At 36.7% G+C, this 144,179-nt stretch overlaps 1 protein-coding gene across 1 annotated transcript; it reads left to right on the forward strand.

Moving 5' to 3' along the window:
• Nucleotides 1–33,628: 33,628 nt before the first annotated feature.
• On the forward strand, nucleotides 33,629–107,775 carry CLVS2 (clavesin 2). The gene is made up of 6 exons (XM_033234446.1): nucleotides 33,629–34,408; nucleotides 34,884–35,841; nucleotides 50,075–50,249; nucleotides 87,844–87,954; nucleotides 94,541–94,761; nucleotides 102,996–107,775. The coding sequence occupies exons 2-6, from the start codon at nucleotides 35,453–35,455 to the stop codon at nucleotides 103,081–103,083; spliced, it is 984 nt and encodes a 327-aa protein (XP_033090337.1). The 5' UTR covers nucleotides 33,629–34,408; nucleotides 34,884–35,452; the 3' UTR covers nucleotides 103,084–107,775.
• The last annotated feature ends 36,404 nt before the right edge of the window (nucleotides 107,776–144,179 follow it).

The following is a 144,179-nucleotide window of genomic DNA, read 5'->3' on the forward strand; positions in this document are numbered from 1 at the left end:
GATTAAAACTGGACTCCTTTCTTACACAATATACAAAAATCAATTCAAGATGGATGAAACACTTAACTGTAAAACCTAAAACTATATGAAGCACTTAAATGTAAAACCTAAAACTATAGAAATTCTGGAAGATGACCTAGGAAATGCCATTTCCTGACAAAAGATTTTATGACAAAGACACCAAAGCAATTGCAACCAAAGAAGAATTAACAAATGGGACCTAATAAAACTAAAGAGCTTCTGCATAGCAAAAGAAAACATCAACAGAGTAAACAGACAACCTACAGAATGGGAGAAAATATTTGCTGACTATGCATCGAACAGAGGTCTAGTATCCCACATCTATAAGGAACTGAAACAAAGTACTAAGCAAAACAGAAACAACCCCATTAAAAAGTGGAAAAAGGACATGAACACTGCTAACAAAAAAGGCATACACATGGTCAGTAAGCATAAGAAAAAATGTTCAACATCACTAATCATTAGAGAAATGCAAATCAGTACCACAATGAGATACCATCTCACAGCAGTGTGATTGGCTATTATGAAAATTTGAAAAATGACAGATGCTGAACAGGCTGTAGAGAAAAGGGAATGCTTATACATTACTGGTGGGTGTGTAAATTAGTTCCACTATTGTGGAAAGCAGTTTGGTGATTTCTGAAAGCACTTAAAATGGAATTACCATTCAACCCAGAAATCCCATTATAGAGTATGTAGCCAAAGGAATATAAATTATTCTACCATAAAGACACATGTGTGCATATGTTCACTGCAGCACTATCCACAATAGCAGAGACATGGAATCAGCCTAAATGCCCATCAATGGTAGATTGGATAAAGAAAATATGGTACATATACACCATGGAATACTATGTAGCCATAAAAAAGGACAAGATTATGTCCTTTGCAGAAAGATGGGTGGAGCTAGAGGCTATTATTCTAAGGAACAGAAAATCAAATATAATACTAGATGTTCTCACTTATAAGTGGAAGCTAAACATTGAGAACACATGTATGCAAAGAAGGGAACAATGGACATTGGGGCCTACTTGAGGGTGAAGGATGGGAGGAGGCAGGCAGTAGAAAAACTACCCATCAGGTACTATGCTTATTACTTGAGTGATGAAATAATCTGTACACTAAACCCCTGTGACACGCAATTCACCTCTATGAAAAACATGACATATACCCCTGAACGTAAAATAAAAGTTAAAAAAAAAAAAAAGAAAATATAAAAGAACCATAGGCTAGAAGAACGATGGCCAGGAATTAGGGAGTGGGGACAATGGGATAATGTTTGTTAAAGGGAACAACCTTTCAGTTATGTTATGAATAAGTTCTAGAGACCTCATGTACAGCATGGTGACTATGGTTAATAATAATGTATCTTTGAAATTTGCTAAGAAAGTAGATCTTAAGTATTCTCACCTCTCTCACACACACAAGGGTAGGTGAAGTTATAGATATGTTAATTAGCTTGATTGTGGAAATTATTTCACTATATGTATATCAAACATCATGTTGTATATGTTGAATGTATACAATTTTTATTTGTCAATTATACCTCAATAAAGCTGAAAAAAACTGTAATCTAAAAAAAAACAAAATGAAAAGAAAGTTGAATAATAAAGAAAATTGTATAATTCTGGAATGGAAGGAAGAGTTGAATGGAGAGTTGCTGTTCAATGGGTATAGAGTTTCAGTCATGCAAAATGAAAAGGTTTTGGAAGTTTGCTCTACAATAATATGCATACAGTTAATAATACTATACTATACACTTTTTGTTTTTCAAGACCGAGTCTCTCTCTGTTGCCAAGGCTGGAGTGCAATGGCGTGATCTCAGCTCACTGCAACCTCTACCTCCCAGGCTCAAGTGATTCCCCTGCCTCAGCTTCCCAAGTAGCTGGGACATTTTTGTATTTTTAGTAGAGACAAGGTTTCAACATGTTGGCCAGACTGGTCTGGAACTCCTGGCCTCAAGTGATCCACCTGCCTTGGCCTCCCTAAGTGCAGGGATTATATGCAGGAACCACCTCTCTGGCCCTACACTTAAAATTTTAAGTGGGTAGATTGCATGTTATATTTTTTTCTACAAAAAAAAATTGTTAATGAGTGTTTCTTAGGAAGGAAGAAGGGAGTTTGCATAGATTCTTGGTAAGTAAAAACAATGTTAATGATTCTCTATTAAAACAGAATCTTTGATTCATCAGGAATCAGGACTGTACTTCAGTATCCAAGACTGAGATTTGTTGGCCTATGGTCTATCCATTTTAATTAAAAATAGAAAGAAACATAGAAAGAAAAATTAGAAAGACTTATATGTTGTAATGTGCATAATATTATTATCTACCAGTTGTGGAGTTCCTACTACGTGTCAAAATACGAAGCTAAGCCCTTTACATGTGGTACCTAATTTAACCCTTGCAATAAGTCAAAATATGAAGCTAAGCCCTTTACATGTGGTACCTAATTTAACCCTTGCAATACGTCTATTACAGCAGGTACAATGATTTCCATTTCATAGATATAAAAATTAAGCCTCAGAGTTTCAGCAGCTTGCTCCAGATAAGTAACTTACGGAAGAGAGATTCAAACCCAAGCAGTAAAATGGCAAAGCCCACCCCATTAGAACATTCCAGAGAAAAGTCAGAGGGCTCAATTATAAGAAAACTTGCCTTCGAGTTAATCTGCCTTAAGTGATTGACAAAACCACTATAGAATCATAAAAGCAGAAAAATATTAACATTGATTCACAACATTTTGTGTAATCACTTGAAAGTAAAAGAAAGAGCAAGAATAATATAATGATCATATATTGTCTCTCCTAATATGGCTCCAACCTGTATTTTCCCCTTCACTGGTCTAGTATGGGATGACCTTGACTTTCTAACACAAAAATATGAATTCTGTTGTCCTAAGTTAATGCAGAAACAGAGACTCTTAATGTTTCCACTCTTCTCTTTTAACTTCTGCCTAATTATAGAAGCCCCAAATATAATCAAATGCTCAGAGAGGTTGCCATAATACTTTGAGGTAGTTAGCTACTCTCTGCAGAAAGTTCAGTTCTGTGTTTCTTTAGAAAAGTTGGACAAATTGCTCTCATGGACCAGTAAGCAGATTGTCTTACTGGACACTTGCTTTCTTATTCTAAGTGCTGTTTTTTGTCACTATGGGTAAGGGAAAGCCTGAGATTTCACGTCTTCATTTTTACTGGGTTAGGAAAAATATGTATTTCCCTTCACAGGTGACATACTAAGAGCCATCACACCTACTATGTGGTGCATTTATAATAAATCTGAGATCATGTTCCTGTATCACTTTTCCCCTGTAAGGCCATAAGGGAGTCCAGGTTAAAGCAGTCACACTTTTCATTTTTCTTTTTCATGCTATACTAAATTTGTTCTCATCCTTGGTTTTATTCTTGCATTATTTTAGAGAGTATTCTCTAAGTTCCATAAAAAATCTGAAATTTAAAATGTGTCAAGCCATATGCATATTATAAAGAATTTGAGAATAATGTATTCAACTGGTGTTTTCTTATCATTTCCTTTTCCCAATAGCTATTCTCATCCATTATTCTGAAAGGAATTTTAATTTTTGCTTTATGCATAATTTTTCCATTAACGTTGTTTTCTTTGGCTATCTCATGGAAGAATTTGAATACTCAGTATTTTTTTTTGCAGAGTAAACATTTTGTTTATTGAAAGGAGATGAGTTGAAGTAGAATCTACAGGTCTAAAGCTCTAAGAGTTATAATCTTGGACTTCCTCCAGAATCATTCTGTTGTCAAGATCAGAAGGAACCATTTACTTGAATAATTTACCATCTATGCTCCCAAGTAAGTGTTTAAAATTGTCTCTATTTTCTTTAACTTTTTATTATGGGCATTTTCATACACACACAAAATTAGAGCGAATAGCATGGCAAGTCCTCTATATCCATAACTGTGCTTCAACACTTAGCAACATTTTCTCAATTATTTTGAAACTTTCCACTACCCTCACTTTTTCCCCCTGGAGTGTTTTAAAGAGAATCCCAGACATAACATCATTTCACCTGTATGTAATTTTATTTGCATGGAGCCCTTGTTAAAGGTTAAGGATTGTATAAAAAAAAGAATCAAATGAATGTGACAAACCCAAGTATCTCCCCTGGATATGCTCATGTGATACAGTATTGAGGAGCCCTGGGAAGTTTCTAGTTTCCTTGAGTTAGAAGTCCTGACTCAGATATATGCCACCAGTGGGATTTTGGTCATGTACCTTGTGTTCTATGTCCTCAGTTCTCATCTCTAAAGTAGGAATTAAAAACTGTCCTTTAGCTCAGAGGCAAATACTGGCTTGTTATAAGGATGAAATCTATAAAGAATACAGGTTCACTTTAGAAACTTCAAATACAAAGTATTAAGACACATTTTATAGACACTTGAGCATTGTAAACACCAAATAAATGTGTTAAATGGAAGAACGTGCATGTAAAAAATGAATTAAACTTATTATCTGTACAAAGTTGTCTGGAAAGCATAAAGTTGGATCACTTAAACAAATATTTTGCTAAATTGACATAGAATAGGCAGATATTTGGAAATAGCAATTGTGTATATAGCCTATAAAATGTATGCCTTTAAACCATTTGTTATTTTAATCTTTTGTCATTAAAATGACCACATAATTGACAGATTTTTTTACTTTGGTGCTTTATTATATTATTCAGTAAGAACAAGAAAAATGTGATGTTTTGCACACTACTGCTTATGTTAAATGTCAGATCTTTGCATCTAGTTTCTATCCTGTGTCTTTAGGGAACATTGCTGCCTAATGTGATCACAAAATGGATCTTCTTGCATGGACTCTTGTTGATCATAGATTGTCCATAGTGATCACAGAGGTTGACTGTTGTCAATATGTATTTTTTCTCTCTAAATCTCTTACCAGCAAGATTTTTTGACCTGGTTAGTTAAAGTTAGTTCAATCAGACACAAGGTCTCTGGAAGCTACATTTTTTTGTGTGGCTGTCAGGTATGCAAACATGAAAAAGCCATGTGCACCACTCTCTTAAGAGCTTGCACACCCTTCCATAGAGAAAAACACACAGCAGAGATCTACTGCTGGACAGAATAAAACAAATACTTTTATAGAGGTCCAAATAAATGAAGACAGAGAAAGGAGCAATTAAATCCAGAGGAAAAGAACAGTGAGAAAGAAACAAAATGCTTAACTAGAGGGTTGCAATTTATCTCCAGAGCCTGAAATAAATCAAATATAAGGTAATCCATTTTCTTGCCCTGAGAGACCACTTAAAACAAAACAAAACAACTGTGTGAAACAAGTTTGAATTCTAAAGAAAACAGCATAGGTTTTTCTTTCTTTCTTTTTTTTTAATCCACAATCTCAAAGGAAGGTTGATAATATGTGTGGTATTTGTAGTCAATAACAAAAAAAAATTAATAAGATAAAAGAGAGTATAATGAGGAGTTTTTCTAAATGTACCATAGAACACTATAGGTTTAAATAGTTTCCGTGAAAAAAATAGCATCAAATTATAGCATTTTAGTCAAAGCAGCTGCTCTCATGATTTGTATATGGTTTACTGAATTCACACAACTCAAAGAGCTTTTGCAGGCACCCTGTGGTTGTTCTTGTTTCATTGCACTGCAATGCTCAATTGTCTGTACAAGCCACAAAAGGTCCACAACATCTAATAAATGGAGCTGATGAGATGTTTAAGGCCTTCACTCTCACCATCCCAGTGCTATGTAGCAAAGTGTGTAAAATGTAAGAATTTGTTTTTTCTCTTTTAATAAATGTTGTTGGGGAACCTTTGAGTGTATGACAGCAGCACCGGGAGGATGCAGTATGAAACTCAGTTGCTAGGAAGTAGAAGGTAAGGCTACATTGACACCCACCAATTTAAAGCCAGCTACCTTATCCTTCCAATTTTTCTTTTAGGTTCGGGGGTACATGTGCAGGTTTGTTGCATGGGTAAATTATGTGTCCCGGGGTTTTGTATACAAATTATTTCTTCACCCAGGTAACGAGCAGTGTACCCAATAGGTAGCTTTTCAGTCCTCATCCTTCTCCCAACCTCCCGCCTCAAGTAGACCGTGGTGTCTATTAGTCCCTTCTTTGTGTTCATGTGTACTCAATGTTTAGCTCCCACTTATAAGTGAAGATATGTGATATTTGGCTTTCTGTTCCTATGTTAATTCACTTAGGATAATGGTTAAACATAGAGTCACCATATGACAGCATTTCTCCCCAAGAAAATGAATATCTCCCCAAGAAAAATGAAAACACGTGTCAACACAAAACAAGTACATGAATGTTTAAAGCAGCTATTCATAATAGCCAAAATGTAGAAACAACCAAAATGGCCATCAACGGATGGATAGATGCACAGAATATCCTAACAGCGGGATACTATTCAGTCATATCTAGGAATGTATTGATACATGCTACAACGTGGATAGACTTTGAAAACATGCTAAGTGAAAGAAGACAGTCACAAAAGACCACGTATAACTTCATTGATATAAAATGTCCAGATTAGGCCAATAAAATAGAGACAGAAAGGAGATTAGTGGTTGACTGGGGTGAGGTGTGGGAGAAGGAGAAATAAGAATGACTGCTAATGGCATGAGTGATGAAAAAGGCCTGGAAGTAGATAGTGGTGATAGTTGCACAACCTTGTGAATATACTAAAACCCACTGAAGTGTACAGTATAAAATGGTGAACTACTTGGTATGTGAATTATATCTCAATAAATCTGATACAAAAAAAGAATAAATGGGAGATGAGAAGGAAAGAAAGAAAAGTAAAGGCAGATGCTTTTCACTTTTGCCCTGAGGAATGTACACTGGCTGGCTCCAGTGGGAGAAGGGGCCTCTTCTGTCTCTCATCCAGACATTCACCTTAGTTCAATCTCCTTTGTCTTTGGAGAAGCCCTGGGTCTGGCTGAGGCCAGCAGTTCACAGGATTCCCTCTACAGTTCCCTCTACAGGCTGGCTGGCCACTAAGTAAATGGAGGGGCATGTGTGTACAGGCCTGTGTCTGGTGTTTCCTTGGCCACACATCCTTTGGGACTCACCCTCATCTTTCCTGAACTCCAATACAGCACTCACGTGACATATCGTGCCCATCTCTTTCCCCAGCTGTCTGCATGGCTCCTTCTCCAAGAGCGAAGAGGGGGAACATGCTTATTATACAAATAGAGTCGATTGATTTCCATTCAGTGTGAGTCATGTTCGCTTTAATTGGTACATAATCAATGTCCATTCTACTAAGACAGTCCATATGCTCTTTTGATGAATTGCTTTTAATTTTGCTCTGGCAGTTTGTGAATAGATTCTCAAAGGTGATATTACCTTGTTCATCTAAAACTGGAAATTCTAGATTTATAGCCACATGGCAATGTTCTGACATTAAATTAAACTCATTTGAAGAAATATAATACTAATGTTTGAAATTCTTTATGCCAGTTTCTGTATTTCTCTAATTAAAGAAGGTAATACGTAGAAAAATACCAATAAAACACAGAGTCAGAGGAAATGACCATTCAATTGATAAGTGAGTTTCTATCTAAGGTTGAATTATAGTGGTTAGAATTGAATTACTAAGAGAAGATTTAAGAGTGGGTTTCCAGGCACCATTTATAGTTGAGACAAATTGCTTTCCACTACAATTTTACTTAAGAATTAAATTTTTCTTTCAGTAACATAATCACAAAAACAAACCAATTTATCAGGATAGTGTAAAAAATATTAGTCAAACATTGATGGCTTACAAAGATTTTTTTCCCCCACTTTTTTTTTTAAATAACTGAATAGAAATAAGTAAACTACATTGTTAATTTTGTTGTCTGGGAAACATTTGTAACTTACATAGATTCTATCTACAATCAATTTTATTATCCAATGAGAGAATTTTAAATTTGAAAGAAATATTAAAATTAACTTAATAGCACAGCAAGTAAGAAAGATGTAACTAATATTGAATCTCTTGAATCTTCCAATTTCTAGCATGTAATTTATAAAACTATTTATTGTATGTTTTAGATTAATGCTATTATAATATTTTACTTGATACATTAATTGATACATAATTTGCATTTCTTTAGAAACCTGCTATATTCTCTAAACAAGAAAGCCAAATACTGTTATACATTAATTCAACATATGTTTATCACATTACTACAAGACAAACCCCTAGCTTTACAGAATTTATGCATACTAGGGAGCAAGACTAAAAAGAAAAGAAAAGAAAACAATGCATTATATGCCCGTATCAAAGTATCTTATGAAAAAGAAAAGAAAAGAGAAAAGCAGGCACTTACAGTGGAGCATGATAGATAATAAAATATAAAGATCATCATATAGTATTTTGATTGCAAAGAAAGGGCACAGATAAAACTTTGGATGTGGTTGGTGGATGCCATATAATGAGGTTAATTTTAAGTTGAGTTCTAAATGATTAGTTGTTACCGTAGTGAAGAAAGATGGAAATATGTTCCAGAATTACCGAAAGAAATGTGGAACAGAGTATGCAAAGGCTCAGAAGCAAGCTGTGCAGTACTTTTGTTTCCACAGGGTGCTAGAAGACTGATTTTGCTGAAGCTGAGTTTGTTAAAGCTGGGTGAATAATAAGATATATGAATAGAGAAGTAAGCAGGGATCAGATAATATTTGGACTTAAAACTGAAGGAAATAGAGATCTGTCTAACGGTATTAAGTAGAATGTACAGAATTCACTCTGATTTGGAGGGCAGGGACAGACACCCCTGTGGCCAGGATGATCATTTTACTATGTGATGTTCTTGCTTCAAATCATACAATGGCTTTCATTCTCCCTAGGACAGAATGTAATATCCTTATAAATTTTACAGGAATCTGCCTTGGTTTCTTCCATTCTGATGACAGATAATAGCTACACTGGAACAGACTGTTTCATACTAAGAAGACTGGCCTCTAGAACATCAAAAATGCAGTTTCTGACCTGGGATGCTTCTTTTCCTCTTTGTCTGACCAACACCTCCACATACTTTAGATTTCAGCACAGATGTTGCTTCCTCCAGGAAGCCTTCCTTGAAATAACCTACCCTAAGCTGGTTTTCATCTACCCTGTGTCTTTGAGATTCTCTGTACCATCACTATTATACCATTGTCATCCTATAGTATGATTGCATTAAAATGTTTGTGTTCTTAAAAAAATTGAACATGAATAAGATACGTGTATGTGTGTATACTATAGGAAATAAGAACCACATCAGCACTGATGAAAGCAGAAGTTACGATTGCAAATTTATTTGTTTCTCTCCCCAGTGGTTATAAACTATGCTCAGTAAATGTTTGTTGAATAAATGAATTGGGATGATGTAAAACTGAGGCAGTGATTTCAATAGGAAGCAGTTACAGATATGTTGTAGGAATTGACCAAGGGAATGGCAGTGGAGTTGAATAGAAGTGGATGGGCTCTCGAGCTACGAAGGAGATAAAGGGGAAGAATCGACTGCACACAGGTATCTGTTGTAAGGGATGATGGCAGAATATTGGTTGACCTTCAGGTTTCTGGCTTGCACAATGGATTGATGATGGTATTAGGCACTGAAATGGGGACCTCAGAGGCCAAGTACTTATGGAGGGTCAAGATGAAGACTTTGGCTCTATGCGCATTGCATTTTGTGGCCTGTAGGATATACAAGTAGAACTGTGCTCAAGACTATGGCAGGTGGGTCTGGAGCTTCACAGGATAATTTGGCTAGAAATGTGTAAGTTATTGGCACAGGAATGTCAGGGGAAGTATATAGAGTGACAGAAAAGAGCTGAGGTGGCAACTCTACTGAACAAAGCATTAGGATTGGGAGAAGAAGAATAATGAAACTGCAAAGGTGCAATGAGGTAATACTAACAGTTAACATTAGTTGTGGGTTTATGATGTCCGACAGACAGTTAAACCCACAATAAATTCAGGCAAGTCCTGTATCATCTAATCAACCTGACAATACAATGAAGTCTATTATATTCCTATTTCTCACTTTCTCTTTCATATTTTATAGCTTTCAAAGTAATATATGCTCATACAAAATTCAAAATGATACAAATATAGAATTTAGAAGGTAAATATCCTATGTAATCCACTCTATAAAACAACTTTTGGTAAAGCATAGTGCATATTTCTTTAATTTTTCCTTCTCTGAACATTTATATTGCTATCAACAATTCTTTTTTTTTTTTTTAAATGTGTTATTTTGTGCCACTTACTTATTCCAAGTGGTCATAACTGATTTACCTTATACTTTAAAATTGTTCCCTGGAATTCCCCTCTATGGACACAATAAGCAATCTAGGTCACATTGCAATGAACAGTATTCACAGTGAAGAAAGTTAGGCTTATGGGTAAAATTAGGTTTAGAGTAAAATTGTAAAGAGAAAATGGCTAAGTGGTGAAAACTGGACTCAGAAGAGAAAAACCAAGTAAATACATTATGGAAACCTAAAGATGACAAGATAATGTGACAAGAAAGATGAGAAGATTAACAGTGCAAAGACTACAGAGATTAAGTAAGATGTAGCAAGAATTTGTTGGTGACAACTACTAATGCATGATTTCATTGTTAATGGTGAGTCACAGGACACAACTGAGGAGAATGGAGGGCGGCTAAGAGGAGATAGTTACTTTAAACAGCTTTTACAAAATGTTGAAGAGGAGATGAGAAAAGAGGGTGGTAGTTAGAGAGATTTATGGGGTTGAAGAAGCCTACAATCCATACGATGTTTTACAGATGATAGATATTGAAAATTGAAAGCCATCTCAATAGCTCATCAAAATATCTTCCTTTGATTTGTAATTAAATAACTATAAAAGCATCAGAGAAGAGGGGTGATCACATTCCTAAAGATAAAAAATTTATACTAAATAAATGTGTAGCACGTAATTTGACCTATATATAAGGTCATCGTAATATATGCATGAATGAAATAGTTATGATTTTTCATCTTTCTTAAAAGCTTACTATGAAACATTTAAGATAGAAACAGATACAAAGAGTATGACAAGAAAATCTTTATGCTCACCATACACCCTAAAATATAAAATAGTGCTGATCATTTAAACCCTCATGGGATACCTCTTTTATCTTATCCCTCTGCCTTTACCTGAATAGTTACAAATATTATGAATTTAGTGAATCCTCTGCGAGAGGTCAGTTTTTTTCTAAGAATATATTCTCATTTTGTCATTTTCATGGAGGTAAGATGACAGTTAATAAGAATTAGTATAATGTTGTTCTACTATTTGACAGTATAAAAATCTCAATTTTGAAACAGTTCAAAAGTATTTTTTTATACAAGTAGTAAAATGGACTTTAGAGGGTGACTTAAGCCATACCAGCCAATGAATTTTCACATCAACCAGACAGTCTGGACATTAATGTGAAAGATAAAGCTTATGATATAAGCTAAAACATTTGCTTTGTCTGATGCTCCTGATTTCATATCATTTCCTTATTCTCATGGTATCTAATATAACATTTTATGCTCAAAGTGACATTTTTCAGGGTAAGCCTCTTAGGCTGAAGCACTTCCTTCTGAACTGCGTTATTCATCTATTGGAAAGGACATGATGAGTCTCATAGCAGTCTAGGTTCGGGCAGTGGACCAGGGATGTGAGATGGAGGGAGGCTAAGACAGGACAGTATTCCAGACACATCAGTGTCAATTAGGCTCATTGCTCTTCCACAAGGTACTCCTCATCCACCCAGTGATTTAAATCCTGATCACACTGAGATCACTCTGCCACCAGAGTATAGCTAACCATTTCCTGTAAGGGTGGAGTGTTTGGTTGTGCATAGAAATATCAGTAGTTTATAGTGTTCAAAGATAAATAGTACAGTTTCATACAAAGAAAGAGGAACTTTTTTTTTTACCAGATTACTTTTATTTCCCTTTGCTTTTTAAAGAATTCTCAATTATATCTTGATTTATTGATCATTTTAAAAATAAAATACAGCTCTTGATACTATAAGAGACCAATTTATTTTCTTTGGAGAAACACTATTTTTAGTCTCATAACTATAACAAATCAAATCGATAGACACTTAGAGTCATGTCTTTTGAAGCAAGTTTGTATCCGTTACTGGGGAGTCAATGATGAACAAGGTTCTATCCTTTTCTTGAATAAGATGAAGGATCCTGTGGATGCAAGAAAGACATAGTTGTGCCTGCTGTTTTTACTTCATTTAAGCCACAGGGTATTTCAAAGGTTGGAATTATGCTCAAAGACACATTTAATTCAAATGTCTACAAAATATTTCTGAACATCCAACTCTTCACCTCCTTGGTTCCTTTTCACGAGACTTTTGGAAGTAGAGTCTCTGCCCTACTTCCAAAAGTAGTTAGGGTAATCACATAAGATAGGTCAGGTAAGTCAAGTGACTGCTTCCCAGTCTGCAGGCATCCTTATTGAGCTCCTATGCAAAGTCCCTCTGGAGTCCACTCCTTATATTCCACCCACTGCCATTATCCCATAGTCTAGCAGGCTACTCTCCTGCAGACATTTGATCATCTGACCTGGCAGGTGCAGTGCCATCACCATGAGGTTGATGTTGCTAACCAGCTCCTTCCTGCTTCCGTTTCTCGTATTGATAAAAGAGGCCTTGTCTTTCACTGTTAAATATTACTCTTCTTTCTTCCCCTCTGTAGCCAACTGACTTTCCAACCAGGGTTGCTGGAGAAAAGATAGGCTGTCTAATTAGATTTAAATTTAACTCAAAAATTTTAAATTATGTCTCTAATATTGCCTAGTACATACTTATTCTGAAAATTTGTATTTGTTGTTTATCTAAAATTCAAATTTATCTGAACATCTTTTTTTTTTTCCTCCATAAGTCATCCAACATGGCATTCAATAGCCCAGAGCCCAAGTGACCACTAAGCTTTTGATCACTGGATGTTAATCAAGCTCTATCAAATTTACAACTCCCTCTGCTGGGAAGCCACACCAAATCTTCAACTATAACTCTGTGAGCATGGAGGAATGGATGGCACTGGGAGAATGGATATGTTGATTACAAGGGATAGTGAGTGGATCACTTTGCATGAAGTAGGGAGTATTTTGAAGATTTGGGTTGAAATTTTCTTCCATAAGTTGTTTTATAGTTAAGAAATTATTACAGCTGTATTAAGTCAATTATTCTTTGACTAATTTTGAAATCATGATGCCAGTATTTTATTTCTTCTATTTGACAATAAATATATAACAAACTCTTTTGCTATTCCTTTGTACTGCCTTTCAGCAAACTTGGAGCTATCTTTAGTGTCCTGTTTTGTAGCTTTTAGAGGATTACAAGATCAGAAGGAAGAAGTAAGATATGATTTTCAGGGATTATTGTTTTAGCAACAGACAATTTGAAAGCACTAGATGGAGAAAATTGCTACTAACAGTTTAATGATGTAATATTCTTGTTATGTTTTGTCTCATTGTGAGAGTTGCTCACATCTTTTTCAGAGTGACTTGATAGGCGTATGCTACAAAGTTGCGGAGTTGTAGGAAAGTATTTATAGTGAAGATGCCTCTTAACTTTTACAGCCAAGCAGCATGAAAATGAACAGTTTGGCCAAGCTGCTGGCTGCACAAGGCAGAGTATCCTGGTCAGTATATTTTGAGTGGTTTTCCCTCTAGTGGTCAACAACAAATTATCCATAGTTTCTTGAAATGTGGAGAGAAACATGCATAATTCAGTGGGTGGAAAACTAAAGTCCTATTCTGTCCTATTCATTGTATATTCTTGAATTACAATTTTGGTGAACTGAGGAACAATGTTTGTTGGATAAAGAAAGAAGGGTGGAGCCCTAAAATTTCTCTGAGATGCTCCTCGGCATCCGATGCTTATATGATGGGGATTGCATTCTTAGGTCACAGAAGTAGAAGAAAGACATACTCTAAACCATGATTCTAGTAGCAGTAGATTCTGGGACCTGGCTGCATGTTCAGGTAGACAGGCTGCAGCCTCCAGTCCCCATCAGGGTGGAAGAACATTCTGACGTCAGTGGGTCTGTGGTCAGCTTCTGGAAAAATTGCCTATTAATAATGGGGACCTAATTTCAGATACAAGGCAACATACCAGCTGTTACAGGTAGATAGGCATGAGTAGAACAGCAGAGGTCTCTCCCCACACCCACTAGAAATGTCGGGTGAGGATTCAGCAATTATTGCATTGCTTCTCTCAAAGTGATAAATTGTAAGCCGGCACCAGTCAGAGGCGATTTCCTGATTGCCCACACCTGTTAACATTAAAGAGTTAATTAAAGGCAGACCTCAGGGAAAAGCAACTTCCTGGGCATGCACATTAAGAGACAAAAATGGTGAAGTATGATCTTCCAGGTAGGTTCCACCAGATAAAGGAAGAAAGCCTCAGATGATCATGTGTACAACTCCCTAAACAGGCTGCACTTGCCCACTTCCCAAAGGTGAGGAGGACTCTGCTCATGTGGGCAGCCCAACCTAAGGGAAGAATCATGGGAAACAGGTAAGCCTATAAAGTTCCTAGGATCGTGGTTAAATGGGGACTTGACCTCTCTCTTTAACCTTCACATGCCCTCTTGGATCTCTTCCAAGAGAACTTTTGTTTCTTTCCTGTTCTAATGCCTTTTAAATTAACTTCCACTTCTGTTCTGAAACTTGCCTTGGTCTGGTCTTTTTTTCTGCTTTATGCCTTTCAGTTGAATTTTTTCTTCTGAGGTGGCAAAGGCCGAAGTTGCTGCAGAGCGTATGGATTTGCTGCCAGTAACTTGGAGTAACTTAGATCTCTTCCACCACTGACACAGCCACAGGGAGAGCAACCAGAAGGAGCCCAACAGAGTAACAGGTGACTAGTCAGTGTGTAAGGGTCTGGGGCATGCTTCACAGCTCAGTCCTGTGGATTGAGTCCACCTGTGGGTCAGATATAAGGACGTTTTCAGGTGCTGTTGGGGGAGGTCAATGTGGGTGCACAACTTGAGCATCCAGAAACTGGAATGGTCCCCAAAATCTCAGGTTTGAAGAATGAGAGAGGAGTAGCTTGGGCAGAAGGTTTTCTATAATGTCAAGAGTTGCAAACTGGTAGCCCATCAGATGTTTTGGTTGCCTGTGCAGTATGAAAAGAAATCAGGACATACGGAGGGTGAGCATGTTCTCTAGTTTGCCACAATTACCATCAGTTCTTGTGCCTCACACAGGCAGCTTCATATCTTCAGATGCCCTGCTGGGCCCTTAATGACATTGGGGACCTTGGTTTACACTTTTGTTTTGGGTAATCTGGAAAGCAAAGAAGGACCAGAATCTTCTAATGCAGCCAATGTTGATTTCAGCTATGCAAACCTCAGTCAATCGGAGGCAGAGAAAGTAACGTTGCTGCTGACACTGTTAAAGGGAAAACTGTCATCAAAAGCAGTGTTATCAAAGGCATCTAATTATTCAGACACAGAAACTAGCTAAGCCTCACTTCAGTTGATGAAGCCAAGGCCAGTAGCTCTTAATTACAAGGAGGTGACATACATACTTTGTGAATGATCAATTGTGGTGTATTGCATATAATATGCTGCCACTAGGACTTGAAGGACTGAAGTTTGAAAATTACTGACCTTTACACAGAAAACTGACAGTAAAATTCCTGGTTATATTCTTATAACTCATGCTCTTTTTTTCTGATATACTTTTCTGAGTGGAAAAGTACTGGATAAGGAAAGCTTTCCAGGGATTAAACAAAACCTAAAGGCCTATATTCTCTGTGGGTTCATGGATGACGTCCTCACATGTGTTGGTATCCTAAACATGTTGAGAAAACATGGCTTGAGTGGTTAAGAAAAACGGACGTTCTCGCCGGGCGCGGTGGCTCAAGCCTGTAATCCCAGCACTTTGGGAGGCCGAGACGGGCGGATCACGAGGTCAGGAGATCGAGACCATCCTGGCGAACACGGTGAAACCCCGTCTCTACTAAAAAATACAAAAAACTAGCTGGGCGAGGTGGCGGCGCCTGTAGTCCCAGCTACTGTGGAGGCTGAGGCAGGAGAATGGCGTAAACCCGGGAGGCAGAGCTTGCAGTGAGCCGAGATCCAGCCACTGCACTCCAGCCTGGGTGGCAGAGCAAGACTCCGTCTCAAAAAAAAAAAAAAAAAAAAAGAAAAACGGACATTCTCCTGAAGGGATGCTAAAGGATACCATTTTGGTATAACATTGATTTGAAAAGCCACAGTATCACTGGTAGTGACTGGTTGCTATCCTAACCGATTTGTTTGAATTTCTAGATATGTCCCCATCTTAAACTAGAAAACATGACTATAGCAATAAAATCCTAAAAATAAGCTTTTGGGAAATAAGCCTCTATTAGTTTAGATAATTTACCTGCAGTATATCCTACAGTAGTGAGCTGAAAATGAAGCAGAGGGGAGAGTTGCCTAGTACAAAGCCTGCATCATAACTGGTTCTCAACAAATATTTTGTGAAAGAATAAATGCATTAGTAAGGGACTGAAACTCCATTTGTATGTTAAAACAGCATCTTTTTCAAATTTTATGTGAGGATTAAATCCATGACTTATTTGAGTGTTTTTTTAAAGTGGCCTTTAACATATGGCAGCCAAAAAACATATGAAGAAATGTTCAGCATCACTAACCATCAGAGAAATGCAAATCAAAACCACAATGAGACACCATCCTTCACAAGTCAGAATGACTTATATTAAAAAACCAAAAAACTACAGGGACTGGCCAGCCTGTGGAGAAAAGGGAACATTTATACACTGTTGACGGGGATGTAAATTAGTAGAGCCACCATAAAAAGCAGCTTGGAGATTTTTCAAAGAAATTAGAACTATGATTTGATCCAGCAATCCCTTTACTGGGTGTAAGCCTAAAAGAAAACAAATTGTTCTATCAAAAAGACACATGCATGTTCATCACAGCACTATTCACAATAGCAAAGGCATGGAATCAACCTAGGTGCCCATCAACAGTGAACTGGATAACAAAAATGTGGTACATAAACACCATGGAAGACTACACAGTCATGAAAAAGGACAAAATTGTGTCCTTTGCAGCAGCCTGGATACAGCTGAAAACCATTATGCTAAGCAAATTAATGCAGGAACAGGAAATCAAATACTGCCAGGTTCTCACTTATAAGTAGGAGCTAAATATTGAATGCTCATGGATGGAGTACATAAAGATGGAAACAATAGACACTGGAAACTACTAGATGGGAAGGAAAGAAGCAAGGAAAGGGTTGAAAAGCAAACTATTGGGTACTATGTTCACAACCTGGGTGACTGGATCATTCATATCCCAGACCTAAGCATCACACAATACACTCATGTAACAAACCTCCACATGTACTCCTTGAATCTAAAATAAAAGTTGAAATTATAAAATAAGATAAAAATAAATCTCCCCTCCTCCTACAAAACATGGTTTTTAAAAAATATGACTAGGATGTTTTCTTAACAATCCATCAGTGAATATCCAACTGGACAGGCTCAAGGTCTTCTTGTACTGTATAAGCAACACTCGTTGCCTAGTAAGACAGAAGACAAACAGTTTGGAAAGGCACATGAGTATCCGCAACTATTGCCAGAGAAAAGATGAACGAATGGAAATCTAAGAGAAACAGTTTCAAAGGACTATTCAATTGACGTGCAAAAGAAATCATAGCAATTGATCACACATTGAGTCAAATGTCAAAAAGAATTACTTTAAATAATTAGAAATATTTTATTTGCATATCATATGAAGTATTTCCACAAGGAAAACATGGCCCATATCTGGAACATATCAGGGCTTTTTTTTTTTTTTTTTTTTAACCTTCATGAGTTTCACCTTTCTTCTACTTTTTTCCCTACTGGTGGCCTTTTTGAGTGTTTAATGCATGCTAGAGGCGAGGGCTATGAGTCAGGACAGACAGACATATGATTTCCAGTTTTCTGGAACCCTGGAAACACACTTGCTTGTGCTTGTGTTAAAAAACTTACTTCCAATGCTTATAAAGTTTAGCTAATCATGTTCCACTAAAACAAACCCAGGTCCTATTGGAAGATTTTTAACAGATAGGATGCAATTACAAGATTGTCAATATTTTTGAGAACAAAATTACTCCTGAGAAAATGAAAGGGGTTCAAATTTGAACAGTTGGTAGAAAAATACATTACAACCAAAATTACATGTCTCAAAACAAGAGCAATGAGGCAGAACTGACTTAGTTCTTATCTACTGATGACACATCACCAACAGGGTGACATTTAGTCACAGCCATGTTTGCTGTCATTGACAGTCCTAGGTATAACTGCAATCGTTTAAGAAATGACCACTCTGGGAGAGTCAGCAAAATAGCCGTTTTCTATATGTTTATCTATTGAGGTATCTTCACCCTAAATAGATGCTTTATGGGGGTTTGCATCACTCATATCAAGCTGCTGCCCAAGGATTGAGCACATGGTTGCTGATTATGTTAAAAACAGTTGAGGCTCTTCTATATCCATCCAGACCTTCGTTAGTCTTTGCCTGCACACGTGCACACACACAGTCATGCACACATACCCCTCTCAAATATGTTAGGGAGTGTTTTTCTTTGAGGCGGCCCTTGATTATTATTTCAATCTAGTTCTACCTGTATAATTATGTTGGAACTATTGACCCATGGAATTAAGTGACTGGAGCAAATTATATCCTTTTATGAAGGGCCTTATTAAAAGTAGAGTGTAACATTGCAAAATAAAATAAAATAACCAAAAACTTGATTTAATATGATCCATGAAATGAAGACTGTTAAAAATATTTGTATATATTATGTGTTATAATTTTAGATAAAACTCTTCAAACTAATAAGATTTAATATAATCTCCTCCTTATTACCGCTCAGAAAGAAAGGAGAGCACTACAATCTCCACTGCATCTAACGGGATATCTGGAAAGCATTTCTATCACAAAGGGACTAGCCGAATCAATTCGCTGTTACTGGCTTCTGTGAAGGTGTAATATTATTGATAACACAACACTAAGACGAAATGAGAATTTGCCAACTATATTTGCAACATCAATTCTATGCAGTGCTTTTAAAGGCAATACCCTCATTTTAATTAACTTCTCTGTAGTTCTACCTAGATCTGAAAAAAAAAAGAAAGAAGAAACTGACATAAACATCTGGAGGTAAGCACTTTGCCTATTAAATACAACAATGACAACAGTGATTGTGAATTATTCTCATGACAATGATGATTGCCAAATTATTATTTCATTGTTCTTAATGTTCCCCTGTGTTTAGGAGACTACTAGTTATGAACCTTCTAATACAGCAGGCCTCCCCAGAAGCAGAAGACACTATGCTCCATGTACAGCCTGCAGAACTATAGCCAAGTAAACCTCTTTGCTTTATAAATTACCCAGTTTCAGGTATTTCTTAATATAGTACTCAGTCAGGATATTGATAATGATACAGAAAAGAATCCGTTCTGAGAATTTGCCAACTACATCTGCAACATCTATTCTATGTGATGCTTTTAAAGGTAATACCCTCATTTTTAATTTAACTTATCTACAGTACTACCTACAGATAATTTTGGTATCAGCTGTCCCTTGTCTGTGGGTGATACTTGCAGATGATGAAATAAATAAGCACTAAAAAAATAAATACTAAAGGGAAAATTTAGAAATATGTTTTAATGCTTAAGTAAAATGCTTTGTTGTCGTTATGAACATGTGAGCTTCTAGTAGTGATTTAAAAATGCAGACATAGTTTCTTTTGGTGAATTAGTTTCTAAATTATACATGAAATATAGATAGAGATAGAGCAGAAAGAAGATTCTAAAGTGTTTGATCCCTTTAGATATATCAGGGGAACTGGTCTTATGGGGTCTGAGGGCTAAATAGAGCTTATAGGAAGTAAGTTGGCTTTACAGGGACAACATGATGGATCCCTGTGTTGACCATTTTAGTCAGACTCTTTTTTGTATCAATATCCTGATTGTAACACTGTAGCATAGTTTTATGTATTAGTCCATTCTTACATTGCTGTTAAGAAACACTTGGAACTGGGTAATTTATAAAGAAAAGAGGTTTAATTGGCTCATGGTTCTGCAGGCTGCCTAGAAAACATAGTGGGTTCTGCTTCTGGAGAGTCCTTAGGAAACTTACAATCAAAGACAAAGAGGGAGTAGGTGTCTTACATGACAGGAACAGGAGCGAGAGTTGAGGGAAGGTGCTACACACGTTTAAATGACCAGACCTCATGAGAACTTACTATCATGAGGATATTACCAAGAGGGATGGTGCTAAACTGTTCATGAGAAACGTGGTCCCATGATCCAATCACCTCCCATCAGGCCCCACCTCCAACAGTGGGAATTATAATTCGACATGAGATGTGGTGGGGACACAGATCTGAACCATATCATTTTGTAAGATGTTACCATTGGGAGAAACTGGGCTAAGGGTCCATGGGATCACTCTGTATTATTTCCTAAAACTGCAGTGAATGTATAATTTTCTCAAAATAAAAAGTTTAATAATAATTCCTAATTTTAAAGTTTAATTTAATTAAATTTTAAATCTATAAATCTCTTCCCATACTTTTGATATCAGCTATCACTTGTCTGTGGGTGATACTTGCAGAAGATGAAATAAATAAGCACTGAAAAATAAATACTAAAGGGAAAATTTAGAAATACGTTTTAGTGCTTAAGTAAAATTCTTGTTTGTTGTTATGAACATGTGAGCTCCCAGTAGTGATTTAATAATGCAGACATAGTTTCTTCTGGTGGAATGCTTTCTAAATATCTTCTAATTATACACATAAATGTGGATAGAGATATAAAATTATAATTTCTGACATTAAAAAATCATCTACTAGTAATAAGAAAATTTGGAAACTGGCTTAAGTTATTCTTCAGTCTCGTAAGGAAAAAGAATCAGTTTAGGTATTTTGGGAGATCAATTCTCTGGCTGAGGATGTCTAGAAGTGACAATAATATAAGCAAGTTCTGCTTAGAGATATCAGACAGTTTCTATGGTAGAATCAGAGGAAGTTTAGATGAGATAAATCCAGTAGTTGGTGCTACTTTTTGCACTGGAGACACTTTATGATTGAAGAAAGAACAGTTTAGAGTTTGAGAGGCTGACCACTACTTTTGACATCTTTTAAGTTCTAGGGGATTGGTTAGAGTCCATAGCTCATAAAGGGGAAGTGTATTAGAAGCATCTTAGTCTGTTTTGCCTCTATAACAAAAAATACCATAAACTGAATGGCTTATAAACAGCAGAAATGTGTTTCTCACAGCTCTGGAGACTGAGAAGTCCAAGATCAAGCCACCAGTAGATACGTCTGGTGAGGGCTGCTTCCTGTTTCACTGACAGCCATCTTCTTGATATAATCTCACATAGTTGAATCAGTGAACAAACTCTTTGGGGTTTGAAATAATAGCATTAATCCCCCCATTCATGAGAATTCTGCCCTCATGATCTAATCACCTCACAAAGGCCCCACCTCCAAACACCGTTACATTATGAATTAGGATTCTCCTTATGAATTTTGGAGGGAACATAAACATTCAGTTCACAGCAAGAAGTACACTTATGCGGCCGGGCGCGGTGGCTCAAGCCTGTAATCCCAGCACTTTGGGAGGCCGAGACGGGCGGATCACGAGGTCAGGAGATCGAGACCATCCTGGCTAACATGGTGAAACCCCGTCTCTACTAAAAATACAAAAACTAGCCGGGCGAGGTGGCGGGCGCCTGTAGTCCCAGCTACTGTGGAGGCTGAGGCAGGAGAATGGCTTAAACCCGGGAGGCGGAGCTTGCAGTGAGCTGAGATCTGGCCACTGCACTCCAGTCCAGGCGACAGAGCGAGACTCCGCCTCAAAAAAAAAAAAAAAAAAAGAAGTACACTTATGCTCATAGAGTGTGCAGCTCATTTCCTAACAATTTTATTCCCTGAAATGGGACTGAGTTGATCTGCAGTTCTAGTGCCCAATTGTCCATGAGTGCCAGTGTTTTTAGGTGACTGATAGAAGCCAATGTAAAAACTCTTTGGAGACAGATAACACCATCCTAGGCCTCAATTTATTTTGCAAGTGTAAGGACAAGTATATTATAAAAAGATAGAGTCATACACTGAAAAAGATAATGCAATACAACTAAAAATAAACATAATCAATAGATAAAATAATAAATAATAGAACATATCTACCAGGGATCCAAATATGAGAGTTATTAAAGACTTTAAAATCACTGATTATTATGTACAAGGATATAGAAAAATGTTTTGTGTGTGTATATGTCTGTGCATGTATCAAGTAGAAATCCTAAAATCAGAAAATACAATAATTAAAAATAAGAATCAATGAGGCCGGGTGCGGTGGCTCATGCCTGTAATCCCAGAACTTTGGGAGGCCAAGGTGGGTGGACCACGAGGCCAGGAGTTCAAGATAGTGAAACTCTGACCAAGATAGTGAAACATGTCTCTACTAAAAAATGCAAAAAATTAGCAGGACATGGTGGCAGGTGGCTGTAATCCCAACTACTCAGGAGGCTGAGGCAGGAGAACCACTTGAATCCAGGAGGTGGAGGTTGCAGTGAGCCTAGATTGCATCACTGCACTCCAGTCTGGGTGACAAAGCAAGATCCATCTCAAAAAAAAGAAAAAAAAAAAAAGAATTCAATGAAGAGACAGTGAAGACACAGAGCAGCAAATTAGAAAGAACTGAAGAGTGACTTAATAAACTGTAAAACATATTAGATAGAAAACATCCAAAATAAAAGATGGAGAGAAAAAATGATGAATAATGCACATGATACAGTAAGAGATATAGAGAAAATAGTGAGGAGATACAATATGTGTATAACTGGAATTCAGAAGCAGAGGAAAAATAAAATAAAGCAGAAGTGATATTTGAAGATGTCAAGACTTAGATCACTCCAAAATAGATAAGAGTCATCAAGATAGAATCAAGAAGCCTTATAAATGCCATGAAGAATTTTTAAAATGTATAAAAAGTAATACAAGAAAAAAAGAGTGATAAAAGAGTAAAGCAATAGGTGGTTGGAAAGATGGCCGAATAGGAAGAGCTGTGGTCTGCAGCTCCTAGCAAGATCAACCTACAAGGTGGGTGATTTCTGCATTTTCAACTGAAGTACCTGGTTTATCTCACTGGGACTGGTTAGACAGTGGGTGCAGCCCACAGAGGGCAAGCCAAAGCAGAGTGGGGTGTTGCCTCACCCAGGAAGCACAGGGGTTGGGGAACTCCCTCCCCTAGCCAAGGGAAGCCGTGAGGGACTGTGCCATGAGGAACAGTGCACTCTGGCTCAGATACTACACTTTTTCCATGGTCTTCACAACCTGCAGACCAGAAGATTCCCTTGGATTCGTATACCACCAGGGCCTTGAGTTGCAAGCATAAAACTGAGCGGCCCTTTGGGCAGTAACTGAGCTAGCTGCAGGAGATTTTTGTTTGTTTGTTTTGTTTTGTTTGTTAATATCCCAGTGGCGCCTGGAATGCCAATGAGATAGAACTGTTTACGCCTCAGGAAAGGGGGCTGAAGCCAGGAAGCCAAGTGGTCTAGCTCAGTGAATCCCATCCCCACAAAGCCCAGCAAGCAAAGATCCACTGGGTTGAAATTCTTGCTTCCAGGACAGCAGTCTGAAGTTGACCTGGGACACCTGAGCTTGGTACGGGGAGGGGCATCCACTGTTACTGGGGCTTAATAGGCAGTTTTCCCCTCAGAGTGTAAACAAAGCCTCCGGGGAAGTTCGAACTGGATGGAGCCCACCGCAACTCAGCAAAGCTGCTATACCCAGACTGCCTCTTTAGATTCCTCCTCTCTGGGCAGGGCATCTCCGAAAGAAAGACAGCAGCCCCAGTCAGGGGCATATAGATAAAACTCACATCTCCCTTGGACAGAGCGCCTGGGGGAAGGGGCAGCTCTGGGTGCAGCTTCAGCAGACTTAAAGGTTCCCTGCCTCCTAGCTCTGAAGACAGCAGCAGATCTCCCAGTACAGCACTCAAGCTCTGCTAAGGGACAGACTGCCTCCTCAAGTGGGTCCCTAATCCCTGTGTCTTCTGACTGAGAGACACCTCCCAGCAGAGGTCGACAGACACTTCATACAGAAGAGCTCCAGCTGGCATCTGGCAGATGCCCCTCTGGGACGAAGCTTCTAGAGGAATGAACAGGCACCAATCTTTGCTGTTCTGTAGCCTCCCCTGGTGATATCGAGGCAAACAGGTTCTGGAGTGGACCTCCAGCAAACTCCAGCTGACCTGCAGCAGAGGGGCCTGACTGCTAGAAGGAAAACTAACAGACAGAAAGAAATAGCATTAACATCAACAAAAAGGATGTCCACACAAAAACCCCATCAGAAGGTTACCAGCATCAAAGATGAAAGGTAGATAAATCGACAGAAATGAGGAAAAACCAGCGCAAAAAAGGCTGAAAATGTCAAATACCAGAATGCCTCTTCTCCTCCAAAGGATCACTACTCCTTGCCAGTTAGAACAAAACTAGACAGAGAATGAGTTTGACGAATGTACAAAAGTAGGCTTCAGAAAGTGGGTAATAACAAACTCCTCCGAGCTAAAGGAGCATGTTCTAACCCAATGCAAGTAAGCCAAGAACCTCAAAAAAAAGTTAAGAGAAATTGCTAACTAGAATAATCAGTTTAGAGAAGAACATAAATGACCTGATGAAACTGAAAAACATAGCATGAGAACTTTGTGAAGCATACACAAGTATTAACAGCCAAATCGATCAAGCAGAAGAAAGGTTATCAGAGATTGAAGACCAACTTAATTAAATAAAGCATGAAGACAAGATTAGAGAAAAAAGAATGAAGAGGAATGAACAAAGCCTCCAAGAAATATGGGACTATGTGAAGAGACCAAACCTAAATTTGATTGGTGTACCTGAAAGTGACAGGGAGAATGGAACCAAGTTGGAAAACACTCTTCAGATATTATCCAGGAGAACTTTCCCAACCTAGCAAGACAGGCCAACATTCAAATTGAGGAAATACAGAGAATACCACAAAGAGACTCCTTGAGAAGAGCAACCCCAAGACACATAATCATCAGATTCACCAAGGTGGAAATACAGAAAAAAATGTTAAGGGCGGCCAGAGAGAAAGGTCAGGCTACCCACAAAGGGAAGCCCATCAGACTAATAGCAGATTTCTCTGCAGAAACCATACAAGTCAGAAGAGAGTGGGGGATAATATTCAACATTCTTAAAGAAAAGAATTTTCAACCCAGAATTTCATATCCAGCCAAACTAAGCTTCATAAGCAAAGGAGAAATAAAATCTCTTACAGACAAGTAAATGCTGAGAAGTTTTGTCACCACCAGGCCTGCCTTACAAGAGCTTCTGAAGGAAGCACTAAATATAGAAATGAAAAACCAGTACCAGTCACTGCAAAAACACACCAAATTGTAAATATCATCGACACTATGAAGAAACTACATCAACGAATGGGCAAAATAACCAGCTAGCTTCATAATGACAGGATCAAATTCACACATAACAATATTAACCTTAAATATAAATGGGCTACATGCCCCAGTTAAAAGACACAGACTGGAATATTGGATAAAGATTCAAGTCCAATTGGTGTGCTGTATTCATGAGACCCGTCTCACATGCAAAGACACACATAGGCTCAAAATAAAGGGATGGAGGAATATTTACTAAGCAGATGGAAAGAAAAAAAAAGCGGGGGTTGCAATTGTAATCTCTGATAAAAAAAGACTTTAAACCAACAAAGATCAAAAAAGACAAATAAGGGCATTTCATAATGGGAATGGGATCAATGTGACAAGAAGAGCTAACTATCCTAAATATATATACACTCAATACAGGAATACCCAGATTCATAAAGCAAGTTCTTAGAGACCTACAAAGATGCTTAGACTTCCACACAATTATATTGGGAGACATTAACACCCCACTGTCAATATGAGACAGATCAATAAGACAGAAAATTAACAAGGATATTCAGGACTTGAACTCAGCTCTGGACCAAGCAAACCTAATAGATATCTACAGAATTCACCACCCCAAATCAACAGAACATACATTCTTCTAAGCACCACATCGCAATTACTCTAAAATTGACCACATAATTGGAAGTGAAACACTCCTCAGCAAATGCAAAAGAACAGAAATCATAACAAACAGTCTCTTAGACCACAGTGCAATCAAATTAGTACTCAGGATTAAGAAACTCACTCAAAACCACGTAACTACATGGAAACTGAACAACCTGCTCCTAAATGACTACTGGGTAAATAACAACATTAAGGCAGAAATAAATAAGTTCTTTGAAACCAATGAGAACAAAGAACCAATGTACCGGAATCTCTGAGACACAACTAAAGCAGAGTATACAGGGAAATTTATAGCACTAAATGCCCACAGGAGAAACGGGAAAGATCTAAAATCAACATCCTAACATCACAATAAAAAGAACTACAGAAGCAAGAACAAACAAACTGAAAAACTAGCAGAAGACAAGAAATAACTAAGATCAGGGCAGAACTGAAGGAGATAGAGACATAAAAACCCTTCAAAAAATCAATGAATCCAGGAGCTGGTTTTTTGAAAAGACTAACAAAATATATAGATTGCTAGCCACACTAATAAAGAATAAAAGAGAGAAGAACCAAATAGACATTATAAACAATGATAAAGGCGAGATCACCACTAATCCCACAGAAATACAAACTACCATCAGAGAACACTATTAACACCTCTATTCAAAGAAACTAGAAAATCTAGAAGAAATGGATAAATTCCTGGACGCATACACCCTCCCAAGACTAAACCAGGAAGAAGTTGAATCCCTGAATAGATCAATAACAGGTTCTGAAATGGAGGGAGTAATTAATATCCTACCAAACAAAAAAGCACAGGACCAGACGAGTTCATGGCCGAATTCTACCAGAGGTACAAAGAGGAGCTGGTACCATTCCTTCTGAAACTATTCCAAACAATAGAAAAAGAGAGGCTCCTCCCTATCTCATTTTATAAGGCCAGCATCATCCTGATACCAAAGCCTGGCAGAGACACAACAAAATAAAAGAAAACTTCAGGAAAATATCCCTGATGAACGTCAATGAAAAAATCCTCATTAAAATACTGACAAACCGAATCCAGCAGCACATCAAAAAGCTATTCACCATGATCAATTCGGCTTCATCCCTGGGATGCAAGGCGGGTTCAACATATACAAATCAATAAACGTAATCCATCACATAAACAGAACCAAGGACAAAAACCACACGATTATCTCAATAGATGCTGAAAAGGCCTTCAATAAAGTTCAACACCCCTTCATGCTAAAAACTCTCAATAAACTAGGTATTGATGGAACATATCTCAAAATAATAAGAGCTATTTTTGACAAACCCACAGCCAATATCATACTGAATGGGCAAAAGCTGGAAGCATTCCCTTTGAAAACTGGCACAAGACAAGGATGCTGTCTCTTACCGCTCCTATTCAGCATACTATTGGAAGTTCTGGCCAGGGCAATCAGGCAAGAGAAAGAAGTAAAGGACACTCAAATAGGACGAGAGGAAGTCAAATTGTCTCTGTTTGCAGATGACATAATTATAAAACCCCAGCGTCTCAGTCTAAAATCTCCTTAAGTTGATAAGCAACTTCAGCAAAGTCTCAGGATACAAAATCAATGTGCAAAAATCACAAGCATTCCTATACACCAAAATAGAGAGTCAAATCATGAGTGAACTCCCATTCACAATTGCTACAAAGAGAATAAAATAACTAGAAATACAACTTACAAGGGATGTGAAAGACCTCTTCAAGGAGAACTACAAACTACATTTCAAGGAAACAAGAGAGGACACAAACAAATGAACAACACTTTATGCTCATGGATAGGAATAATCAATATTGTGAAAATGGCCACACTTCTGAAAGTAATTTATAGATTCAATGCTATCCCCATTAAGCTATCATTGACTTTCTTCACAGAATTAAAAAAACTACTTTAAGTTTCATGTGGAACCAAAAAAGAACCCGTATAGCCAAGACAATCCTAAGCAAAAAGAACAAAGCTACCTGACTTCAAACTATACTTCAAGGCTACAGTAACCAAAACAGCATGATACTGGTACCAAAACAGATATATAGATTAATGGAACAGAACAGAGGCCTCAGAAATAACACCACACATCTACAACCATATGATCTTTGACAAACCTGACAAAACAACCAATGGGGAAAGAATTCCCTATTTAATAAATGGTGTTGGGAAAACTGGGTAGCCATATGCAGTAAATGGGAACTGGACCCTTTTCTTATACCTTATACAAAAATTAACTCAAGATAGATTAAAGACTTAAATGTAAGACCTAAAACCATACAAACCCTAGAAGAAACCCTAGGCAATACCATTGAGGACATAGGCATGGGCAAAGATTTCATGACTAAAACACCAAAGGCAATGGCAGCAAAAGCCAAAATTGACAAGTGAGATCTAATTAAACTAAAGAGCTTCTGCATAGCAAAAGAAACCATCATCAGAGTGAATAGGCAACCTACAGAATGGGAGAAAGTTTTTGCAATCTGTCCATCTGACAAACGACTAATATCCATAATCTACAAGGAACGTTAACACATGTATAAGAAAAAAACAACCCCATCAGAAAGTGGGCACAGGGTATGAACAGACACTTCTCAAAAGAAGACATTTATGTGCTCAACAAACATGAAAAAAAGCTCATCAGAAATATGCTGAAAATTAAAGATGAGTAGAGAAAATAAAATCAGGTAGAGACAAATAGATATTACTTTCAAAGGAATAATGACAATATTGACAGTTAACTTTACTACAGAGATAATACAAGCCAGAAAAAAAGAAGTGAAATATTTAAAGTATTCAAAGGAAATAGCTGCTAATTTAGAAGCCTATAGCTTACAAATATGTTTTTAGAGTAAAAGTAAAATAAAATAACTTTCAGACAAATAAAACAATTTATAACCCTCAGATCTGCACTAAAGGAAACATTATAATGTGTTCAAATGAAAAAAACAAATCACTACTACATGGAAACCCAGATACAGGAAGGAATAAAGAAGAGTAAAGAGGATACATATGGGGTTAAATATAAAGCATTAATTCTCAAATTTCAGTGTAAATTAGAATCACTCAAAGGACTAAGCAGAAAACTTTGTGAGTCCCTGAATTTTAGGGAGGATTTCTGATTCAGTATGTCAGGCATGCGAGTTTACATTTCTAACAAATTCTCAGGTAATTCTAATGCTGCTGGTCTGGGACCCACACTTTGGGAACCACTGAGGAATATTGGTTGTATAAAAAAAGGTGGAGTTTAAAATTTACATTAAATCACAGTCTACTCACATGTGAAAAATTATTTTTGTGTAACTACAGTTGCCCTGTCCAGTAGGGAAAAAAAGGTGATCTTTTCAACAAAGAGTCTCCATAAATGGTACTGAGTAAACAGGTTATTGACATGGAAAAAAAATTAGTTGACCTCTTTTTCACCTTATGTGCAAAACACAATCTGGTGAATTGCACGTCTAAATGTGAAGGGTAACAACAACAAAACTTCTAGATGGTATACTGGAGAATAAATATCTGAGTAATTATGGGGTATTCTAAGCAGGACTCAAAAAGCACTCTTCATAGGAGAAAAACTGAATTACTTAAAAATTTAAAATTATGGGCCGAGACGGGTGGATCACGAGGTCAGGAGATCGAAACCATCCTGGCTAACATGGTGAAACCCCGTCTCTACTAAAAAATACAAAAATCTAGCAGGGTGAGGTGGCGGGCGCCTGTAGTCCCAGCTACTCGGAGGCTGAGGCAGGAGAATGGCATAAACCCGGGAGGTGGAGCTTGCAGTGAGCTGAGATCCGGCCACTGCACTCCAGCCCGGGCGACAGAGCGAGACTCCGTCTCAAAAAAAAAAAAAAAAAAAAAAAATTTAACATTATGTTGATTAAGAGACAGGGCTAAGAGAGTGAAAAAAAAAAAAAAAAAAGCCATGGACATGGAGAAGATATTCACGACATGAGCAAGTGACAAAGGGTTTATAGTCAGAATCTATAAAGAAGCTCTACAATTCAATATTAAAGCAATCAACACCCTACTATAAACATCAGCAAAATCTCTGAAATGATACTTCACACAAATAATGTACAAATGGCCCAAAACAATGTGGAAGTTTATCCTCATTAGTAATAATGGGAAAGCATACCAAAACCATAATGCAATACCCTTGTTCAGAATGGATAAAGTTAAAATTATAGACAATAATAAGATTTCTGAGAACATGTAACAGTAAGAACACTCATATATTGCTGGGGGATTGGTGAAACAACCATTTGGAAAAGAGTTTGGCATTATTTACTAAATTTGGAGATGCACATCACATATGACCCAAACATTTTCATTCCTAGGTCTCTCCACGTGCACCAAAAGACATGTACCAGAATACATCATGGTTCATAAGATCTGAAACCAACCCAAACTGAAAGCAACCCAAATTTCCCTCCACAGTAGAATGGACACACATATTGTAGTAGGTGTATAAAAATGCAATTCTAGGGCTGGGTGTGGTGGTTCATGCCTGTAATCCCAGTACTTTGGGAGGCCAAGGTGGGCGGATCACAAAGTCAGGAGTTCATAACCAGCCTGACCAACATGGTTAAACCTTGTCTCTACTAAAAATACAAAAATTAGCCAGGAGTGGTGGTGCATGTCTGTAATCCTGTAATCTCAGCTACTCAGGAGGCTGAGGCAGGAAAATCGCTTGAATCTGGGAGGCAGAGGTTGCAGTAAGCCAAGATCACGCCATTGCACTCCAGCCCAGGTGACAGGGGAGACTCTGTCTCAGAAAAAAAAAAAAAAAAAAAAGCAATTGTATGCACCATTACTGAATATGAGGGAGCTTCTACATACAACAACATTGCCAAATCACACCAATTTAATATTGAATGAAAGAGGTCAATCATAACACTACATATGAATGATTACGTTTAAGTTCAGAATCAGAAAAATAAAATTATAGTTATTTAGTTGGTAAAATTAAAAACAAACAAACAAGGATTACTTTAAAAATAAAGACAGTGTGGCTTCCTTTGTTGGAAAGAGGTCAGTAGTTAGGAGGGGAATGGGAGGGAGCTTTCTGGCTACTGACAATGCTTGGTTTCGTAACCTGGTTGGACACCTACATGTGTGTTTCCCTTGTAAGACAGAATTGAGCTGTACATCTTTATTTTGTGCCCCTTTTTGTGCATATATTTTATTTAACAATAAAGAGAGTAAAATGTTTTAAAACGTAAACTACTCTATTCATTTTAAATTTAGCGGTAAACCAAACTCTTCTTTCTAGTTACTTGAAAATACCTGCAGTCCTTGATTTAATTATTTTTCCAATAATGCTTTAATTAATCCTTTTATTTAGATAATTTATTCTCATATTCCAGTTCCTACATTACTTTGCATTAATTTGGCAAGGTAAATTAATATTGAGTGAAAATCAAATGCTCTGATGTCATCTGAATAAACACCTTGTTTAATTTTAGATGGCTTTGTGTATTCATTTTGGTTTCAGAACTGAGTCAAATGTATAAGTAGAGAGAGAATAACAGTATAATCACTAATGGTTTGTAAATATGATTTAAAAATCTTATATATACCTAACTGACCCAATCCAACAATCCTAATGGGTGATAGAGACTATTTCTGTCATATGTTGATATGTTAAAATAAATCTATTTTGAGCAACTCTATTATTGGTAAATAATAAATACCAAAAATGTCATCTTTCAATATTGGTCATATTATGCTGGGCCAAAAAAATAAATTTTATTTTATAAATTTCCTTAAAAATATAGTCTAATATGTCCATCTCAGAGAACAAAATTAAGCAATTGGATTTTCATCAAGGTGAAAGATCTATGTTTTAACTCTACTTACAGGCTAACAAGTTAGCTGGCTATAGTTTCATGGATGCAGATGGAAGATGCAAAACTCCTGGCTTAGACATAAAGGATTTTGTCACTCAGGCATAGCAGGCGGTATGAGTATCTGCTTATCTTGCACTGTTCCCTTGAGCTCTAATTCCCACAGAGATAAGAAGGAGCATCAAGTGATACTGGGATAAACAGTGGGTGGCATTACAGCAGAGTAGCTCTGAGTTTAGGGAATTCAAATAAGCCTGCCTACCTTTTGGTCAGGAGAGGGATATGACAGCTTTCAAGGCTTTGTTTCAGATGGAGGTACTATCTCTATCTTCCAAGATCTTCCAAGACCATTTACTGTACAAATACCCTTGAAACGATAGTCTAGGAAAAAGGGCAGTTAGTGGCTTGCTCATAAGACAGGTAGAAACACAATGGATCCAGGGAGAATTGTCTCTCCATGTTGGTGATGACTCTAACCCCTTCATACAGTTGATATGAAACATAAATTTTCTTCAACCTCTAAAATATTAGACAAAAATGATTTTTTTCCAATTTCTAAAAATGAGAACCAAAAATTGAACAGTTCATATTGGATTCAGAATGCTTGAGAAAGTCATAATCACTTAAAATCCTATAAGGAACTTATATAGAGAATATGTGTACAACCCACACATGTATTAACATACATGCACTCACCTAAGTGGTTTGTTTTCTGCCTTCCCCATTTAAAACATAAATTCCTTGACAATAATGACTGTGTGTGTGTGTGTTTGTAAGTGTGTGTAATTTATTGTCTTATTCGGGTTCCTATATTAATTTGCATTAATTTAATTAATAAATGCTCTAGCTCTACCATACAACCCTTTTCCTTCTTTCTTTTTGTCAGCACCATCGCCGTGAGAACAGCAAAAAAAGTGTGCCTGTATTTTGAGGGTTCTCGTAGTCATTAAAATTGAAAATGACAAGGTAAGAAATGTCAAGATAAGAAAATGACAAAATTTGCTTGTGTTGAAGACCACCTCCTATACATGGAATCCAGAAAAATGACCCATACCTCGTGGAACTCAGTAAATATTAGTTGCATTGAGTCAACTTCAATTCAAGACCCCATTCTACAATTCGTAAGTCAAAAGTTGCTCCTAGTAACACGCTCAGTAATACGTGCTGTGTTTTGAAAATAGAAAATATCCCTTTTCCTCAAATCCGTAGTCATTTTAAGCGCAATGACTCCTGTTTATTTATAATGATTCTCATATGCAGATGTATACAACTGAAGGAAGGATGGTATGTGTTTCCAGAAATATTTGCTTTATCATGAGATATGACTGAAGCACCTATTTGTTTCTTCCTTTGAGAATTATGTTTTTATTATCATTTACCCTAGTGCTCATTTTTATCCTTTTCAACAGAAATTTAGCAGTGAGACTGTATGGTTGAAAAACTACTCATGTAAGTTCCTCCGGAGGCTTAACCATCAACACATTGCCTTGGAACCACTCTGGTCTTTTCTAAATTAAATATCTCTGTCTACAACAAATGCGAAAAGTACAAAATGTTTCCGTACTCCTTCTGCATCAAAATTGCCTCCTACAGGAACTAGAAAATGCGTGTCAATATGTATTACCGTCTACAACAGCTACTCTCCCGGCCGATCTGGGGTCTTGCACACAAAGGGCGAGAGAGGGGCGTGGGGAGGCTGGAAAGCATCGCTGTCCCCCCGCTGGCCCGGCGACGTCCGCTCAGCAGCCTGCTGAGGAGTGGGGACGAAGAGCAGCCTAAACTTAGGGCTCGGGATGTTTCGATGCCACCCAAATTGCCGTCCTACCCCAACCAGGCAGGGAGAGGAGCGGAGTGCGCGCGCGAGCTGAGTGAGTGCTTACGTCGCAGCGAGATCTGTGCTGGGATAATTAGAGAGGAGTTGGGCTGAGCCGAGTCCTCTTTTAGCAGCAGCAGCCGGAGCCGCCGCCGCCGCCCGAAGGGGCGCGCCCGACTCGGACAGCTCGGGAGAGCCCCAGGAGAGGCCAGCGCCGCGCAGCAGCCGCCCGGCTGCGCCCACCGCCCCGGCTGCTCCCGGAGGGCGCACAAAGGCGGTGACCGCCCGAGTGGCCTTCTCCATCCAGGCGTTCGGATCCTACTCCCCATCTTCTCTCCCAAAGGCGAAAATGGCAGGGCCAGGCGAGGACCTGGGACAGCGGTGGCCCTAGCCCTGCGATCCCCACCCCTCCTGCTGGGAGAGGCTGCGGGCTGCCCGCGGACGATGTGGCCGCGACTGCCCCCGAGCGCATCTTCGGCCCGGGTCCCCGCCGCCGCCCCTCTTCTCTGCTCCTTCCATCCTGCCCAGAGGAGTTGATGCCGCTGTCGCCGCCGCCGCCGCCGCTGCTGAAGCCGCGGCTGATGGATGCCAAGGAGTGCCGCATTGCTTAGCGACCCCGCCTCCGGGTTTGCTGGTAGGAGCGGCTGCTCTTTCTTCTTTCTTGCTTTGGGGTTTTATAGAAAAGATAAGGACATTTTTATTTCATTCTCCCAACGCTCTCCCCTTGTCTTCGTTTTTGAAATGTGCATTCCCAGAAAGATCCCCGGTCTCCTCCTTCCCTCCCCCCTCCCCCCTTTTCTCCCACCCCGCGGCAAGTCCCTGGAAATGAAGGGCTAGAGGAAGGCAGAAGTTGGGGGTGGGGTTGAGGGAGCCCACGCTGGTACCAACGCCACCAGAACCCCTGCTGGTGCCTTATGAGATCACGGTGTATCTCAAAGGGGAGGTGGGAAGGTACGCTATCTGCAGAGTCTCCACCTAATTGGATCACAATAATCTTAAATAAATCACACAAATATGTCTTTTAAAAATATCGTCTTTGAATAAGTAGAGGGAGAAATAATCTCCTTTCTCCCCGTCTTTCTCTCTGTCTCTTTTTCTTTCTGGCAAAGATGATCTCTCTCCGCCCTGGAGCTCAGCGCTGAAGAGCTACCTTATTATTAATCAGAATTTCCATCGCCACCCCTGGCAGGCGTATCCTTCAGCAGGGACCGCAGGAACATTCACAGTGCAGGGGCTGAGATGTGCGTGGGGGTTGTTTTTGTTACATCTTGGAAGAGAAGAGAAGAGGACAGTACCAAGATCAGAACCACCCGTGCTAGGTGGGATTAGGGGTGATTTGTTAGGAGAGAGAAAGGACAAGAAGAGGCGTGCAGAGCCCTTCAGGGGTTTACATCTCTTTAAAGGAAAGGGAAGAGGGAACCAAAGTGAGGTGTTGTATTTTAGGGGGCGGAGGAAGAAGTTTACACCACTCCGTCCCCCACCCCCACCCCAGTAAAGCTGGGGGAAAGTAGGAGCAACAGGGCACTTGATTGGACACCAAGATTATTAATTTCCTGTAGGGGAGAGGAAGCAGGCCGCAGGAGGTCTGGGGGCTGGAGTCTGGTGGTGGCAAGGGCCAGGTTTGCTTTGGGACAGTCAACAAGGGCTTCTGAGGGAAATCTCCGGGATAGGCAGAACAATGACTCATTTGCAAGCTGGTCTCTCCCCTGAGACCCTGGAGAAAGCTCGCCTGGAGCTCAATGAAAACCCAGACACGCTGCACCAGGACATCCAGGAGGTGAGGGATATGGTCATCACCAGGCCGGACATTGGCTTTCTGCGCACGGATGATGCCTTCATCTTACGCTTCTTGCGGGCTAGGAAGTTTCATCACTTTGAGGCCTTCCGCCTCCTGGCGCAGTACTTTGAGTACCGGCAGCAGAACCTGGACATGTTCAAAAGCTTTAAGGCCACCGACCCTGGCATCAAGCAGGCACTGAAGGATGGCTTCCCGGGGGGCCTGGCCAATCTGGACCACTATGGCAGGAAGATTCTAGTCCTTTTTGCTGCCAATTGGGATCAGAGCAGGTAAATCCTAAATCCAAACTTGTGTTCTCCTTTTACTCTCCCATTTTCCAGAATTTACCCCGAGTAGTGTCATGGTTTTGTAGATTTGATATTTTTGTTTATTAGGCTTGGAGTAAAGAGAAACAAACCAGGAGATGAGTTTTTGGTGAGTACCCTGGGAAGGGAGGTAGGCTTGTAGTTTTGCTTTTAAAACTTACTTCATTAACACCCAGTTTCTACTGCAGCTTTAAGGTGCTACCTTAACCATATTATTGCAACTAGATCTAAATCACTTAACCTGTAAATAAAGCTTCTTTATATGTTTCACCTTCTGAGTAAGTTTATTAGGCTGGATAAACCAGTATGAAAATGAGGACAACTTTTCCTCCTTCTTCCTAAAAAAATTATTAAACTAGACCCATCATCATGGTCCTCCTCCTCCTCCTCCTCCTCATCATCATCATCCTCTCTTTGGTACTGATGTTTTATCTTTTAAGCATAGCCTGGTGTTCGACCAAAAGCAAGTAGTTTTGTTGCTTGGGAACTTCTCTGCTTGGTGATGTGTAGAAGAAGGAATAATATGGTGTGTGTCCCTTCAATGAAAGGAAGAGTTTCATCCTCTGTCGCTGAGCATGCCTGCTGAAACTGAAAATGTACACTGACTGGTGTATGTGTTCTACACTTGCCACTAATCTAAAGAATCTGTTTCCTGTCTCATGTGATTTTTCATCTTTTGGAAGGAAGTAGAAAATATTCAGATGTGTCAGTTGGTGGACTTTTTGAGCTCCTGTGCTATTTAATAGAGGAGAAATAATATTCTTTTTATCAACATTATTATAGAAAAATGTAGACAATGACACTTCTCTATCCTCAATCAGAACTGTTTTCTCAGACTGAAAGATATAAGAAATTATGCAAGGCTCTTGTGTAAGGTAGTTTCAATTAAGTTCAAAGTTAAATATATTTCATGGGACTTAAAAATGCTACCAGAGCTATGAATCATAAGAAGCTGCTTGTTAAGACATTGGTGTATTTTTAGTTCTGTGAATGGTGACTTTCGATGCATATGGTTAGTTTAAATAATCTCTGGAGCTATTGTACAAGACATTTACAGTTACTGAGAAGGCTTGTAGATCATAGAGATTTCCAGATAGGCTTCTGAGTCTTGGTATTTTAGAATATAAATTAATATTTTTAATTATTTTTTTCCTCTCATTTTATTGTGATTTTTTTCCTTGTAATTCTAGGTTGAGAATCACTCTGATTTTTTTAGGCAAATAGAAAGACAAACTACTACCTGAAGATTCATAATGCTCAGAAACTCATACAGAGTTAGTCATTCAGAGGGAATGGAGTTTTGTTACTTACTTTGGCCAGTTATAGAGATGTTATTCGACTTTTTATCAGGTAGCTTGAAATTTTAAAGAATTACAACATTTTGTCCATTGACCACAATTTTTGTTTAAAAATGTTTTTTTCATCATAAAAGTACATTGTAGGATCATGCAAATCAATGACTGTGTATAACAAAGCTGAAACATTTTATTCAAGGAAAAAACTAATATTCTGTATGTCAGATTGGAACTTTGTTAATTTAGCTATAGTGAAATGGAAATTCGAAATTTTATATTTATATAAATCTTGAAGTCTGTTAGAGATACCATTATGGAGGCAGATTGCAATCAGATATATATATACATACATATATATATCAGACCTATTTTCATTAATTTCTATAAGTACACTAATATTCATAATGATTTGTAAACCTAAATAAGATGAAAGTCACTTATAATTTTCATATATATGAGAAGGTGATAATTCTGAATTTATTAAAGACACTCTGTTTTAGTTGTCCATCTCATGCTTCCATATAAAGGGAAGATAACTAGTAATCAAATTCTCTTTCTCTGGGAATCTACAATGGAAAGGAAGTTAATAATTGGTATATAGAATTATATTTTATTAAACTTACACATAATCTTAAATACTAAAATGTTGTGTATTAGAACAAAATGAAAAGCTGTATTCTGTAGAAATACCCTGTCAAGATGTCTAGAATTGTAATTATGAATTCTATTTCTATGGTTGGAAATAAACAGGTATAATCAAGAAGTAATAGCATATCAAGGTGAAAATATATACAAGTGATTTAGAGCTTAGTCGAAATTTCAGTCGAGTTTCTTCCTATATTAAAAAAATAATAATTCCCTCTTCTTCCTCACCTTCCCTTTATCCCAAATCTACATAACCCAATGACAGGGACTAGTGGACAAACAGATCTGTCATCTTGGCACCCTCTATAAACCTTTATCACTGGAGCATATGCATAAAAACTTCCCTGGCTCCTGCACTGAAACTCAAAGGACGGCTGCCTTTCTGTCAATGCCAGGATGTTACCAACCCTTCTCAGCTTGAATTCCTTTCCTCTACCCTGAAGGCTCCTTGACTCCTTCAGAAGTCTGCCTCTTTCCCTAGATGTTTAAGTTACTATTATTGCTCTGTTTGGTGGATGATGCCATGTACTAGTTTCTCTTGTCCTTCATCCCTCCCTTGTTCTGTGAGTGAGATATTCTCACCTTTCAAGCCTTGATCCCGCCAATCCAAAGCTACTTGGATTTCTCCAGAAGACTGCATATCTGAAAATAATCCTAACAACATTCTTTGAGTTGTTAAGTGAATCACCCGGCTTTCAACAACTTTCTTAAAAAGTAGCCTGTTTTAAAGAAAGAGTATGTGAGAAGTGTAGATAATTACATAGGTAAATTCTAGAAATGAGGCAGAAGAAAATGCCTTCATTTATTTGGAAAACAGGTTATTTATAACTTTCCAACTACAAAAGGAAAACCAAGATTTTATGAATTTTTAAAAAATTTGTAAAGACCCCCAACAGAATTGATCTAAGAAAAAGACTACATCACGTTATCATATTTATTACAGCACTTGAACTAGAGTAGATGCTCAATAAATATTAGAGTTGAATTGAATTATGCATTTGTATAAAAAGAATTCTGAGTAGAGATTTATTTGATATATGCTTTCTCCTCTATCAAATTTGTAGGACAATTTTCTGTGCTCCTCAGGACACTGAAAACAGTAAAAGCATGTGAGACAGTGACTATAAATAAAATAGTGTCCGTTTCTGCTGCAATATAGTGTAGGTTAGTTTTAGGTTATTGTAAAGAATTGGATGATTTCCAAAGTCTTTTTGAGAGACATGGCATCATTAAGAAGACTAACGTAAAATTGTAATATTTACAGTGTACCCTCCTTCTAACAAATCTAAAAAAAAAAAAAATGGAAATACTCAAATGTCAAAATGACTTGCAGTGTGGTCTGTGGTTCTTTCAAAAAAAGAATAGGGCAGGTCCAGATGACCTGTTACATTTATTGAGCTGTACCTTGGAAAGGATTCATATAATTTTATCTCCTTTTAGATTGCCTTACATAATTTCTGACAAGAAATGTAAATGCCATGAAATTAAAAACGATTTGACTGTTACACTGCATCACAAAGATGCCTTTATCCTCCATGCACTGCATACTGTTTTCCTTCCTAAATGATAGTGACCTGCTTAGGACTCAGCAAATACCTTCAAATGGTTTGCATGATCTTTTCAACAGAGTATGAGGATAATGTGTCATAAAGCTAGCAGAGGTAACCCGGCTGGAGAAAAGGAAACTTGGAAAGAAAGTACATGGCATTCTAGGTCCTAGAGCATGCAAGCAAGTATCTAAGAAATTGAAATCTGCTGTCACATAATTATTGGAAATATTCATGAGTGAAATTGTGTCACCTGAAACATAATGATGATAGGAAGTATGAGAGTTCACCTGTAAGCTGTCAGCCTGCAAGTCATATTTCATTTCTCTAGATCTCATTATAAGTATGTAGTTCACTATGCTTTAGTAGAGCAAACAACCATTTATCTGGAATATGGTTAATAGTCATTAGAAACGGTACTTCTCTGAACTTTAGTATAGCAAACCACAATTATCTGGAATCTAGTTAATGGCCATTCAAAAACAAGCACAGTTAGAACCGAAATGATTCTTAGCATGTTGGCAATCCAGAAAGCACTGACCACCATGCATGGTCTTTGGCTTATCATAGTGGATACTGATTACCACTTACAGTAGTGAAGCTCTGGAAGGGGCAGAAAATTGATTGCTCAGACATTGATATGATCCTTCAACTTTCCTGGAATTTGCCCCAAAAGCTTGTCAGTTTTCTCCTACTGTGTGGCTTTTTCATACAAAAGCAAACATTGTATGAATGGTTGCTATTTGTGGTTCAGTTTGAATTATGATCATGTTTCCATTTACTAAAATAATATGGCCAATATTCAGAATAGAAGATTATGGTGATGATAGCTTACAATTTTAAAACATAGCCACAGACTACACAGATTGCATTAATGCCAGTCACAAAGCTTTACTTATCTCTGGAATTGTACTAAAAGTAAATAAAAATAAAATAAAATAAAATAAACAGGAATAGATTAGAACAGTCCAGGGCAATTATCCAGATAATTGTGGAGAAATATTTGTACTCAGCAACAAAAAAAGCAAAAAAAAAAAAAAACAAAAGAGGTTTAACTTTGCAGCTTAATTTTTCAAGAATTTTTTTCTCAGTTTATTAACATATTAAATAATTCCCAACTTTTTGCTTCAATACCTAGTTATACCTAGTGGCACAGTCAGGAGTTCTTCTCTTAAAAATTTTGGAGGCATAGCTTTGCTGTCTTTTGGGTGGATACTGGTTAAGGCCAAACCACAAATGGCAGGTGTGTATTCCATGGGACCTCTGTCCCAGTAGAGCTTCCATCTTGCTTCCTTTCAGGGAAACTCTTTTAGCAAGTCCTCTACTGACTGCAACTTATTCCAAAGTATACTCTTGGTACATATCATGGCAAATAGGGGAGGGAAAAAGTTGTCCTGATAAATATTGGAGGAATACTGTGATGAATCTCTGCAAAAATAGGACAATCTCCAAAAACTGGGGCAATTATGCAATAATTAGTAAAATAATCCCGAAATAACAGCAAAAGCTACAAGTGCCAACCTTCAGTAGGACGTTGACTAAGTCTGGCCTGAGCCAAGCTATTTTCATGTTTCAAAATCAACTTTAAACAAGGTCGAAAAGCAAAGGATTTGAGGTTACTACAGTGTCCTGAAAGGATGCCTCAAAAGAAATGTTTAAAGATATTTTAAAACATGAGCCAGTAGTATATTAACAAGTTATCCTTAGTAATTTAATAAATTTCCTCCTTTCTGAGGGAAATATTAAATTCTCTTACTTCACTGAGGGCAGGTACATCTATTTCACTATTACAGTAAGTGGTTATTACACTATTATAGTATCATGAAGGAAAGGATACTCCTGTATGTGGAATACTTATGATATCAAATGACAAACTGAATGATTAATATTTCACTCAAATGAATTAAAAAATACACTTTGGTTGAGCATTTGTTATGTACGTAGCATTTTAGTAGGTACTGAGGGCAAATAAAGACACATACATTGTACTATTAAGTGATATGTAATAGTATCTCTCTGGGAAGAAAAAACATGTAAAGCTGAGTAACTCTCAGAGGTCATATGCAACTAATGAGGATATTGTTTACCAATGCTAGAAGTTGGGTACAGGTGGGCAGCTGTGGGCTACTTAGTGTTGTGTAGGAAAAACATTGCCTGCTTGGTTAACTGAATTCAACATTTATTGTTCCATTTTTATTCATTATTCATTTAAAAATAATTCTACTGTGTGTATTGTAGCAATTAAGTACTTCATTCATGATCATACAATTAGTAAGTGAATTAGTCACCTTGTGTGTGTGTGTGTGTGTGTGTGTGTAGACAGTTACCAACCTAAATCTAGGGAAAGGAAAATGTATAAAAAGATCAAGCTCTGATAATTAAAGATAATTCCATCTATGGTTTAGAAAATCTCGGTTAAATATAACAATACAGGCAATTAGTAACAGAATGTTAAGGTGGAAGAATAAACTTTCTGAAGTCGAAGACTTTACTAACTAGATGTTTGCTTAAAGTACTTTGCCCTGATAAACCATAATTCCATCTATGGTTTAGAAAATCTCGGTTAAATATAACAATACAGGCAATTAGTAACAGAATGTTAAGGTGGAAGAATAAACTTTCTGAAGTCGAAGACTTTACTAACTAGATGTTTGCTTAAAGTACTTTGCCCTGATAAAAAGAGTTGCCTTTCCAATGTGTTTGTGTGCTCCCAGTACGGTTCTGTTTTATTTTATTTTATTTTCTGGTGGCAATAGATGCAAAAGTTTTTCTTTACTCATCTTCTTCAAAGAAAGACATTTTGCCTGTAGATGTTTCATTTCCAGTGATTCTGTTGTTCTCAATCACCTGCATTCCCACAGCAGCAATATTAAAGCAAGGCTCAGACATCTAATCATCTGTGCTTAGTAATACAAGCCAGACAGATGAAATTTCAAGAGTTCATATTTCCTCCAGGGATTGTGGATTTAGCCATTTCTTATTCTGAGTCCTAAGGATGTCTTATTGCTTTTCCTCCACCAAAGTTCCCTATTGTGGTGAGGCTGGAGAGTGCCAGGATATTGACTTCCTGATCTCCTATTTTCTGATATACATATTATGCTACCGTGAAAAAGCAGACCAGGCCAGGCACGGTGGCTCATGCCTGTAATCCCAACACTTTGGGAGGCCGAGGCAGGTGGATCACCTGAGGTCAGGAGTTGGAGACCAGCCTGGCCAACATGGTGAAACCCTGTCTCTACTAAAAATACAAAAATTAGCTGGGCCTTGTGGTGGGTGCCTGTAAACCCAGCTACTAGGGAGGCTGAGGCAGGAGAATCGCTTGAACCCAGGAGGTAGAGGTTTCAGTGAGCTGAGATCATGCCATAGCACTCCAGCTTGGGCAACAAGAACAAAACTGTATCTCCAAAGAAAAAAAAAAGAAAAAGCAGACCAATTATTTATTCATCAAACTCTGTTCTGAGTAGGAGGCACCATGAGGAGGGAAGAGCACTGGTCTATGTGTTATTAGAAAACTTGGCTTCGAATCTAGGTTCCCCGTTTTTCCTAAGGTGATTTTAAGCAAACTGTTTAATTTCTCTGAGACCCTCTGTCCTCATCTGTGAAATAATAGGAACAAATTCAGCTCAGAGATTTTGCAATTGTTTTGAGATTAAGATAATGCATTTGAAATTGCTTTGGAAATCTTAAACTATTACCCAGATAGTCATATTATTATTATTACCACTCAGTAATATAAAACACCTGGAAGCTTCATCAGCTTTACCATTAACAGTACCCTGAGGCATTAATAAAGGTAAAATTCTCCTTTTTTCCCTCCCCCTAGCACCTTCTACTATGAAGTGCCTCAGACTCAGAAAATGTGGCTTAATGAAAACTGAGGGGTAGGGGCAGCCTTAATGAAGAATTTAATAATGGCGGATTGATTTAGTGACAAAGAGAAATTGCTGGTGTTGTGCTGCTCAATGCGATGCCAAGATACTAGTTTTTTCCTGTCATGCTGAAAAGGATGAAAAGTAGAAGGACATGACCTATTTGTCATTAAGTTGATCTTTGCACTGATTGAAAGCTGTGGTAGAGGAGGAGATGCTGTGAATCCCAGCAACGAAGCATGGGTCAGGTAGTCACCAAAAAAATCGCATGGCCAGAGGCAGGAGAGGAAGCTTCTCTAATCGAAAAAATTGAGGGGGCTCTTGGTTGCAGGCAGGGTGCCGCCCCCCCACAGTGTGGCAGTACAAGGCTCTTGTCCTCTTTCTGGTCCGGGAGCATGTTTTGTATTGGGCTGACAGGGAAGCCTTAAGTGAATGTTATGTTTAAATGATACCATTATGGCACTTTGATGACTGTTGTAGGTGAAATAAAGCAGCATGGTCTATGCCCTTGGGAAATAGCTTGATTTTTAACACATATTTTTGTGCACCCGCAGTGTGCAGCGCACAGCATTTGGTGCTGAAGATAGAAAGTAGTATCAAACAGTGAAAGAGTTTTTAAGCTAAGCTTATATGTCTGGGGCCATAAAACAAACACTGAAGCACCAGAATTTCAGAATACGAGAGACAGGGCGCTGAGGTCTCCAGCAGGTAGACAATTTTGAAGAGCAGGGCAAGATGGTTGTGGGCCCAGAGAAGGGTAGAACTTAGGTGAGGTGAAAAAGAAGGGGAGTGTTCACCCAGATTTAAGTGAAGATAAAGCATCGGAGTGTACCAGATTGTTGGGGGTTGAATATGACAAGACCTTGATGGTTGGGGTGAGCCTATGCACGGGTGTACAAAACGAGAAGTATGGTTATTAAGGGAATGGTGCAGTTTTGAAAGAGCCATGGGAGAACAGTGTTGTGTGCAGGACAATTTTTCAGGCCAATTAATGTTTTAGGACAATTTATCGCACAATAGAGGGTAGGCAAGATTTCTGGAAGAGAAAGATGAGAGAGAAAAAGAAACACAGGTGCTATTATATTAGGAAATAAAGCTAGGACTCTTGTAGAAAGAATTAGATGCCAAAGACGTATACATATATAAAAGACAAAAAAAAAAAAAAAAAAACTTGATGAATAAATGTAGGACTTGGTGAATAAATGTAGAGGGAGAAGGAAAGGGAATATTTGAGAATGATTCTTCGTAAACTGATTAATGTAGGCAATCCCAGAGGAAAATGGGAGACACTAAATTGAGTTACACTAATATATTTCAGGTAGCAAGGAGTCACTAAGGTGCTAATGTTCAGATGGCAACTAGAAAGATGCGGATGTTGCACAGGACTGACACTAGCTCTGTGGATATCAAGCCATCACCAATGTATTGACCAAGGGGATGACTGCATGATTCGGTAACTCCAGGAAATACTATATGATGACAGCAGGGGAATAAAGTCTTATTTCTACAATTGGATAATTGCAGCAGGGAACCAAACATGAAAGATAATACAGTGACCAGAAAAGTGGAAGGAGAGAATGTTCAATGCAGCATCACAGAACCAAATAGAGTTTCAACAGCAATGATCGCAGCAAATATTTATAGTTTCTATTCTATGTCAAGTACTGTTAAAAACTTTACATATATTATTTTGTTTCATTTTGTCCTCACAACAGTTCTATGAAGTTAAGATTAAGTGACTAAAAAGTACAAAAAGCAAGTATAGGGTATGTGATTGTTGAAAGAGCAAAAGTGGCCGGGCGCGGTGGCTCAAGCCTGTAATCCCAGCACTTTGGGAGGCCGAGACGGGCGGATCACGAGGTCAGGAGATCGAGACCATCCTGGCTAACATGGTGAAACCCCGTCTCTACTAAAAATACAAAAAACTAGCCGGGCGAGGTGGCGGGCGCCTGTAGTCCCAGCTACTCTGGAGGCTGAGGCAGGAGAATGGCGTGAACCCGGGAGGCGGAGCTTGCAGTGAGCCGAGATTGCGCCACTGCACTCCAGTCTGGGCGACAGAGCGAGACTCTGCCTCAAAAAAAAAAAAAAAAAAAAAAAAAAAAAAAAGAAAGAGCAAAAGTAATACAAATGTAGAAGTCATAGAAATTAACATTTATTGTTTGCTATGTACTACCCATTGGGCTAAGTATTTTACATTCTGTCCTATGATGTGACTATTATTATCACCATTTTTAAAAGAGAAAATGGAGGCTTAGCAAAGTTCAGTAACTTCAAGGTGTATGAGAACAAGCTAAGATTAGACAAATAATCAGGGATTCGCATTTTATTTTGTATTTGTTAATAGCTGTGAGTTTTACATTATAAAAGGCTTTTAAGTTACATAAATATGCCCCAAATAATTAATTCATGAGTATATATCCTACTCTGCAAGGAAGACTGATTTCATAACTGAAAAATTTCAAGAAGGATTAGATGTGTTCCTTCTGATTGCACAGGTAAGTACATAGTTGCTACGGATAAGAAAGTCTTCTCCATATGTTGTCTATGTGTTCTGGCAGCTTTGATTGTTTCCAAGAGCAGTGTTCTACATAGTCCGGTGTCAGTTGTAACATTTCTTATGGGTGTCATGATTTCTTCTTACTACATGCTACGCAGCATTCTTTTCACAAATTCAAATTTTACTTAATGCTATTTTGAGAAGCACAATCAGGACTTGGGAGCTGCAATAATGTGGTAGTTTTGATTTATAGCTTTCTTTCAGCATATACAAGAGAAGAATAGCTATGGTGGAACTCACACAATTTCAATGTAGACCCCAAACATGAGCAAGTAGAGTATTTCATTGTGGCGACCTCTAATTTGTAAAGTATAACAGTTAAAGTAATTTTAAAAAGGAGAATATGGCAGGAGTCCTGAAGAGATAAAATTCATACATGCTACATTTCTTTGGAAGATATTTTACAGATTCTGGCAAGATCCTGTGTAGTCCTGTTCTGCTGAGGAATAGCCTGCTGAGCTGCTAATGGTAATAATGTGAGATGTTTGACAATAGGGGACTGGAATTAAGTCAAGAGTGGTTTTGATCTGCCCATTGAATGGAGTTAGCTAATATATTTTTATGTTTCTTTTTCTAAACTTCTAAATTAATATGATTTTTATAAAAATCATTTGATTCTCTTTTGAGAAATGTCTGTTCATATCCTTTGCCCACTTTTTGATGGGGTTGTTTTTTTTTTTCTTGTAAATTTGTTTGAGTTCTTTGTAGATTCTGGATATTAGCCCTTTGTCAGATGAGTAGATCATTCATACAGCCAACAGACACATGAAAAAATGCTCATCATCACTGGACATCAGAGAGATGCCAATCAAAACCACAATGAGATCCCATCTCACACCAGTTAGAATGGCAATCATTAAAAAGTCAGGAAACAACAGGTGCTGGAGAGGATGTGGAGAAATAGGAACACTTTTACACTGTTGGTGGGATTGTAAACTAGTTCAACCATCATGGAAAACAGTATGGCGATTCCTCAAGGATATGGAACTAGATGTACCATATGACCCAGCCATCCCACTACTGGGTATATACCCAAAGGATTATAAATCATGCTGCTATAAAGACACATGCACACGCATGTTTACTGCGGCACTATTCACAATAGCAAAGACTTGGAATCAACCCAAATGTCCATCTGTGACAGACTGGATTAAGAAAATGTGGCACATATACACCATGGAATATTATGCAGCCATAAAAAAGGACGAGTTTGCGTCCTTTGTAGGGACATGGATGCAGCTGGAAACCATCATTCTTAGCAAACTATCACAAGAACAGAAAACCAAACACCGCATGTTCTCACTCATAGGTGGGAACTGAACAATGAGATCACTTGGACTTGGGAAGGGGGACATCACACATCGGGGCCTATCATGGGGCGGGGGGAGGGGGGAGGGATTGCATTGGGAGTTATACCTGATATAAATGACGAATTGATGGGTGCTGACGAGTTGATGGGTGCAGCACACCAACATGGCACAAGCATACATATGTAACAAACCTGCACGTTATGCACATGTACCCTAGAACTTAAAGTATAATAATAAAAAAAAATCATTTGATTCTCTTCTTGGAGCCAGATATTGAATTCAAAAAACGTGGTTAGACTTAGTCTTGAAAATTTTGCAAACCTACTTTTCTTCATTGCTGATTTTGGGATTTGCCTTATATTATTTCCTTTGGAATAATGATATGTGTGTCAGCATTTATCTTGATTTTGAAACAGTTTAGGAGAACCATACTTCAAGTGTGTTATTTAAAACACATTGCCTCTTGTTTTCAGTCCTTACTGGTACCTTGATTAATTTTTATTACATACAATGTATCATCCTTCCAAAGCTGATTTCAAATCTACATTTTATTTAATGGCATTTTGGTATTAATGCTATTTAATTTCTTATGGATAACATAAGAATAGTCAATCTCATAATGAGGGAAACCTTTGAAGTCGGACTTTTCAAATCCTTAATTTTCTTTACCATGATATTATTATGAATTTCAGAAACTAAAACTTTTTTTTTTTTTGGTGGGGGTCTGAATTTCAACCAGAAATATGGTCTTCCTGCTCCAACTTTCCAGTGCCTATGTTTATAGGCTCTTCAGGTCCTGACAGTGGTCATTATGTTTAAAATGGAGGTAGGTCAGCCATAAAGTGACTTTCAAAGGTGTTCAGCCCCACATGCTTCAGAAATTTAATAACAAATACATAGTAGAGCTCTATAAAAAGCTTTATTATTTTATATATTCAGGTAGTTTTTTGGATGCTGTATCCCTAAGCCTTTTGACTTTTGCCTTTTATGATAGTAATAGGCTATCCTAAAGATTATCATTTCTGATTTACACTCTGCCTAGTACACTATATCTATGCTTATCATTCTAACAAAAAGTATGCTATGTGTGTATTCCAAGCAACATTTACTGAATACATGTTTATACCTAGAATTGTGCAAAATTGTACAAATGTTTTCACTTGAGTCATCTCTTTGATGACTCTCTGGTGCTGCCCCCAACCCTCCCCCAACCACGGCCAATGAGATAATGAGAATAGCGTGAGATAGGGACAGTTAAGTGATCCTCAGAATTATAAATCAGCGACATATCCAGGACCATATGGCTAATGAGGCACTGGGCAGAGATTGCGTCTTGCAGTCTTCTGACACCATGCCCTGTGCTTGATTAATGCTAGGATTCTAAACAAGATTTTGTTCCAAACTTCTGCTTTTACAGGTGAAGAAATGAGGTCCTGAAATGGTGAGAAATTGCCTGAAATTCCAATGTTATTCTTTCCTTTCTGAACTACTATGCTTTCTCCCAGCACATCCAAGTGTTTTTAGAAGTAAAAATAGACCTACTCCCTCATATATCTTCACTGTATCATACTGCCTTCCTAACGAACTCATCATTTCCAATAAATGGGAATGATTTTGACTCCTAATCCACTCCCCTCCCCATCCTGCCTCTTCCCTGAGGTCCAGATCTCTTTCTCTAGCCATTCCTGAAATCTCCCCTGAATGTCTTAGGAGAAAAAAACTTAAAATGCAAGGTGTTTAAAAATTGAAATTGTTAACATCTTCCATAAATTTTCTGACTCCTCTTAAAGTGCTGGGATTTCTAGAGATTCCCTTTTTAGAATAATTATCTATCTCTCAACTCTGACTGCATTACTTCCTTCGCTTCCTTGAACTTAGGGTCCATATGCTTTTAATTCCACAATTTTCAGTTTTGAGCTCTCCCCTGAGTTCAGGATCCATTTTTTTCAGAAGCTTGCTTGATATACCTCTCTGGGTATACTACATGTTTCTCAAATACAGTAAGTTCTGTTCAAAACTTTGTATTTCCAACCATTTCCAACAGTATCCTATTTTTTCATTATTGATATTGATTAAAAATTTTACTATGTATTCAGGCTGTGAAGCTAAAATATGTGTCATTTTTTACACTTCCCTAATTTCAGTCCTCACATTGTCACAGTATAGCAAGATTGTCTAAAATGTCACTCAAATTTGGCTTCTTATTTTTGTTCTTAGTTCCATTGCCTTCATTGAAGTGGTGTCTTAATCTCCAACCAGTGTCTTTCTACTCTAGTCAAGTCCCTTTTACAGTAACATAAAGAGTATTTATTGGGTTACTGGAACGTTCCAGGAACTTTGCTAAGGTGAAAAGCAGAAAACAAAACAAAAAACATCCAACCCTTGAGTTAGGATGGCTTGTATTATTGTAGGTAAATTTCCATGATTTTTCCCACTTTTATTTATATTTATCTCCTTCTCTTTCTATCCCTCCCACCTTTCCTTTTCTTTATGATACAAACTCAATACAAGTCATTTGAATTGAGTAACTTTTATTCATAGCTGTCATATACAGTGTTTTCATTTATTGATGAGACTCACTCAAATCTCATTCTCAGTTTTTTCAAATATGAAGAAATTAAATGTCAGTATTACTGAGGGCATTTTTGAACCACTTAAAAAGTGCAATGCCTAATTTTGGGTTAGTTGAATGAGATTTTAGAAAATCATAAGAAGGCCTGGAGGTAAACTAAATGATGATAAAATATGAGAAAGCATTGCCATTTGTTTGGGCAGAATACATGTTACATTTGATTATGTTCTTTGAGTACATATAAATTAAACCTCTTCCTAAAATAGTTTTTTAAACAAAATTATTTCCTTAAGATTCTGAAGGTATTTTAAAGTGAATTTTTAGTGTGCTAGAAAATATTTTATAGTTTTTTACAAAAATGATTGTCAGACCTAACTTAGTACTTTTCAATGTTGCCCATAGGTACACACTGGTGGACATTTTGCGTGCCATCTTACTTTCTTTAGAAGCCATGATTGAAGATCCTGAGCTTCAAGTGAATGGGTTTGTTTTGATCATAGACTGGAGTAACTTCACTTTCAAGCAAGCCTCTAAACTCACACCAAGTATGCTGCGATTAGCTATTGAAGGCCTGCAGGTAGGCTATGCAAATTACCTACTTCCTTGTTCTCTTCTGTTTGACTTCTCTTGTCTAATGTGTTAGAATGACAAAATGTCTTACTTTCAGAAAAACAAAAACAAAAAAAATTGTAGTTGTTGAGCACAAACATTAAAATACTAACTGAAGAAAGGATTATAGAAGAAACGCTGAAGGAAGAGAGTTTGTAACACTAGTACAGTGCTCCCTGTCTAAACATAAATACAGGTAATGAGCTGAGATTTTTAATCTTGAAAATCAGAACAAGCAATACTTTTTAGATTGTAATGATTAGTTATTTAGGCTTGTTTTTGTTTCTCTTTTCTGTACATATTAATTAGCTAAATACTTGCTTCATTATTTCATTTAACCTGGTGAATTTAGGATATGATCAGCAATATGTTCAACTGTTGGAAAGTCAATCAATATGTTTTTCGGTCTCTAAGATACAAAGATATCTCTCTGAAATTTTCTTTAGACTTCATTGGGTCTTTTTGTGAGTGGCAGGGGCTGTCACATGGAATTTATATAGTAATAGTGCTTCTTCCAGTGAATAATGTTTAACTGCTTGGGAATTAGAAGATGGGAAATATCTTTGGGAGGCTGAGGCGGGCGGATCACGAGGTCAGGAGATCGAGACCCTCCTGGCTAACACGGTGAAACCCCGTCTCTACTAAAAATACAAAAAACCAGCCGGGCGCGGTTGCGGGCGCCTGTAGTCCCAGCTACTCGGAGGCTGAGGCGGAAGAATGGCGGGAACCCGGGAGGCGGAGCTTGCAGTGAGCCGAGATCACGCCACTGCACTCCAGCCTGGGCGACACAGCGAGACTCCGTCTCAAAAAAAAAAAAAAAAAAAAAAGAAGATGGGAAATATATTATTATTTATTGGTCTGTCATAAACCTGCTATTGTCAAGTTGCTTTTAACTTCCAGGGTGTCCTTCTATTCTCTCTCTTTGCTTTATGCTACTTTGTGTACAATACTTATGGAATTGGTTTTAAACTTCTAAAAATATTTGTGAGTTAGTCCTTGAGTGATGTCATTCATTAGACCGGGGCATCAATGTCGAGTAAGCCCAAGTCATCTAGATTTTTACTCATTAGTAATTTCTGACTGCATGTATACACACCTAAATTGATGACTGCTGACCTCTTAAAAGTGGGCAACTTTTCCAGGTGCTGGAAATCTTTGATTTCTGCTTCTGGACTTATTAAGACACACTGATGTTTCTTCTCCACAGAGGTTTTTCCTGATGTAGGCTTCCTGACTTGCTCTTGGTGAGATAGCCTTGCTCTGTCTTATCTTAAACAATGCTTTTTTTTTTTTTTTTTTTTTTTGAGGCGGAGTCTCACTCTGTTGCCCGGACTATCTCAGCTCACTGCAAGCTCCGCCTCCCGGGTTTACGCCATTCTCCTGCCTCAGCCTCCCGAGTAGCTGGGACTACAGGCGCCCGCCACCTCGCCCGGCTAGTTTTTTTTTGTATTTTTAGTAGAGACGGGGTTTCACCGTGTTAGCCAGGATGGTCTCGATCTCCTGACCTCGTGATCCGCCCGTCTCGGCCTCCCAAAGTGCTGGGATTACAGGCTTGAGCCACCGCGCCCGGCCTTAAACAATGCTTTTTAGAAACCTCCACAGCGACAGTTAATACAAGATGGTAGACAGCATAAGATAATGCATGTTTGGAAATGTGTATATCATATAGAATCAGTCCTAGCTCTGCCCTATTTCCAGCATGTCTATGGTGTTCTTCAGTTGTGAACAAGAATGGTTACCACCCACTGTGTTACCTAACACAGAATGGTAATCTAGCCTTTTACAATTGTTGTCCCTATTTAACCTGTGTCTTCTCTTTGCTCTGGAGCTAGGCTAGGCCTTCAGCTCATGAAGGACTGGAGAACTCATATTTTTTCCCAAGAAATTTAATAAAAAACTCTTCAAGGATAGATTCAGTATCTTGCTACTTTCCAACCTACTTTATGGAGTTTTTAAATCATACTGTGATAAGTCATTGCAGGAGAACAAACTAATAACTTGGAGATGTTTGGGAGCTTCCTTGTTAGCTGTAACTACTATCAGAAGTTCTTTAAGTGCTACATGTGAACACCACAGGAGGTCCACTCAGAGGAAACCTCTGTGCTTATTGTCTAGTGAAGGAAATAATCCCCATATCTGTATGGACCTGTTCTGGCTGCACATTTGGAGCTGCCTTCTCTCTGTTCCCCACAAATATCTCAGCCCCTTTCTCGTTTTTCCCAGAACACAAGACAGAGTAAGCAGGGTTGATTCCTCCTGATTCGCAGTTAAGAAGCCACTTAAGAGAAGGAAGCTCTTCCTGGGAATAGATTTGATGTGTTACTAACCTTTAAACTCGTTTTTATTTTCAGTTCAAATTGACTTTTAAATGCTATATAGTTATATCTATACCTACGTCTGCGTCTGTATCTATGTCTGTGTCTACTATATGTGTATCTAAAAACAATGGAAGTCTAAATAAGAATATAGGATTGCTGGAAATGTTTCGTTGTGACACGCATGATCTCATATTTACTCTTGTATTAAAGTAACACTTTCTGACTTTTTAAATCAAGTCACTGTTTTCCTTTGCATTTGCTATGTGAGAAATATTGTGTACCACTATATATTTCCTTCAGAATACGAATAAACTTTTTTTCAATATCATCATAAGATCACAAAATGTTTGAAGTAAAGATACATACACGGTTTTAGGTTGCTAAACACAGCCACCACCATGCCAAGACCACCACCACAACAGTAATAAATCCCTTCCAGTTAATCAGGAAAATGAAGAAATGAGAAGATTTTAAATAAGTCAATTAGAACTTATGCCATAATTCTACTTTCATGTCACCTTTATTTAGACAAACATAAAAAAATTATAGGGAATTGAACCAAAAATAAGAAAGGCTACCAGTCTAGCAGCCAGAGAGGAAATTTATTTGCATTATGAATGGGATGTAACTCTGTTTTGAAGATTCCTTTTCTCTCTTCCTCTAGAATTGGCTGTAACCTATCAATCCACATCATAAGGCTACTTTTTTTTCTTAAGCAAAAGAGCATTTAAAGTGACCTGGCTAGAGATAACACCCTATACCTTGTATAAAGATACATGAACCATTGTTATATATATTCATATATGAATATAGTATAAGATCGATTAAGGGAAAATGTGGAAAGGTAGAAATAAAAAAGCTTCTAGAGTCAGACAGAACAGGATTTGGATGGCAACCCTGCCATGCATCAAACACCTGGGCACTTGTTTGAATCTCAGTCTACTCATTTATACCAATTTTCAAGTGTTATTATATTAGAAACGATACATCTTGTACCTAGCAAGTAATATCAATGATTAAAGTAATTGATGTGGATCAGCTCATTTTTCGGGTGGCATATTTTTCTGGATGTGCGCTGCCTTTCTCACAAGTCAGTGACTACATAAACTGTGATGAATTAAAGTTGACTGACTTTGGAAATCTGAATAATACCATAGTATTTTTTGGTGCTCAGATTTTAGATACACAGACTGCATTCTTTTCTACAATTTTTCTGTGGTTAAATAGCATCTAGATATATTTATGTTGGGTGGCAAATAAAATATATTTTTCATTTTAGAAGCAAAGAATGGGATTGTTTCACCTGGTGAAATTTAATCTTTGTTTCTCTTGGAAGAAGCTCTAGGCATAGCTGGAAAGGTGGGGATTGTGGAGATATCCTTGGCTTTGAAAGTTGAGCGAAAGTTTGCTAAGTGGACAAAAACAGGAAGGACATACTGATCAGAGCAACATTGGGGAAGTACGCTGAACAAACATGCAGCTATAGGGGGCTGAAAACACAGGATGAATCTATATTGACATGGCTAGAATGGGAAATGAATTGAGGAGAATAACCAGAGATGAGGCTGGAAAGGCAGGCTGAACCCTGACTGTATGGCATAAAAGACTGCATACTATATGGTGTGGGTTGTGCTCTCCAAATATAGGGAGCTTTGGGACAGGAAAGCATCCTAATCACTTCTCTGATTTGGAAACATCCTTTGGATAAATGAATGAATTGACTTAGATCAAAGGAAAGAGAAGTTAGATCCGGAGAATCCTATCCCACCTTTGAAATAATTATAATAGTATCATTTTTTGGATAGGAAATGAAACTTTAAGGAGTTTAAGATGCTCAATCAAATTTCCTCAACTGACCTCAAGGCTTGAGTCCTGGTTGTCTGACTCCAAAGGCCAATGTCTTTCGTGAATCTTCTATTGTTTCCAGGTCTGTCTCTAAGAAATAGTAGGTAGGCTCAGATTAGAGTAACTTCTCCCACCAATACTCAAATCCTCATATATTAATATAGGTGAAATTTATTTGTTGGAATAGACAGTGCAATTCTAACTAAAGACATCACAAATGGCTGGCCTGTGGCTTTGGAATTTTTTGACACCGTGTAGCAGAACCATGTTCTTTTTCCAGTGAGCCATCTCTTTAAGTTACTGTCAGCCTCGCAGTTCTCCAGGATAAAGCATGAAAGCCAAGGGCAAGCCACTTTGCTGATCACCAAAGACAACTATTATTAATATAATAACAAAGTGATAAGCCATTCATAATATTGGTCCAAGGCAAGTTTATATGCTTTCTCTGTGCAAAAATCTTCAAATGTTTTCAAATATGAAAGACAGCAACCATTTTTACCAACAAAATGTATTTCCTTGATAGGTAAGGCACAACGCCAGACTTTTTTTTTTTTTTTTTTTTTTTTGTGGAAAGGAAATATTCAGGGTGGCAAACAGATAAAAAAAATTAAGAAAGTATTCAGCTTTATTTGATAGAAAAGAAAAAGAGAAAATTGTCTTTCTACTTACAAGAAGTTAATTGATTAGGGTACTCATAGAAACAGAAAATTTCTTCAAAAATCAACACAAGATTAAGTGAACATGACTAGTCGACTAAGATATCTGCCTGGAAAGCAAACTAAAACACAAATTGTTTAGAAATATCTACAAAAGCTTAGACTCTGAATTTAGAGTAAAATTACGTGCTTTTTGGGGGCGGAGGGGGAAGGTTACTTTTTTTTTTTAAATAAAGTATCCCTATAACTCTTTAGTAATGAGAAACTCAGACTCTTGTATTAATCTAGAATCTCCCAATTTGTAGATGTTTTTAGCTTCTCCTAACCCTACCCTGCTGCCCTTGAGAGATATTTATCTGTTTTTCTCCCTTAGCTCTGCCCTACTGGGTCTCTGTGCTTTTGCCTTCACAATTTGACAGAACTCCCCAAACTCCATCTGCCAATAAGTACATAATGTAGTCAAGGCATGGCTTGCTGGCAAGGGGTTTGGCTGTAACAAGGGATTGAATAGCTCTTTGAATTGCTACATAAGGCTTAGATGTAGGGCCATCACAAAATGCCTAAAATAGTGCCAGATATTGTAAGAGCCCTTAATAAGTAGGACTTGTGGCAGAATAAAGAATATGTAATCAATTCACTGGCCCTTTCACTTGACTCAAAAGCCCAGCATTACCAGCAGCCACCAATCTGCTAGTTCTGAGAGCTGTGATCATTCATGTGGAAGGCAAAAAGTGCTGCTGCTACACATTCTGGCTCTAAGTATTTGGAAGCCCAGTCCTACCTAGGGAATCTTGCCAAAAACAGAGGACATGCTAATGACTTGGAACATCACTGTCCAAGGCTGCGGCGTGAGGAGCTCCCTTAGCTTCACTATAGCATTTGCTCATTCAGTCCTTCAAGTCCTACCTATTTGTAATTTCTAACAGTTTTGAAATTGCACGTGTGCATGTGTGTATGTGTGTGTATGTGTGTGTACAGTGTAAGATGGTTAAGGGAGAGTCAGAAAAGAACTTAGTGAGATATTGACTAAATTAGGAATTCATAATAAAACAAAAGGAGTCTGTGTTTTACAACAGTGTTCTTTGCAGTGGTTGTTAAGCTGCCAATAGTTTTCAGGCTTAGAATGCTTTGGACAATAGCAGAAACCTCTTGTTTACAAGCTACATTTTAAGCTTAAGGCTGCATTTTGATGCATTGATGGGAGGGGGCTGAAGCAATGCCTATCTTTTTGAAAGTAAACACACAGACTCATGAACTGTATTCATTCAGGCAGCCTGGAGATGGGAACGTTCATTTCCACATTTTATATGCACAGGCATAACCACATTGAGAAACAGTGACAAGGGTAGTGTGTAAAAAAAGTGACATTTTGTTCATCACATGCATAACTGACTGAGCTAAGTGTGCTTCCTCTTAGTTGTTACTTAACCTAAAACAAAATGAGTGGAAAGCCTAACGGTGCTTTATTTCATGGTTTGAGAATGTAGTTTGGCTGAGAGGTTTAGTTCTCACAGTAGGACGTTGTAAGTCTTTCTTAAAAGCTGACAATAGGTAAAAGCTATATATAATATTCCGTTCAGCAAGCAGGCTAAGGATTATGTAACCTTTGATAATGGACTAGATTAATTCTGTACATATACCTCTGTATGTATGTACATATAATTGAGGTGTTTTTCTTGTGTTAAAATTGCTGTTCATTTCTTTTGATTAGCAGCTAAATCTGTTAAAAGTGTCTAGTTGGGGAGGCTGAGGCAGGAGAATGGCGTAAACCCGGGAGGCGGAGCTTGCAATGAGCTGAGATCTGGCCACTGCACTCCAGCCTGGGCGACAGAGCGAGACTCCGTCTCAACAAAAAAAAAAAAAAAAAAAAGTGTCTGGTTGTAGGAAGCAGGTGTCAACCTTGACAAAAAGTAAAATAGAGAAATGAGTTCTGTAGGGTTATTTAACATTTACTGAATTAAAGATAATTATTAATAAAATTTAATACTTCTAAACCTTCAACCACTGACAATGTGACTTGTTATCATTTTGCTTCAAATGGTAGAATAATTGAAATAACATAAAGGAAAGAAGAAAAAACACTTTTTGGTCTGAGTCATTGAGCTAATGACAAATGGATAAAAAGTAATTATCTATAATGAAAAACTGAACAAAGCGTATGAACTACTCTGGATTTCATTTTATTGGCTATGTTTAGACATGTCCTGAACTAGAGAGCAAAAAAGATGAGTGAATGCAGGCCCTCTCTTATTCTTTCAGCAGCAATGTAAATGCATCTTGATGTGTTCTTCTTTCCCAGCATTTTTTTCTCTCTTCAGATCAAAACTCCAAAATGTGAACATCAATTTATCCTTTTAAAACACTAGTTTAGGACTCAATGGCCATCCGTTTTTTTCTGTAGATACTGATGAAATTGACATACTTACCTTTTAAATGTCTAGTCATTTCACTTTTATAAATTTTATCCTGTAAACACTTAATTAAAATCTTTCAAAATATCAATTTAAGGGGTTATTTTTGTTTTCTTGTATTTAAAAATTCTGGTACTATATTGCCAGAATTTTAGAAGTGAGTGATTCTTCTCTCTTGTCCATGAATAACACTCTTGTTCTATTATCTTAAGATTGTTCTAAAAACTAAAATACTCTTTATTCTTTATATTGTGAATAGCTTTAAAAAAAATGGGCCTGGTTTTCTTCTCATCTGCATTTGGAGAAGCCACAATAAACTCACAAGAGGAATACCAGCTTGCATTTATCCTGGGATACCATTTGATGCACAATTAATAACAGTGTGTTTCTATGGCCTGAAGTCAACTGCATTTTGAAAGTTTTTAATTTGAGTTTTAAAATGTGGATGAGTGTAAGGTCATTACTTAATTTAATGATAGCTTCTGTAACAAACAAACCAAAATGTGTTCATTGACTCAACCATCTCTCATATGAAGTCTAAGTGATGTTGTTGCTCCTTTTGATTCAGTGGCCCGTATTCCTTCCACCTTCTTGCCCTGCTGTCTTCTCCATATGGTTTCCAAGGCCACCTTGCTCAATTTTATTCCTTTTCCCTGTAGGGTAAAAAACATGGAGAATCACATGTGATAGATTCCTATGGGTCAGATCTGGATGTGTTGCACATCATTGCCATTTGCATTCCATTGGCTAGAACTCACACAAGGGGACAGTCATTATGAAAAGGGAGGCTGAGAAATTGAATATAACTTGGTCTTAGGAAGAGGAGGAATGGGTGGGCACCTTGTACTCTCTTTCACAATGCTGATCCTCTAAAATAATTTTGATGATTCTTCAATTGGCACTGTTAGGAGTGTTTTGCTTATGTTCTGTGAAAGGAAGGGTTGATAATCAGACAGTGTTTTGAAGAACTTTAATTCCTACATTCAAGTATGAAGGAATAAATACATAATCCCTACAATTCATTCTATGTACTGACTGTTCTCTGTATCTGACTAGCTTTGCATAGGTTAAGGGGCAAGCAATTTCTATTTATTTGTATCAGTATAGCGATGTCTCTATACCAAATGCAATACACCTGTGATTCAATCAATTCTACTCTCCACAAATTTCCCTGGCTCCTATGATGAGTATTTACAAGCATCCTAAATTAAAAAGAAAAAAAAAAGGTAAATTATTCCTGTAAATTCTTAAGACTATCTCCAGGACAGCTGTATTAGTCTGGGTTCTCCAAAGAAATATAACAAATATATCAGGTGATTTATTATATAAGACGTTGGCTTATGCAGTTACAGAGGCTAAGAAGTCCCAGGATATGCATTCACCAAACTTGAGACCTGGCAGAGCTGACGGTATAGGTCCAGTTCAAGTCCAAAGGCCTGAGAACTAAAAGAGCCTATGGTATAAGTTATAGTCCAAGTTCAAGTTCAAAGGCAGGAGATGATCAGTGTTCCAGCTCAAAGACAGATAACTAGAGTGAGACTTTTACTCTGCCTTTTTTTTCTATTCAGACTTTTGACAGATTGGATGAGGACTCTCCCCTCTGGGGAGGGCAATCTGCTTTACACAGTCTATCCATTCAAATGTTAACCCTATCCCAAACACCCTCACAGACACCCAGAATAATGTTTAACCAAATACCTGGGCACCCCTTGGTCTAGTCAAATTGATACAATAAATGATCACAATAGATACACAGGTTGAATATTCCTTTATCCAAAATGCTTGAGATCAGAATTATTTTGGATTTCTTTATTTCTCAGAGTTTGAAATACTTGCATTATACTTACCAGTAGAATATCTCAAATCTTAAAACCCAAGCTCTGTGATGTTCCAACAAGCATTTCCTTTGAGTGCCGTATCAGTGCTCAAAATGTTTTGAATATTGAAGTATTTCAGATTTTGAATTTTCAGATTTGGGATGGTCAGGTTCTAGCGATATAGCTGTTACTTTGCCTTGAAGTTAGAAATCATCCAAACTTGGGATTTAGTTGTCATAAAATGAGAATAAGGTATTTTTAAAAAATGAGGTGGCCTAACAAGAAACTTTCAGAAATGAATACTAGCTGCCACAATACTGAAAGAGTTTCACAATAAAGTCTTGTTGTATGTGTAGACTTAGAGAATAGAATCACTGTTAAGCTTCAGCATGTCAATAGGATTCACCATATTATCAATATTTATCAAGTACTTTAAAAACTGGTTGGAGGTTTACTTACCGTTTGGCCAAATACTGAAAACATGCAGAAGTTAATACAATTTTAATCAGTATAGAAATTAATAAATACAATTTAAAATTACATTATCATTACTTAGTTTATTCATTATGTTATAACTTCAAAGAAGCAACTTTCCTCTTGGGAATATTCTAGAAGCTCTTTATGTTATAAATATATAATTTTTTCCTCTTTTTATTAGTCCTATATTAGAACTGTCATCCTAGAAATTTTAAAAAATTTCACCTTTGTGTCATCTTAGCTCTTTCTCGAATTTCATTGCTGCAAGTCTTAGAATTCTTTCCTCTCTCTCTTTTGTTTTGTTAGACTCAATCTTAAGGGTTTTGTCATTGTTGTTCACTTATCTGAAAGAGTACAGGGGAGGTAAAATTGCAGGATATTTGCATTCTCTAAAATGTGTTTATTTTGTTTTCACATTTGTTTGATAGTTTTTCTAGATATACAAATATGACTTCAAAATAATTTTTTTCTTAGTACTTTGAAATTATTATCTTATAGTTGTTAGGCATCCGTTATTTCTGATGAGAACCTTAACTTCAAACAAGTTCTTATTACTTTGTAGGTAGCTGAAATCTCTCTGTAAAAGATTTTAATATCTTTTTTGTTATGTTTGGCATTCAAGCATGCAACCAGGAGGGGATAGTTTTATGTGCCCACCAGACACTTAATAAATTCTTCAGTTAAAAAAAATGTATTATTTTTTCCTCTGATTCTTCTTTTGGTGTTTCTATAGCATGACTTTTGTATTTGTGTTCTGAATCCTCTGTATATAATAACATTTTTTGTTTGTAATTACATATATTTGATAAATGTTTTATTTTTATTTTGAGATCATTGTATTATAGATTTGTATGCAGTTGTAAATAATAATGTAAAGAGATCCCATATATGTCTTTCCCAATGGTAACATCTACAATGATTGTATAATATCACAACCAGGAAATTGGCATTGATACAGCAGGAATGAAGGACCTGGCTGCCTATGCAGCCTTCTCTGGCATCACTCAGATGGGGATGAGATGCCTCATTATAGCTTCGTGAGGGTGTCCTAACTGTAGGCTCCCCTCTCAACCTTTGCTGGTATGGGTGAGGATGAGGCCATATTTTTTCTCCTGATATCTGGCTAGAATAGTACAGTTATTACCTAAAATTGTTGCTAGTATGTATCTTTCCTGGTTCTTTGGTTAGTGAGAACAAGCTTTTCTTACTGCTTTTAGTCTTTGTGTCCCATAGGATTTTCCAGTTTCTTTAGCTTTAAATTTGGAATCTATGAGGCAAAATCAAACTAAGAAACTTACCACTGTGTCATTCTTTGGGTATCAAGGTCCCTAGCTGGTATGCCTTATTCTCCTTACCTTTCAGAGTATTCTTATGTTTATTTTGTATATAATGTTTAGGCATTTTAGTTATACTTAATGGGAGGAATGGGGAAAATTATGACCATCTCATCTTTATGGAAGCAGAAGTTAGAGCCACATGTACATTTTATCTTCTAAAATTTTTTCAAACTGTCTGATTTACTAATGTTATCTGCCTCATTTGGTTTCTAGTACTGTTGAAAATTCATCATAGTTTGTACTGTCTACTGTCATTTAAACTTGTGGAGGGAGGTAAGGAAAGTGTGCTTATTCAGGCTGCCATGTTGACTTGGAAACTCCTTAATGCCTTAAAGCTAGTGATTAGTTTATGATTACAAGATGATAAAAATGAAGGTCATTAGCCACCATTTTTACCTTAGCATAACGGTGATAGGAGATAAATTATTCTTTTTCTATATGGTAATTGTTTTATGGTGATGATGATAATGATGATGATAAAGATGATACTCTTTGATCTGGGTCCCCAGAGAGGTCTTCCCCCCCCTCCCCGGGGTAAAATATGAAACAAATTTATTTCCAAAATCAAAATTCTAATGGATGTACTTATAATTCTTGGCAAATAAATACAACCAGACTTGAACTAAGACTCTTAAGCTTAGAAAACCACGCTTACTTATAGCTGGGTAGTGATGCAAGCAGATGAGCAACTTTATCACTTGGTTTCAAAAGACCTCAGGGAGATACATCTGGTCAGCCTATTATTTCTCTTAAGATGACTAAGGGAAAGCATATTCTGCCTCACATAGAACAATTATGGGTTCCTGCAGACCTGGACAACCAACTGTATTTGATGATAAGTGAGGCATGGTGTCTTAACTTAAGGTGGATGATAAACATCAAAGCAGGTCCTATTAAACGCTAAATGTGGAGTCATAATTTAGTTAGTGAAAGGAAGGTAAAAGCACTCTTATATAAATAACAGGAAACTGTGTTCCAGTTTTACAGATATTTAGAACTAGGAAGAGCCTTAACTCAAAAAGAGTAAAAGTAACTTAAATATTGCTTAGGAACCATCAGAGGAAGCCTAGATTGACTTGAGCAGCACCATGGAGAGCTCTCTGGACCTCAATTGCTGTGGTGTGTCCTTTTCTCCTTTGCAGTTCTGTTTCTCTCTAGCCATCAAGTCCTTTAAAGAAGGCCCCTCTCTTAGAATAACTTGAGGTTGCTGCAGAAGTACGGCTTTTCTGCATTGTCCCTGAATCTCACAGTTTATGTGTTTGAGTTGCCAAGCTTCTCCCTACAAGAGTCCTTGTTTTTCATTATTCAGCTCTTGTTTTTAGAGTTGGTGGAATTATTTACTGGAAGCTCATGTGTTGGTATTAAGAATAGAATTATCCCCTCCCTTTTCTTTTCCCTTGGAGACTTCCCATAAGGTTATTTATAACCTAATTTACAAGCACAAAACATTCTTAAGTTATATACAATAAGAGATAATTGATGTACTGTGATTTGAGTTTTATCATGAGGCCGTATAAGGAAGAGATCTACTTTTTCTCATCCAAGCAAGCTTCTGGGAAAATCATATTTTGACTATCTGCCTTCTTCATAAAGAGATTTTGGAGAACAATTACGTAAGATATAGTCCAATCAGAGTTTTCTCTTCTCTTGACAAGTGCTAGGATAGGTTAGACTTTAGAATCAAGCATTCCTGGCCTTAAATCTTGCCTCTATCATGTCCAGATTTTAATTTTGGATAGAATACTTGACTGATCGAAGTCTTTGTTATCACATCTAAAAATAGGGCTAATGCCTCTACCTGGTAGTGTTATAATTATATGAATTGATATACATGAAAGAAATTGGCACGGTACCCAGTCCTATAAGGTTAAAATCAGCCTTGGTCATTCATTTCTTTTTTGTCCTATGCTCAAAAAGAGAATGTAAGTAAACTTATGTGACAAGAATATTAACCCTTCAGGCTGAAATATGTTTTTTATATAATGTGATTAATCAACCAAAACTGGCATGTCATACAAAACTCACCAACTGAAGTTTGATATGAAGAACATACACCACCCTCATTTTCTGAAAATAATGTTCCTTTTAAAAAACTGTTAGGCAGTAATAGGCAGTTTTTCTCTTAGAAGTTTATAGCCACTGCCTCTGGCCTTCCAGGTTGTAAGATAATAATTAGAAATGATTATAATAGATATTAGCTGTTTACAACAAATAGAAATCACTGGTTTATTCCTAGGATATAAAACTTGAGATTTTCACTTTTGGGAATATCACAAATATTTTCTACTGAAACCACATTAAGAGATTTGATAGACATGATTAATAAACACATATCTCCTCACTGTTCTCTATTAGATGAAGAGACTCTCAATGGTAAGAAAAACACTCAATTCAGTGAACTCACCAGATGGCAACAAGGAGGGTCATACCATTGGCTCTGGGTGGACTAAAGGCATATGGTAGAACTTTGATTATTAAAACTTCCACCTGACATGAAATAGGGTAGGATTCTTTTCAGAGACCATACCCTGGAGTGTTCAATACCTCAGGCATTTGAAGGATTCTGGATAAGTAGTCATCAAAAAGACTATGAGAAACATATCTAATGTATTACAGAAATACTTTCTTGAAAAATGGCGATAATAAGATTTGGAAATAATACTGGCCACGTTGTGGCATTTTAACGTTAGAAGGATGTTGGGTGCAATTATTGTAATGAGTGTCACACTTGGAATGGCAGCATAGGGGACACCTAGTACTCAGGAAGCTTTGGATATAATTATTAAGCCGTATGTTCCTATGAGAAATATAAATGGGAAGACAATAAAGGTATTAAAATAGTCAACCAAAAGAAATCAAAAGGATGAGAGCAGCTATCGCACTATAAGCTTAGGAAACCACGTCTACTTTCTTCACTTGAGCCAGTTCTCAGACTCCAAATCATGAACTGAAGAAGAATATAGATCCCCGTGAGGAAAGACCCTGCAATACCAAGGGTATATAATTACTTCATCAGTTGTTTTCAAAGAGATTTACAGTCATTCACTTGGGACATACATGGGAATAAGGGGGTTGCCCAGCCATTTAAAGGTCTGTTGGACACAGGAGTTAAGCTGATATCAATATCCAGAGACCTGGAAAACCGTTATTAAGCCCTCCTTCCCCCAACATTACAGTGGGAATGAATAGGTGCAAAAAAATGAACAAATGGAGTGTTAGCTGTGATCTGATTCACAGTTGGTGGACTGAATCCATAGCCCAGTTCTTGGGCTCATTGTCATTGGCTGGGAAAAAATTCATTGTAAGAAGGAAGTGCATTGAGACCAGTAGCATCTGTGAGAGCTGTGATTTGTCTCACTATCCTGTTTTAAGTTCCTCTCCACAAAATAATATGAACATATATGAAGCAAATGAATCTGAGTGGTACAAAGGGTGAACTGTAATGGATAATGTGGTGTGCTCTTTAGATCACTTCCTTAGGACCAAGGCAGTTATACTCCCAGGTGTCAGGAAAACTTGCTGCTGATAGCTCAAGCTGAGTCCCTCTCCAAGAATTGCCCTTGCTTAAAGGGAGCTACTTTGCCAGAGTTTATGTCCCCAGGGAACATAAGTAAACATAATGTGACAGCTTCAATGCACAAGGACAAATATTTTACCCATTTCCTCCATTATGGACAATTCTGAGAGGCCACCTCAACTCCAGAGGTTTCTGTGGAGTTTCCTCTGTTGTAACTGCATCATAGTTGAATGTCTCCCTCTGCCTAGTTTCTTTCTCTTCCTTATGAGTTTTTTCCTGAAACCGCTCCCTGATAAAATTTCTGTAAGCAAATACTGGTCTGGTATCTGTTACCTAGGAAATGCCACTTAAAACACATAGCACTATTTATGATATATTATAAATTTATGAATATATTGATAATTTTAAGGCTGAAAAATTGTGACCCACATAATAGGCATATAGTAAGGAAATAGAGTGAAACAGATTTCTATGAAGGATGATCTTTCCGTTTAAGAGTAATATTTGCAAAGTGTAATAATATTATGCATAATATTAAGTGGAATATGTACAATATAATCAAATGTAAAATATTGTCACGTTGATGTAAATAATACATTCAAAGACAGAAGAAAAGGCATTGGAATGGACACAATGCTTATATGAGACTAATAGGACTATGGTGAAATTTTCTTTTTTATTTTCTGTATTTTAGATATTTTGCTATTTGGAACATAATATTTTCACTCTAAAAACTTTCTTTCAAAGAGACATGATATATGGTAAAAAGTAAAGCAAATTATTTTGCAAATAAATATACAATGCATTGTGTTGAAAAGTTTAATCTCTATTTCAAAAATAATATTAGCACAGCTTGATGAGCAAATTAATAGAATCAGGCAGTTGTAGCTGCTCATCTTAAGAAAATTATGCATTGCAAATACATATAGTTGTGGTGGGTCATGTTTGGGACCACAAAGGAAATTTATAGCAAGACCTGAGGAAGCAGAGTTAGTGAAAATGTAAACATGCCTTAGAGAAAAATATCAGACATCTTTTGAAAAGCATATTTTATGAAGTTATCAGATATATATAAAATCCCAAATGTTATGCTAATATTGTACCTGGCATGTACTGATCAGTTTTTGGTAAGGGAAAGGAAAGAAGTTGAATTCAGTCCAGTAGCCATCAATAAGCACCATTTAAAAATAGTTTTATGAAAATCTAGAATAAGATAGCCATGAATGAAGTTAAAACAAAAAAAAAAAAAGGAAAAATTACATCTTATGAAGACACTCATGCTTTTAAACAATATGCATTGTTCTTGTCTGTTAGTTGTATTCTTATGTCATTAAAATCAATTCAGCAAATGGCAAAATAAATTTTACAGGATTTTCTTTGGGTATGCGGAGAGATGTAGGGAGGGAAACAGCATGAGCTAAGGTACAGAGGCGAAAATGCATATATTGCATTATGGGTATCATAATGAGTCTAGGCTGTCTGATGTGAAGAATTGATCACAGGAAGGCAAGCAAGATAAAGTGAAGAAGTCATGTGTTAGATAGAGGTCAAAATGTGATGCACTTTGAATTTAAATTCTATTTTATGAAGAATGGAGAATCAGTGACATCTTGAGTGGAGGAACAAATTGTGAAAAATGGACAATAGGAAAATTAATGTGACACCATTCATTTGTTTATGCTTTCACCCTATAAATACTCATAAAATGGGATAATTTTAAAGGAGAAAATTCAAGAAGTAAGAAGTTTAGAGACTTTCATAGCAATCCAGCCCCGAGATGCTAAAAATCCACGTTAGTGCAGGCCAAGTGATAATGAAAAGGAAGGGGAAGGTAGTTTTGTCTATGTCCTCTCCTATTCACATTTTTCTTCTGTCCTCATTTAAATCTCTCTTTCATCTCACCTTGATTACCTCAGAGCACAAGGACATTGCCTTGCCTTTAGCCTGCCCCTGTTCAGTCTCTCCTGTGCATGGTGATCACAATTGTCTTCTGAAAGCATGCTCTCTCTCACAGTCACTCTCTCCAGTCCACTGGTTTTCTCATCTTGTTTCTTCTGCATAGACTAGAAGAAGTAAGGGCTCTGCCATACTGTATGTACCTGGAGCTTAACTTAAGTGAAATAAACCAGGAGTCTTGGCAAAACAACAGTTTGCGACCTAATTTAGAATGCTGCTTAAAGAGATTCTTTGAAAAAAAATTAAATAAGTTGTTATGCATGCTAAAATCTCTTGTGGAAAGGATTTGCTTGAAAAGGTTTATGTTTGCATTTGCTCCGTATATGATGATAAATTGTGTTTATTATATTATGTACTGTACATTTACAGAGAAGTTCATTAATAGCATAATATCTTACGTGAATTTTTAATAATAACATTTATTTTCTTCTAAAGTCTGATCAGATGTTGGTAAATCATAAGCAATTATTTGTGTACTTTAAAGGTTTAAGGGTTACAAATTCACAGTTGGACAACTTATTTTTCATTTAGACTTTCTAGACCAATAATTTAGTGCACATGAGTGAAAAACTGAGTGTTAAAATATCAGAGAGCACCTGAATGTGATCGTTCTCATTTAATAGGGATTCTATTTCTTGGCATTTTGTGTTGAACTGTTGGCTATGCTATACAGATCTAAATCAGTTTTAGCAGATAAGGAAGCACATGCTGTGTTAGATCCTGCAATGAAAAGTTTAGTGCAGACATGTCTAGAATATTAGAATTTTAGCACTTGAAGGAAACTTAGAAATCACAGAACATCTTGTGTCCACATAACTTCCAGGCACTGTGGCTTATGCCTGTAATCCCAGCACTTTGGGAGGCTGAGGCAGGTGGATTGCTGGAGCCCAAAAGTTCGAGACCAGCCTGGGCAACAAAGTGAGACCTCGTCTCTAAAAAACAAACAAACAAAAAAACAAGGTAATGCAGCTTTTGTTTGTGCACATTCAGAGCATGCTAGTGTACTACTTCACATAGCAGCTCTTTTCATCTCCGAGTTTGGCAACAAAAGTCTTTCCTAAATTTAGCTAAAATCTTGAACATGGGATTAATGCCACTCTACTGAATGCACTGTCTTGTATGAAACCATTTTTCAAAGACACAGGCACTTCTTTGAACACTGGAAGCTATCTGATATTTTTCATTTTTATAATTTTTTTTCTCCAAATGTTTACGACCTGTTCTCTATCCCTTTCTCTTCATGACATAGTTTTAAAATAGAGTGTTATTCACCTTCTAAACTCACAACGTTTTGTCAGTTTATCGTCAATGCTAGGGACTGAATGTTTGTGTTTACCCCACCCCTAAATTCATAGGCAGAAACTCTAATCCCCAGTGGAGTCGTTGGAAAGTAATTGGGTCATAAAGGTGGAGCTCTCCTGGTAAGATTAGTGCTTTTATAAAGAGAGACACACAAGAGAGTTTGCTTTATCTTTCTTTCTCTCTTCCACATGAGAAAATCAAGAAAACCCTCGCCAGAACCTGGCCATGCCCGCACCCTGATCTTTGACCTTCCAGCCCCCATATCTGTGATAAACAAATGTTGTTTAAACCACCCAGACTATGATATTCTTGTTATAGTTTTTCATACTAAGATACCAAAGTAGGAAAGTAATCACTCCACATGTGTTTTGATCAGTGTGGTGCACATTTCCCACTATTAGAAAAGTATCTTATTAAAAAGCTAAAGACTGTGTTAATTTAAAATTTCAAATGCTCTGTAAAAGTGCAAACAACATATGAAAGGAAAAGGAAGTAAAGAGCCATAAGATCTTACTTAGGGAAAGGACTGAGAAGAAAGATATCCATAGAAGGCCTTTTGAAAGAAAGAAATGTATTGTTGGAAGCATTACAGACGAAGAAACAGTTGATGAAGAGATAATCATATACTTGAGGCATTTGAGTATTAGGTTAGTTTAGTTGTATCTTAGGATTCATTAATAAATAGGAAATAAGGTTGGAAAATTTAGTTGAAACTAAACAGTAGAAGGACATGAATGGTACTGTAAAAAAAAAAAAGTAAGTTTTGTTTGTTTGTTTTTGTAGGAGAGTTTTTGACTTGACAGGACAAGTGTATTTTAATAGATAAATCTAGCATCCCTATGATAAAGAATGAATTAAACAGGGGAAGATATTGTAACAGTTGCAACATGCAGTTGGTTCACTTTAAATATGTCAGCAGCCATATTTCTTACAAATACTGCCTGATGATGGAATTCATAGGTAGCAAGGAGCCTGAGCATTAAAACAGATCGATGAAGCAGTTTTTGTCAAGAGCATGGTGTGACCAGTTCTTACGCATCGTCCTACGTGGAGAACGGCTGTTAGACCTGAAGATGCATCACCTTCACTTAGTGAAATGCTCATAAGCTCTGCACACTGGACATTTACCAAGTCATACAGAGAGAGCAGAGTAAAAATTGTGCAAGTGCCGGCTGTCAGAAAAAGAAATACAGTTTATCACCATCACAGTGTTGTCTTGTAATATTCCATTGTCTCCTTTCATATCACTTTTTCTTATTTCTTTGAAATAGAATTTTAAATGGACTGCTAATAAAAGTGTGTAAATTTAGTTCTTTTTTTTTTTTTTTTTGTTCATTTCTATTCGTGTAGGATCTTTCATCTCATCTCTGTTCCTTTGGAGCTATTATAAGAGACAGATAAGAGACTGGATTCTTGAATTCATTGTGTAGTGTTTAATCTTCAGTGGAGTCCCAGTTATCCAAGTACCTTGTCTAATGTTCTGTTTTAATGTTTTCAGTGCTCTAGCAGGGAGAAGAAGGAATGAGTCATTTTGAAGTCAAGCTTTATGCCACCTAAAACTATCTGTTGTTCAGATTCATGTATGATTGCTTGTTTGGAGAATTGCTCATTCCCTGCTGGCTGAGCATGAAGGTCAGCCCTATCTTCAGTAATATTTTCTCCAGTTCTGCTTCCCTTTGTCTCTTTCCATAGCTCTAAAATGGACTTTGCAGTCCAGCTAATATTGAAGTGGAACTAGACTGCAGACTGTGCATATCCAAATGATAGCATATACTTTCTTCTTAATGTTAATATCTGAGACCAGCACATACTTTCTTCTTTATGTTAATATAGGAGTAGTTCAGCCAAACTAAATGGAGTTAATTCTAGGGCTTTGAAGGTTACTTCATTTGCTAGCATTAGAGCAGGGTCAAAGTACTTTAGTCAGGAGAATATATATGTGTGTGTGTGTATATATATACACACATACACACACACACATATTCTCAAATATATATATATATATATTTTTTTTTTTTTTCATATTTGAGGCAGAGTTTCACTCTGTTGTCCAGGCTGGAGTGCAGTGGCACAATCATAGCTCATTGCAGCCTCAACCTCCTGGGCTCAAGTGATTCTCCCACCTCAGCCTCCTGAGTAACTGGGAATATGGGCATGCACCACCACTCCTGGCTAACTTTTTGTATTTTTTGTGCACCACCATGCCTGACTAATTTTTTGTATTTTTGTAAAGACAACATTTCACCATATTGCCCAGGCTGTTCTCAAACTCCTGGGTTCAAGTGATCCTCCCTCCTCAGCCTCCCAACGTTCTAGGATTGGAGGCGTGAGCCACACCATGCATTGCCTAGAATCTCAATCCTATCTAAAATGTTATCATTACCTCTGTTTGCACAAGCAAATGGCAGTTCTAACTCCAGCTCACACATCTGTTAAAGGAGCGGGAAATGGGGAGATGTTGGTCAAAAGAGACAAACTTTCAGTTATGCAAGATGAATAGTTCTGGAGGTCTCATGTATAACATGGTGACTATACTTAATAGTAACTGTATCATACTTGAAATTTGCTAAGAAGGCAGACTGTGTTTTCACCACACACACATACAAATAGTAACCATATGAGGTGATGGATGTGTTAATTATCTTGATTATGGTGATTATTTCACAAAATCTGTGTCTACCAAAACCCTAAGTTGTATACCTTAAATAGATACGATTTGTATTTGTCGATTACACCTCAATAGACCTGGGGGAAAAATAATCCAATGATCTTTTAAGTGGTTGTTTCCAGAAGATTGTCAGGGAGTGAAACTCCAAACTCTGCTGCTAAGACACCCAGGGATGTATTGGAGGTCTACCAGTAGTGCTTTTTTTTTTTTTTTTCTTTTTTTTTAATTGCCTTAGCCTCATTATGAGGAACTTGGTATTATTTTTCTTTCTTTGACACTTAACTTGATTTAATATTATATCAAGTAAGATACTTAACTCTTCGTAAATATTAAGTAGAAGAGATTACAGTTACATGACAGAACCCCCTTTTCACTATTTACTGCCAGTATCTTATAGTTAACTTTTCATAATATTTATTTGGGAAATTATTTCTATTCTTTTAAAAATTATTCTTTCAGCACAGTCACTTTCTTTTCTAATTTATCTAATTGATTCCTGGTCTTGCTGCAGGGTTAATATCCCAGATTGGGTTCACTTAACTGTTGACTTAAACCTACAGTTTCTTGTTCAATTCACCTACCTTTTCCCCTTGGTTTTTGCATTTATAGTGCCCCTGATCTTTCCTGGTAGGCTTTTATCTCCTTTTCCTATTTGAGAATACTTTGAAATAATTGCAAGATGATTCTTCCTCCAGTTCTTTCACTATTTGTGCTTTTCTTTTAAAAAATATTTTCCTGTCATTTTAAATAAAATCTCAGGAGTAGGGGAGACAAATACGTGTTTTCAGTCTGTCACTTTAAATCAGAAATACCTACTTATAATGATACTTACTTTATAAAAGGCATTCTGGCAAAATATAAAGTAGAACATCTTATTTCAATTAGAAGGGAAAATCCATGGAGGCAGGCATGGTGTCTTACACTCACTAGGGAAGTGGCAAAAAAGGCATTTAACAAATATTCCTTAAATTACTTTATCATCAATAAAATATGGTGTTTTAACCTAAATAAAAAAATTATAAAAGTGAGTGTTGGTTGTAGAGTTGGTGAATACTGCATGGCTATAGGAGTATGTGAAGTAGTATATTCTTAGTATGATACTGAGCTCTGGTTTAATATTCAAATTTTGATCTCTTTCCCACTTATTGGTGAATACAAAAATTATAAGTAAGTGGAGTAAGCAGTAGATTTGAAACTGTGGTAGGGTCCACGCTTACCTTGATCAACAACAGCTTGATTATATCGGCCTTTAAACTTTCTGTGCCTCAGTTTCTTCAGGTATACAATTAAGATCATACAATGACAGGTTTGTCCAAGGCGTTATGGGTATTCTATAAATCCAGACCAGCAAGGATTTTTTGTTATCTATTGTTTCTTTATATGGTTAAGAGTTTTTTGAATTAGTCATTTCTTAGTTGTATTTTTTTCCTGCTAATTTTTCTCAGTCTTTAGATAATGAATCTTTGGCTTAGGTATATGGTTTATCATTTTCATGGTGGCATATTAGCCATTTTTCGTTTAAAGGAAACATTTCACACTAATATTTGGTTTATGAAGATGAAAGATTTAAAATGATAAGGTAATTTGTCAGCTTTGGGGGTACGGAATTATTTTATTAAAAATTATCTTTAATTTATCTTTTAGAGAACAACATAAGATTATATTTGAAGGATATTTTTAATGTACATAGTGAAAAGAAGTAGATTTTGTTCTTTCTTGTCAAATTGATATAGCAGTAATAGTAGTAGAGAGATAAATATTAGAATTTGGAACTAACAGAGGGATAAACATAGATCAATAGAACAGAATAGAGGATGCAGAAATAGACATATACAAATATGTCCAACTGATAATTGAGAAAAGTGCAAAAGCAATTAAACAGGTGAAGTATAGCTTTTCAACAAATGTTGCTGGAAGTAATTGGAAAAGCATAGGCAAATGAAACAAAAGAACCTCAACTTACAGCTCAAACCTTAGGTGAAAATAATTCAAATGGATTATGTGTTTCAATGTAAAACAGCAAACTGTAGAACGTTTTGAAAAAAATAGGAGACAATCTTTAGGATCTATGGCTGGGCCAAGAGTTCTTAGACTTGATGCCCAAAGCATAATCAATAAAATAAAAAATTGGTAAATTGAGCCTCACCAAAATTTAAGAAAAAATTTGCTCTGTGAAACATCCTGTTAAAAGGATGAAAAGACAAGCCACTGATAGGGAGAAAATATTTGCAAACCACATATATGACAAAAGACTTTTATCTAGGGTAATATAAAAAATCATTAAAAACTCAACAGTGAAAAAACAGTAAGAATATATTTAAAACACATGAACAAACATTTCACAAAGGAAGAGATACAGATGGCACATAAGCACGTGAAAAGATGTTCAACATCTTTCCCACTAGAGAATGCAATTAAAACCACAATGATATATCACTACATATCTCTCAAAATCATTTAATTTTTTTAAAAGTGAAAATAGTAAAGGCTAGCAAAGATGAGGAGGAACTGGCTCTCTCATTCCTTGTTGGTAGGAATATAAAATGGTACAGGCACTCTGGAAAACAATTGGCTGTTTTCTGTAAAGTTGAACGTGAGACCATATGATTCAGAAATTGCATTCTGGAACATCTAATGCAGAGAAATGAAACCTTATTTTCACACAAAAACTTGTACACAGACATTTATAGTGGCTTTATTCATAATAGCCCAAAACTGGAAGTAACTCAAATGTCCTAAAATAGGTGAATGGTTAAAGCTGTAATACATTTATACCATAAAATACTACTTTGCAGTAGAAAGAAAAAACAAAAAAGCTATGCATACAACAATTTTTGTGGATATCAAGGGCATTATGGTAAGTGAGAAAAGCCAATCTCAAAAGGCAGCATACTGTATCATGTACATAAAATTCTCAACAAAATCCATCAAAATTACAGAGCTAGAGAAGACATTAATGATTACTAGGGGTTAGGAACTGAGGTCAGATAGGTTAAGAGTTATTCTGAAGGGGTAGCATGAAGGAGCCCTGTGGTGACAGAACATTTCTGTATCTTGAATGTGGTAGTGGTTACACAAAGCTATATAGATAATAAATTGCCTAGAAGTACATAAATGCAAACATTCACAAATGAGTGCTTACAAAACTGCTGGCATGTGAACAGGCTCTGCGGATCGTACCACTGTCAGTTTCCTGGTTTTAGTCATTATTGTAGTAATTTCATTGGGAGAAGCTGGGCAAGGGGTGCATGGGACCACACCCAGGTCAGTTTTTGCAACTTCCCGTGAATCTATTATTATTTCAAAGTGAAAAAAAAATAAATCAGTAGATAGATTCAGGTACTTTCTGAATGGTGAAAAGTAAAAATATACAGTCAGCATCCCACTGCCAGCATTGTACCAGTACAGAGTACAGCAGGCACAATAAATACTTGTTGAATGAGAAGGAAAAAAAATTATGTTAGAACACCATGAAGAACATTTTTGAAGAACACCATGGCATTACCTTCAGAAAGTATTTTTATTTTGCATCATTAAAAGAAGTAAGGTATTTTGTTACTGTTTTGTTTTTGGTCAAATCTGTAGGGCAGAGAGAATAAAAGGGACAAAAGCAGAATCAAAGTAAAATCTACCAATTTGCTAACTTTTACAAGTGAAGGATTTTTTGATTTTTTTTTAAATGTGAGGATTTTTTTAGGATTAATACATAAATCTTAAAATGGAACTTACCATTGGGTACACACATATATACCCATACAGACATGAACATATATAAGTCTCATGTTCAAGGAATGGGAAATAGATGGTAGAAAAAAAAGAAATATTATCAAAATCTAATCCAATGACAATCTACATGGATGAGGTTGGTTAGAGTGTTGAAGATGAAGATGTTGGGTGAAAGGTCTCATATTTTGTCTTCAAAAATCTCTGGAATCTACCTAGTTGAGCTACACTATCTATTCTAAAGCATAGAGATTAGGTTTCAAAAAAAATGAATATTGAAATATCATAAATATGTCACATACTTCCATGTTTAAAATGACATGCATTGCCCCAGTGTCACTCAGATTCTCATGTTCTGTAAAACAGGTTATTGAACCAGCTTTTTTTCTAGTTTCAGAATTGCTTTGTTCAGTTAGGTATCAAGGGTGGGTGGAAAGGCAAGGCATGTAATCTTTTTCACTTCTACTCATAAAATCAAGGAAAAAGTCAAAAAGCTAGTGAGGTCTCTTAACCACACAAACACACACCCATATACACAGCACCTGTTGGAAACAACATTTCTTTATTCAGAAGATCTGTTCTTTCTAGAGGATTTTATGCAATAGTGATGTGGCTGGGATGGAAATTTTTTCTTTGTATGACTGAGATTGTGGAAGGAAAGACTGCAAATGTGTGTGGTTGTCCTGATGTGTCTCTTGGACAAACAGAGATGCTTGCATATCTTCCACATGCATATTAGTAGACCAAATACTAGCATAAACACTCCAATTCCATTGTAAAATTTGAGGAATGGAAGCATTGAATGCACAATAATGCTAGGGGCAGACAGTAAATGCTAATCATTGACATCTCCACTCCCATGAATTGCATCATTGTTCAACAACTTGTCAATTATTATTTCCTGAGAAGCTTTATTTGTTGGAGGACTTTGTAGCAATGTGAAATAAAACTTCTAGAGAATAGCTTTGGGTGATAATTACTTTCCAATAAAGTCACAGGGGGTAAAGCAAAAGGAGGAAGAGTTCTACTCAGGCCATCTGAATTTCCTGGTGTTTTAATTAGATTCTTCTCTAATTAACCAAAATTAATAAGTTTCTGTAAGATTTTTTGCAGTAAATGCAAGAAAGGCTCAGTAAAATCTTTGAAGCATTGAATTAGATGTTCTTTTTTGTGTTTAGAGGTGCATTCATTAAGTGTTTCTAGATTTTGAAAAGAGGGTAATGATCCCAAGCTGAATGCTTGCTTCCTTCTTCTTGTGTTAAATAAAACTAACAGGTAGAGGAAGTAGATCTTCTCAATAAGTTTCTGTAAGAATTTTTGCAGTAAATGCAAGAAAGACTCAGTAAAATCTTTGAAGAATTGAATTAGATGTTCTTTTTTGTGTTTAGAGGTACATTCATTAAGTGTTTCTGGATTTTGCAAATAGGGTAATGATCCCAAGCTGAATGCTTGCTTCCTTCTTGTTGTGTTAAATAAAACTAACAGGTAAGAGGAAGTAGATCTTCTCAGATTAGCTAAACTGAGGTACCATCCCCCTTTCCCCTCACCTTTTCAGGAAACATTTGGAGACAGAATTAGAGTTCCTCATCAGCAGTTTCAGACTGAGGGGCTGCCTACACGCTGAGCCCCAGTCTTGCTGTTGTTCATGTGTGCTTTTTTGAAGAACATGTGCCTGAAACATCTTTAGATCCTCTCAAGCTATCTTTATAATCTACTGCCTCACAATCCATATGGACACCACACAGTTCTGAAAGGAGGTGGTAGAGCTAAAAGCATTCTGGCAGATGAGTGGAAATCATCACTCTGGCTCAGTAACCTCCCTCTTCTCTCCAACTCCTTAGTCAAGCCAGCTCCATGATATTGGTCAATAACTTAAATTAGAGAGAAAATTGTGTATTCTTATTATTTTCAAATATATAGATTACTGTGGCACTTAAAAATGCCTTTACATGTATTCACGAAACATATATATGTGTGCGTGTGCGTGTGTGTGTGTGTGTGTGTGTGTATATATATATATATTTTTTTTTTTCTGTCTTTCTGCTTTGCTACATCTCTACCCTGGCCTGAGCTATCCCACCTCAGGAACATCTCCGTGTGTGTGGTCTACAGACACTTGAAATTCACATCACTCTCTCAAATATGACTCTTTTCAGTTTGTAGTACAATTAGTGGTCTCTCAACTAACCCAGATTAAACTGTGTCAGACTGCTTTCAGCTATTCTCTCCCCATGTCCCCTCTGTATTCAATCGTTCATGAAGTTGTAGAGCCTCATGTCACTCATATGTTCAACATGGGTACCTAGTTTTTCTTTTATAGTTAACCCCTTGGTATAACTCTGATTTGGGCTCTGGTTACTTACCAGTACTAACAGCTTTGACTTGATGTCTCCAAGTTCACTTCTCTCTACTTGAAATCAAGTAAAGTAGAGAATTTTGCAGGTATTTATCAAACAACCTTGGCAGGCCAAAACATAAAATCACTGTTTTCTGCTCTAAGAAATGTGCACCAAAGACACCCACGACCCTAATTCTACTCAGATCTCCATTAGTTCCCAAGTCTGACTCCAGTGCTTACCCAGCCCTGACCCTCACTGCCTTAACCCAGAGGTAGATGGCCATGATGTGAATTGGGGGAACCTGGTATATGGATGTCTGTCTCACACATTACTTAGTCATTAGACTAAGACTCATTAAACTAAGACTCTAGTTGCTACTGCTATTTTTTCTTTACTTGTGACTCAATGTCTCCACATTAAACTGGTCACATTAAAATATAAGTATTAAAATGTGAAGTCTCTATATCAAGCCACATGCCCCTACTAAATTAATGTTCCCACAGTACAGCTTCAATGTGTCACTCCCTTCTCAAGAATACCCAGTGCCTTTAAGATATGCACAAACCTTTCTGTGAGGCAGCTGGTACTATCCAGGTAGGCTCCACAGTGTCTTCTCAGCTGTGCTGCCAAGACTTCCTCACATTTACCTTCAACTCCAGACAAACAGTTCTGGCAATTGGATCCTAGAGGTGGCCTGCTCTTTCTTATCTCTGTTCCTACTACCCCTTCCTGGGACACTTCTACCAGATTCTTATTGACACTCCCAAGATCCATTCCTAATGCTATCTCTTTTGTGAGGTTCTTTCCTCATCCCTCCAACTTTTTAATCTCCCATTCTTTCTCTTCTTTAAGCTTCTTAACACCTTATGGAAGTTATCTTTCCTTGCTTTATGTTACTGATTCTCTACCAGAATATAAACTTCTTCAAGGTAAATACTACTTCATTCACATTCCTCTTACATTTCTTATCCTTGAGTAAGTCTTACTAAATATTTGTTAAGTTTAATTGATGCTTAGAGTGCTATATAGTTTGTCTTTGTGCCGATTTTTTTAAAAGAATGTGATATTTTTCTATTATACATATTTGTAAATGTGTATACGTGCATGCATGTGCGCAGTACATTGGCCTTTTTGAACATTTGCAAAATACAAAATGTACAAAGAATAAAGTAAGTCATCTATTATTACACAAATTTAATCAGGTTAATATTTTGATGTATTTTTTCCAAGTCTTTTACATTATTTTTTAAATAAATTATTTTTCCTAATTATTAACCTAATATTGTATTTTGATTTTTTTTATCATTAGGAATTCTTTGAAAATGCCGCTTACTGGCTCTCTGATATTACATATTATAAATACATTATCCACATATTCTTTTGTTGAAGTACATTTAAATTGAGTCCAACATTTTTCCTAATTACAAAATGTAAAAATGAAACAAACATTCTTGCACAAAACGTTTTGCCCAAATTAATGATAATTTTCTTATAACTGATGTCTGGAAGCAACATTAGGGATATAACGAGTATGTTTTGAGGTTTATTTCAATAATATTTTACCCATGTATGGTCTCTCCTCAGAATAAGACAGTTCCTGTCTTGCCAAACCCTCGCAGCATTGTTTCATCATTAAATTCAATCTTGGCTAGTTTCACATGCCTGATGTAGGCAGAAGTGTCCTGGAATATCCACTAAAGACTTTAGCCTGATTCTTACTGTAATATGTTCCTCTTAGTTTCTCTAGCCTACATTCTGCCACTTACCTCTCCTTTGGCAATTTTAGGTGTGAGAACATCAGCACTTCTAAATGTGTGTTATCTAAAGTAGTTTGAAAGTCAAGTGGGAGACCCAATCCATTATTGATATACTAGCTGGAGTAATAGTAAGGCCTTCCTGCTGGCAGCTAACAAATTGGAGCTACAAGTCTCAATACAGTTCATAGAAAATTAATACACTCACTTCTTTGATTAAAAATGGCACAATTATTTGTGACCCTTACTGTGCATTTAGTTTTAATAAAGGAGCCCGACTTAGGAACACATTTTTATAAGGTGGTAGTTTTTACTCTGCGTTCTCTCCTGCTGTTGTACTTGATTGAGACTGGTGCTTCCTAGACTGTGAGGTGGTGTGAGAATGACTTTGTGGCACATTCTGTAGGCTATTTTACTCCCGATTGTATCAGGCACACACCAGCAGCAGCTGACTTAAGCCCTGCGTCTTCCTGTTGAGGTGTGTGACTGTGACTTGCTTACATCTGTTATCAGCCTTCTCTGGCAGAAAAGGTTAACTGGTGAGAAGGCCATGTATGTTTTGCTCACAAAAGAGAGATCTTCTTACCCATTCAGTTATGATGACTAAACATGTTACAGATGAGATTTTAGTGTTGATTTTACTTTGAGAAATAGTTAGCTAGGTAAAATTAGCTCTTTAGCTATGTAAAATTCCCTCTTTCAAGGGAGAATATTTTATATAGTATTCTACTTTAAGTTGTGTATATTTTAATGTACTCAGGACTCAGACATCCCACTCCATATGCAAAGCTGATGTCATCGAATCACTAATAAAACAGCAGTCACCAAAGCTGAGAGTTTTTTCCTGGTATAGAGATCTATCCATACAAATACATTAGCATCGTACCAAGGGTCCAGGCTTGGGCAGGGGGTAGGTTGTATTTGAAGTGCTGTTAGGCAGCACCAAGTGATCAACTGTAGGCACAGAAAAACTGTAACAAAAGAATGATTTGTCAATAATTAGAACATGCCTCAGATTTTGAGACAGCTTAATCATGTCTGGCCCCCACACGTCAGAGGCCCTGTGCATATAGTCATAATATACTCCTGTAGGTTTTTTCCCCATAATAATTCCTCTGCTTTATTTGATAATTCTGGGTATGTGGCTGAGACTGAGAGGCAGGGATACTTTTGCTGATACAGACACATTATCTAATAGGTAAGTGGATTTATTACTGGAATCTGGGGGTCAAGAATGTTATAGATTATGTCAGTACATGTGTTCAAAACAGAGGAGAAAAAGAAAAAAAAGAGTAACATTGTGTTCTCCCTGACATGGAATCAATATATAATTGTTAATTATGCACCCGGCATGGTGGCTCATGCCTGTAATCCCAGCGCTTTGTGAGGCCGAGGCATGTGGATCATGAGGTCAGGAGTTCAAGACCAGCCTGGCCAAGATGGTGAAACCCTGTCTCTACTAAAAATACAAAACTTAGCTGGGCGTGGTGGCGGGTACCTGTAATCCCAGCTATTCGGGAGTCGGGAGACTGAGGTTGCAGTGAGCCAAGATCTCGCCATTGCACTCCAGCCTGGGTAGCAGAGTGAGACTCCATCTCAAAAAAAGAAAAAAAAAGGAAAAGAAAAAAAGAAAAGAAAAGAATTGTTAATTACAAGTGATAATTAAGTGGTAAAAGAGGAAATGAAGTTATTCATTGTATATTTGGACTATTCATACAGTTTTTTTCAGATTATAAAAAATTAAAAATTTGGAAATGATAGTCCACATTAAGATTACAATAATGATAAGACCGTTACAAAACTCTCATTTTTCCATAGGCGGGTGACAGTCATGTGCTATCTTGTATGAAGTAAGTGGAACTCATGCCATTGTATGGGCCTGCATTTTCATAAACTGGAGCAGTCCTGAGCACCACGGTGTTTTTCAAAGTTAATTAGGAATAATGCCCAAGTGCCATGATGTTGTCTAATAGTCTCCTCTACAGGTTGTATAAAGAAAAGCTTAGAGGACTGAATAGACGGATAGTTCTGAGTTGCAGGGAAAATTCCTTCCAGTCATCTTGAGTAGAAGTTGAAAACTCTCCCTGTCCAAACTATAAATAGTGATTGTAGAATCACCAAAGCAATGCAGCCAAATCCTTCTGCTTTCAAAATGTTAGTGTGAGACCTGTTCTCCCTACAGTAAATGCCCGCCCACAGTTTAAAGAACACGATTTTGTAAAACCTTAAGAATCCATGGCAGATTTTCTAGTAGTGTGCACTGAGAAGATATGTCACTTGGGCATTACCTGTAATTAACTATAAAACAGCAACAACAACAAACAAACACCCTCAGACAGAAATGAAACAGAGTAAAGCTGCAGGTCTCTATAATGGGCACTGAATTCCCTAAAAGGAGAGTGACAGGGCAAAAGAGAGATTTTCTAGGAGTCACAGTGTTGTGAAGTCTTCTTTAGCCAATATTAACACATATAGAATGGGGAAATTATTATTTTCTTTATAGCAATGGCAGAAAGGACCTGCATGCCTCTGGATAGAGCACATTCTGTTGACTACACTTAAGAGAAATACATGTTGACACAATTATATTCGTGATGGAAAATTTAAGCAATAGCTGGCGTTTGGCTGAGGATCTTAAAGGGATACTATAAAGTATCTAGATGTGAAGCTAGAACACCAATTTTCAATTTAAAAATTAATGCTAAAAAATTGTCTACATTCTAGTGCATATTTGGAATTAAGATTTTAGCATTTGAGAGGACACAATTATTTCAAAATATATTTGTATTTCAAAAATTGAATATTCTAAAAATTTTTACCTACAAAGCCACGTATTAATGGGAAATGATTGTATCGTTTTAATCACTATTTTAAGTGATTTATCATGGTAAATCCATATTATTTCCTAAAACACTTATTAAAATTCAGACACTATTTTTAAGGAATTATGAAAATGTAAATATGTGATTCATGTGTATTTTGTTTTAGAGAATGCTCAAGTAAAAACCCTTTCTAACCATTTGTTTTAAAATACAGTGTTGTGTATCTCTAGAGACTGATGTCTCCTGTAACAGGAACTGACTTCATTTTTTAAGCCATTCAATTATCTTTTTTTTTCTCTTTTCTCTGATGGCAAACTCTTAAGTGTTAAATAATCTAGTAAGAAAAAATATTCTTTATTATTGCTTTCCTACATATCAGATTAATTACTTTTTTTGGGTGGAATTTGGCTTCTACACAATTCCTTGCATCTAATCAAGTTCCTTTATTGTATGTGTGCCAGGACAGCATGAGATTTTAATGAGGAATGAAAGTTAAGTGGACAGAGGTGGGGCTGCCTCTGTCATGTGTACAATCCCAACTTAAACTCTTATCTCTGTATGAAGGATGAAATCTTTTGTTTTCAATCCATTCATTCAAATATGGCTCATTACCAGTTATAAGTGAGGCACAGAAAAAGACATTCCAATTAGCTGGTAATTAAATAGTTTCCTGGCTGTCTCTTCTCAATTTGGCAGAAGACACTGGTTGGAATGTTTTGGTAAAAATCTTTGCTTTCGTCAGGGAAGCAAGTGAATGGCTTGCCTGGATCTGTTTGTCCACTAGTGATAATGAGCAGCGATTTGGAACTGGGAAAAGCATGACTTTCTTCAGGAAGCAGAATCTTCTAGAAGATGAATAAGACCTGTATACAAACAGCTAATACAACATTCTAAAAAATGGATACAAGGTACACAAATGCTGTTATACTATCTAGAAAAGATACCCCCAAAAGTCATAGCTAGGGAATCACGGTGTGGTTAGTACGTCAAGGCAGACCAAACTTAAATTCAAACACATCTGAAGGAAGCTAATAGTGGTGCTCCTGAGGGAATTAGTAATACCAGCTGCTACAAAATCACTTCCACTCTTTAAACCAAATCACTTTCAGAAAGAGTGATATTATATATATTGTACACCTCTGAGCCATTACCAATAACTATTTTCATAATTCCAGACAGGTACATCAAGTTTCATATCATCTATATAAATCTTGGAAAAAAACTTGAGAGCATGCATCAAGATTCTTAGAGTATTGTGTTTTCCTCTGGTTGGTAAAATTATGAGTGATTTTCTAAATTATACTTTTTTTGTATTGAAAATTTCTGGAGTAAGTATCTTTTATATTTATCCACATAGTGTATTCCTAGTGTCAGGTAGGAATAATGCAATATTTTAGGTCCTAGTATAATTTTATGGGTAGAGTTATGGAATTAAACATGTAATTTCTAGGTGCTGGGTGCTATACCTTATCACTACATGCCCTTTGCTATGGGCCCTATAGTAGTTGAAGCTAAATGTTTCAAAAAAGTACAAGAAAGTGATTAAACAAAGGTATTTTAAAGGCTGATAGATTTAATTTTAAATAAGTAAATTACACATACAATTTCTGCTTATGTTCACACTGAAAACACATATTAACACAACTGATTGGTTTAGGACCCTAGACAGTGTTACTTGTGAAATGAGACGAAAGTTGTGGATTTAATTCTCATAGAAAAGTTCATTTTGCTGTCATTTGGAGCCGTAAACTGTATCCTGATTGATTGTACCAGAAATTATACTGATTTATTTTCTTCATAAATCAGACAATATTACTTGTAATAGTACTTATCCTAACACATAATTTTTGTGTTCCATCAAAACTTATTTAAAAGTTAGAATAATATGCTATGGTTCAGATTCTTTACTTTTTCTTTTTGAATAGTTAGATATTTGAGGCAAACATGTTTTTCTAGAACTATATGAATAATTCACTGATACACACACATGTAATGATACATGTAAATAAATTTACCCCATAAATGACATCCAACTTTCCATTAATGAAGCATTGAGGCAAGTCAATCTTTGCATAGGGCACAAAGTGCTTTGCTCAAAGAAAAAAAAAAAAAGGAGTAGAAGCAGGTGAATTGGCAAAATCATTTGGAAGTTAGAAATTTTTTACGTTTTTGCAACCCATCTTGGCTGCACTCTTCCTGATTGCCAAGCCATCCTTTTTCATTGTCTCCAGTGAAGAACCTTATAGCCAGCAGAGTCAATGATTGGCATATTGAATATTGTGATTTTTATTATTACTTTGTACTTTGTAGTGCTATTTAGGGTCAAAGAACTGCCGCTTAAGCCACACTGTAAAACTACCTCCATAAAACCAAAAGTGCTTTAGATAGATCTCAATCAATTTAGAGGCTTATTTTGCCAAAGTTGAGGACATGCCTGAGAAAAGGAGACGCAAGCCACAGTAGGATCTATGGCCTGTGTTTTTTCCAGAGAGCATTTTGAGGACTTCAGTACTTAAGGAGGGATGAGTGGGCAGAAGGGAAAGGGGAAAGAAAGAAAAAAAAAAAAACAAGGAAGAATAAGTAGTGAGATAAAGGGTCACATTCTTGTGAAGCTTTGATTAGCTGCTCACTGAATCTACATATTAGGTGTGAAGGGAGGGTCTAGAAGAACAGTCAATTATGCATTCATCTCCTGCTACTTGGTAAGTCTGCATTTGTCTCGACTGGTAGAGGGATGATTTCTAGTCTCGTCTTTGTCCTGGACCTGTGAAGATAAGTTGTTAATTTATATTGTCAGGATGAGGGAGACCACTTGGGAAGATATGTGGCCTTCTATCTTGCAGCTATTTATTTAGGAACAAAGGTAATTTTTTGTGTGACTCAGTTTCCAAGCTTAACTTTTCTCTTTGTCTTAGTGAGTTTGATGTCCTGACATTTTATATTCCTTTCACTCCTCCATGGTCATTTCCACATTTGTCAGGTGGGGCTGGTGGTTAATATGGTAACCCTGTATCTAGAGGGTGTGCTGAATAATTAACAGATATTGTGAATGATCAGCAATCCTATTAAATGTTGTTCCCATTTTACAGATAAGGAAATTATGGGTCAGAGAAGATAAATTGTTTACTTAAATAGCATGTATCTAGGTCTATTTAGTGAACATTTATCTACCTCTTCTGGGACACACACACACACACACACACACACAGAAAGCACATTTTTGAAATTCTGGGAATATAAAGATGAATGAGGCACAGTCTGGCTCAGAGTTCAGTACAACAAAAAAACAAAAATCTCTTTGGATAGTTCAAGAACAAATGGATTTAATACAGGAAGTTAGTGTTTAAGGCCTCATTGGAAGACCTAGGGCCGTGGAAGTTAAAGGAGGACTGCTGATGAATCCTTGGTTTTGAGACCACATCCCTGTGGAAGTGAGTCAGAGTCAAGAAACTAGTGTCCATCTTGGCTGCTGCTGTTCCAGAGGCCTCTCACCTCCTAAGTGATACCTAGAAAGAGGAAGGTGGGGTTCAGACATTGCTGCAAACAATCTCTCAGCTAATAAGGTGCTTAGTAGCTGCCACTGCACAAAAAGGTGACTGCTGCCTCCCTTTGGTCCCTTAAATCTTGCTCAGGTACATCTCATGGGCAGAACTCTCCCATTTAGAATCGTATGTTTTACCTTCCATTTCCTACCTTATAGGGTGGGGGATGATGTGAGTGGAAATGGATTACGGGCCAGGCACCAATAGACTGTACAGAACACGCAACCTCTGCATTTAAGGCGCTCACGGTTTAATAGTGGAGGCAGACAAAGAGACAATTTCAGGGTCATATGGCAAGTGCAGTGATAGACCTAGGCTTTTGCTAGTGATGGCAGAGAGTGGGCTTTTATGACTGAGAAGTGAGAGAAGGGATAAAAAAGAGCTTCCTGGAAATGATGTTTTTGGAGCTAAGTCTTAAGGAATTGGTAAAACCAGATTATACTCAAAGGGAGGAAAGACCATAGTAGGCATGTGGGAGAGAACAGTTAACAAGCCGTAAAACAGCATGTTGACCACAGAAGTGAAGGGGAGGCAGGAAAATGACATGGTTGGGCATGATTGGAAGTGAGGAAGCTCACAGTGAGGGAAAAGGACCATGTTCTTGTTTTGGACTTTGATGCCTGATAGGTGACATTAAGCCAGAATTTTAAGCTAAATCTACTTGATTGCAAAGTCAGAAATTTCCCTGCTCTTTCACTCTGCCTCAACTGTGATTGGATATTGATCAAGTATATCTGAAGAGGTGTCCAAGAAAGCCCATGACATGTGTGCAAGTTATGTGTATATGTTTGCATATTCATATTTTTCAGGAGAGAAGAAGCATGACCTTCTTGTGATTCTCAAAGTTTAATAATCATTTGAGCCAGCCAGATGCAGTAGCTCATGCCTGTAATCCCAGCACTTTGGGAGGCTGAGGTGGGCGGGTCACCTGAGGTCAGGAGTTTGAGACTAGTCTGACCAACATGGTGAAACTCTGTCTCTCCTAAAAATACAAAATTAGCCAGGTGTGGTAGTGCGTGCCTGTAATCCCAGCTACTCAGGAGACTGAGGCAACAGAATCGCTTGAACCCAGGAGGAGGAAACTGCAGTGAGCTGAGATCGCACCATTGCACACTAGCCTGGGTAATAGGAGTGAAACTCACTCTGAAAAAAAAAAAAAAATCACTTGAGCCAAGACTTTTGGCTTAATATTGCTAGTGTTCATTTAGTTTTATTCTAGAGATTGCTTCAGGTAGTGCAGCAGGTTAACAATTTTTAAAGATCCTTTTGCCATAAAGTACCAAGATGTTGGTTTCCTCACCATAAAATTATTTCCAGGTGCATTGCTGGACTCTCGGGAATGCGAGACAAGTCCTTCTAAGCCAAGCACACACGGAAATCTACAGGAGAAAAACAGGAGAGTAGGTGAAGGCTGGGAGGAAATTGTTAACTACAGGAACCTAGAACTTTGGAGAACAGTAGTTGCCTGAATTACAGGGTGCTCAGGAGGAAAGCCTCGGCCTGCACACATTGAGGGCAAGTGGGGGACTGGATGGGAGACCTCATTCCTATAGATGCTACATTCTTAGGGAAACATTAAACTAGGAAAATCCCTGGTGGCCAGGAAACCTATCACTCCCATATCCAGGTGAAATAATAATTATTAATAACAATAACAAGGTACATGAGTACTTGTCTTAGTATTCTCTTTATTATTTAGGTATATAGTATCTTCTTTTTACTTATACATATTTCATAACTTTAAATTATATTATGCCTGTATTTCAGAGTCATTTTATTATTACAATAACCTCTCGATGAATGAAAACCACATATTTACAAAAGAAGTAAGACACTGACATAAAAAGTAAAAGTTTTATCTTAAGCTATTTTAATTATTTATTGAACTACTATTGCCTTATAGGGTATTATTCTCCAAGATAGAAGTTGCTTTGCAAAATACAATTTGATAGCCCTGCAAATCAATATGCAAATACTAAATTAATTCACTATTGCTCATAAGTGTCCAAAATTTAAAAAAAGAATTAGTGGGGTTATGCCATGCAAGTTTTTGACCAGAGACTCTTATTCAAGAGAACATTTAAATTGAAAAAATACAATTATTTCAGTTCCTTTACTTTTCTTTTCTTCCTGCTCATGCTCTAAATAGAATTCAGAATGCCAAGTATTATGATGCCACTTCAGAGGCACTTGTAGTAGGCTAGCTTTTTTTTTTTAAAGAAGACCTTTGTAGTCGGTTCAATGTGTAATTTTGAAATAGTAGCAAGAATCAGATCCATTTATGTACAATCGTTAACATACTCAAGTGCAGTGTCAAATGTTGTCATTCATTTGGCTTAAGGGTTCCCTTCATATTTTGGAATGGGCTAGAGCTGTACCTGTTTAATCATGAGTAGGAAGAGGATGAGGCTGGCTTTACAGTTTCCTCCTGTGGAGTGAGATCAGAGAGCTTTGATTTTCATTTAACCTAGCAAAATGCATCCTTAAGTTTCTTACAGTATAACTCTGCATTTTTACTTTGCTAAAGCATGTTACTTTTTTGTAGTTAAAATAAGGAAAAGATAATGTGTATAACAAAGTTGATAAAATAATAGGATACAGAGAATAAAGTGAGTTTTGTGTCTGACATTGCTCACACTATGGATGACTAGATAGGGATTTAATAAAATATTTTATTTAAAAAATAGATTTTAAGATAAATATAAATAATATAAATGAAACTTTCATACAATGTAGATTCATTATTTGACAAATCTCTAATGACTTTTCCTTTTGTTTCTTGGCCTGTACTGACTGTTAGCATTTACAGGCTTAAAATACGATCCTCTTAAAAATGCTGACATTCTTATCAATAACCTATTCTTGGGAAGGATTTGATTTATTATACATTGCTTCAGTTACTGTATGAAAAGTACAATGTTTAATGTGGTAAGGTTCTTTCTTCTTTTCTCTAGTTAACTCTGCAGATAATCTCATCTAAGTATGTGAAAGAATAAATTTGTATACCATATAACCATTCCTAAACCTTCTCAGTATATTAAAGCATATTTTGATTTTTCTTTCTCCATGTTACTCTAGGATAGTTTCCCAGCGCGATTTGGAGGAATTCATTTTGTTAATCAACCATGGTATATACATGCCCTGTACACCGTGATCCGGCCTTTCCTGAAGGAGAAAACTCGCAAAAGGGTATTCGTTTCTTTGTTTTTTTAAGCATTTCTCTTCCCCAATCCAGTGAATTATAATGCATAATGTGTATATAATGTTAGCTATAGTAAAATGTACTTCTACATTGTATATAAATCAACATAGAAAACATTTTAAGATTCTTCCAGATCTTGTGGTTGTGAACAGTATATCTGTGAAAGAAGCATTTAAAAGCTAGCTCTCCTACTTGCTCACAAAAAGGTCGTTTTAGTACATTCATTGTATGTTAAAGACCCAATTTAAAGGCAAAAACAAATCTCTTATGCTGTGTTACTATAGTGCTATTGATGCACTTAATTTGAAGTAAAGTCTAAACAAAAGTTATAATTTTTATATGCTGATAAGTGGATGTTCTTTCACACTATATACTGCAATGAATGTAGTGAAATCTGTGATATCTAATGTAATTTTTTACAATGGTTATGATCAATCACATATTTTGAAAAGATTGCTAATTTGTGATAATTTTAATATTTCTTTAAATTACATGTTACTTGAAGTCTCTTTAAATTCACTTTCATCTAACAATGAGGATAGTCAAAGTGCATAAAACAAAATAATTTTTCTGAGATTGCAATAATTTATGTAAAACATTTAATACAATGCAGGGCACTAGGTAAATACTGAACACATTATTTTCATTAAAATACATCTTGATGTACAGTTCACTAATTCTTGCAACAGCTCTGAAAAGTAAATTTAGTAAGCATTATTTCCTGTTTTAGAGCTGAAGAAACTAAGTCCTGGAATGGATAAATAACCTGCTTACTCACATACACAGAAGAAAAGTTGCAGAGCTAGTATACAAACCCAAATATTTCAGACCCACGTATAGAGCTATTTTTACCTCCTGGTGCTGTTCTCAGTTTTCAAATGATTAGTTCCACAGCAAAATACACTTTCCTCTACATTTATATGGAAGATAATTTTCCATGTTTCTCAATGACCTAGAAGGCACTTGAGGTAGAAGCTTTATTGTGAGTGTGAAAGTGCAATAATTACATGTTCATATTAAGCATTAATGAACAAAGGGTTTACTGTAAATGAATTTGCACTCATGAAAGTGCAATAATTACATGTCCATATCAAGCATTAGTGAACACAGGGTTTACTGTAAATGAATTTGTTGAAAATGTTTTAGTAGTTTAGGAGGAAGAATTCTATAAGGAATTATAATTTATAATAAAAATTGTTTCTACCACCAAGTATCAAATTAATTCATATTTTGGAATTCAGAAAGTGTATTGAAGTGCCTCACAAGTGCTTTTTCAAGATTTGCTTTAATGAAAGGATGATCAAGTGATCCGAAAAACCTGCAGGGGCTTTTAGTACAAATTATACTGGTGAGTGCTTATACAGTATTCACTCAGTGTCACGTGCTGTTCTCAGTGCTTTGCATATGTTACCTCATTTAGTACTTACAACACCACTTTGGAGTATATATTGTTATTTTTCTCATTTTGTAGATGGAAAAATGAGGCTTGGAAGGTTAACCAATTTGCTCTGAATCACAGCTAGCAGATAGTAGAGCCGGATACGTGAATTTACGGGAAAGAGAGTTTCAGGCAGAAGGAATAGCAAAGACAAATGTACTCAGGTAGAAATATGCCTAATGTATTTGACAAACAGCAAGAAGGTAGAAAAGCTGGAGCAGAGTGAGCTATGGGGGAAGATGATAGGGGATGGAGTAGTTGGTAGAGCAATGGGATAGGAGGGACTGTGTTGTACCAGATCACATAGGGACTCACATACCATTGCTGGGATCTGGGCTTTCAGTCAGAGTGAAATTGGAAGCCCTTGAAGGTCATTGAATACAGGGGTTACTTGTTCTGAAATGATTTTTGACATGATTCTGCTCTGTTGAAAAAGACTGAAGAGGATCAAGTCTAGAGAACAAGGAGTGCACTGCATTTGGGGTTTTGTAATTGAATTGGACGGCTTTGACAACCTAGAAGTATGCATTGCTAGCGTTATTCCAGATGGAAGGAAGATATCTAAACTTTACCATTTTAGTTAAAATTATATGATTTGGAAATTTTCATATGAGAAAATAATTATATGTTTAAAGACTTAAAATGTCTACTTATATAATCAATACACAGTGCAAAGCTATTAAATTTCTTCACTGATATTCCAAGTGAGTCAGCATCACAATATTACTCACACACCTTATACTTCAGATGCTATAAGTCTATGTTCTGAAAAACTAGTAAAAGAGAACTGAAGAAGCAGCTGTGAATCTTTTTCTACAAATTCAGGTGTGCAAGAATCACTTGCTTCTTTGTTTTCTTAAATTAAATTAAATTTGACTTTGAGTCTCCAACTTACTGGGCTGCTGGGAATATCACCCTTAGTACAGGTTTCCTTTTTCGTCAAAAGCTCACCAGTATCTGGAGTCTTACACAGAGCCAAACTTCCCACCCATCATGGCCCCTTCTGATGTCCTCATTGTTCAAACCAATATTAGTTCCTTGAACTAAGGTCTCCTTCTCTCCCAAGTTATCTGTGAAAAAAGGGTATCTTTGCTGAAGCGAAAATCCAATGAAACCCACTACCCTAGTGCTTTCTTCAGCAAGTCAGTGATTGTCTTCCTGGTACTTAAAAGTTGATGGGAAACAGATTTTCCTACTAATTGGCATAAATTTCTTCCTCTTAGTCAATATGGCCAATGTTGTTTTCTACTCCTTGGTGATTCTCAAAAGTCTTTCATCTATTCTTTTCCACTCCAGATCACCTAGCATAATCTCTTTAATGGCACAGTGTAGAAAAGTAAAATAAAAATGAAAGTATTATTCAGGCTAATTCTCAGAATTTTAAGGTATTCAGAGATACAGGAACCAAAAAGGACCAGACTTCTTGCATGAAATAGAGGAAGAGAAAAAACTTGTAAGGAAAGAAAAATAGTAAAATGTTAATAAATGATGTTATTACACAGAACTAGTGAAAACAAAGAAAAATCCAAAAGTAGAAACTTAACAGTTGGGCAATTGCAATGCATCTTTACTGCCTAGTCTGGAGATGCAATTCACATGTAAGGGTTCTAAAAGAGCATCATCATATAATATATATTTTTTCAACAAATTTTGGCTTTGGAGAAATATCAGCATTGCACTTAATGAATTGCCAAGACAATATATGCATGATTTAAGTAAGGAAATTATATGATATATTAGAAGATGAGAGGTGCTGTCAAGAAACATGATACATAGAAGGTGGATAGGCTTTCTAGGTTGGGCAGGGTTATAGTATTAAATAGGTTTACTAAGGGAGGCTTTCCTGACAAGGGGAATTTTAAGAAGAGAAGTGTAGGATGTAGGTCAGCAAGTCATGAGGACATTTGGGAGTAGAAATCTCCAGACAGAAGAAATATCCGTTATAAATGTTCTGAGGCAAGTGCATAGTAGGAGATGTGTTCAAATAAGTAGTTCTTATAGGACCTTATAGGTTTATGCTAAGAGAAAGAAGTCAATGGGGAATTGTGAGCAGAAAGATATGACTTGACTTATATTTGGACATGGTCATTCTGGCTGCTGTTGAGAATAGAGTACAGATGGAAGAGTGGACATAGAGAGGATAGTTAGGAGGCTCGTGCAAGAGCACAGCTGAAAGGTTAGTAGCTGTGTTATGGGTGTCTGGGTAGAGCTAAACAGAATGATTGGATTCAGGATACATTTTGAGGATAGTACCAAAAAGATTTACTGTCAACTGAGATGACGAGAGGAGTAAAAGGCTGAGTTGAAAGTTTTGGTCTGAGAAAGTGGAAGAATAGTCACACCATTAACTGATATTGGAGATAGGGAGGAACATATTTGGAGTGGGGGAAGATTGTGAGTCCAATTTTGAACATGTTAAATTTGCAGTGGTCATTGAATATTTAAGTGGATATTTTAAGTGGAGAGTGGAAATACAATTATAGAGGTTGAAAAAGAGGCCTGGATTGAAGACATACATTTCTAGTGCAGGGATATTATTTGAAAGTCACTGACTGAATACAATGAACTTATGAAATCACCAATGAGAAAGTATAAAGAAGATAATAAATCCAAAGACTGAGACCAGTCATTCTCCAGTTAAGATATTAGGAAGATCAGGCCGGGCACAGTGACTCATACCTGTAATCCCAGCACTTTGGAGGCCAAGGTGAGTGGATCATGAGGTCAGGAGATCAAGACCATCCTGGCTAACATGGTGAAACCCTGTCTCTACTAAAAATGCAAAAAATTAGCTGGGCGTGATGGCACGACTGTAGTCCCAGCTACTTGAGAGGCTGAGGCAGGATAATCGCTTGAACCTGGGAGGCAGAGGTTGCGGTGAGCTAATATTGCACCACTGCACTCCAGCCTGGGTGACAGAGTGCGACTCCATCAAAAAAAAAAAAAAAAAAGATATTGGGACAATCTGCAAAAGAGACTGCAAAGAAGTATCTAGGAGTTAGGTAGGAGAAAATCAGAGCTGCATGAAGAAAATGTTTCAACAAACAGAGTCATCTATTGTATCCATTGCTGCTGAGGGTTCAAGATATATAAGGACTGGGAATTGGATACTGAATTTAGCAATGAGAAGGACCTTGACAAAAGTTGTCTTCATTCATTGGTAAGAGACAAAGCCAGACAGGATTCCATTTAGGAAAAATGAGGAGAGAGTATTTGGACTATGAATATAGACAACTCTTTGGGTGAATTTTGCTATAAAGAGAAGGAGAGAAATAGGAAAGCAACTGGAGATGGAAGTAGGGCCGAGAGAGGTTTTATGTGTCTGTCTAGGGGGAATGGAGTCAGGATGTTCTTTCTCTGATGGAAAGATCCAGCAGAGAGAGGAAATCTGAAGATGTGTGAGAGATAAGAGAGAACTGTTAAGAAATACAACCGAGTAGGGGAGAGAGGATGAATTCTCGTGCGCAGGTGGAGAGGTTGCCCTTTGTAGGGTTTATCTGTTCATTGTACTAGCAGTGAAGGCAAAATACATAGACACAGATGCTGGTGGGTGGGTTGATGTCATCTGGTTGTCCTATTTTCTCAGTGAAAGTGGAAGCAAGGCCAAAGCGGAAAACGATGCTGCGGAAGGAGGCAACAGAGTGTTAGAGAAGAGAGAGGAAGTAGTGTGCTAGGATTACATTGACTGCTCCAAGGATTTATTACCGTGACTCTTACATGAGTTGAAGAAGATTTCCTATGTGAATGATCCCATCTGATGAAGTAAAAATTATATATCTAATAAAATAAGAGTTGCACATGCCATAACTTAACTTTCACAGGAAAATTATTCTTATTTCTTCTTATAAGAAGAACACAGGGGTGCACATGTGTTTTCCTGGACATAAATACTGGCTGTTGTGGCCTCAGATGGGAGAGGGAAGGTATAAAGCTTGCAGTTAACCTGGTGTACTTTGGGACAGATGGCATCTTCCACCTCCTCTGGACTTCATGTCATGTACTCCAGGCAGCTGTTTGCTCTGCCTATTTTGGCCAGTGACCTGCTGTTATCTGCTTTTACTCTTCTATAATTTGTTGAAAATGCTTATTAAGTGGCAACTACCATCCTGTAATTTTATTTGATATTGTAGAGTAATCTTTCTTTGTTTTCCAATATATTTACTTCAGTGGATTCTAAAGGTATGGAAAGCAAATATGAATGTGTTAGCTTATTCTTCTTCAACTGAAGAATGAAATTATTTTTGTTACTTATAAAGTATATTTTTAGAATAAATATTATATAAATTTAGATGAGACAATAGTGTTGTAGCAGAGAAGGTCAATCTGTAGTTTTGAAACTGAAATGAAAGAAGAGGAAAGGTAGCAGTTTATCTAGAGTATGTGGCTTGAATATTGCTCCAGTTTTTTTTAAAGCATTATCTAGACAAAATAATTAAGGTGTGCATACAGCTTTACATTTTTAACTCATTATTTCTTTTTCTATTTGTACAGTCAGTATGGAAATCTTTAGTACAGAAGATACTGGTAACATTACAGAACATAATGTCCTTTGGGACATGAACTTCACTCAGCCTTTCATTATGATGATGCTCATCTACTTTGGTTATTTACATCATCCACTTTGCATTACAAAACAGTTATTTAGTGGTTACAATATTCTTATTTTTATTGATGACAAAGAGAAAGCCATGCAAGTGACAGCTTTTGAGTGTAATAACTTGCATAGGCTCTGTAATTGATGAGTCCCTTATGAGAAGGATCTGTTTTCACTGCATTCATTATACACATCATCAAGTTTGCACAACTAACACCAGGATGATGTACAGATCATCATGTACATATCATTCTGCTCATGTCCCTGCCTATGAAGCAGGAAACCAAATTTGTGGTTGCAGCTCTTTTACCCAATAACTCTCTGACCTTCCAGAAATTACTTAAAGTGTCTGAGCCTCAAGATTTTGGTATAAAAGTACCAGCTCTACCTGTTTTACAGAGTAGATGACTTGCTAAAGTATTTTAACAGATGTGGAAAACTCATATTTGCTATTGCTATCCTCACTTCCTCCCTGTAGGATTTAGATGGTATTTAGTTTCCTCTGTGTCTTTCCCTTCCTCCCGTCTTCTTGCATTTATAGATATTTTTGCATGGTAACAACCTGAACAGTCTACACCAACTAATTCATCCCGAGATCCTGCCCTCCGAGTTTGGAGGAATGCTGCCTCCTTATGACATGGGGACATGGGCAAGAACACTGCTAGACCATGAATATGACGATGACAGCGAGTACAATGTAGACTCCTACAGCATGCCTGTGAAGGAAGTAGAGAAGGAACTCTCCCCCAAGTCCATGAAGAGGTATGCTGGAAGTAGACTGGGGAGTGGGCTGGGCCAGGGCAGGGAGAGGCATCCTGGGTCAAACCCAAAGCTTTTATTTTTCTGTATATATTTTTCTGGTGGGATTTTAAAACTCTTTATGCCCTATGATTGGATGTCTAAGAGTTTCGAGTCAAAGATAGTCATTTTCTTATAGTGAGAACATTTAAAATTGATTATCTTAGCATTTTTCAAATATACAATACGTTATTATCATATATTTGAAAACTATCTTTCTGTAAGGTAGATCTCCCAAACTTATTCTTCCTGTCTAATTGAAACTTTGTACTTTTTGACAAATATCTCCCCATCCACCCCCTAAACCACCCTGCCTCATCCCAGTGCTTGGTAACCACCATTCTACTCTCTATTTCTATGAGTTCAACATTTTTAGGTTCCACATAAAAGTGAAATCATGCAGTATTTTTCCATCATATTGTATTCCATAAATATATGCAATTATTTGTCAATTAAGAAAAAGATAAAGTAATTTGAGGTAACCTCAACTTAGTGTTGTTCTAAATTCATAGACAGTCTAGCAGGGCCCTTAGAAGTCACCAAATCTGGTAGTTTTCAACTTGTATCCTGAGAAGCCAAGGGTTTTGATGGGGTGCCTCAGGCCAAGTAGGTAGAGTGGAGAGAGTGCCCATTTCCACTGCAGTGGGAGCAACTCGCCTATAAGCAATTTATTTGATTTCTGTGTAAAATTTCTTTTGAAGAAAGCAACTACACACATCAGTTCAAACACTGTGTTCAAAGTTTGTGGTCTTTTTTCAATATCTCTGCCAAGTCTTTGTCTAAAGGTCTAAACATTACTAGTACAAAACACTGTATTTCACTTCAGTTTTAATCTTTATAGAGTTCATTGTTGAGTCAGAGTCCAAATACCTGCTTTGACTCTCACAGAACTTTTATGCCTTTCTTCTTTCAGTCAATAGTCTGGGGAGTTGTCAGACATGCACAAATGCATACCTGGCTCTGAGTTTGCATTCTGTCACAAACAAGTAGATGTGTGATTCTCAGACTTCCCAGGAAACAACAGTTCTGGGTCCATTTGGATAACAGTAACAAATATGACTTCTCTGGTTCATTTCACATTCACAGAAATATGGGCACCATAGCCCCTGCAAGTGTCCCCTCACCTAGCTCAGGGAGGATACAAGGACATCGAACGGGTCATGCCAATGTCTGACATCCTTCTCTGATGAAAGCCTTAAGGCCCTTTGCCCATAGCTCAGACTCATGGAGCAATGTGCCTGTTCTTTAAGGATGGTCTTTTTTTTTTTTTTTTGAAATGAGTCTAGCTCTGTTGCCCAGGCTAGAGTGCAATGGCGCAATCATGACTCACTGCAACCTCCACCTCCCTGGTTCAAGGAATTATCCTGCCTTAGCCTCCCACGTAGCTGGGATTACAGGCTCCCACCACTGCACCCAGCTAATTTTTGTACTTTTAGTAGAGATGGGGTTTCACCATCTTGTCCAGGCTGGTCTCAAACTCCTGACCTTTTGATCCACCTGCCTCGGCCTCCCAAAATTCTGTGATTACAGGCACGAGCCACTGCGCCTGGCCAGGATGGTCTCTTTTATGCTGCTGCCTCTGTTGGGGTTGTTGTTAGTATATGTGTGCATTGATTTCCTCTCTCCAGGCTGCTGTACAACTCCTTGGAGAGAATGGAAAGGCCAGAAACTTTCCCTGCTCTAATCTTCCACTAGCTAGCAAGCTTATATTTAAACCAACTTTAGGCTTCTTAACTCCCTTCTTTTAGAACAGAACTTCTTGAGATCTCTGCTTTCCTAAGGGGTTCATGGATGGGCTCTCGAAGGATTCTGTTAAGTGCTAAAAGTTGTATGCAAAATTTTGTGTGCATAAGTATGAATGTACTCTATGTATATGTCATGCATTTATTTTCTGTGGAAAAGTCATATATTTCATCAAATTATTTAAAAGTTTTCTAAAACAAAAGTGGTTAAAAGAAACTTCCCCTAAAATAGTGTTCTTCTAATAATCCTAATGATAACAGTTGTTATAATCTATCATTTACTAGGTACTTATCATGAATTAGGTGTCTTTTTTTTTACATTAATTTATTAAATCCTCACAGCAACCATGTTAAACAGATACTGCATCCTCAGCGTTAGGCAGTCTATATGTAGCGGAGCACGGCTCCATTGCACGAGATGTGGCGTCCTTCGCTTCACTGACATAAAGCCTGCCTACCCTTCGTGGCACAGAGGCCCTTTCTCAGGAACTGAACTACATAAGGATTTGGAGGCAGCTGTCATTGGTGACCACTAGTGTTCTTCTTTGTCAGCTAATGAAGCCCTTTTTCTTCAGCCATTCTGCCTGAGGCATGATTCCTCGTGTGGCCCATCATGTGAGCACATTTTTCTCTATATCTTCTACACATCACCTGCACTCTGCTCAGCTGCACCCTTCCCCTAAAAATTCTTTTTTTTTTTTTTTTTTTGAGACGGAGTCTCACTCTGTCACCCAGGCTGGAGTGCAGTGGTGGCCAGATCTCGGCTTACTGCAAGCTGCACCTCCTGAGTTCACGCCATTCTCCTGCCTCAGCCTCCCCAGTAGCTGGGACTACAGGCGCCCGCCACCTCGCCTGGCTAGTTTTTTTGTATTTTTTAGTAGAGACAGGATTTCACCGTGTTAGCCAGGATGGTCTTGATCTCCTGAACTCGTGATCCGCCCGTCTCGGCCTACCAAAGAGCTGGGATTACAGGCTTGAGCCACCGTGCCTGGCCCCCCTAAAATTTTTTTAACTGTTCTTGTTGATTACAGCCTTACCTGCTCCCCTACTCCCAATTTATTATCCACATGGCAATCCAAAAATCTTTTTAAAATGTAAATCAGACCATGTCACATCTTGGCTTTATTTTTATTTTTATTTTTTTGAGGCAGGTTCTCTTTGTGTTGCCCAGGCTGAAGTGCAGTGGCGTGATCATGACTCAATGCAGCCTCGACCTCCCTGGGCTCAAGCAATGCTACCACCTCAACTCCCCCAAATAGCTGGGACTACAAGTGCCTGTCACCATGCCCAGTTAATTTTTTTTTTTTTTTTTTTTGAGACAGAGTCTCGCTGTGTCGCCCAGGCTGGAGTGCAGTGGCGTGATCTCGGCTCACTGCAAGCTCTGCCTCCCTGGTTCCCGCCATTCTCCCGCCTCAGCCTCCGAGTAGCTGGGACTACAGGCGCCCGCCACCTTGCCTGGCTAGTTTTTTGTATTTTTAGTAGAGATGGAGTTTCACCGTGTTAGCCAGGAGGGTCTCGATCTCCTGACCTCGTGATCCACCCACCTCGGCCTCCCAAAGTGCTGGGATTACAGGCTTGAGCCACCGTGCCCGGCCATTTAATTTTTAATTTTTTTTTTTTTTTTTGTAGAGACCAGATCTCACTATGTTTCCCAGACTGGTCTCAAACTCCTGGCCTCAAATGATCCACTTGCCTTGGCCTCTCAAAGTGCTGGGATTACAGGTGTGAGCCACTGTGCAGGCCTTGGCTTTATGTTTTAATGACTGTTACTTATGAATAGAATCACTCCTTATCATGGCTTACAAGATGCTACCTGATCTGACACTGCCGCCTCTCTTCTCCAGGTGTATCCCATATTCTTCCTCTTCTCCTGCTTTTCAGACACAATAGTCTTCTCTTTTTACCCTTGTCACCACCACCTGGAATGCTCTTTTCCTTCATCTTCAAATGGCTGGTCCCAATCAAAGGTCAGCTCCTCAAAAGAGTCTTTTGATCTTCGTCACCCACCTGGTCTTAGTCAGTTCTGCTTCCTCCTCATTCTGGCCACTCCCTGTCCATCACCCTTCTTTATTTTATTCTCTTCATAACACTTTTAGCCTGTGAAATTGCTGATTTTGTTCAATTTTATATCCACTCCACACCCCAAAGTAAGCTTCAAGGAGATGATATTGCCTATGTTTACCCTATTCTCTGAATCCACAGTGCCTGGAGAAGGTCCTGGAGCAACAGAGGGTGCTCAGGAAATACAAGTTGAATGCATGGAGGAGTGCTCTGCTGCCCATCAGTGGCCCCCTTTAAGTGCAGTATTCATAACTGAATAGGGAACATCTGACCTGGTATTGGTACTTGCATTTAAGTTGCAGAGTTCTGATTTTGCAGGATAGACCTCAGTGGCTTCTTTGAGTTACTGTTGTTGTCACTGTTGCTATTGTTCAAACAGCCAGAGCTGACTCATACGGGAGTTCTGAAAACTGGAAAGTCTCTTTACTTACCAATCCATATCCTCCTATTGTTTAGCTTTGCCATCCAGTCACATTATTTTAATTGATTAAGGCCCATCTTGTTAGATTTAGCCCAGTCTATCCACCTTTTGTATCATGATTCTTTTCTCTAATTAGGCTATTTTCTCCCCTGCACACTTTGCTTATAGCCCATTAATGGCCCCAATCTTGAGTTTCTTGGTGGTGTCACGGGCTGATTAGAGTTTTAGGCATTGTTTGGCATATGTTTGGTATTATATGAAACATTTATGATTCTATTGGACAATTCCTGAAGCATGAAATTAAGAAAGGTTTTGCACTTGATTCTCATGTTCTCTGTCAGGAAATGGCAGTTCACCATCAAGGATAAGAGATTGCTCCTATGTTCCACATTGATTCCCCTTGTCCCTTTTCTTTTGGTAGTTTTATGATATCTTTAAATTAAGAGAGAGAAAATAATTCCATCACTAAAGAGTTGTGGATAATTCTTCTTTTGGGTAAATGTAGCTAGACATGTAAAAAGATTACTTTGTCTTTTGGTATAAATTTATGGAGGAACAGCATGGTCATCATGTGTAAAGATACAAAGTTCACTAGACTAAGTATTTTAGAACTGGAGAGTGCCTTTTACCTTATGTTGCCAATGCCTATGATAGTGCCTGGCACATAACAGTAGTGAGTAACAGTACTTATTTTCATGATATGCACTTCTGATTATTGAATATTGAATATATTATTATTGAATAAGGTTAAACATTTATTGTTGCTCTATGCAAAACCCCGTTCCAATGCTCTGTGTATGTTGACTCATTTGCTTCTTGAAGCAACTAATCAAGTAGTAGTATCCCCATTTTATTGATAGAGAGACTGAGAAATAGGAAAGGTAAGTGACTTCCACATGTTGCATAACTACAAAGTAGCAATGCTAATGTCTGTACATAGGCAATAGTATTCCATGAGCCATTTCCTTAACCATATGCCAGAATGTGTGCGGGGTTTATGGATGCATTGTTGCATCTGATCCTCATTATAACTGTATGATGTGGGTATTATTTTCCCCATTTTCCAAAAATAGAGAACAAAATCTTAGGAAGTTTAGTCTTCCCATGATCACACAGCTAGTAAACTGCTGTTATTAGTAACTGGAGTTATGATCCGCTTCTGTTCAAAATCTAGTTTCTCAAACACTATGTATTGTAGATGCATGAGAAATGAGTATTGGATACCTAAATCTAAATTACTGGTTTTCAAGAAAGAAAGAAAATATATTCATTGTGAAAACAATAGAAGCTGCATAGAAACCCCTGAGATGGGCTGGGCACAGTGGCCGATGCCTGTAATCCCAGCACTTTGGGAGGCCAAGGTGGGTGGATCACTTGAGGTCAGGAGACATGAGACCAGCCTGGTCAACATGGTGAAACCTCATCTCTACTAAAAATACAAAAATTAGCCAGGCGTGGTGATGCACGCTTGTAATCCCGGCTACGTGGGGGAAGTGAGAGGATCAGTTGAACCCGGGAGGCGGAGGTTGCAGTGACCTGAGATGGCGCCACTGCACTCCAGCCTGGGTGACACAGTGAGACTTCGCCTCAAACAAAACCAAAACAAACAAAGAAAAAAAAAAAAAAAACAGAAACCTCTGAGATGTATGAGTTAATGAGAGACAGCTCCCTCTACTGTGACTGGAATAAATCAATTCATTAACAGTTTTGATCCTGCACAAATAATCCTATTCTGTCATAAAAGGGAGTAAAAAAATTTGGACTAAAATAGCCATACACTTGGGACAACTAAATACCAAAAAGAAAAAACAATTAATCTCAGATTGTTTCTGACTCACTTTTGTTCTGTGATTGAGGCATTGTTTCACATATAGAACCAGAATTCATCGTCCAACAATCCTCATATCTGTAGTGCATGATAAAAGCAAACTAGAAACTTAATCCCAGGTTGAATAATACGCTGTAATTTAAAATATTTTGTTAAAAATGTCATATTCTTTCATATTTTTTCAAAAACAGTCATGAAACACACAGACTTAGAATGTGTATATGTGTGCATATCTGTATAATGTACAATAGAATATTATGGCAAATTAACTATTGTGCCTTGTGTTGTCTGAAGAGCTTTGGTATGTACTTATGGAATATTATTAGGATATACCTCAATATTTGTATAATAGATTTAATTTTATGAAAATTTTAAAATTTATTTTCTGTAAAGAAAATAGAATTGCTTTATCTATTATCCTCATTACTCTTCATTTTGAGTGCTTAATACTGAAGTTCTTTTAATATGGAAATTATTTACTGGCTAGAAGTCAAGACATGAAAACCTTACTCTTTTCCAAGCCCTATGATGCACGTTGTATTCACAATAAGGAAAGGAACTGGAAAAGTCCCTGCTTATGGAGCTGGCAGTCTAGTGCATATCAGTTGTCAAGTTAATACTTTAGCACAGGACATTAAATGAGCCTCTTTCCCTTTTGACATGAATTCTTCTGAGAGCCAATTTGCTTGGTTGGGTCTCACCTAAAAACAAAGTTAAAAGTCTAATTACTTAGTCTTTTGTGCAATTGTCTCCTTTGTTAAAAAGTGTTTTATTCATGTACTTTAAATAAAGATGATTATGCATTATTGCATTTAAAAGTGACACAAACTCTCTATTTTCTCTATTCTTTCTCCTTATTGTCCTTTTCCTCATCCTATTCTTATATTCATATCTTATCCTATTCTTATATCCTCATCTATTCTCTCTTATACACACACAACTTTAGTCAGTCTTTTTTTCCGTGATAGCTATCTAATGCCTATTTAATATTGAGATAAAATAGTGTAAATGACACTTAGGAAAAAAAATCTCTCAATTTTTTAATGCTTTCACCTTCATTTTCATTCCCTCTTTAGGAAATAATTTAAGTTTATTTAAATTTAATCAGTTTATCAGTTAATTATTTTTTCTCTGATAATTAGTTCCGTTGCTGTTCTTTTTCATTTGCATGTGCAGTTGTGTTTTAGGTTATAGTCTTTTCAGAAGTTAATGAGGTTTGCTAAGAGGCATATTGCCACAGCAAAAGCCAATTGGCTGGAATGCAGCAGCAGGGGAAGAATTCATTACCAAGGAGAATTCTAAAAGGGCAGCTGCTTACTAAATGCTATAACTATTAAGATGGCAGCTTCCTGCCACGACGGGAGCATGTTCCATTGATTTTCCTCTTTCCCACTCTCATGTTGTTTCCTAATGATAAATTGAGATATAAGCCCCAACTGCTATCAAAGGCATGTATAAGTGAGTTTTCAAATTATGTGCTTTACTAATCATAAAGTGTTGCTGCCTAAACAAGAGGGGGTTTTACTTTTTAAAAATTCATGACATTTAAAAATTCCATGACATTTTCCAGATAAGGTTGATTTTATTTGGATATTCTGCTAGGAAATTTAACAAAAACATAAAAATTTTGATCTTTTTCTTGATACAATCATTAGTTAAAAATGACAGTCAAAAAAAAGGTGCGTTCTTGTTGCATTTTTTCCATAGTTTTTTTTAAAGACTGGAATTAAGCCTCCTGTTATTTCTATTTAATTTATCATAATAATCATTTTACTGTAATTTTTTTTCCATTTGGAGATGTTTTATTGGAAAACATCTATCCTACACTAGAAATTTTTGGTATCTCAAAGAAAAGAATCTTGCTCAACTGTGAGGAGCTCTTAAGTCACGTATAGTCTATTTAGAATCATTGGTGACTCACTATTCTATGTAGAGGCCAGAGGGGATTGTTTCCTCACTCCAGGGAAAAACATCACCAGCAGAGGTTTTTCTCTACATGTGCAATATCCACAATTCGTAAATTTCTTGATATAGAGGAAGGGAATTCACATTCTTGGGAGAAGTAATGACAAAAAGACAGATGAGAGAATGTCGTCTGTGCAATTAGCTGATAATAACTCACTGACGCTGGCTTTATCCTTTCCAGATCTCAATCAGTAGTGGATCCTACAGTACTAAAACGCATGGATAAAAATGAGGAAGAAAACATGCAACCATTGCTTTCTCTGGACTAATAACTTCTCTACATCCCCTTCATGGATTCAAAATGGGAAGTATTGGTTTTCAGCAACAGGGACAGCACTGTGGAGGAATTACCAGCTGGAAACCGACTTATTCATGTTAATGTAGCATAATATATAATAAGGCATCAGGCTTTCCTTGGCCTGAACCATGGGGGCCCTAGGCTGGATTTTTAAAATGTCAATAATTTATTCTGTAAGTGCCAAGTTATTTGTAAATATAATGTAATCTTCATGTCAAGTTTGTAAATTTCAGTAGTAACTCAGTTTGGAAAAAGGTTGGCTCAGAAGTCCATGCCAGTGATATGAACTATAACAAAAAGTAGAAAAGACACAATCAAAGCTAATTAAATGTAGCCCTCTTTCCTATGAAGCCATATTTCTGCTATCATAGTGATTCTTTCATTGTTTTTCTCTGAAACTCTGTCAGTATTCAAACATACTCTTAAAGGGCACACACAACTAAATGATTCCAGGAAATTTTATGATTAATGTATTTTCTGTCTAGTGATTTTCATTTCAGAGAAATGTGTCTTAGTAACTATCATTGGCCTTGCATTTTGGAGACCAGGAATGGCAGATGAGCTGGTAAACTAAACACTTGAACTCTTCCATGTTGTTTAATTATTGGAATCTTATGAAAAGATGTGTTTCCTCAATTAAGATGTAGAATTGTAAAAGAGAGTGGATTCTTTTTAAATTTCTGTCTTCACAATGTGTCCTTTATTCAAGACCCCATTATATTTCTCTCCAATGTACTCTAAGTACATTTCCTCCCCAAAACTCGTTGACCAAGAGAAAGAGAATTCATATGTGAATAGTGTTTTGACAGCTAATTTTGAACATAAAATTTTCCACTTACAGATGAGGGGCTAATTTCTAATTGTTGTGCACTGGTTAAAAAGTATATATATATATATATATATATATACATACATATATTCACACATATATATTTTTACTGAGATCTAACAAATACTTGATGTGACAGGCTTATAAAATAAATCATAGATATTCAATGATCTTATAGATAATTACATGAGATTACTCTGGAAAACTACTTCCACTGAAGTTAATGAATATGAGAAATAGTGAAACTGACTTTCAGTGTACCTATTTAAGGGAATTCCAATTTAATTTATAATGCAATTTTAAATATGTGCCATCTTATTTGAACTATATTTTTCCTTCAAAGAAGCAACAGGTCTCAACATAGTGTAGGTAGCATCACGTGACAGAGAGCCAATTTTATTTTCAAATTTAAGTTAATTATCTTCGTGATCCTATTTATCCACAATTTCTTTCAGAAGAGGCTGAAAAAACACATTATATTCAGGAGATATAATGAAATCATCGGAAGGCATCTAAGACAGCATGTAATCATTTATACATTGATTTAGAAATTTGCATATTTAACATTTTATTTCATAAAATGTATACAATTTCAGCAAATTTTAAATTTTTTTATTTTAAATTTCAATGTGGAAAAAAGATTTTTATCACCCATAATAAATTTTGAGATTTAGAATTTACCATTAAAATATTCTTTTGGAAGAAAAATATCTCAGAAACTCTTGGAAATCATCAAAAATAAAGGCATGTGGCAGTCCTCACATTTTTTAGCCAAAAGCTTCAAAAATTTACTACAGTTCTGCAGCCAAAAATTGTAAAAGCAAGCTGAGTACACCAATGTACAGTGTATCAATGGACTGCCTCATGTGTGTAAAAATACATTAAGTAATACAAATGAAAGATACCTTAATAATGCCAACCTCCAGTCAAGTGCAGAAGAATAATGACTGTCAGGCACTCTGCTCTCCTTGTGACTTTTACAGAGATTGGAATGCACTGGGGACAACGTGTCTCAGCAGTTTCTACCTTTTTAAGAGTTCTAAGCATTGATATTCTTATACTCTTGCCTACTTGACATACAGTTTGTAGCCATGGGCTTTATAGACTATATAAACCTTAGGCAGTATAATCCATTGGAATAAAATAGAAACATTGTAAGTGCAGAGGGCAATCAACTTTTCATTCTTATGAGTTTCTCTTGATGTGTACCGTTTATTTCCAGTTTTCAAAATTCTCCCAGTTTCAGATGTCAACCAGCATTGGCAGCTTCTTTCTCCTATCATAAAGTTAGTGTCATATATAAAAATAACTAGAAAGGCATATTTTATGTGTATGCCTATCTAATTATAAGTATCATTCACACTGTCTCCCAGACCTGCATTTGGAAAGTTTGCATTGCATTACTGCTCATCTTCAGATGAGTAATTGAGAGTTGGCTAGATTGTGTAAAATATTTTAAAACGAATGAACAAATTACAATGATGATGCCTTTTGAAATCACCATATCTAGTTCATTCTGTGAATAAACTAATTTTCTAGTAATGTTTGTGAACCTTAGTCAAGGGATATTCATTCAGCTTTATAAATTTACCCCTCAGCACCAGCTGGTTAGCACTGTTTAGGAATTTTTCCCTTCATGATATTCTGTGTCACATACCTATGTCTGTGTATAACCTATACACTATACTTGTATGCCTATAAGCACTCCTATATTGTATTTTAATTGCAATAGTATACCTCCTCATACCTCCTCTCTCTCTCTCTCTCACACACACACACTCTTACACACACACTAACACACTAAACTGTTTGTCCTAATGAATTTTTCTCTGTACTTTGAGAGCTATTTTAGTTGTCTTGTCACTTGAAATTTGTGGGCTTCAAAGAATTACCACATTTGACTTGGAATGGTGCAGTAGTCCGTTTCCTTCTTTCACCCTACCTGTTCCATCTTCTATTTTTGATATCTTTTCTTTCTTTCAGTTATTTCAGGGGCACGTGATTCCAAAGCTGATTTAAAAATAAATAACTTCTCTTATCATGTTGTCAGTGATATTTGCCCGCATTTTTGACTATTATTTAAGAAGGAAGAGATTATCATGAAAATATACTCTAACAAATATGAAAAAGTGCCTCTTTGAAAATGGAATAAAACAGTGATACAGGCATATGGATTTTATTTGTACTCTCTTCCAAAAAGTAAATACATAAATCTATATTATATAGGTGAAATATAGATGTCATTCGAAGAAGGATATTTAAGGCCTTTATTTGAGCATACTCATACAGTATTAAGTCTCTGTTGTGTAGGTTAAATACAGTAACTTTAATACATGTTAATGATAAACGTGACACTATGCTGAAATGATATACAAGTATTAAACAGAGTTTTGCAAGCAAGTTTTCAAAGTGGGCATGCATGAATTCTTTTATTTCAGTAATGGTTTGCATAAGTGTAGACAGGGATTTTCCTAAGTTTTTTCATACAGAATACTTATTTACTTTATAGTACCAAAAATTCATATATTCATAAGCAGGAAAGCCAAAAATTCATACATTCATACTTAGCTTCTTTTAACACTGTTAACTAGGCTATATTGTTAAACATGTGAAGCTTCTGTAATATTCCTGAGGGAACAGAAGTCCCTGTATTGCATCAAGAAATTGGAGAGTTGTTTTGGACATTGGGGAATATGTTTATGACTTCACAAAAAGACACCTTCAGAGCCATGGAGTATGTCTTCAGGGACAGGGTTCATTTGCTTCTACAATGTAAAAGTTTATGGACATGTCTGTGGTCCTTAAAGAAGTTACATTAAGAAAGTTCGCTAAGAGGCTTTACACTCTTCTGTTATTTTATTTAAAGATCTGCCTTGTGTGGCTGGTGAATAATATCTCAACTTCTTTTTTTGTGTATATTTATTAATGATTACATGAAAAGTTGCCATCAGCCATGAGGACACTTCAAACAATTTTTAACACACAAAATAAAATGAGCAGAGCTCTAGCATGATATTTGAACTTTCAGATATGGTATATGTACATTTTTACAACAATAAGCTCATAGGCATATATTCCATTTTAGATCTGCTGTATAAATACATAGCTTGAAACATAGTAATGCATTTGAAATTTGTGAGGTCACTGATCATACAAGAAGAGGCAGATTATAAACCAATGTATTGGAACAAAAGAAGATTGGTTAAATATGCAAGGTGTGTAATTATCTTCAGTAATGAAAAGGATTTGTTTTCTTGCTTTTGGTCTTTGGTTTTAATTGAAAAAATAGCTTCCCATATGCTACTGGAACTATTTGACATTATTTACTACATGAAAAGGGGCAAATAAGTAAAAATACAAAAGAAGCTTGGCTTTGTAACATTATTATATTATGATCTCTATGGCTTAGAGAATATATTCTTTTTTAAGAATTAAAGTTTTTATTTTATAAATATTTGGAGGTTAACATCAGACATGAAAATAGTGCTGTGGATTCTATTATGTACTAAATATGGGAATGAATACCCAGGTACGATAGGAAAAAAAATACAAAATAACAACTTTGTGGATTGAAACACTCAAATTAGCCTTTTTTCAAGGAAGGAGGTGTACAAATGATGCTATTGAAATAAAAAAATAGAAATCACTTAATTATAGGACTTAAATATAATCAAAGCACTCATGGTAAATAGTGGAAATTGTTAACATTTAGAAGATGTTTTGTCTGTATTTGACTTTGTTTTAAGTCTCACTGCAAATATTTCTGTCCTTGATATCAGTGCATTTATTCTGTAAGACTTATTTCACCTGGTGAACGAGAGGGCCTTAGGTAAAAATCGAAATAATTTTTTTTTTTTTTTTTTTTTTTTTTTTTGAGACGGAGTCTCGCTCTGCCGCCCAGGCTGGAGTGCAGTGGCCGGATCTCAGCTCACTGCAAGCTCCGCCTCCCGGGTTCACGCCATTCTCCTGCCTCAGCCTCCCGAGTAGCTGGGACTACAGGCGCCCGCCACGTCGCCCGGCTAGTTTTTTGTATTTTTAGTAGAGACGGGGTTTCACCATGTTAGCCAGGATGGTCTCGATCTCCTGACCTCGTGATCCGCCCGTCTCGGCCTCCCAAAGTGCTGGGATTACAGGCTTGAGCCACCGCGCCCGGCCCGAAATAAATTTTAACCACAGTTTTCAGAGTCAACCAATCCTCAACTACTTAAAAAAATTGCAGTGAATTTTAATTCATTTACATTTAACAGAGATACAAAGCATTATCTTGTTTCTAATCCAATTTTTCAATTTTTCAGATTCTATATTTGCTTAAACGATAAATAAAACTCAGAAAACCAAATAGTTTTGTTTGCAAAGCTATCTAGGAAAAATAAAAGATGTCTAACAGGAAATCATATAAATCCTTGAAGAATACTGAGTATATTATTTGCTATTTTACTCCAATGTTATTAATTTTTACTACTACATACTATTTATTTAGTACTACACACTATTTACTACTTGACCTTTTGAAGGAGTTATAAATTCCAGTACAGTATAATATAATTTTTGGATAAGTATAAATTTCTGTTTAAAAGAAATGTCTACTTTTATTTTGTATATTTTATATTTTACATGTATACATTTATTTTGCACATGGTTAATGTTAAATTTGTGAGTCCTGGATCTGCTGCATCTATAAAATGGAGATTTCTTTAAAAAATCATCTAAAAATTAACGATATTTTTATTTTGAGAGAAATTGTGCTTAGCTATTTAAGTTAGGATTCCTCAAATTTGTGATATTTGCATGTGTGGAGATCAAAAAGGAAAATATATAGTAATTTGTTTCATCAAAATGACATATTCAATATGCTATAACTTCTAGTCAAACTTTCAAATGAAAGTTTGAAAGGAGTAAACTAATGTTTTAATTACATATAGCAAAGGAATGATCAGTAAATAAAACTACTAGGGTTTTCACATTTGCATATAAAATACCTGGATTAGGCAAGAGATTAAATTTAGAAATTTGAATTACAGAAAAGCATCAGTTTAAATAAATCCTCAAAAAAGTAATCCCAGGTCAAAATATGACGTGAAATTTTAAAAAATCACCCTGATTTGAGAAAGAATGCTTACTCAATAAATATACATTTGTGTCTTCTGTGAATTTCCCTCGTTTTCCCTATTTGTGGATGAAATGTCATCTAATAAGGTATAAGAGACTGAATTACATTTACCTAGGACCATGTACAAGTAGACTTCGTGAATTTCTTTGGCTCAAACTCAGAGGATTTCCTTTACACAGAATTCTTGAGGTTATCAAGAATCATTATTGCTGCTCCCTCCTAGAGGCAGGCCAGGAGAAGCCACATTTCCAGCAGTAATATCCTCGGTGGAAATGAACCGGGGCAACCAGAAAACACAGAGAAAGCCAGAGATATTGTCTCAACTCTCGTTACCAAAAAGTGTGTAACGTCTTCAGGAGGATCGAGTAGAAAATATTTTTAATTATAAGCAGAAAGCTATTTCAAAAAGTCAAACGTTTCTAATATCAACTGTTAAATACTTGACAAGTGAAAAGAGACCACGGGGAAGTGATGGTCAAATCTCTGTTGTGAAGCAAGTTTCCACATAGAAACATCATCAAGAACATGTACCTCTGAGCATCACTTCTTTCTCTAAAAATAAAAATAAATATGCTGTTTTCCCCCCTTTTTTTCTAATGGTATCATAAAAGTATGAGACAGAAGCCACAAATGTTTTGTTGCCATTTAAGAAAAAAAACCTATATTATACATATATGAACATAATTCACTTAGTTGCATATGATTGAAATATTTGCATGCTGGTTTATAAATTATTACCTAAAAGTTTTATGAAATATAATCATAAAGTTTTAGTGCTAGAAAATTGTTGTGTTTTTTGTGTCTTGTATTCATAGGGAAGAGTGGTAATATCCCTTACTCCTCATTCATATAGCTAACAATTTTAATTGGATGGCTAATGGACATGCGAAATTTAACATTTAGAAAACCAAACTACTTACACTCTGACCCTGCTTCCCCTTTAGCCTTCTCACCTCACTATGTGTGGACCCCAATTTCCAGTTTCTAGGAATAAACATTTTGGAGTCATCCTCCCTTTCCTTCCTCTTTTTCTCTCAAAACTACATCCAATCAGCTAGCTCATGCTGTTGGGTCTTCAAAATATATCCACACTCTAACCAGTTCTCCAATCTTCATCATCACTGTGTTGGCCTAAGTCTTCAACATTTTTCATCTGGAATATTTTAATAACCTAAAAACTAGTCTCCTTGCTGCCAGAGTCAATTTTCAACACATTAGCAAGAGTGAATCTCTTAAAATGTAACTCAGATCATTTTGTTCTCAAAACCCTCTGAAAGAGTAAAAGTCAATGTCTTTATATTGTGATGTGTATGAGAAGTGTTGATATGAAAGCAATAAGCACCAGTATAGCAACATACCATGGTTTCTGATTGGGCTGACATTTTTGCCAGTAATATGCAAAAATAGTTGTTAAATACTTTAATTACTTGCTTTTAAGGTTCTGTACCCCATTCTTGTCTTTTCTTAGATCATCTCTTAAGAATCTCTCCTTTATCTACTGCTGCCAAACTGTCATCTTTGCTGTTCCGGGAACTTGCTAAGCATGCCTCTGGCTCAGGACTTTTGCATTTCTGTTCCCTTTGCCTCTAATTTCAGATATCCACATGGTTTATTCCCTCATCTTCTTCAGGTCTTTGCTTAAATGTCATCTTCTTTGTGAGGACTCTCTTTCCCAATTTTAGATGAAACAGCCCTGTTTTCCTTTCGTGCTGTATTTCCTCTCCATAGCATTTATCACTTGATACCCCAAACAGATTATTTATTTACTTTACATTTTCCCCCAACAGCAATGTGAACTCCACAAGGGCAGGAATTTTTTTCTGTCTGTTTACTACTGCATTACTGGTGCCTTGAACAGTTCCCGGAACTTAGCGAATTCAAAAGGATTTCATGAAGATCCTAATTTGTTTCAGCAAGTTATATAACAGCCAATAGTATGAATTGAAAGACAGTTTCTTGTTTTCTTAATTTAAAAGTTTTGTTATTTATCTTCAATGGGGAAATTTTATCCTCTCATGATGATGGAATCATGAATCAAAAATGATATCCTCTTCTCCCCAATTGTAGTCTCTATCCCTGAGCCTAAGTTTTACGTCAGTGTTTCAGTTTTGTCATTAGAAGTTACTCCATGGTCACTGGACCCTGTATCTATCCACATGGCTTACTCTTGGAGAGACTACAAGATAGCACACGGGAAAAGTCATTTTGAGATTAAAACTATGCGGAATTGTCCTTTATGGATTATCATACTTAATTTCAATTTTTAAAAATCTGCAGGGAGTTAAAAGACCATAATTCGAGTATTGGAAGCCAGTTTAAGAGAATATGACTATGTAGTTACTTTTTTTTATTATTATACTTTAAATTCTAGGGTACATGTGCACAACGTGCAGGTTTGTTACATATGTATACATGTGCCATGTTGGTGTGCTGCACCCATTAACTCGTCATTTACATTAGCTATACTTTTAATGGAAAGGAGAAGAAGAGGGAAAAAAAAGAAAGACATTGTGTTCGTACCTTCTCTGTAACAATTATAAAATGAATGAGGAAGTATTTTGGTGTTTCTAAGGTCTTTCCATGATCTTGAGATCTATATATTACAGTCATTTAGTCTGTGAACTATTTTAAAGGTTGGGTTTCATGTTACATATCTTTAAAGTTTTATGTTGAAAATTTATAGCTCTGACACAAGATGATAGAAATTGCTCATGCTCACATATATTTGAACTGGCTTTTCAATTTGTTCCCTTCTCTTTATTTTAATTTCAGCTATCGTTTTTAGAGCCTTACAGTCACAATTGTTCTTAACTATCCCAAATTTTTATTTCCTACTTGAACTGACTTCTCCATAATTTTAGTAACTAAATGACCTAGATATTGGTTCTTGGTGTGATAGGTTTATGATTTGTACCCTTTGCAATTTAACTTTTAATCCTTACCAAACCTGTTATTCCTTTTTCTCAGCTACACTGTTGTGCCTTGCCCAACTCTGTAAAAATTTAAGCCTCCTATTTTATAATCTCCTATCAGAACCTATATTAAGAAGACATTGAATTTAAAGGAACAGCAGGTTATGTTGAAGAAGAAATATAACCTGAAGAATAAGGATAGATATTTGAAAATGTTTCAGAAGTAGTCTTTTAGTGGCTTTGTGATGGGTAGGAGTTTTATTCCTCTTTGTGCACTATGTAGGACATTGTTCATCAATATAGATTATGTTTCTTGTCAGTTACACAAGGATATGGTAATCAGGGTTAACAGTTTGGAAAACATTCTCTAGAGAAGAGACTAATGATTCTTGCTCACAAATAAGGCAGAATTTCCTTATGTTTCTTAATATTTGTTCCTTGATAGTCTGTACAGTGGAAACCATTTCCCTCTGTGACATCCTTTTTTGCCAACCTTTATGAATGTGTTTAGCATCACTTCAGATATAGAGTTCAAACTCAAGTATACACAGCACATGAAAGATACTATAGTCCATGTTCTCTTAGGTGGCATTTTCTTTTCATAATTTCTTATGATTCAATCCTGAGGGTATGTTCCTTGGTAAATCATGTTAATTATGTCCACTTTATAATGCATTCAACAATTTTACAAAACAGATAATTGCTTATTATATTCTGAAAATCATGATATTAATATTTTATTTCCTTTTTTAAAGAGAAACTATTGTCTTTTTTATTTCTGAGGATGAATGAAGTACTGTTAAATAAAATATCACTAAATGAAATTTCAGATTCAGAAATGCAGGTGTGTGTATATGCTTCTTTCAGCTTTTTCATCATTAACTAAATTTCTGTAAATTTAGAAAACATCATATCAAATAGCTACGAAGAAATTTGTCATATAGAGACATATGTATTTGGTGCTAGCATTTGGACATATAAAATGCTTTAAAAACTGACTTAAAACATATATGGCCATATTGTAATATTTTGAAATTATTGTTGATTTGATCAAATATATTTGATACATTAGTATTATCTCCAAGTCATTAGAAAAAATTTCCTGACTTCTAGAATGATAGAATGGAGATACAAGAAAGTGTCAGTTATATATAAAGTCTTCCCCTTAAAGCAGTGGACTGGGTTGAATAATGATTTCGGTTTATTTCATTTTTTACACTAACATAACCTATGTTCTGTATACTGGAGGTATGGGAATGAACAAAACAAAGTCTTTGCCCTTCTGAAAGTCACTCTAGTGGAGACAACATATAAAAAGCCAGTAAGAGTTGCAAGTGCATTAAAGACCTACTAGTTTAATTGACTGCCAGCACACTGTTTTCTCATCAATAAAATAGGGAAATAATTGTACCAACAATATGAGCTAAGTTTCCTGTGTATCCTCTTGAAAACTTGGCTTCTTCCTTTTCATGGAAAACCCCAAAATAATCCCCCCTTATCCATGCTCTTTTGAGGATGGCGTTAGGTCATGTGTAGCCACAGTTGCTCTTTTATCATTTAGTGAATATTATAAATATGTTTTAACAAGTTTCTCAAAAATAGTAAAATAGGCCAGGCATGATGGCTCATGCCTGTAATCCCTGCACTCTGAGAAGCTGAGATGGGTGAATCACCTGAGGTCAAGAGTTCAGACCAGCCTGGTCAACATAATGAAACTACATCTCTACTAAAAATACAAAAAGTTAGCTGGGTGTGGTGGCACATGCCTGTAATTCCAGCTGCTTGGGAGACTGAAGCAGGAGAATAGCTTGAACCCACAAGGTTGAGGTTGCAGTGAGCCAAGATCACACCACTGCACTCCAGCCTGAGCAATAGAGTAAGACTCTGTCTCAAAAAAAAAAAAAGTAAAATAAACTGTAGAAACAATTCAATACTTTAAAAATAACTAGAAATATCTAAGCAAAAATATTTTTAAATTTAGAATAATGATGAGGATATTTAACAATTATATAAAATATTCAAATAACAGATACTGCCAAGTAGATAATTATCAACATCTAAGAAAATACACAAAGTATAAACTTTCCTATCTCTTCTCATCCCAATAAAAGCTACCTCTTTTCTTTCTTTCTTTCTTTCTTTCTTTCTTTCTTTCTTTCTTTCTCCTTCCTTCTTTCCTTCTCTCCTTCTTTTCTTCCTTCTTTCCTCCCTGCCTCCCTCCCTCCCTTCCTCCCTCCCTCTCTTTCCCTCTTTCTCTTTCTTTCTTCTTTGTTTCTCTCTTTCTTTCCTTTTCTTTCTTTCTTTCTTTCTTTCTTTCTTTCCTTCCTTCCTTCTTTCTCTCTCTCTCTTTCTTTCTTTCTTCTTTCTCTTTCTTTCTTCCTTCCTTCCTTCCTTCCTTCCTTCCTTCTCCCTCCCTTCCTTCCTTCTTTTTCTTTCTTTCTCTTTCTTTCTTTCTCTCTATTTCTTTCTTTCTTTTCTTTTCTTTAGTTTTCTTTTCTTTTTCTTTCAGATAATAGATGCCACTGCTAGAAGATCCTGTAGAGCTTTGGGGATAATGAAAACCTGGCTGGGTGCAGTAACTGACAGCTATAATCCTAGCACTTTGGGAGGCTGAGGCTGGATGATCACTTGAAACCAGGAGTTTGAGACTGCAGTAAGCTATGACCGTGCCACTGCACTCCAGCTTGGGTGACAGAGCAAGACCCTATATCTAAAAAATAATCAAAATCAAAATCTCTAATTTTATTAGTATATAAATAGAGACATACAAGGTCTGTCTTGATAAAAGTGACATCACTAGTTAAGAGAAATACTAGTACTAAAACCAAGATTTCAACTGGTCTGGTCATGCTGCTGTTCCTTTTAATAAGTTTCCCGTGGCTCTCCTAAAACTTTTTCTATTAAATTCTATTCTACTTGGACATGACCTCATTTCCTTTTCCCTATATCTTTAATTATGCTCAGAATTATTCATCAGTATTATATTAGGTAAACATCTACCAATGCAAAGGGGGACAACACTCAGGAATCTTTACATTGGAAACAGATTGTACATATCCACTATTTCCAACCTTTCAAGATTTTAGCAATCAATGGATTTAGGATGAGCTCAGTCCAGTAGGAAGATGAGATTTCAACAGGCCTATGTCTAAATCAAATGATAGTCACTCAAGGAAGCCAAACTTTCCTGATTTTAGAAGCATGTGCTCCCTAACTTCAAGAAAAAAACTGTGTTCTCTGTGCCCTTTTCACTTTCCCTTGCAAATAGTCTTTATTTGGCTGATCAAAAGAGGAGCAGCTCAACACAGGTAGTCAACTTAGCTCTTTACTTTCTTCTCTACATTTGTCAATGATTCAGGGCAAGTAGAAGCTCAGGACGCTGACTTTTTCTATCATTACAGCTGCCAAGCAACTATGTCGTGTATCAGAAAGCTCTGATACTGCATGGGAGAGAGTCCTTCCCAAAGGTTGATTCAGGAATTTTCCCTTATTCGATTAATTTATGAAATGCTTTTCTAATAAGACTTACCATAGTAATTTTATAGATTAGAATGTTAACACATTGGATTATCTTAAGTCTTAAAAAAAATGGAGAGAAGTTGTAGATCTTAATAGATTGGTTTAATCTAAACATGCAAAAATATTTAATTTGATTCACTACAAGATAACTAAAAGGTTCTGCATCTGATATTGCTTGAGATTATTTTAGCATTGCTATTGTTGAGTTTGGAAAAAGGCAGCCTTGGAGTTACTTAGTCTCTCATTTTATCTAACTTTGAAATGCTTTTATATGGCTTTAAAAATAATGTGTGAAAACATTGCATTAGACTCACACTGAGGATATAAACATTACAGAGTCATACTCTTAAAATAACGCATTTTAAAAAACAGTATTTATCATACTATTCTCTTCTAAGCTGACAGTAATCTATTTTAAATAGAATTTCTTTCTGAGAAAAGAAATTATGTTTAAAAACAGCACAACTCCATGCATTATACCATAGATTATAAACTCCAAATGTATAAAAATTTCAAATATTAAAAAAGAAAACCATAAAAGTATCAGTAGAAAGCATGAAAGAATGTCTTTATAACTTTGGGATAGTGACCTTTATGCCAATTATTCAAATTCCAAAAGTTAAAAAAAGAACAAATTTCATCAAGTGAAATTTGAAATTTCTGTGTGAAAAAAAGTATAAGCAAAACCAAGACAACTGACAGCCTGGGAAAATTTTTCAACTCATATAACTGACATAGAGCTAACATCTCTAAATTAAAAAGCTTCTAGAAATTAATAAGACAAGAAAAAAACTTAATAGAAAAATAGCTAAAACTGCTGGGTGTGGTGGATCACACCTGTAATCCCAGCACTTTGGGAGACAGAGGCAGGTGGATCACCTGAGGTCAGGAGTTTGAGACCAGCCTGGCCAATATATATAGTGAAACCCCGTCTTTACTAAAAAGTACAAAAATAGCAGGATGTGGTGGCACAAGACTGTAGTCCCAACTACTTGCGAAACTGAAGCAGGAGAATCGCTTGAATCCGGGAGGAAGAGGTTACAGTGCGCCAAGATCACGCCACTGCGCTCCAGCCTGGGCGACAAAGCGAGACTCCATCTCTTGAAAAGAAACAAAACAAAACAAACACAAAACAAAACAAACAAACAAACAAACAAAAACAACAAGAAAGAAAAGAAAAATAGCTCATATGAACACATGGTTCAGAAAAAAGAAAATATAGTGACTCTAAAAATAAGAAAAGATGCTACACCATACACAAACTATGCAGTAGTTTCAAAACATACCCTCAAAGAGGCTGTGGGAAACATCTTTCCCCTACCTTACTGTCAGCAGACTACATTGATACAATTTCTGTGGATGACAATTTGGCAATATCTATTAAAACTACAAATGGAAGTAGCCTTTGACTCACCGTTTCTCTTCCGGAAATGTATCCTTCAAACATACTTGCACATTTGAGAAATATATGTATAAGGATACTCATAGGTAAATTACAAGAACAAAAAAAAAGTTGAGGAAACTAAAAAAAGTTAAAAAATATATAGTGTAGCCAAAGAGAGGATACTATGCAAATCTAACATAATCGACTTAAATTGATACAGCCAATCAAAAGAATAGTATGCAAATCTAAAAACAGTGCGGAAATACTTTGTGCAATGATATAGATCCCTAAGATATACTACTCAGAAAAAAAGTAAGGTACGGCTATTGTAGTAGGTATGGTATATGTGATGTTTCATGTAAATATGTGGCAATGAGGATAAAAATAAGTGGTCATATTTGCATGTATATTCTTAAGGAAACGTGGAAGGCTATAACAAGCTAATGATATCGGTTGTTTGTCGGCAAGAGTTAGAAACTGGGTGGATAGGGACAAGGTGAGAAGAAGATTTTCACTTTTCTACCATTTGCTTTCATTGTTGAACTTTGTGAATGCATTATCTATTGACATTTTTTAAATGACTTAATCTTTTATTATCTTACATTATTTTGACATTGCAAATAGTTAAAGATTGTAATATAGATGTGTGTGTATATTCTGTTATATACATATTTACATATATATGGTATCCTGTCTATATATATATATATATATATATATAAACTGCTCAGCCTAAGATACAGACCACTATCCATAGTTTTAAATCCTCTTGCATGTCTCTGACTTCTCCTTGAGGCCCTCTGATTTCCACTTAAAGCTAACTATCCCAAATTACATTGATTATTATTTTTATTTTTTGTATAGCTTACCACTTACGTATATATATCTAAAAATATACCTTTGCATGCTTGAACTTTACTTAAATTTCTTACTATATGCATTTTTCCACAGCTTCCTATATTCACTCAATGGTATGTTTTTGAGTTTCATTTATGATGTTGCACTGAAGATTATACATTTTCACTCCTGTAAATTTGATTATCCAAAAGAGTACATGCAAGGTTGGAACGATCCCTTCTTTGAATGTTTGACAGAACTCAGTTAAATTAGCTGGGATTGGTACTTTCTCTATGGAAATATTTAAATTATTAATCTCATACCCTCAATGATTTTAGGACTAGTATTATTTTCAGTTTCTTGTTGAGTCCATTTTGTTATTGTATTTAATTTTCTAGGAATTTGACTATATTCAATGAGTTTTAAAATATTATTGCTTGCATTTTATAATATTTTCTACCCTTGAAAATATATACACTGCGTTTGTCTTTATTGCTCTTTTCTATTCTACATATTATTATTTTTTTAATTCATGTTTTAATTAATTGAAGCCTTCTCTATATAACTTAGCTGGAATTCTTGTACCTTTGCTTCCTATTCACTAATTCCACTATAATCTTTACTGTTTTCTTCTTCCTTGTGTAAAATTTTGTGAATCTTGTTTTTTTTTTTTAAATAATTTCCTAATTTAGTTCTAATCTATTAAATTTAAGTCTTTCCTATTTTCTAATAAAATTTTTTTGAAAACGATGACTTTTCCCTTGGGAAATGATTTTTTTTTTCAAAATATCTTACATTTTTGCCTCTCATGTTTATTCTAGACCTATGTGGAATTGAGATTTGTATGTAGTGAATGGTACAAATACTGCGTTTCCCTCTATTGACCAGAAGATAGTGTAGCCTGAAGTAATTATTTATTGTTCTGTGTTAAAAATGATCCCCTTGCTTTATTCTGTACCTTCAGTAACTATTCAAACCAAAACTTTAGATGAAACAAAGTCAGCAGCAGATCCAGCTCTGTGGCTGTCATTAGTCTCTGATATCCTTCCTTGGATCCTTAAACCTCTCTTGTATTTATAAAGTGAAGATTTCCTTTATTTTCTTGCCAGTTTAGATTTAGTTAAATAGTATGGGGTTTTTGTTATTGTTGTTTGTATGACAGCATTTCTACCTGTGTTGTTGAAGGAGAAGTCGATGGTGTATTACATATCAGTAGTACAAGAAATCTATTAAATTTATTGTCATTATAAGAACTTGGAATTCCCACAGAACAAAGCCTTTGGGACGATGAACCTAACTTAGTTTTAAAGAAATTTACATTAATGTTGCTAATCCCTTTATGTGTTTTTTTAATCATCAACACTTTTGACGTATGCCTCAATACAATGTGTTCCAATATTATTCATTCAAGAAAAGAAAATTATGGGAGTAGGACGCGAAATAGCCACTGATTTAAAAATATATATTCTAGATATTGTAGGTGCACATTAAGGTATTCCATATTGGTTGTAATTGACAATAAGTTTTCTTGGAATGACAATTGTTTCATCATTTATTTTTCTCTTAGAGACAATTTATGTATTGGCATAGGCAAAAAGCTTTTGTACACCTGGTGCCTGTGTACTCTTCCATAATATTAGGCAGCACTTTCTGAGAGCATGGATATGCAAAAAGTATTCAACAAAGAGTCCATCATTTCTTCTGGATTTCTTCTTTTTAAACAATCACATATGAGAAACGAATTCATTTTGGGATTATAGGTGGCAATGTTGAGATAACCAAAATAATCGGGTAGGCTTCTTTCTACTTCTGATTCTTCAGAACCTTCACGTTGTCTCTAAAGGAGTTTATTTACAAAAGTATTTTATACTTTCTGGAATGAGTGGTCCAGAATTATATAATTCTCCTACAAAATTTTTGCCTTATAAGATTTATGATGTTCTCTTACAGGATTTGTTATTTTGGACCAACATGAAACCTGCCAAACATTGCTCAGAACCTAGGGTGACTTTTAGATTCCTAAGTAGTTTTCTACAATTGTCTGGATAAAAAGGTTCACAGTGGGTATTAATAATATGAATAGACTAATACAACTGATACTTATGAAAAAATCAGGGACAAACTAAGATAACCATGAGAGGAAGCCCTGATACCCTAGAATAGTGGTTAGGTGGTCACTCAGATCAGACTCTTGAGTTTAAGTCCTTTGCATTAGCTTACAAGGGCAGCCATAACAAAATGCCAGGGACCAGGTGACTTAGACAACAGAAATGTATGTCCTTGCAGTTCTGGAGTCTGGAGCCCAAGATCAAGGTGGTTTATTCTGAGGGTTGTCTCCTTGGTTGCAGATGACGCCTTCTTGATTCCTTCATATGGTTCTTCTCCCTAGTGTTTTCTGTATGTTCAAATCTCCTCTTACAAGGATACTGGTCAGTTTGGATTAGGGCCCATCCTAATTGCCTCATTTTAGCTTAAGTACCACTTAAAGGTTCTATCTCCATGTCTTAGGTCATTTTCACACTGCTGATGAAAACATACCCGAAACAGTAAAGAAAAAAATGTTTAATTGGACTTACAGTTCCACACGGCTAGGAAGGCCTCAGAATCATGGTGGGAAATGAAAGGTACTTCCTACATGGTGGCAGCAAGAGGAAAATGAGGCAGAAGTGAAAGTGGAAACTCCTGATAAACCCATCAGGTCTCATGAGACTTATTCACTATCACGAGAATAGCATGGGAAAGACCAGACCTCATGATTCAACTACCTCTCCCGGGCCCCTCCCACAACATGTGGGATTTCTGGGAGATACCATTCAAAGTAAGATTTGGATGGGGACACAGCCAAACCATATTACTCTGCCCTTGGCTCCTCCAAATCTCATGTCTTCACATTTCAAAACCAATCATGCCTTCACAACAGTCCGCCAAAGTCTGAACTCATTTCAGCATTAACCCAAAAGTCTACAGTCCAAAGTCGCATTTGCGACAAGGCAAGTTCCTTCTGCCTATGAGCCTGTAAAATCAAAAGAAAACTAGTTGCTTCCTAGATACAATGGGGTACAGGTATTGGGCAAATAAGGAAGTTCCAAATGGGAGAAAATGGCCAAAGCAAAGGGTTTACAAGGCCCATGCAAGTCCAAAATCCAGCGGGGAAGTCAAATTTTGAAACTCCAAAATGATCTCCTTTGACTCCAGGTCTCATATCCAGGTCACGGTGATGCAAAAGGTGGGTTTCCATGGTCTTGGGAAGCTCTGTCCCTGTGGATTTGCAGGGTACAGCCTCAATCCTGGCTGCTTTCATGGGCTGGCTTTTCCAGGCACACAGTGCAAGCTGCCAGTGGATCTACCATTATGGGATCTGGAGGACTGTGGCCCTCTTTTCACAGCTCTAGTAGGCAGTGCCCCAGTAGGAATTCTCTGGGGGAGAATTCCCCCAGAGAAATATGGGGGCTCTGACCCCATATTTCCCTTCTGCACTGCCCTAGCAGAGGTTCTTCATGAAGGCCCCACCCCTGCAGCAAACTTTTGCCTGGGCATCCAGGCATTTCCATGCATCTTCTGAAATCTAGATGGAGGTTCTCAAATCTCAGTTACTGACTTCTGTGCACCCACAGGTTCAACACCACGTGGAAACTGCCAAAGCCTAGGACTTCCACCATCTGAAGCTACAGTTCGAGCTATACATTGACCCCTTTCAGCCATGGCTGGAGCATCTGGGACACAGGGCACCAAGTCCCTAGGTTGCAGACAGCACTGGGACCCTAGGCTCATCCCAGGAAACCACTTTTTTCTCCTGGCCTCTGCGCCTGTGATGGGAGGGGCTGCTGTGAAGGTCTCTAACATGGCCTGGAGACATTTTCCCATGGTCTTGGAGATTAACATTAGTCTCCTTACTACTTATGCAAATTTCTGCAGCCAGCTTGAATTTCTCCTCAAAAAGCGGGTTTTTCTTTTCTACTTCATCGTAAGGCAGAAAATTTTCTGGACTTGATGCTCTGTTTCCCTTTTAAAACCAAATGCTTTTAACAGCACCCAGGTGAACTTTTGAATGCCTCACTGCTTAGAAATTTCTTCCTCCAGATCCCCTAAAACATCTCTCTCAAGTTCAAAATTCCACAAATCTCTAGGGCAGGGGCAAAATGCTGCCATTCTCTTTGCTAAAACATAACAAGAATCACCTTTGTTCCAGTTCCAAAAAAGTTCCTCATCTCTGTCTGGGACCACCTCAGTTTGTACCTAAGTGTTTGTATCACTAACAGCATTTTTGTCAAAGCCGTTCAACAAGTCTCTAGGAGGTTCCAAACTTTCCCAAATTTTCCTGTCTTCTTATGAGCCCTCCAAACTGTTCCAACCTCTGCCTATTACCCAGTGCCAAAGTTGCTTCCACATTTTCGGATATCTTTCCAGCAGCGCCCCACTCTACTGGTATGGATTTACTGTATTAGTTCATTTTCATGTTGCTGATAAAGACATACCCAAAACTGGGAATAAAAAGAGGTTTAATTGGACTTATAGTTCCACATGGCTGGGGGACCTCAAAATCATGGCGATAGGCAAAAGGCATCTCTTACATGGCAGCAGCAAGAGAAAAATGAGGAAGAAGCAAAAGCAAAAACCCCTGATAAACCCATCAGATCTTGTGAGACTTATTCACAATTATGAGAATAGCATTGGAAAGACTGGTCCCCATTATTCAATTACTTCCCCTGGGTCCCTCCAACAACATGTGGGAATTCTAGGAGATACAAAGGAAGTTGAAATTTGGGTGGGGACAGAGCCAGACCATATCACTCCAAATATATTCACAGTCTGAGGTCCTGAGGGTTAGGGCTTCAACATATGAATTTTAAGAAAACACAGTTCAGACCGTAATATCCATCCTTGTCATTTAGCAGCTGAAGACATCAGGCTATTGTTTTTTCCTCTTTTGTATGTCTTAGGATTGTTGTGACTATTAAAGGAAAAGGCACATGCTGAGCACTTAGGTTAACGCTGGGTAAAAGCAAATGTTGGTGATTGGTTTTAATTATGATGTAATAGAAACTACATTTTTACATTTAGGTGAAAAATTATAAAATACAAAGAAGTAAGATAATAGTGTGAAGTGTGGTGTTAATGTAAAGGAGGGCATCTAAAACTGGAGGTCATAAACCTAGTACCTCTTTTGCTCCAAATTAGTCTGTTATATTTATAATTGTAGTAGGTTTTTCCCAGGTCCTCGAACTCCGTTTGAAGACAGAAGAAACAAAAAGTGTTTCTGGCCTGTGTCTCTTGCCTTGTAGACCATCCATTTCTATCTTTTCTTACGATTGAGTAATTCTTGCCCCTACCCCCCTATCAATGGGAGGTTGCAGCTTACAAAGGGCAAATGGGAAATGGAAAAATGTCAGCAGAGTCATGAAGTTGAACTAGAAGATGGGCAGACAAGACTTTTCAGTTTGAGGTGAGTGTTTTTAAGTAACATTAAAAACTATGTCAAAGAAAAGTCTCAAATAATAATGAATGTTGAAATAATATTGATCATTATGTTTACTAAGTGTTATTAACAGTACAGACAATCTAACTAATGATTATTGAATTATTAAGTCACTAAACACTGAATTATTTTACTTTATTTATTATTGAATATGTAACATTCTACTTTTTAAACATTTTTAATAAACATGAAATAAGGGAGACCATCTTATGTTCCATGTACTTTTTAAATGAAAGGTAATTATTTTTATACTTTATTTTGATTAAAGTAAAGATTTTCTGAATATGAGTTCAGAGTAATAAATGATAGAAGCAGGATTTTTAAAAACGTACTTAGTTATCTAATACCTAAGGTATTTCTACTATAGCTTTCTGCTACCTACATGTGCCTTGATATTACCAGAAAGTTAATTTAATCAGGATATTCTGCTTTTTAAAGAATTCTAATTCATAGACATTTTGCAATATGTGTTATACTGCGCAGCATATCAAGCATGTTATAGCTAATATGTTTTGCATAATCCACACAGATTAGTTGTATAACTGCTAATGGAAATGAACTTAAGTCATTTTATAGTAATAAAAAATTTCTCTCTGTTATGTTTATTTATTGCAATGTGGCTTTCACTATTGATATATTTGCCAAATGTGTCAACAAAAGCAAGATCTAAAATACACGGAAGACCTATCCCATAAAAACAGTTCTATCTACATATTTTGACAGATTTTTAGTGCAGTGTAATGACTAGTGATGTGAAAATTATGGTGTGTGAATGCCATTATTTCTATATCAAAGGCAAAGCTGAATGAAATATATGAATTTAAAATAAGAATGGACACTCTCAAAAAGGAGATTCATATTGGAAGTGTATATTAAATCTAAGCCTCTTGGAAATAATCACCAGGAAATGGTTTCTAATGTTCTGTGAAAATAGTACAAATGTGGCATGTGCATTACATGTGTTAGAATTTTTAAAAGATTTACTTTTTAAGCAAAATCACTTTATAGACTGGGCATGGTGGCTCATACCTGTAATCCCAGAACTTTGGGAGACCGGGGTGGGCGGATCACTTGATGTCAGGAGTGCGAGACCAGCCTGGTCAATACGGTGAAACCCTATCTCTATTAAAAATACAAGAATTAGGCCGGGCGCGGTGGCTCAAGCCTGTAATCCCAGCACTTTGGGAGGCCGAGACGGGCGGATCACGAGGTCAGGAGATCGAGACCATCCTGGCTAACACTGTGAAACCCCGTCTCTACTAAAAAAATACAAAAAATTAGCCGGGCGAGGTGGCGGGCGCCTGTAGTCCCAGCTACTCGGGAGGCTGAGGCGAGAGAATGGCGTAAACCCGGGAGGCGGAGCTTGCAATGAGCTGAGATCCGGCCACTGCACTCCAGCCTGGGCGACAGAGCGAGTCTCCGTCTCAAAAAAAAAAAAAAAAAAAATACAAGAGTTAGCTGGGCGTGGTGGTGCACATCTGTAATTCCAGCTACTCAGGAGGCTGAGGCAGGAGAATCCCGTGAATCCTGGAGGTGGAGGCTGCAGTGAGCCAAGATCGTGCCACTGCACTCCAGCCTGCGTGACAGAGCGAGACTCTGTCTTAAAAACATTTTAAAAATCACTGTGAAAAAGAAGAAAAGTGTTAGAAAACTATCTCTAATGCTTTGTTATTTGCAAACAAGTGAGTTTTATTAGGGTATACACGATCTCCATTGCATGGAGCATGGCTCTCCTTTCTCCAGATAGGCTTGGCAAGTGAAACGGCCAAAACACATGGCATGAGGAGCATTAAAATGCTCATCTTCATCCTTATCTCTCTTAATTTAAAAAAATCTCTTACGCTGGCTCTGTTTGTCTGATCTTATCATATTACGTGTTCTTCAAGATGACATAGTGACAGAGACGTTGAATAGATTTCTGGGAACTCTAACAACTAAAGCCGACCGTTACTTGGTTGATTAGATTAATTATATGCCTCCTACCAGTTTCCCATCATAAATAGTAACCGGAGTTTTGAAAAAATTAAAGGAGTATAAAGAGAGAAATGAGAAATATATAAAATAAAATTTTAGTTGCTTAAAAAAAAAATTCTGGATGAAGCCCTCTGGAATGAGAAACAAGAAATTGCATAAAGTGAATAATTTGATTCTTTCTATAGCTAGATAGGTGATATAAAGGATCTTTATAGGACACAGAATGTTCTTTATGGAACAGGGAAACATTGACATATTTTGAAAAAAAAGTTAAATTGGCCCAGCTCTCACTCCCGAGTGGTGGGAGTGGAGAACATTGCTTGATAGCACAATATCTCAGTTGGGTATTTTTGCAATTTACATGACAAAAGTAATTTGGCAGCCAGTCACAGTCGATGGAAATTCTGAAAGCTAATAATTCACGGTGCAGTGCTGTTTGTGGGACATTATTCCTAATTTTAAACTCTTTAATTTACCTCCCATGTGATTCCCAATTAGAAAGAAAATGCATAAAAATACTGAAAAGAAAACAGAAACCATAGGCTAGAGAGTTTTTGCTAATTGTTTTTATAACATAAACCCTGCTTTTCCCAATTATAGTAAATCAGTGAGTCCACTTCATATATAATATGTTTAAATAGAAAAACAGGATATTCGTTTATAGCAACACATACAAGCAGCACAACTAGAATGGGTACGATACTCAAATTTTTTAAAATGAATACCTGAGCAAACAAGAAAATAAAGGAAATATTCAACATTCCTGCTTCTATCATTTATTACTCTGAACTCATATTCAGAAAATCTTTACTTTCATCAAAATAAAGTATAAAAATAACTACCTTTCATTTAAAAAGTACATGACACAGAATATGATCTCCCTTATTTTATGTTTATTAAAAATGTTTAAAAAGTAGAATGTTATATATTCAATAATAAATAAAGTAAAAGTGGTGGGTTTGTGAAATGGAGAGGTGAGAAGTTGGTGGAGAAGTTTGCTATTTTCGGGCCCAAGAAAAGGGTGACAAATCAGAACTGAGATCCTATACTAATGTAGCTCCCACAAAGGGGTGTACTCAAAGTAAAAGGTTAGAATAGAAAAAGCCCACTCACCCCCATGGGTAAACCCACCCTCATAAGGAGCCTGATAAGCCTCAGTCTGGGTTCTGGTGTGAAACATAAGTCTCCTTTGAGAATTCATCACCATCGACCTCCTTGTTGCTCGTGTGGACTAAAGGTTCCAATTTATACTACATGAGTGGTCCAGAAAACCATAATCAGAAATCCTGTTTAAAAAGCAGACCCAATAGGCAGCACCCCTGGAAGGCCCGTGAAAAACAAATACACCATTCAGGAGACAGGGCCAACCCATGTTCTCGGGATTTGCACAGAGAAAAGCTTCCTGAAGAGAAGTTCACCATCCAGTTTTAAAATCCAGGAGGAATAAATTTACCATGAACAAGAATCATCAGCTACAAGAAACTGTAAAAAGCATATCATCTCCCTGAAACTTTCAGATACGAAACTATCAAAGATTATAAAATACATAAGTGTGCCTACTGACTTATTTATTCAACCTTCTTAATAGATTCACACCTTGTTTTTGTATTCAATAAATTGAGGACTTGAATATGAAAATAAAACAAAAATTTTAGAAGAAAGTATAGAAGAATACCTAATGCTAGAATAGGAAAGAATTTATTAAATCCTCCTTCCAAATAATTGTAAAGGAAGTGAGAGATAAGTTTGACTATATTAAAAATAAAATCCCCTATATAGAAAAATATATCACAAATAAATGATAAGCTAGAGATTAGCGAAGGCTTTCTGCGAAGAACATATCCAACAAAGATTTGAATCTGGAATATATAAGTAACTTCTGGAAATGAAAATGAAGAGGTAGATAATGCAGTAGAAAAGTGAGCAAAGTATTTGAGAGAAAAATAAGAAACCTGAATAGCCAAAAAAATACATAGAAGATGCTCACTAGATATTAGAGAAATATGAGTTAAAGTAACATCATGATACTATACAAAAATTAGGAAACTTCTAAACATTTTATAATACCAAGTTTTGCTGAGGTTTCTGGAGACAGTATAATTAGTGTCACCTTTTTGGAGAGTAATTTGGCAATATCTAATAAACTTGGAAATATGGAATCCTTTCACTCTCAGGGGTATATTCTAGAGAATTTCAACATGCACACAATGAGATTAGGAAATCTAATGAATTTCACAATGAAAATAAGAAAAATAAGAAAAAATTGTTGTTTTCCTTATAAGAAAAACAACAATTTTCCTTATATGATTTGTAGTAGCTAACAAATTAAAAACCATCCCAAATTCATCAAAAGAAGAACAAATATTTACATTGTGATATATTTCACCCTGGAATGCTATACAGCAATTAAAATAACTGGTGCTACATGTATAAAAATTTTGAAATGATACCCATATTATTATGCAACTTATGTAAAATTTAATATTAAGAAAAAGAATATTTTATTCATATAAAGCAAAACTGTAACAACATAACAAAGTCAAAAATTGATTACCTGTGGGGAAAGAAAAAGGGAAGTATGATCAAGCAGGAATTTAAAGCAACTTTAAATATATGTATTTTTTAAAAAGAAATACATATTTTAAAAATAATGTATTTTAAAAAATAATTATCTTAATTTCTTTTAAGTTTTGCTCAAGATGCATGGTGGGGTATATGAATCTTTATTTTATTATTCTTTACAATTTCCTGTATGTTTGAAATATTTCACTATAAAAAGGAATGTCATGATTTTGGCTTACTCCACCACTATATAAATATTGTCCTGACAAATAATTTTGATGAAGTGCCATTCTGTTAACCTGCCCAAAAGACCCACATGTGTCCATGTTTTCAAGGCCCTGTAAAATGTGGTTAAATTAGGCCCAGGTGCCATTTAAGGTGAACACTGTTCTCTGTGCAAGCTGCTTATTAGGGTAGTGTTTAGCTATCTCAGTTCTACTAAAGAGAGTCAGAGAGATTGATCCTCATCAAATGACTAGTCTGCAAGACTGTTTTTATGGACTGAATTGTGCTCCTCTAAAATTCATATGATGAAGGCACAATTCCTGATATGACTGTGGTTGGAAATAGGGCCTCTAAAAAGGTGATTAAGGTTAAATGAGGTCATAAGGGTGGGACCCTGATCTAATATGACTGTTGTCTTTATAAGATCTTCTTATAAGGGACATGAGAGATGCCCATATGCAGAGGAAAAAGTCACAGCAGGAAAGAGACTGTCAGAGGAGAGAGAGCTCAGGAGAAACCAAACCTCCCAACACCTTGATCTTAGACTTCCAGGCCTTAGAGCTGTGAAAAACTGCATTTTTGTTGTTTAAGTCAATGAGGTTGTGGTATTTTGTGGGATGGAATTTTTTGGCATGAAATTTTGTGATTTAGAAGCCCTAGCAAATAAATACAGCTATTATAGCATGAAAAGATATGAGATTGAAAGCCTAGAAATAGATGAAGGACCAGAAGCTGACAAGTTAATTAGTCTATGAAACTGAAGATATTAAAGGAACGCCAAATGGCCTTTTCAGCAAAGTTGCTGGCTGTATCAGATTGCCTAATATAAACATTTCCTAGCAGCACCAGGTGGGCCATGGCCTCATTCTAACATCAGATGATTGTCAGCATGGCTGAACACCCAAGTATAAGTCATGTCTACAAGTAGAAATAGATTCTGTTTTAGCTATTGTTACAAATAGCTTTCTTTGTTTTGAGTTTTATACTTTGTTTATATTATTTATCACACAATACCCTATAAATTCTGGCATATTAGTAATTACTCCAAGGTTTAGTGCACAAGTGCCTAATTTAAGTCCATTTTCTGTTGTTAAAAGGTAGAAACTATAGGAAAAAAGCAAAACAAAACAAAAAAAAAACAAACAGAAACAAACAAACAGCACAACCAGGTCTTAAATGGGCTTCGGGTTCCATGATTTTAATGATATGTTAGTCTTTGAGTGTTTTCTTTTTTTTTTTTTTTTTTTTCTCTGAGATAGACTCTCACCCTGTCTCCCAGGCTGGAGTGCAGTGGCGCGATCTCTGCTCACTGCTCACTGCAAGCTCCTCCTCCTGGGTTCTCGCCGTTCTCCTGCCTCAGCCTCCGGAGTAGCTGGGACTACAGGCGCCCGCCACCACGCCCAGCTTATTTTTGTTGTATTTTTAGTAGAGACGAGGTTTCACCGTGTTAGCCAGGATGGTCTCGATCTGCTGACTTCGTGATCCTCCCGCCTCGGCCTCCCAAAGTACTGGGATTACAGGCGTGAGCCACCGCTCCCGGCCTAGTCTTTGGGCTTTAAAAAATAATGTTAGTGTTACCCGTTACTGCTTCTTCTCAGACATGAGAAAATTTTGTCTTTATTCCTTTTGGATAAATGGATTGTTTTGAACAGAAAGAGAAGATCTGCGATAAAGGGGCATGCTGAAGAGAGTTAAGCCAAGGGAAGGACTAAATAAGAAGAATGAATGATGGTAGTCTCAGCTAAAAGAACATTGGATTACTATGGAAATAAGACAATTAATATAACACTTATAATGATATCTACCAGTTTTTGAGCCCTTGTCTTACACCTGGGTCTATGCTCTGCCTTTTATATATTTTATTCAATTAAATCTTTAAAACCGCTGTAAAGATTTAAACCACTTTAAAACCACTTTAAAACTATAGAGTGGATACTAAGATTAGCCAAAATTCTCAGATAAGAAAACCGCCATTTAGTGGCATCAATTAATCTGCTCAAGGACAGTGTCAGGATCTGAATCCGATTCTTTCTGATTCATAAACCTAGGACTTTGTCTTAGTCCATTTGGAGTGCCATAACCAAATACAACAGATGGGGTGTCCTATAAACAACAGCAATTTATTTCTCAGGGTTCTGGAGAATGAGAATTCCAAAATCAAGACACCAGCATATTCAGTGACTGATGATGGCAAACTTTCTCATAGACAACTCTTCTCACTGTAACTTTACACGGCAGTCCATAGAGGAGTCTCTCTAAGGTCTCTTCCATGAAGGCCCTAATCCCATTCATGAGGTCTCTGTCCATATGACTTAATAACCTCCCAAAGACCCCATTTTCTAATACTATCGTCTTAAGGGTGAGGATTTGAACATATAAACTTTGAGGACACATAAGCATTCAGATCATAGCAGCATCTTTAACCACTGCAACATACTGCTCCACAAAAGACAGATATTTCTTTTAAGAAATTACAGAAGTCAACGTGAAGCATTATAACTCAAATCTCTTGTACATTATCAGCAGTCAGAAGACAGCAAAGCTGAAGACTGCCTCTGCTTTGCCCTGCATAGTTTCAGGACACCTTGTACTTCAACTCATGTTGCTGATGACTCAGTGTGGCTGACATCTCCATGACACACAAATTAGACCAGAGAAGCAAGGCTCTCCCTGAGCTGGAGTTGGCCCTCAAGGTGGTGTACACCAATCAGATCTATCCTCGGAGGACTCCATAATCAGATTTGGGAGGTCTGGAAGGAGCCCAGACTTTCTATTCAGCAGGAGTGGGCTGAGATTCAGCTGTAAATAGAAGAGAAAGACTGCCATAGCAGTGGAAAATAACTATGTAGCCCTGGCTTGTCCGTTTCACATAAATGCCGCAATGATTCATCTTTGAGTTGATAAACATGTTTTCCTAAGTGAAAGTCAGACAGACAGGATGTGATTCCCAGCTAGAAGGGCTTCATTACTAAAGGATTATAGAGAGAAGCTGCTCAGCCTATGCCTTTGCCATGCTGGAAATAGATTTGTGCTGGGGGTACAATTTTTCCTTTCAGTGAAATTCAGATAAGGGGAAATTCTGGCATTTTATTGTAGTGGGTCTTTAGTCTTACTTTCCTTTTATTTCTCATAGTGACACAGGTCCAGTGTCATATTCAGGGCTCACATTAAGAATATCAGCAGTGCTGACTGACTTCAGTGACATAGTCACCAATGTATACCCAAAACTGAGGGGGAAAAAAGGCCACAGCCTCAGGATTTGAAATATAGATGACACTGTTAGACTCAGGATCTATGCTTAGAAAGAAATTAGGCATGTAGCCACCAGATAGATGCAAGGAAAATACCACACCTCAGTTATTAAGACATCAAGTTTACTTTACAGGTTCTTGTTTATAAGTACAACCCAAGTTCACCACCATCACCCCACACCACTCCAGACTTTCAAAAATCACTTTATAATTCCCAGGGGAGAATTATAAATCAATGATGATTGATTGCTCTGTAGGATATGTAAATAAGTAAAACCAATGGGCATGGGGAACCCAATTCACTGCTTCCCTTGTGACAAGATTCATTTCAAGTCAATCCAGCACTGAACAAACATGCATTGGTCATGTAATATTTGGTGGGATAGGAATCTGGTTGCTGGGATAGGAATATGAATAAGAAGCAGCTTTTAACTTTGAGGGTCTTACAACCCTAAGGGAGACAGAAGCAAAGACACAAGTCAGTATAATGTGGCATGAAAAATTGTAGAATTAGAAAGTATACATATGTAACAAACCTGCACATTATGCACATGTACCCTAGAACTTAAAGTATACAAAAAAAAAAAAAGAATTAGAAAGTATGGTGAGAAGAATAACGAAGGAGCAAATTTTTCCTGACTGAAAGTAGAGTTAGGAATGAAAACAGAATTATAGAAAGCTGGAGTTAGGAGCTCGATAGGGTGTAAATATGTGTCCCCTCCAAATGTCAAGTTGTTGTGTGATCCTAAGTGTTGGCAGAGGGGCCTGCTGGGAGGTATTTGGATCATTGGGGCAGATGGCTCTTAAATGTCTTGGTCCCCTCCCCATGGCAATGAGTTCACTTGAAACCTGGCTGTTTAAAGACCCAGTACCTCCCCACTCGCTCTTGCTTCCTCTCTGATCATCTGACACACCTTCTTTCCTTCCCTTCTGATTTGACCAAAAGCTTCCTGAAGCTTCACCAGAAACTGAACAGATGCGAGTGTACAGCCTGTGCAGCCTGCAGAACTCTGAGCCGAATAAACCTCTTTATAAATTACCCAGTCTCAGGTATTCCTTTATAGCAACACAAATGGACTAAAACAGAGATGATATTGTGATAGATTTTAAAGTCTAAGAAAATCATTTTTCAGGTAGACTAGTGGAGAAAGGCATTCCAAGCCTGGGGAAGAATATGGGCAAAATCATAGCAGAGGGCCTGTGTGTGGTATATTTTAGCAACAGTGACACATCAGGCATGGCTGTAGAGTGAGGTTTTGTGGGGACAGTGTGGAGGCAAAACTAGAAAGGCACATTGCAAGTAGGTTGTGGGGTAAGTGGGGCAGGTTGTGGGTGGGAGTGGGGAAGTGGGGAGTAACATTGTTGCCTTTTTTGCTGTAGAAGGTGGAATACCAGGGCGGAGGCCTTTAAACAAGAATCTGACAGGATCTGAGTTCAGATATAGATAAACCACCTCTATCAATTTATTTATATTTTATTAAATTATTCTGCATTTTTCTTGTATGTAAAACCTGCTTTTCATAAGGCTATCTTTTAATCAGAAGTGCATTTATCAGGCAGCGCCATCAAAGTAGAAGGCAGAACATGGAAGAATGGAAAATCAGGAGAGTAATTTTATCTCCAGGAAAGAAAATGAGCATTGAAAGGTCAATGTTCTGTCCTTTGCCTCTTGAGGCTGGCAAATCTAGACACAAGGAGTCAGAGTTGGTACTCTTTTTAGCCTTAATGATAGTAATATCAAGATGCTTTCAAAGCACACAATGGCACTCATTAGAAGGGTCCTGCTTACCAGACAAGCCTCATTCTTCGGCACTGCCATGTGGGAACCCTCAGCTTCCGTTTTACAGCATGAACTTCAGGAGACTGAATTCATCATAATTTCTTCTTTCTGTGCTTTTTCATATTCTCATACATACTTAAAATATTCTTTCATTTAATACCCTTTTATACTGAATAATTCCTATTAATTCTTCCAGCTCAAATATAATCTGCTCTAGGAAGCCTTCCTTGAACATTCTGAACCTGGGTTAGTTCTTCCCTTATGTGTCTCAATGATATCTCACAAATATTTTCATTATACCAATTTTCCCATTGTATTAAAGTTGCTTAACTTTTTCTACATGAAACTGGAAGCTTTTGGTAGGCAGGCACTTTATCCTACCACAGTATTCTTAATGTCCTATACTTAGAAGATCCTCCAAATGTTTGTTAAATCTAATGCAACAGAATGAGAAAAAGAAATAAATTTAATTATTTAAAGTCAGATAAGGGACTCTTCTATAGCAAAGGCCTGGCAAGTAAATATACGCAGATCATAAAGAAAGCCTTTTCTTTCTTCAATATGGCAGAAAAGTTGAATAGTTGAAGAGCGTGGCCAGCATATAATAAAGGACAATAAATTGGCAATACGTGACAAAATGTATATGTGCTTGAAAACCAAAGTCAGTTTTAGGGAGAAGGTCATTAGCCTCTCGATGCCCCATTTTCTTTTCCAAGGACGAAGAATCTTTAAAGTTTAGGTGTAAATGGCGCCTGTGGGAACCTAAGATAAATATCATTATCTCTATATCCTCGTCTGTCCCCTAAAACCTTAATAAGCAATAGTTACTCCATACAGAAAATAGTGAAATTATAATGTTTAACAGGCTTTTCAGGTGACACCTATTGGAAGAAGAAAAAGATTATAGTTACTCTTCCAGAAACAGAAACTCATTGACTTGGATTTAAGTTAGAGATAGAAGCACAGTGCCTGGATTTTAGCTCTTACACCTCTCTATCTACACTGCATCCAGTTACCAAGTCATGTTGATTCTGCCTGCTAAATAGTTCTCAAATCCATTTACTTTTCTATGTCCTCTTCCTTAATCCTAGCTTTATGGACTATCTCAATAACCTGTTATTTGGTTTTTCATATTTGACACATTCTTTTAAAGTACAAGACTGAGTGTACCAATCCTAAAATTAAAACCCTTCCAAAGAAGTCTTCCTGATGTTTTGGGATTAGATACAAAATGTGGAGTGTAGATCCTCCATTCTGGGCCCCAGCAGCTCCTGTCTGTGCTCTCTTTCTTGAACACTTTTACTGCTGCCCACTCAATCTCTGCCATGGTGACTGTCACAAACTAATTGTCATTCTTAACATTTTCTTCATCTGTGTGCTTAGAAAGTATCTATGGGTTTTCTATTGCCATCTAATAAATCACCACAAATTTAGCAGCTTAAAACCATAGTTTTCAAGAAAATCACCACAAATTTAGCAGCTTAAAACCATAGTTTTCAAGAGTCAGGAGGAGTCTGCGCATAATTTAGTTGAGTGTTCTGCTTAGGGGCTCGTGAGGTTGTAATTAAGATAAAAGTCTGGGATATGATCTCATCTAAGCTTTGGGTGTACTTCCAACCTCAATGGTTGTATGAATAATTCAGTTCCTTGTGACCACAGGATTGAGAACTTCAGCTCCTAGAAATCACCACCATTCCCTGCCACATGGGTCTCTCCACAGCATAGCAGTTTGCTTCTTCAAGGCCAGCAGGAGACTATTTCTGCATCTTCAGGTCTGAATTCTAGATCCTGCTTGAAAATGCTGACCTGACTAGTACAGGCTCACTCAGGAAAAACTCCCTTTTGAGTCCTTTAAAGTCAACTGATTAGGATTTTCATCACATCTGCAAAATCCCTTTACCTTTGCCTTGTAACCTAACCTGATCAAGGAAATAACATTCAATCACATTCACAGGTCCTACTCAAACTCAAGAGAGGGGGCTTATAGGGGTATAACTCTTTGAAGGAGATCTTAGAATTTTGCTTAACTCACTCGGATCTGTAACTTCATTTGAGTTCATCTTTCCTCATTCTAACCCTTACTAAAACTGTAATCAAATCAGACATCATGAGCTCAGATGCCTACAGTGATTGGCAGGTTTTGTTAATAAGTAAAGTGACAGTAAAGAGTGGTAGAAAATGTGGTGATTTCAAAGGCTTTTGGTCATGGAAGTAACCCAAATCTCCTCAACTCTAGTCAATTACTTCTTTGCAGAATTATGGCCCAGCAGCCTTATCTAACTTTTTCAGATCAGCCAGGAATCCAGACGTGTGTGTGTGTTTGTGTGTGTGAATGTGTGTGTGCGCGCGTGTGCGCATATGTGTGTTTGTTATGCAGTGAATGTGTTTCCCAAAACTTCATATCTTGAAGCCTGATTCCCTGATGTGATAGTATTTGAAGGTGTGGACTTTGGGAGGTAATTATGTAATGAGGGTGCAGCCCTTATTAATATTTGTGCCCTTATAAAAGGGATCTCAGAGAGCTTGCTCTCTTTCTGCTATATGAGGATACAAGGAGAAAACAACCATTTGCAAACCAGGAAGAATGCCCTTATTATATACCATATCTGCCAGCACCTTGATCTTGGATCTTCCAGCCTCCAGATTGCAAGAAATAAATTTCTGTTGCTTAAATATTCTGTTTTAGTAGTTCTAACTGACTGACACAGTGTCTGAGCATAAAATATTCTGATTTACAAATGTTCTAATTAATTCAAATAATAAAAACTCTCCCCAGACCAATAGCATGCAGAATAAATAAATATATTTTCAGTCAGGATTTTTCCTTGTGCTATTACTTTGAAAATTTTAAGTGATTCCATCAAGATTATAAGTTATACATATCTTTTTCAATACATTTTTATCCTTGTAGAATATAACTCCATGAGAACCTGGATTATATTCCTCATTCATTTATATATTCCAGCACTTAACACATTGAGGACACATAATGGATAATCAATACATATTTGTTGAATGGATTAATAAATGGAAACCTTGTGAATTCTCAGCAAGGTAGACCTGAGTTAAAATTTTAACTCACCAACTTGGCAGTTGGGTCTTTGATGAATTGTTAACATTCTGAACCTTACTTTCATTACGTACAAAATGGATTATCTATAACTACTAGTTTTATTGTGAGGACTAACTGAAATAATGAATATAAATGACATAGGATAGCAGTTTCTCATTGTAGGATGATTTTTCTTTTTTAGAGATGGCTCACACATATGAGTGAATGAGTGTACAGTATGTTTTAGCACTAAATACTTCAACCATCTACTTTTGTACAATTTCTATGTTTTAAAGTTACAGTGGTGGATGGTCTTATCAAATTCAAGTATTATATAGGAAAATTATGTATGTATGTTACTCTCTATACATAGAAGACATATAAAAATTACTTTGTATATATACAATTTACATATCTCAAAGGCTGATAGTTTTGGTTAAGGTCATAGAGTTGGATCTTTGGCAAGGAGAGCAGGGAGCAGGGCAAGAGGTGGTGCTGAGGTGAATGAGGCAGTGTGATGTATGCAGAGCCTCTTCTCTGCATCCCACACAGAAAGCATGAAAAAGGAGCTACTCTCTAGTAACAATATTCCTTTGAAATATTTTCAAAGGAAATGAAACCACAATCTGTTCCTAACTGCTTTATTTCACAAACACTATCAGGAAGGGTAATTCCTATTGTATTTAGTGGGTGCATTCAATTCTGGACATTAGTATTGTGCTTTTTCCAGGTATAATTACAAGCATTTTCATAAGCAGACAATTATAGACAGCTTATAATTTATTATTGTATGGTTATAAAATAAAGGAACAAAAAAGAAAAAAATCTTTTAAAATAATGCATGCTTTAGTTAAAATGATCAGATAAATCCACATGAGCAAAGATAAAAAAAAGTCACAGGAAGCACTTCTGTAGAAAGATCAGTCCATCATCTTAGGAATATTCAGTGATATTGTCCTCATTTCATTTTTTAGGCTTCCACTGTGTCTACAGTGGTAGCTATTTTATTTTGTTGTACATCAGAAGATGAGAATGTGCTTAAGGGAATTTGATCCAATTAATATTACATTGCTGACCTTTAGTAAGGAACACACCAAATGAATTCAAGAGTAGCATTGAAATATGTTGGTTACACATAGCAAATATTCTAAAGTTTCAAGAGTACCAAAAATTTAACTTTGTAATTACAAGCAAATGCATTACAAGATTTTAGAATCTGAATTGTTCATAGCTGTAGGGAATCATTTCTACAAACGATTCTTGGGGGAGAAATACAATCAAATGAAGCTGAGCCATGTAACAAAATTAACAGTATGAACTTGGTAAACTCCTTCCTACTAAATGTATTAATATCATCAAAGACAATCTCTCCTACCATCTGCAGAAGCAGTGAGAACCTACAAGAGTAAATAACTCCTACAATTGTTCAATTTGTTATTACCAAACTTGTGAGATTATTTTATTATTTACTTTTTAAGACATTATCTTTTATAAACATTAAAAATTTTGCACTGCTATTTGCTGTATTTTTAAATGTAGAAGCAAGCAAAAAACAATCTAGCTGCAAAATAGACCCAAATACATTTCTGCTTTTTATCTTTTTCAAGGTCATAATAATTCAGTTTTTACCTTTTGTAGGTACTACACTGGAACTAACCAGGAAAAATACTTTTGACTACATAAAACAAGACAGATTTGGGATTAAGAAATAGGGAGTTTAACAGATGTGTACTTTGTTTTACATAGTAAACGTATTTCCAAAATTATATATTAATGTGAAGCAAACAAGGAGTTATTTATGCATGTAAGTGGTAGCTGAACTTATTTAAGTAAATAATATTGCCCAGGGAATATTAGTATCCATCCTGGTGCCAACTGAGATGCCCACATTTATTCCTTAGTCAGTGTAAGAAGGCATGCTCACAGTGGCCTGTTTGACGCACACGGCATTGTAGAAAATATCTGCTGCTGCTCTGAGCTAAGAGCTGACAATTTTGGAAGGAAACTCAGGTGTTAAGCCGGGATGGCCTATATGACCCTCAGCTTTGCTCCAGGAGCTTGAAAATATGGCACTCCTCAATCCTGTGTACCCAGATCAGACCATTCATGCTCTCAACATCTTTCTTTGTGTGCTTTCATCTTGGCATGTATTGCCTTAGTCAAGGACTTCACTCCAGTTTTCCCTTCTTCTTGTATCACCTTCTTTTCTTCTCATTGGATCATTCACCTCAACAAAAATATATACTATTGTTTCTCCCACCTTCAAAACAGAACAGAAAACCTCCTTTGACTTCACATTCTTTTCTAGCTATTCCTGAATTCCCTGCTCTCTTCTAGCGCAGATCTCTTTTAAAGTGCTCTTGGTTTTTGCAGTCTCCAATTCTGCGCCACAGTTGTTTCGTGAATTTGTTCCAGATTTTTATCTCTACCTCTCAATAAAAGTTGCTAGTGTCAAGGTCATCAATAACCTCCATAATAATAGATCAACAAATTCAAATTCTAGCCTTCATTTTTCTTGATTTTTCAGCAACATTTGAAATACCCTTTCCTTCTTGTATTAAACATTGTCTTGTCTTGCCTTCTGGAAGAGCATTCTTGTTTACTTTGAATTGTTCTACATGGATAGAATCCATCTTCTTCACAACTAAACATGTCATGCTCCAGGCTTAGTTCTCAGCTATCTTCTGTTCTCTAACTGAATTTACGCTCCTTCATTCTCAGGATTTTAATATCATTTATATATGGATGACTCTCACATTCATTTCCTCAACCCTAACTTGCCTCCTAAGCTATATATTTTTATCTCCAAATTTATACTTGAGTTTCCTTTAAGGTATGCAATAATTATCCCAAGTTAGCTTAAGTTAAAATAAATTCTTGACAATTGTCTTTCAAATACCTTCATTCTTTAGCCTAAAATAATGGTTCTGGCGAATAATTTTGTCTCCCACAGTACATTTGGCAATGTCTGAAGATACTTCCAAGTGTCACAAGGGGTGTATGCTACTGACATCTATATTCAATATCCAGCCAAAATGGAAAACTTCATTCTCCTCTTCCTCTCACCCTCATGTTCAACCCATTGGCAAACCTTGTCAAATCTACTTTGAAAATATATCTGGAATTCCTCATCAGTTCCAGTGCTACTTCTCCATTCTATGCCGCCATCAACTCTCACCTACATTAATTCATCTCCTGTCCCAACTAGTCTCCCTTTTTCTACTAGTGCAGATGAAAATTCTACACATTAGCCAGATCAATCCTTTTAGAACACGTAGGAACCTCCAGAGGCTTCTTGTCTACCTCAGAATGAAATTCAGAGCTTTTACTTTACTTCATAGCCTATTTATATTTTCTAAAATTATTTGTCTCATCCTACCAACAGTATAAACTTAAAAGAACAGTGACTCTGTTTTGTTTATTGCAGTATTCCAGAGCCTAAAAGAATATAGTATACATAGTAGGTACATAATACATATTTATGGATTGAATAAATATCCACAAGGCAAGTGTTTTAGTCTGTTTTCACACTGGTATAAAGAACTGCCTGAGACTGGGTAATTTATAAAGAAAATAGGTTTAATTGACTCACAGTTCCACATTGCTGGGGAGGCCTCAGAAAACTTCCAATCATGGTGGAAAGCAAAGGAGAAGCAAGCACCTTCTTCACAGGGCAGCAGGACAGAGTGAGTACAAGCAGGGAAATGCCAGGTGCTTATAAATCCATTGGCTCTCATGAGACTCACTCACTATCACAAGAACAGCTGGGGAAACAGCCCCCATGATCCAATGACCTCCCATCAACTCCCTCCCTAACATGTGGATATTACAATTTCAGATGAGATTTAGGTGGGGACACGGAACCAAACCCTATCATTGAGTCTTGCTTGATGACCCAGTTAGTAAGGATCTTCCAGACACTCTGGAGTGGACAATACTAACTGCAGAAAAAGCCATGAATTTAGAATGTGCTTTAAAAATATCCCTTCTTAGTAAAATAGAATGTTGGTAGCCCTATGGTAGCCCCCCATTTAAAGAAAAGTATTCATGTCTTACAAAATTCCGGGGATCCTGGTATAGATTTTTATAAAGTCTTTCCATCCCCCTTTCTCTTTCCACAACTCTAAATTAGGACCAAATTCTTCCCTGTATAAGCTACTACAACATCCTCCTGACAAGTCATTAACTAACTTTAATTCACCAATTTCTACATTAAAAAGCATCTGAAAACTAACCCATTGTTTGTCAAATTAAGATAAAGAGTCTCTTTTTGACATTGATGTTCTTGATGATACAAGTCCAAATAAATTTCCAGTTTTAGTTTTCACTATTCCTTCAGACAGATTTGCCACTGAGCAATTCTAGGTTACCTTTTAAGTCTATGTTTTTTGAACTTCATGTCTTTACTTAACCTGGTCTCTCTAGATAAAATGATGGAATTCTCTTATTACTATCTGCAACACCCCACCCTTTGATCTTCTACAGAATTCTTGAGGTTCACTTAAAATGACATTTTTCCTTATAAGACCTCCCCTATATTCCCTGAGAAGTGACTTTCCTTCCCTTAAATGCCACAGAGCTCAATTAGTAGTTTCTTTATGTTCTAGTCTTCCTTCAACCAGGCATTGAAACGTACAGATTTGTCTTTTCTCTTAGATGGCACATTCTTAAGGAAAGTTTTTTTCCTTTTTTTTTATTTTTATAACTTTCTTAAAACTTACCAAAATATATCTGGATTTAATATAATAGCATATAATGTGTGTGAGCTTCACATTTTCAATAGTATTGTAAGTTCCTTAAGGTCTACAATTGCGCCAGATCTTTTTGCATTGTATACACTATCTTTTGAATACCATAGTTCCTAGATCCATATTAAAAGCTTAAAAAGGAATAATCAAACAAAGTGCCTGAAAACTTTTAACATTTGTAATGAAAATAAGTGTGTTAGAAATATATGCTTCTATATCTATGATAAACTGAATTCTAAATTTTATTTGTGAAGAAAGACATACAAAATGCAAGACCTTGCTGTTTTTATTTATGAACATTTTAATTTACATTAATATTTTGATGGTATTAGCTTTCCTTTTAACACAGCTAAACAAAACTCTTTTTTGGACTCAAAACTTATCATTATCCTATGAACTAGACGTATTGAATCTTTCCCATATCGTTCATTCTCTTTTCCCTTCTGGGATAACTTCTATGAATTTCTAAGAATAGCTTAAAATGTTTTCATCAAGAAGCCTTACCTGAACTTCTCAATATAATTCTGATAGAAGACTCTATCTAGCTGCTTTAAAATGTGAATAAAATGCTGTTTTATTATTTTTCTCTATATCCAAACATAATTGAATGTCTTATATAGCTAACAAAGTTAACATATGGAAAAATTAGCACACCATTGATGAAATATATTGTCTTTGTGTTAAAAAATTGAAACTATATATCTTGGCTATGAAGAATTGTGCTGACTTTCTGGGCAAATTCTCCCATTAGGCTAGGGTCTCTCTCCTGCCTAAGAGATCTGGTCTAGATATACATATCCTTCTGCATCATCCATTTTTCTCTTTACTAAATATTCCCCCCAGAATATAAATATGCCAAGTCTTTCCTATTCTAAACAACACACCACCCGTATACACAATTTCCTTAGAATCCTCTAGTTCCTGCTTGCTCCCCCCTGCATTTCACAGCCAAGGCTTCTGAAAGAATAGTTAAAACTTCCTTTCCACTTCCCCAATATTCTTCAAAGCAAGGCATTATGGCTTTGATTCTCATGATGATTGACTCTATGTGTCAACTTATCTAGGCCATGTACACCCAGGTATTTGGTCAAATATCATCATAGATGTTTCTGTGAAGGTATGATTTTTAGATGAGATAAACATTAAATCAGTAGACTAAGTAAAGCAGATTATCCTCCATAATATGAGCATACCTAATCCAATCAGGTGAAGGCTATAATAAAAACAAGACTGATCTCTCAAGAAAGAAAGGGATTTCTGCCAGCAGACTGCCTTTGGACTCAAACCGCAATGTTGGCTCTTCCCTAGGTTTCCAGTCTGTTGGCTGACCATACAGATTGTGGACTTGCCATCCTTCACAATTGTATAAGCCAATTCCATAAAACAAATCTCTCTCTCTCTCTCTCTCATACATATGTCATGTATATAAAACCACCAGTGACTTCCTCTCTACCCACTCTTTTCAGTCAATTTTAAACTTCTCTTACTCTTTAAATATTTCTAGTATTGGATTCTTTTTATTTATCTGTTTTTCATTAAATCTTATGGATTCCATTGCCAAATGCATATGGATAGTTCCAACATCCATCTTAGTTTTCTTTCCACAAGCATATTTATATACACTGGAGTCAAGTAATTTGCTTTTCAGTTTTTTTCTCTTCCTATCCTTCTGAATTCTAGAACTGTTCTCACCATCCACTCCAAAATTGAAGTGGAAAACATGTTAGGTCTTCACAACTTTTCATCAGTTTCCACCTCCAAACAAATATCAACTTCATTCACTTCTATTTATGTGTTTGTGTTTGTGTGTATTAGAAGAGTTTTAGATTTGTAGTTATTTTTTTCCCACAGTCTAACGGTATTTCACTGTTTTCTGGATTCTATTGTTCATTGATAAGTCATCTGCCATTCTTGCTGTTTCTCTAGAAAATAATTCAATAATTCTCAGGCTACATTGAAGGTCTTTTTTTTTTTTTTTTTGTCTTTGCTTTTAAGCAATTTTACCCTAATGCTCTCAAATACAGGTTCTTTTAAAAAATACTGCCAGTTTTGGAAAGTGTTATGTCATTATCACTTTAAGTTATTTATCTGTCCTATCCTTTCTCTTTCTGAAATTTTTGACATGTATCTTAGACATTTTCATGAAATCTGATAAATGACTTAGGCTCTTTTAAATGAATTTTTGTTGTTTTCTATTCGTGCTTCAATTTGAATAATTTATATTGACCTATTTTCCAATTTAGTAACCTATGACTAACAAGCTGATAAATATTTAATAAATCTTTTTTTAAAATAATTTCAACTTTTTTTTTTAGATTTAGGGAATACATGTGTAGGTTTGTTACGTGGGCTTATTGTGTAATGCTGAGATTCAGAGTATAAATGATTCTTCCACTCAGATAGTGATCATAGTAGCCAACAGGTATTTTTCAGCCCCTGCCCCACACCCTCTCTCCTTCATCTAGTGGTTCCTTGTGTCTATTATTTCATCTTTATGTCTGTGTGTATCCAAAGTTTATCTCCCACTTATAAGTAAGAAAATGCAGCATTTGGTTTTATGTTCCAGGGTCAATTCACTTAGGATAATGGCCTCCAGCTGCATTCATGTTGCTGCAAAGGACATGATTTTATTCTTTTTATGGCTGCATAGTATTCTGTGGCATATGTGTAACACATTGTCTAGTGAATAGTGCTGCAATGAACATATGAGCACATGTGTCTTTTTTATAGAACAATTTCTTTTCCTTTAGGAATATACCCAGTAATCAGCTTGCTGGTCAAATGATAGTTCTGTTCTAAGTTATTTGAGCAACCTCCAAGCCACTTTCCATAGTGGATGAAACCATTGACATCCCCACCACTGGTGTATAAGTAAGTGGTGTATAAGCGTTCTCTTCTCTCCACAGCATTGCCGGCACCTTTTTTTTTTTTTTTTTTTTTTTGACTTTTTAATAATAGTCGTTCTGATTGGTGTGAGATAGTATCCCATTGTCATTTTGATTGGCATTTCTGTAATGATTAGTGATGATGAGCATTTTTTCATATGTTTGTGGGCTGCCTGTATGTATTCTTTTGAGAAGTGTCTGTTCATGTCCTTTGACCATTTTTTAATGGGGCTATTTGTTTTTGCTTGTTGTGTTGTTTAAATTTCTTAAAATTTCTGGATATTAAACCTTTGTCAGTTGCATAGTTTATGAATATTTTTCTTTCATTCTGTATGTTGTCTGTTCACTCTGTTAATAGTTTCTCTTGCTGCAGAGAAGCTCTTTAGTTAGGTCCCACTTGTTAGTTTTCATTTTTGTTGCAATTGCTTTGGACATCTTAGAATAAGTACTTTGCCAAGAGTGAAATCAAGAAGAGTATTTTCTAGGTTTTATTCTAGGGTTTGAAAGTTTGAGGTCTTATGTT

The sequence above is a fragment of the Trachypithecus francoisi genome, unplaced genomic scaffold (genome assembly GCF_009764315.1).
Source record: "Trachypithecus francoisi isolate TF-2019V2 unplaced genomic scaffold, Tfra_2.0 Lachesis_group15, whole genome shotgun sequence".
NCBI lineage: Eukaryota > Metazoa > Chordata > Mammalia > Primates > Cercopithecidae > Trachypithecus > Trachypithecus francoisi.

Bases quoted from the DNA above. Each gene is read 5' to 3' on its own strand.
- CLVS2 (XM_033234446.1), top strand. From the start codon at position 35,453: ATGACTCATTTGCAAGCTGGTCTCTCCCCTGAGACCCTGGAGAAAGCT. The intron at 35,842-50,074 runs GTAAATCCTAAA...TGTTGCCCATAG, and splicing joins GCCAATTGGGATCAGAGCAG to GTACACACTGGTGGACATTT. The intron at 87,955-94,540 runs GTATTCGTTTCT...TTGCATTTATAG, and splicing joins AGGAGAAAACTCGCAAAAGG to ATATTTTTGCATGGTAACAA.